Raw genomic sequence first — 144,179 nt, 5'->3', positions numbered from 1 at the left:
GATTTGCAGATATACAATAATTCCCTTAAAATGGATTATGGAATGTAAGGTATGGCGTTTCTACTGTAGATTTGTTAAGACATCGAGTTTATGTTAAAGGTCATCCTGTTTGAGTGACAGGCTATGACCATAATATAATTAACACTACTTTGGATTTTGAGCCAGGAGGGAGTATGTGTGAAATTGCATTTAATGCTTGACAATTGTGGATCTAGTTGAGATATACTTGGTTGCATGTTCATTTTTCAAAAATTCGAATACTCTGATATTGGTCTCTAAATTAGTGAGAATCAGGAGATAAAATGTCTTGTATGATTGACAACTGATGACTTAATATATATGAAACTCTTTGTATGATTAATTTCCAGAAAAATTGCCCCTGATGAATAGAGATTGTTCTCGAAACTTGTTGGGTTATATTAATAAATATATGTTGCACCAAACTACTACTGTTTTACAGTTGTGATTTAAAATTTAATTTGAATTGGAGAAATCACCTTGTGGTTTTGTATATGTAACAAATTGATACATGGTATGAAGTATATGTGCATAAGAAATCCATTGAATGTTTAGCTGTTTTTCTTCGGCCAATGATAGTTAGTGTGCAGAGGACGGGTGTTCGCCCACTTTTGGGAACTTTTATTTATTTTTTGTTTTTATTTTGTGTTCTCAGCTTATGATTAACAAAAAATTAAAAAGACATGACATCTGTGTTTGGAAAAATGCCTGTTTTAATGTTACATTGTGTCCAATGCCTTTTCAGAGCAGCTCACACACTCCGTCAAAGAGTTCTGTAGCTTGACAAGCAGTGCCACCACTTTTCTGGCAAGGGCCCCTTATTATTCGGAGCGAGCACCTTCAATCGTTCCCTAGTCTGACAAACCAAGCCATGCTAATGCATGACAAATGCCTTTGCCTCTCACAAAGCCAATCCTGCTCGCCTCCACAACAGCAATAGATCACGTTTGCAAAAAGGTCAAAGCCTTGTAATACTGATACAGTAATGATTGGATGAGCAGGTTTCGGCATGCATTGAAAAGGGTACACCCAAGCATACTGCAAGGAGTTAATGTCTGGCTTTCAGCAGCTGGGCAGCTCCTGTTCCCCAATTACCTTTGCATCTACTCCAACGTGGCAAACAGGTAATAGACTCCAACAGAGTATGTGTTTCTGTGGCAAAAAGAGGGACTACATTACAAATTGTGGAAACACCTTTAGAATTATGGCATGCTCCCGATGCCTATGCAGCTTTCTGGGTGCATGGGCAGAGATGTGGCATATGTGAGTGCTAGACACAGTTGAAAAGGATGAGAGTAAAAGGCATTTAATCCAGTTGACATCTACATCTCGGAGGGGTCAGAGGAGGCAAACAGGGAGAAACAGAGGGTCAACATTCCTGCAACCGGTCTTTTGGCTCCATGGTGTCTTCTTCATGTGTTAGTGCATCAGTGGTGTGTTCTTCCTTGTGCAGCCTCCAGCAACCAATAAGGTAGCAGCTAATTGGCTGTTGGAGCTTTCCATTCTGTTATACTTTATATGATTGGTTATCTTCTCTCAAACAGAGAGAAGGTTACTATTCATAGAAAATGGCTTTGAGTAAGTATTCAAGTAAGTATTCGGCCAAAGCCTAATAGCTGGTTTTGAGATGGAATATGGCTGAATATTTACTTGAAGCCAAAGTTTGTTACACCTCTAATCTCAGATGTACGTTTCTGTGTGGCTCCTACCGTCAGAACCTTGCATAAACAAAGTGGTCTGTTGGTTGAAAGATAGTCTGTCTTCCTGTGCTTGCCACTGGAGGGAATGGTGAAACAATATGCTGCTATAAACATACAATCAGTGTTGTGTCCGCTTGTACAGATAATATAGTGAAGTGGACCTGCCCATCCTCTGGCCTGTCCAAAGCCTTTTCCACTTCATGAACTACTGCATCATACAATGCAGATACAGCCTTATGCATAATGTACGTTTTGGTGAGAATTTTTCAGCAGGCATCGGAAATTGTCATCTGCTCTCTAAAACGTTTGTTTTCAACATATTTATGGCATAAAGTCTCTTGTCAGTATTACAGGCAATTCGGAATTCAGCAGCTTTACTTAAGGTTATAATGATATTTCTGACTACACTCAAATGACTCTCTGAGTCTCTACTTTGTTTTTGGGTGCTGCTGAAGTCACTGACAGACACAACACTTTGCTGTGGAACTGACACCATCCTAGTACTGGGTTGACTGTGTGGAGCAGTGCCAGCATGCTGCTGAGTGTTTCCTTTTTCTTTTCATTTAGCTGATTACTCAACTTTTCAATTTATGCAAAAAGAAAAAAGAAAAGGAACATTTCTTTAAAAGTTTGTTAAAAGTCAACAGATACATAATTCATTTTCATCGAATATTCAAACAATTAACAATTCATAAAAGTATGTTGTGTATCAAGTTAGTTCCACTCTTGTGTATGATGTTGCTTTATATGGTTTAGCAACTATGATCGTCCCAGATTGGTCTGTGCCTTCTCACTGGACACGCTTATACAGAGATATTCCACAATGTAGATATCTGCTCACTGGTGTAACGAGGTCCCCCGCATCCCTGCAGTGGGGGGCCCCGCTAGCACATGTCCTGGGGCCCCAGTTGTAGAAAAGAAATTAAACAAATATTTGTTCAAAACTTTTTTTTTTTAATTCTTTCTGAATTCACTCTGCATTCATAAAGAAATTATTTCTATAACAGGAATTATTTCTTTATGAAGGCAGAGTGACTACAAAAAGAAACTTTGTTTTTGAAGTCCGAGGGCTCCTCCCACCTCATGACATGAAAGATCCCAGGCTGGAGGCCTCTATGTCATGGGGTTGGGGGAGCCCTATGACTTCAAAAAGAAATAGTTTATTTTTTAAGTCACTCTGCCTTCATAAAGAAATTATTTCTGTTATGGTTTGGTCCTTAACAGAAATAATTTCTTTGTGAAATCAGAGTGACTTCAAAAAGAAACAATTTCTTTTTGAAGTAATAGGGCTCCCATCAACCCCATGACATGTGCGTGTGTGAGTGTATGGTGCAAGGGTGTACACTTAAATGTGTAGATGGCTGCCTGTGTGAGTTTATGGTGAAAGGGTGCACACAAATGTTTGGGTGGCTGGGTGTGCATGTGTGTGTGTGTACGGTGAAAGGGTGCACACTTAAATGTATGGGTGGCTGTCTGGGTGTGCCTGCATGGTGAAAGGGTGCACACTTAAATGTATAGGTGGCTGCCTTTGTGAGTGTATGGTGAAAGGGTACACACTTAAATGTATGGGTGGGTGACTGGGTGTGTGTGCCTCTACAGTGAAAGGGTGCACACTTAAAAGTACGGGTGGCTGCTTGGATGTGCCTGTATGGTGAACAAGTGCACACTTAAATGTATGGATGGCTGGGTGTGTGTATATGGTGAATGGTGTGTGTGTGCTTGTGTTCAGGGGAGCAACAAAACCTACATTTCGGGGGGCTAATCCTTCAAATGTTGGGAGAGGCGCTAACTTCACAGGTGGTGGGGGAGTGGCAAACTTATTTGTGTGGGGGCATCTAACTTCTTTGTGCATTTTAATGAGACTATTTTACTGCAGAATAAATGTTACAAGCAGTTAACTCTCTCTTTTAAGTCTGAAAGCACCCACTTAAGGACTGCTGTGAGAATGAGCAGTCTTCTGTTCCCTCTCTACCCTTCCAATCACTCCACTTGCATGCAAGCACTAAACCAACATCACAATTTAAATAGCCTAAAAATGTTTGGCATTTGAATGCAGGTACTAACAGTGAAATGCTTTACGTTAGTAATTGCTTGGCCCTTGTTAACAGCGAAACCCATGTGCCAGTTTAACAGGTGTCCTTTTCTGCCTGGCAACTGCTCTGTAGCTCAGCCAGGTCGAGTTAACATAGCCCACAATTTCAGGGGCGCGCGGTGTGCTGTAGCCCAGTCAGCTCAATGGTGTTACGTCACTACTTGTGTTTATTAATGCCTTGATTACTTATTGGTAATCGTCATTACTCTTAGCCCTATTCTTCCTCGTCCCTGTACTTGTGTATGAGGCAGTACTTGTGTATGAGGCACTCTGCCTTATACAAAAGTACTGGGATGAGGTAGAGATACATGAAGGTAATGCCTGAGTTAGCTACCTGTAATCTTCATTACTCCTAGTTCCACTCTTCCTCATCCCAGTACTTACCAATGAGGCAAGGAGCATGATACGTTAGCTCTGGGACAAGGAAGAGGAACATGAAGGTAATTCTGGGTCAAGGAGCTGATTTGGAGATGGGGTAAGGGTTATTAGGGAGAGGGGATGTGTGCGGGGTGGCATTGTGTGATAAATAATAATGGTTGTCCATGTCCAGGCTAAATAGACATCATATGTGGTATTAGTGGCAAGAGAGACATTATGGTGCAGCCAGTCTAGTCATTCCACAGTTTGGTATGACTTTTTTTTAACTGTGCATTTCTGATAAAGCAGTCCTGCTAAGTGCAATTTACCTGACTAGACTGGCATTTGGGTGCTACCAGTCTAGCCGTGTCTTACTGCAGCATTTTATATTTTTCTGGGCATCTGTGATAAGATGATATGATATGAAATAAGTCATTTATAACACGACTGTGCGCACGTTTTTCTAGGTGTGACAAGACAAGAGAGGGAAGATAGAGGGAGGACAAGACAAACAATCTTACTAGGCTTTGTGTCATTCAGACCGTGCAAGTGCGAGAATGAGAAATGCAAGGGGAAAGGGAGGGGGTGCAAGGAAGAGGGGAGTGGAAAACAGGGCAGTAATGCTCTGAGTAAGTGCAGCAGGGCAAAGTGGCTCTCGGTAGGGCAAGAAGAACAAGGGACTGTAGGGTTACATTTACAGCCCCTAAGTGTGTGTTAGGCTCGGAGGCAGTGCAGGGGTGACTGATTAAGAAAGAGCCTGGACTCAGTGAGACTTTGAGAGGTAGCCAAGCAACCAGTCGGTACAGCAGACAGGTAGGTCAGGTAGGCCAGAAGGGGAGGGAGAGAGAGAAAGCAGAGAAAAAGAGGAAAGTTTTGAGCTGCTTCCCGGAACTTCAGGTGGTCCGCTCAAGTTTCATAGGGTCAGGGAGGCCATTCCAGAGGAAGGCACCTGCAGAGGAGAGAGATCTACTCCCCGCTCTCTGCCTGGAGAAGCGTCTAACCCTTAGAGAGTTGGAGGTAGCTGGGGGAAGGGCTTGAAAAGGAAGGTATTTTGGAAGAGAGTGTTGGATGTAGTGTGGGCCCGACCCTGGAAAGCCTGTGAACAATGCAAAGGGTCTTGAACTTGATCTTTGCAGCCATCGGGAGCTAGTGGAGAGATTTCAGTGTTGGAGAGATACGATCTCTGGGCTTGAGGCCAAGGATAAGTGTTGCAGTCCTGTTCTGGATTAGTTGCAGACGGCTGAGAGTAGAGGAAGGCAGATTGAAAAAGAGGCTGTTCCAATGGTTCAGCCTATAGAGAAAAAGAGCTCTGGAGACAATGAGCTTCTGGGGAAAAGTGAGAAAGGGAAGAGTTCCTTTGAGGAGGAGCAGCTGGTAGTGGGACTCCTTGGTGACGTCCGAGATGTGAGGAGAGAAAGAGAGAGTGGAGTTGAAGATGACACCAAGTTTTTTTGCCTCACAGGAAGGGGAAGGAAGAGGGCCAAAGGTGGGCAGCCAGAGTGAGAGAGGGAAAGCAGGGGCAGGGGTCCCAAAGAGAAGGATCTTCATCTTAATGGCATTAAGGCAGAGATCGTTAGAGGCGCACCAACCCGGAATCGCGGATTGACAGTCCAGGAATGAGCGCGAGAGAAAAGGAGCCTGAAGGAAAGCAGAGTGTCATCCGCATAACACTGAAAGTTAGAGGAGAAAGTAGAGGTCAGGTGGGCCAAAGGGGTCAAGTAGAGGTTGCAAAACCAGTTTGAGAGGATTGAGCCCTGGGGAACACCACAGAGAGAGAGGTGCCGGAGAGAAAGGGACCAAGTTGGACCTGAGAGGGGCAGTCCAAGAAGAAGGAGGTCAGCAACTCCAGGGCCTGAAACCTGATGCCCAGGTTCTCATGTAGTCAAGTGATCAGGATGGTGTGGTTGACTGTGTCGAAAGTAGAGGAAAGATCAAGGAGGATTAGGAAGAAGGAATGCTGGAATCAAGGTTAGAGAGCAGGTCTTCACGGGTGTTCCGGAGAGCAGTTTCCATGCCTCTGGCAGCTCTGAAGCCAGACTGATGGTCATGGAGACAACCAACAGATTCAGTGTGGAGAGTATTTTGGGAGATGGACAGCTTTTCCAAGAGTTTGCCCAGGAAAGGGATGATGGAGATTGGGCGACAGTTTGCCACTAGGATCGGCAGATGGCTTCTTGAGGAGTGGGTGCACAATGGAGTGCTTACGGGGTGAGAGGAACTTTCCTGTGGCTAAAGTGTGATTAAAGAAATCAGCCAAGGCTGTAGCGAGGGTGTCAATGTTGGCATTGATGGTTCTGGGGGAGCAGGGGAGCACCTGTTTGGACGACACTTTCATACATCAGACTTGTCTCGAAACCTCGTCAGGTGTTGTCATAGAGAATGAGGAGGAGAGGTAGAGATGGCCAATGGGGGGCAGAGAGAGGAAGAAGGAGAAGAGGAGGAGCTAGAGGACAGGATGTCTTGAGTTTTAGCGAAGTGAGAGGCCAGAGCCATACAGAGGACCTGGGAAGGAACAGGAGAGGTAGAGACCGCAACAGGATTGACCAGTTCCTTGCAGATTCTAAAGAGTTTGGCCATGTTATCAGAGGCCACAGAGACCCAGGCTTGAATGTGTGCTCTCTTCTTGATGAGTGTTATTGCTTCGACTGGCATTTTGGTGCAACGAGTGTAGGTATGTCTAAATGTGGACTGGCATGCTTTACTGTAATGTTTTTAGGTGTCTACACTGGTTTACATTGTGCAGCCAGTGAGACATGTTTTCAATATGGCATGACATTTTTAATAGCAAAGCATTAATGTTCTTGTGCACTGTATTGGATCGGTGATACCGTACAAAGCAATTGCAAACACTATGGCTTTTTAGCCAATTTTTCTCAGAATGTGTGCTGTTTATTACATTAAAACACATATTTATATCTTTCTCCTAGTACAGTGTGTGGCATACCCCTTCAGCAGCACATGTGTGCGTATTGTGCAAGACTGATAATCTCGGCCGGCCCAGGGTGTGGCATGACCCGTGATTTGTTGCAGAGTTTGGGTGAGTCCTCAGCATGGCTCGCAGGGAGGGGGGCACATTTTGTGTTATGCCACTGTATCTGCTGTGGACTCACAGTAGTTTTTATGGGCTTTGGAGCAGAGGCAGAAAAGAGGGAAAATAACACTCCACAAGATGCACTGTTGCAAGATTTACTATTGCTTGCTGTGACGGTTTGGTAGGTGCTGTTAAACATACACCACCCCTTTCTGGGGAAGAGACTGTATTCAGAATAATAGCATTGTGGTGCTAGTCATACACTCTGAACCCATGCAAGATTTGTGGTGAAATTAGAATTTCCATCAAAAATGTTTCCAACGAAACCTTTTCCATTGAAGCCTATCCATCGAAAATATATGCATCGAATGCATATATGTGATGTCTAAAGGGTTAATTTTCGTTGTGGTGGGTTTTTAAGGGTAAAAAACAGGGGGTTTTGGGGAGGAACCCCCAACCCCCCAAAAATTGCATTTGATGCAAATATTTTCGATGGTTGGGTTTTCGATGCAAAACCTTTCATTGGAAAGTTTTAGATGGAAAGACCATAAACCGGTTTTACTCAGTAGCAGTGCTCATAGATAATTAAAACCTCTCCCACCCAATATTCTCTTATGAGTGGAGGGACTGCAGTCAAGTTCTAATAATCATTATCACCCTCATTGCCATCATCAACATTGGAGGGGAAAGAGTGGAAGGGGCGGATGATGCAGCGGGTGTGCTGGGCTGAGAAACATTCTGCTCCACTAACATGAACAATTGGGCATGGCTCTGCTGTCCCTGTCCTTCTGCTGAGGGATGCAAATTCAAACCCCACTCCGTATGCTACAGAATAAGTGGCATTCTCTTCAGCTGGCCCTTCAGTAGACCTCTGCAGAACTTGCTTGTGTATGCTGGTCTGTTGCAACAAGGTAGCATGGGGTAATCCCCACCCCTACCAGACAGAAGAAGGCATTTTTGCTGGCAGCAGTGAAGTGCTAAGCTAGAGATTGCATTCGAAGTACTAGCAGATTCCATCACTACAAGAGATTGAATGCTCACAGTATTTGTTGTAGCGACGGTTCATGTGCAGCTTTTGGTAATTTACTGACATGGTACTATTCTACTACGCATGATGTATGCACCCCCAACAGTTTTGGCAGCTACTGTTCCTCCTGTAAACTATGCAACATTTACATAGCACCTTCCTCTGCCCCTGCCATGTTTGGACAATGGCTCTTAGATCATCTTAACCACACACACACTCAACCCTTTCAAATACTCTTTCAAAAGAAGGTTGTGGTGTATAGTCTTACATATGACCTCAATGCAACTGTTGAAAGTAACTGAAATGTTCACAAATGTTAAATCAAGTTCCTCTGAAATCCTACTGCTCCCACGCAGGTGTTGTGTTGTGTCACATAACCAATCAACTAATGTCGGCCACCTGTGTTCTCTACCTCAAACTATTATTTTCTGCCCCCTCAAAGTAATTCAACTTCTTGTGTTTGTCTCAGTGCACCTGTGCATAAAAACTGTCCTAAAGCAAATTAGTACTCTGTCTTACTGCTCAAAAGGATGATGGGCCTCATTACAAGTACCGCGGTAATGGGTTAACGGCACCAGTAAGGATGCCGGTGCCGTTAACCCCATACCGCCGCATTCCGAGGTTCCTTAGTGGGTCCCGCTAAGGGTGGCTGGTAAAACCAGCCGCCCTTAACGGGAGCCACCAAGGGACCATGGAGCTAATAACAAGCCCGTTATTTGCGGGCCCGTTATTAGCTCCTTCCCCATTCACATTGAGCCCTATGGGGGCTCGAATGAGAATGGGGAATGGTTTTCAGAATGGGGACTTACCGGGTCCTCCAAGGTCGGAATGACCTGGTAAGTCCCCATTCCGACTACATGGACCCGGACACGGGTTTGGAGGCAGCCATGGCGCTAATAGCACCATGGCTACCTCCAAACTCGGAATGAGGCCCAATGTTTGCATCACACAGCCAATCAAACTATCACAAATGCACATCCACCTTTGATGACCACGTCATATTTTTTTCTGTTCCCCAAAGCAAATCAACTGCTTGTGTTGTGTGAGTGGCCGAACGAGCTAGCCCAGTGAAAATTCCTCCTTCGTCTCACTACTCAAGCAAGCAGTGGGTTGTGCTGCACTGCTAATAATGCCCACTTCCTATGACCATTTACAACAATTTTTTCAGCAGGCCCAGTTTCCTTTTTTCCCTCAAAGTTGAGACAAATTAATTCAATTTAGCTTCTTGCATCTGAGTGTATTTTCAATTGAACTGCCCCAGTGCATGTATATGCCAAAAAGATGTTGCAGAGCTTGGCAGAAAAAGTGAAATCTCTAAAAATATCTCAAAGGCTAGCCTGCCTTTAGGTGAAATGGATATTGCTTTTAAATGGTGTTTGCAAAAATAATAAATCAAATTATATTCTGTTGATCACTACCTAAATTATCTCTACTCAAATCATCTATTGTAACCAAAAGTTCAATATCCTTTTAAACTTTTCCTTCTTTCAGATTATCCCTGTATATATGTTGACAAGCCCAAAAATCCATAACTAGAAACAAAGTAAAGTGATCTAGTTCCCGAACAGCCACAGACACCAGTTAACACCACCCTATTGCCTCTCTAAAAGATACCAGTGACTGCTGCACAGCTCCATCGGGCCCTGCTATATACATACAGCCAGGTGAATCTGCCTACCTAAACTCGTTTCTCCAAATCTTTTAAAAGTTCTGGAATTTTGATACATTCCCAAATATGATCAAATTGTGGGGATTTGGTATTCAGAATGTGGCTAAGACTTACTCACTAGTTCAGTGGGCAGGCGGACACACACGTGTATATGTGTCAGTGACAGTATGGCACTGGCTTTGGTGTGTCTCTGCAGATGAGGACACTTACAGGGTAATTCATAGAATTCAGCGCACAAGTAGCGCACGCGGCTGGCGCACAGCGTGCGCGTGCGATAGTCTGCGCCAGCCGCGTGCGCCAAAACCGAATCCGGCGCACAGCGTATTCATGGATTTTAGCTTCCCCAGGCAGCCGTGGCGCACAGTGGCGCAGCAACTCGCTGCAGCGCCAGTTACGCCCCCAGGAACGCCCCTTGCGCTGGGAAATCTCATAAAAATCCCAAACCAGCGCAAGGGGCTGCGCTAACCCTGGACCATCACGGCAAGCGGCCCATGCGATTTTCAAGGGTGCGCGGGAAGTTTCACACGTCAAATCCCAGGCTACGTCCATTTCAGGGGTGCGCGGGAAGTTTCACACGCGAAAAGCTAGGCTACGGGAATTGCAGGGGTGCGCGGGAAGTCCCACACGCGAAAAGCCAGGGTACGTCCATTACAGGGGTGCGCGGGAAGTTTCACACGCGAAAAGCTAGGCTACGGGAATTCCAGGGGTGCGCGGGAAGTCCCACACGCGAAAAGCCAGGGTACGTCCATTACAGGGGTGCGCGTGAAGTTTCACACGCGAAAAGCTAGGCTACGGGAATTGCAGGGGTGCGCGGGAAGTCCCACACGCGAAAAGCCAGGGTACGTCCATTACAGGGGTGCGCGGGAAGTTTCACACGCGAAAAGCTAGGCTACGGGAATAGCAGGGGTGCGCGGGAAGTCCCACAGGCGAAAAGCCAGGGTACGTCCATTACAGGGGTTCGCGGGAAGTTTCACACGCGAAAAGCTAGGCTACGGGAATACCAGGGGTGCGCGGGAAGTCCCACACGCGAAAAGCCAGGGTACGTCCATTACAGAGGTGCGGGGGAAGTTTCACACGCGAAAAGCTAGGCTACGGGAATTCCAGGGGTGCGCGGGAAGCCCCACACGCGAAAAGCCAGGGTACGTCCATTACAGGGGTGCGCGGGGAAGTTTCACACGCGAAATCCCGGGCTACTTCCATTTCAGGGGTGCGCGGGAACGTTTCACACGCGAAATCCCAGGCTACGTCCATTTCAGGGGGGCGTGGATAGTTGAACACGCTACTCCGATCGTTGGGTCTTCACAGGTCTTCCCTGTACAGCCTCCACGTCCCCTGCATGCAGTCCACACCACAGGGGATTACCCTGCACACCTGCTCATGACTCCCACCCCCCAGCAGTCATGGGGCACCCTCCACCAGGCCCCCACCCATGTCTCCCACCACCCCCACCCCCCAGCAGTCATGGGGCACCCTCCACCAGGCCCCCACCCATGTCCCACTCATGCCTCCCACCACCTCCACCCCCCAGCACTGTGGGGCACCTGCCAGCAGGCCCCCACTTATGTCCCACTCATGCCTCCCACCACACCCACCCCCCAGCACTGTGGGGCACCTGCCAGCAGGCCCCCACTTATGTCCCACTCATGTCTCCCACCAACCCCACCCCCCAGCAGTCATGGGGCACCCTCCACCAGGCCCCCACCCATGTCCCACTCATGCCTCCCACCACCCCCACCCCCCAGCACTGTGGGGCACCTGCCAGCAGGCCCCCACTTATGTCCCACTCATGTCTCCCACCAACCCCACCCCCCAGCAGTCATGGGGCACCCTCCACCAGGCCCCCACCCATGTCCCACTCATGCCTCCCACCACCCCCACCCCCCAGCACTGTGGGGCACCCTCCACCAGGCCCCCACCCATGTCCCACTCATGCCTCCCACCACCCCCACCCCCCAGCACTGTGGGGCACCTGCCAGCAGGCCCCCACTTATGTCCCACTCATGCCTCCCACCACACCCACCCCCCAGCACTGTGGGGCACCTACCAGCAGGCCCCCACTTATGTCCCACTCATGTCTCCCACCAACCCCACCCCCCAGCAGTCATGGGGTACCCTCCACCAGGCCCCCACCCATGTCCCACTCATGCCTCCCACCACCCCCACCCCCAGCACTGTGGGGCACCTGCCAGCAGGCCCCCACTTATGTCCCACTCATGTCTCCCACCAACCCCACCCCCCAGCAGTCATGGGGCACCCTCCACCAGGCCCCCACCCATGTCCCACTCATGCCTCCCACCACCCCCACCCCCCAGCACTGTGGGGCACCCTCCACCAGGCCCCCACCCATGTCCCACTCATGCCTCCCACCACCCCCACCCCCCAGCACTGTGGGGCACCTGCCAGCAGGCCCCCACTTATGTCCCACTCATGCCTCCCACCACACCCACCCTACAGCACTGTGGGGCACCTGCCAGCAGGCCCCCACTTATGTCCCACTCATGTCTCCCACCAACCCCACCCCCCAGCAGTCATGGGGCACCCTCCACCAGGCCCACACAGATGTTCCCCTGCCAATAGGAAATCACAATACAGATCCCAGGATCCCATGGGCAACCACATCCCACCCCATGTCACCCCAGTCCATACACACATCCAAGGTACACATCCATTCAAAAATCAAATACCCATTACATGATACATAACCAATGAGCAGTATGCGCATGAGTCCAAGTCCGTCAGACTCACACAATGGCAACACATGACTGTGAAAACCCAGATTGTGACAGTCAACAAACCAATGAGAGAAGTCCACACAATAGAATCAAAAGAACAATGTATTAAAATGTAAGAAGGAAAAAAAAGAAACACCTAAATGAATACACAAAGTAACAGGTAAAAAACAAAAAAAATCTAATGAAAGGTGAAATCCAAAAGAACGGGTGCAAAGTCAATCAAAATGGAAATCAAAATCAAACACATTGCCCCATGGTCCAAATAATAAAATCGAAAATATCCACAAACTATGTACAAAGATGATTGTCCGGGTCCAATATCCCTAAAAACCATAAAATGAAACCTACCCAAAACCTAACTAATGCTAACTATATACAAAAAACCTGGGCCATTGTCCAATCAACCCAAATAATAAATAAAAATAAAGGAAACCTGCAATCTACATAACTATATACAAAGGCGGCGGGCCAGTCCTGCGGCTCACTGAGAGATGTTATGGGCCAGGGCATCATCGAACTCCCTTTCTATCTCCCCGAGGCGTTCATCCTCAATGGCCCGAGGGCCCGCAGGGCTGACGCAGTGTCCACCTCCAAGCCCCTGCGGATCTCCTCGAGGCACTCGGCACGCCTCAGGGCCCTCTGCATGGAGTCCACCGCCCTGACCATAGCGAGCCGCCCCTCTTCTGCCCGCCGCCTCTCCGCATCTATTGCGTGGCCTAACCGCTGCCACACGGAAGACACATTCTGTCCAGGGTCCTCCTGCCCTCCAGCCGATGGCTGCCCCTCCGATGTTGATGGCCCCGAGCCATGACGCCTCCCACGTCGCTGCCGCTGCCTCTGCAGCCACTGCCTCTGCCAGCACGACGGCATCCAGGCTGATGGTATCCACCGACGCCGTCGTGCACGTGCCCTGCCTGATGATGCCGGCACATCCTCCACCTGCAGGGGTCCAGTTGCCATGGTGTCCACACCAGCTGGACCACCGACTCCCGACTGTGGCAGGGATGGGATCCCCACTGAGCCGGCTGCATTGGTCGGGGCAGGTCCACAGGGGGCCCTGGTGTCAACTGGGCCGGAAGACGGCAAGGAGAACGACCGGCGCATACTTTCCACAGAGGAGGAGATGCCCGACACATTGGCCATCACCTGGAGAAAACCCGCGGCAATGGCAGATCCCAACTGGGCCACGTCGGCACGGTGCTCTTCGTGATGATGTGCGTGCTCCTCCCGGGAAGCACGCACGTCATCACGAATGACCCCCGTGCGCAACGCGACCCCAATCAGGACCTTTTCCATGCGCCCACGGGTCCCCTCGTCCGCAGGTGGAGGGGAGTCAGATGACATAGACACCCCCTCCACCTGCGGACGGGCCTGGGACGGGGCATCCATGCTGGTGCATGGTGGTGCACTCACAGGGTCAGGGACAGCGACATGCACAGGCACCTCCACGGCGACCTGTGCTGCCTCCTGCCCCTGGCCCTGGACTGCACCACTTGCACCAGCAGGGATGCCCCCACCAGGCCTCAGGTGTGCCTCAGTCTCGGCCGCCTCCTCCTCTGTAGAAACCACCAACTTGGATGGCTCCTTGCCCTCTTCCGCTGTAGCTGGCCCCTGTGGGGGCTCACCCACCCCTTCCGCCGCAGCCATGGGGGCATCCCCGCCGTCTACCTCCACAGCGCCGTCTCCGCCCTCTCCATCACTAGCCGCTGCATAGAGGGAGACATAGAACACCAGCATCAGGGCACTGTACAATGGTCCCCTACACAGGAAGCAATATCAGATGACTGGCAATGGTAAAGTACACTTCTATCATGTCCCTCCACAACACATGGGTCAGGCAATACACACACGCAACACCCATGGTCCATGGCATGCACATCAACATACATGTCCACTGCACTCTTCTAAAGTACGATGTCATGGAACTCACATGCATCATTGGTCATGCAAATCACACGCACACACTTCACCTCTGTCACATCCATGTGGCCTCGTACATCACAAACACAGTGGATACAAGGATGATTAGGCAGCATCAGTGAATCTGTACAGTGTCACAGACATGTGTCATGCATCCATGCCATTCAAAAGTCACAGACATGCAGGTCAAGCACACCGACCTCGACACCATACATGTACCTGGCATCAGCATCCATCCCTCACCCACACCCATGTCCACGAACATACACTTGCATGCTCACATGTGTCCAATCTGCATAGGCCTCCTCAGGTTGCATAGCAACACATACAACAACCATGTGATCCACAAATTACTGGTCGCACATGCATCGCCATGACAACACTGCACACATACATGCCTACAAGGCCCATTCCACACATACAGCATCACACAACCAGCACACTGCAACATGCACTGTCTCACACAGCAATGCCTGCACACTTACCGCTCAACTCCAGACGGGTCTCCCTCTCAAGGACCTGGGAGTGGAGCGCTGGGTGTATGCGTGCCAGGACCCTCATTTGGATCGAACTCATGTGGCCCCGGCCCCCCTCCACGAGGCGCCGGGCCTTTGAGAGGGTCCTGGACCTGCAGTCCTCCCAACGCTTCCTGACATGTCGGTTGTCGCGGACTGCCACCCCCTCCGCGTTGATGGCAGTCACGATGTCGTCCCAGATCCGAGTCCGTCCTTCATAGTTGGCGCGGCTACTTCCGAAGAGGGCATCATACTGCCCCAGGACTCGCTCCACCAGGACCCCAACCTCGGTGACACTGAAGCTGGGGCCCCTCTGCCTCTCTGGCTGGGGGTTGCCAGTGGTGCCAGATGTTTCAGTGCCCGACATGGCAACCCCAGAGGCAGGAGTGGGTGGGCAACTTGGTCCTGGGGCTGGGCTGTGGAGTGGTGTTCTTCCAGTCGGGAGTCTTCAGTTCCAGCAGGGGTGGACACAGCAACTGTACGCCTGCAGATGGCTGATGTGCAGGCACCAAATGGCAGGGCACGGTGGCAGCAGGCAGGCAGGCAGGCAGCAGCAGATGGCACGTGGGAGGCTGCTCGGGGCACTGGGGGGCAGTAACTCGGCCTTCTGGGCAGGAGCGTGGTCTTCCGTGTGTGAACGCGTGGCCAGCTTGATACGGAGTGAATTGGCACGTGAAAATCATGCACGTCTGCGTGGAATCCGAGGAAAGGCCCTCAGCGCGTAAGCACGTCAGCACGCGTACGCGATTTCATTGGTCCAAAGGGCCAGGCGCGTAAGCGCGCCTATGACGCACGGGTGTTTCCCAACCCACGTGAAAAAAATACACGTGCCGCGCGAGCGCGTCAGCACGCGTACCCGATTTCATTGGTCCAAAGGGCCAGGCGCGTAAGCGCGCCTATGACGCACGGGTGTTTCCCAACCCACGTGAAAAAAATACACGTGCCGCGCGAGCGCGTCAGCACGCGTACCCGATTTCATTGGTCCAAAGGGCCAGGCGCGTAAGCGCGCCTATGACGCACGGGTGTTTCCCAACCCACGTGAAAAAAATACACGTGCCGCGCGAGCGCGTCAGCACGCGTACCCGATTTCATTGGTCCAAAGGCACACAGCGAGTAATCGCAAATTCAACAGCGCGCGTGAAAAACGCCCGGTTACCATTTACATCTGAATACAATTACAATATTAATAACGTACATTTAACCTGGTAAACCTCGAACATGTAGTCACACACGCTCGGCCACGACACGTGCAAAATTACAACAGGCAATACGGAAAGACATACGCCTGCAGGAAGCAGGCGTACGTGACCCGGCACGTCTAAATATTCACGTGAAAACATCCTACAAGCTCAGTGCAAAGATGAACATACCGTTCCTAGCAGCAGTGGCTGTGGGTTACCAAAGGAGGAGGAGGAGGAGAGTCAGGGCCAGAATTTTCTCACCCAGAACCAGCCTATTCGGGATGCCTGATGACCAGGTGTATGGGAGGTACAGGTTTCCAGCACACATCATACTGGACCTGGTCAGTGAGTGGGAGGATGACCTCACATCACCCACCCTGTGCTCCCAAGCACTCAGCCCCCTGCAGAAGGTCCTGAATGTACTGCACTTCTTGGGCACTGGATCTTTTCAGCGGACAAGTGCCATAGTGGGTGGTGTGTCACAGGCCACGCAGTCACGCTGTCTACACCAGGTCTTGAACATCATCACTGCACGGCCATCAGTCCGCAGGCACATATATCTCCCCAGGACTCCTGCAGAAAGGCGGGCGTGCATCCAGGAATTCTATGGTGTGGCTCAATTCCCCAAAGTGCTTGGTGCAATTGACTGCACCCATGTGGCTCTACGTCCCCCCAGGGCAACAGAGCACATCTATAGAAACCGCAAGCACTGGCATTCCATCAACGTGCAAGTTGTATGCAATGCCAAGGGAATCATCACATCAGTATATGCCAACTATCCCGGGTCCACCCACGACAGCTTCATCTACAGAATGTCTACCCTAAGCCGGGACCTAGAGGCTGGCCGGCATGGAGATACATGGCTGCTTGGTGAGCATGAATGCCACTGCACATGCATGCATGTCAGATACAGTGTCATGTCACAACACCACTAATGATACCCATCACCACCTCCGCAGGGGACAGTGCCTACCCTATCAGCCCCCACATGATGACCCCAATCCGGAACCCCACCACGCCACCCGAGGTAAGGTACAACACAGCCCACATTGCAACACGGGGCATAGTGGAGCGCACATTCGGAGTGCTGAAGTCACGCTTTCGCTCCCTTGACCGTTCTGGCGGGCAGCTGTTATATGCTCCCCCACTAGTGTGCAGGATCATAGTGGCAGCATGTGTCCTGCACAACGTTGCAACACGCCGGGGCCTGCCCGTGGACATGGTGGTGCCCCCACATCCACAACCACATGCACGCCCGCTGCGCATGGGAGGGGAAAGGGCACGGGGGGAGGCAGCCCGTACGCAACTGGTGGCCAACTTCTTCACCTAGGAATCACAGTGCTGGCTAGTGCACACTGCTCTGGCACATACCATCTGACGATCAATGATGACACTACCTGACAATGTCACAAAATTTCTTGACAATAAACTGTCAGAAACACATCAGCCTGAGATTGTTAACATGGAAGTGTCACTATGTGTGCACCCCTACCTACACATACACCAGCAATGCATAACTATGAAAAGACACAACTCCATTCATCAAATATGCATTGGCACAGGCGAATTGCTACATGACAACATTGCCATGTCACCCAATCCCTTCACAGTCCCGCCACAGAGGACACCATGTCATGGTATGTGAGAGCAAACAAACTGACCCTCACAACATGACACCGGTGTCACAAATTGCAGTGCCCCAAATGGAACATAGCCGCACTTGAACAGCTAACCGTGATGGAGGCACTACTACACACCTGTGTAAGAGTCATTTCAATCAAATTACACACCAACCCACCCTGAAGCCCACCAAAACAAGACACAATGCATGTAATCAATGGTAGTCTCAATACCTGATTGTGCTGGTATGTCCACACCGTCCAGATGTACAGTGATGGCGCCACGCAAAAGTGTCACTGCACATCTACCGACATGTAGTCTGACTCCAGAGAGTATGCCCGTGTGAAGAACTGTGTGAAATACCTGCAAAACATGAGTAACATATGTAAGTTGAGGCACATATCAAACCATCATGCATAGTTAGGTGCAACAACAATGTACACTATGAATGTCTACACAGTATTGACGATGGACTGCCCAACAGCTCATGGGAGTCCAATGTCACCGTGTAATTTGCTGTCACTTGGGCACACCCTTTGCAAGCCCATGGAAACGGAAGCAGGAGGGGTGTGGATGTCAGGTACCCAAGCATCGAAACCAAACTCAGGACAAGCCTGCATGTGCCCAGCCACAATACAGTGTATGCCCAGGTACCCACACAAGGCAACACACTTGAAAAAGAAAAATATGATAAGAAAAAATGGCCATGAAAGGGCCGGCGGGGAGGGGGGGGCCACCTATGAGGTCCGAGGACAGGATGCACGCCACAATCCACCTGTGTGGATCCTGGGAAATAAAAACACCCCATAGGCTCGTGGCCCACACGGCTACTCTGTTGTGGGAGATGAGTCGCTATCGCTCTGGCCAGACCCTGCAGCTGACTCAGGAGGTGGGGGAGCTGCCTCAGAAGATGGTGTGACAATGGGAGGCAGCCCACGCAAAGCCCGAGTTTGCTCCTCCATGGCTGCAAGCAGGCGGGTCTGGAAGGTCTGGTTCTGGATTATAATCATGCGGAGGTCCCCATGCAGTAACTTCCGGGATGACCTGACCTCCGCACGAGTTGCCTGCATCTCGGCCGAGAGCGTCCGTGTCAGACGCTCCAGCTGCTCCTCTGTCCTTCTATGGGATGAAGCCTCAAGCTCTGACAGGGTCGACCTGAGGTGATGGAATTCTTCCCTCAGGCCTTCCCTGTGGCGCTGGGACTCCATGGAAAGTGATTCCCGCAGAGTCGCCAGTCCCGCCCGCCTGTCCATGTTGGACGCCAACATGTCCTCCCTGTGTGCCTGGCAGATGGACTCTGTAGCCTGCTCCAGTCGCTCCATCAGCCTTTCTGGGGGGACAATGGAAGTGGCCACCCTATCCATGGCCTGTGCAATCATCTCGGATGATGCTGCCTGTTGGGTGGCCATACCGTAGATGGATTGCTCCCAAGCGGTATTGCCAGGTGGCATACGGCCACCACGTTGGCGGGCACCACACCTGCCTGGGGCAAGGCGGACTGCGCCTTGCTGTGCCGGCAAAGCCTCAGGCTGCAGGACTGCATTCCCTCTCTGATCTGCAGCCCCAGGAACAGGATCAGAGATTGTGTGGTGTGGCCCTGCATCCGTAACCACCGGAGGCTGAGCTGCCGACACTGACATCCCCATTGAGGGCAATAACCCGGCTGCAGGTGGGTCGGACAGAGGAGATTCTCTCCCAAGAACACTCACCTGCGACTGCACATAGGTGTCATCCTCCGAGTCTACACCTGAATACTGCTCGGGGGAGGAACCCCCAGAGACACCCCTCGACAGCACGCCTGCAGCACTTGTGGGTTTTCACCCACAAACACACCACGTCCCTCACTTGTGGAAGGTCGGCCCGGGTTGCCCTCCTGGGACGGCTCCACCACCACATCCCCAGCATCAACAAGTGCGTCGTCCCCTGCAAAGACATGAAAGAGAGAAATGGAAACAGGCATTAGCACCATGGCATACAACAAGGGCTGATGAACAACAGAGCCAGTAGTTCAATGACACATGTCCCACATGACTGGGAAACCTCCTATGCATTCACCATCACTGGGTCTGGAGGGGAGGCTCAGGGCACACAATGATGACACAGAGAATGGAGAGCAACGCCTGCTCCCCATGCTGCCTAGCACTGGCATCACACATTGGCCGGTGATTGCCATGTCAAATGCACATGCCATCACACACATGGCATGTGACATAGCCACCAAGTGAAGAGGGAGAGGAGGGCAACTAATTTGGATTTTGGCCACTCTGGTCCTGACATTGCTTCATCACATCAAGAAGTTAACATGTTGGACATGGATCTGCTAGTCCCAATTGGCCACGATGCACAGTGCCTTGTCAACATTAACAAAATGCAGTAAACAATGAGATTCCACCTCCCCATCACCTGTAATGGATTCATATAGCATTCGTGAAGCACCTGTACAGAAATGTATGAAGGTACAGCGGAGCACTGAGGGGTGGTGGGGCAGAAGGGGATGCCATTCAACAATCCTACTGGTGCTGGTGTCATTCATGTAACGCAAGTGCAGAGGTGGGTGGCACAATGAAGTGCAAGGGGAAGTTGCGGCTGGAAGTGCTGTACAAGGTAAGTAGGACTTAACGTCGAGGGCAGATGGTGGTAGGCGCAGACAAGTGCTGGGGGGGTGGCCTATAGGGGTACAGAGACAGTCATGCAGTGCTGTGGGCTCGGAGGGGACAGGGGAGGTACACACTGCATCTGGCTCGGCAAGGTCCTTGCAGATTTCAATGTGTCCTGCAGAGTTGTCAGATGCCGCAGATATGTGCCCTTGGATTGGGGCTCTCATCTTGGTGAGAAGGGTGAGACGCTATTGCCTTTGGAGCAGGCGGCAGGCCAGTTTGCCAGAGGATGAGCATGATGCAGGCCATTTCCTCTCTGCCACCCGGCACCTGTGTTTTGGGTTCACAAGATCCGAGTCATGCCAGGAGTCAGCATTGGCATGGGGCTTCAGGCGGATTGTCATGACCGTGGCAAAGACATCCAGTGTACCTGACATAGAGTGGAGCATGGAGTGGGCCCTGTCAGGATGGGAGTGAGCCTAAGGGGGAGCTGGATGGGGGGGAGATTTTGGCAGCATAAGCCTCGACTGACACACACTTCATGGGTTGGAATACCAAGAAGGTGTGTGACAGTGGTGAGGGTGGCTTTGCCTGTGGGGTGGTGAGGGTGAGGTGGGAGGAGAGGAGAAAGTGATCACTCCAGGAGAGAGGAGTGCAGAGAGGGATGGAGAGGGGAAGGTCAGATGAGATCAGAGCATCAAGAGTGTGCCCTGCAGAATGAGTAGGGACAGACGGGAGTTTAGAGGGTGATAGGGAGTTGCTGAGGTCACGGAAAAGTCACGTGGGGGGGACAACAAGCATGCAGGTGGATGCGTACATCACCAAGGAAGAGGATTTCAGTGTCTGGGGACATGAGTGAGGAGGAGAGGTGAGGCCACTCAGAAAGGAAGTAGTACATTTGACCAGTTTTCCGATACACAGTACGCACAGTTTGTGAATGTCGAGGTGAGATGGAGAGAGACGTCACACAAGCCATTCCAGAGGGGAGTAGGTCTACGTAGGAGTGACAGTGGCAGGAATACCCTCAGGGAAGGCAAGGGCACACCCCCCCCTGCACAGTAGTGCCGGGCCAAGGAGAGGATCTCCTGAACGTCAGGTAGGAGTGTGTCAAAGATGCAGACAGAGCTGGCCGTCAGACATGTTTCCATGAGACCAAGGATGTCAAGGTGCATTACCTCATGTAAGTGACATATATTGGAGGAATGCCTGATGCAGCGGCAGAGTAAGGAGTGTAAATGTGGAGAAGGTTGACAGCCTTGTAGGACTTACGGGGAGTGCTACAGATCAGAGGTGCAGCATGTGTAGGAGTTGGAGTGGGAGGCGGAGAAGGATCATGGGAGGGTGCAGGGAGGCAGTGCAGGATAGATGAGGAGAGAGGAGGGGGGACAGCAGGAGAGGAAAGGAAGTTGATGAGATGTGGGTAGCATTTGTCAAGGAGAATAAGGTTGGCCTGAGGGCCTTGGACTGAGATGCTCCCATTACCATACACATCAATTGTGGCCTCTGAGGATTGGAAGGAGGCCAAGAGTACACCCCAACGGGTCACACCATTGATGGTGGAAGAGGAGCAAGGAGAGAGGACTGGGACCATGTGAAGGGTCCATGGGACAGGCAAAGGCATGTATGAGCAGATGTCAGTGAGAGTTAACCTTGAGTAGGCTCAGATGTACTTGTCAGCAATAGGGTGGGTCGCATTGGAGGGCAGGGTGCCCTCATTTGACTGTTTGCAAGCAGGTATCGTGAGTAGGGCACGATGGTCTGAACAGTAGAAGTCAGGGAAGATAGACCATGAAGAGCAGCATGGAGTGTGAGGGAATGGGGCTTGAAACCAGACGGAACAAGAGCACACAGGTAGGAGGTGGGTGTCAAGGCAAATTCCAGAGTATGACAGCATGTTGAGTGCCATGTATATACAGAGGACGCATTAGCATGTGGTATCATTGCATGTCAGGCATGTGACGATGGAACTTGAATGGCTGGGGGAAAGTGTAGGAATGGTATGTAAGACATAAGATGAATAGACATGGGAGAATGAGCAACAATGTCGTGACAAAATGACAATTCAAGGGGAACTTCCATGGTGTAGGGCCATATGTGCACTGTTGGCAGTAGGGATAGTGCTGTGGGCACATGGTGTTGCACTGAACATACTGGATGAGGCACATGGGTGACACTATCAACTCTGCCACACACCCCCTTGACAGGCACCCAACATGAAGGCTTCGCACACACACCATGCACATGGATATAACACACATGCATGTGCACTCACCGGATGATGCCTCGTAATCAGGGAGATCTCCCACACCTTGGAGTTGTCCCTCGGTGACGTAGGATCCAGCTACGGACTCGTGTGGTGTGAGTTCTATTTCCTGTGCTGGGGACCCACCTCCAGTCACCAAGGTTGCGGCATGACTTGAGGCCAGCTTATCCTTTGCCCTGCGCTTAAGGTCATTCCAGCGCTTCTGGCAATCACTAGCTGTGCGCCTCACTACTCCAAGGGCACTTATTTTGTCAGCAATGGTCTGCCAGTGTGCCTGGCGTCTGGCATGTGTGGTCTTGGACCCTGCAACGATGACCATTTCCCTATCATGGTCTGACACATACTGAACAAGTGCATTCAGTTCGGCGTCTGTGAAGCTGGGCTTCCTTGATGGGCCGGACTGTGCAGCCGTGCCTGGGGCATCAGCCTGTGCCGGACGTGCACTCTTCCTCTTCCGCTTGGAAGGGGGTGGGGATCCAGAGTGTCCTACGCCGCTGTGGACACTAGGGGCAGGAGCCGTGGTGGACTCAGTACTGGGTGTGTGGGATTGCACACTCAGCATGGGAGTAGGTGCAGGCATTGGGGGTAGAGGGATAGGGTCAGGCCTGATCTGAGGTGCATGAACTAGGACCGACACAGTCTTGGCAGGGTATATGAGAGGTGGGGTGGATGGAGCCACACCCTGCCCACGGGGGGCAGCAGATGACCTATCTGGCATAGATGCGTGTGTCCTGATGACACCAATGTGCACCGGTGCACGTGCAGTGGACCTGCTGACCTGGATGTCAGCGATGGAGTCACCCTCGGACAGGTCTGGTGCCACAATGGGCTGGTCCAACAAGGGCTGATCAGGGTTGGTATCAGCCACATGACCCTCAACCTGGGGGGGCGAGGGGGGGCATGGGTGTCCCTGACTGGTCCTCCAGACTGGGGGGGACAGGGGCACCCTGCAAGTCACAACCACGTCCCCTAGTGGATCCTCCACGGCCACCACGTGTGGCTCGGCCACCTTTGCCACCCTTACGGCTTGCACACCTCCCAACCATGGCACTGATGTTATTGTGCGTATGGGAGTGGGTGTGCACAATTGTCCTGGGCAATTGGGTGTCAAAGGGGTTGGGTACCAGATGGTATTCGTACCCTAGTGCAGTGGCAAGGCTATATGACACCCCTGGGGAAAGATGACGGGTCACGCAACGCACAGGCACCACAAAAAAGTTAAGGAACGTGCACGATACCCCTCCTAGACCACGTGTGCGTATAAAAAACCCTGCACTACGCTGTGGCATCCAGTAACACAAGAATGAACGTATGCGTGTCACACGCAGCCTACATTGACCTCTGAAGAGGTACGTGACACACGGGGCAAGCACAGATGATAGATGAGTGCGCAACTCACCGTCTGCCAGGGAGAAATGCGTCAAAAAGACGCGCGTGTGCGCGTTGGCAACACCCCCGCCAAAAGAAGAATGGGACGCTGTCTCAGAAGACAGGACAACAGTAGAAGGGAACGCTGTGTGAGGAAACAGGCCCAGGAAAAAGAGCAAAAGAGAAAAAGCTGTCAGAGGTAACAGGGAGTACGACCTTTGAACGCCGTGAAGTAAATCGCGTGTCAACTGACAAGAAGTACAGAATACACCAACTCGCTCTCCACGAAAAGCACGGACAAGGAAATGGCGTTCTACATGTACCTTTTATGCAGGCCCACAGGTCCTGCGTCACTTCCGCGTGTAGGCGCTGAAGGGCCAGCCTCCAATCACACGCATTGACACTGGCTTGTGTTTCTTTCACGCGGGATGGGAAACGGCCGTGTCATGGTTGCGCTTACGCGTCTGGCCCTTTGGACCAATGAGATCGCGTACGCGTGCTGACGCGCTCGCGCGGGAGGTTTATTTTTTCACGCGGGTTGGGAAACGGCCGTGCGTTATAGACGCGCTTATGCGCCTGGCCCTTTGGACCAATGAGTTCGCGTACGCGTGCTGACGCGCTCGCGCGGGAGGTTTATTTTTTCACGCGGGTTGGGAAACGGCCGTGCGTTATAGACGCGCTTACGCGCCTGGCCCTTTGGACCAATCACGCGGGTTGGGAAACGGCCGTGCGTTATAGACGCGCTTACGCGCCTGGCCCTTTGGACCAATGAAATCGCGTACGCGTGCTAACGTGCTTACGCGGCCTTTCCTCGGATTCCACGCAGACGTGCATGATTTTCACGTGCCAATTCACTCCGTATCAAGCTGGCCACGTGTTCACACACGGAAGACCACGCTCCTGCCCCGAAGGCCGGAATACTGCCCCCCAGAGCCCCGAGCACGCTCCCACCTGCCATCTGCTGCTGCCTGACTGCCTGCTGCCCACGTGCCCTGCTGTTTGCTGCCTGCACATCAGCCAGGGGTGCAGTTGCTGTGACCACCCCTGCTGGAACCAAAGACTCCCGACAGCCGTACCATCGCTCCACAGCCCAGCCCCAGGACCCAGTTGCCCACCCACTCCTGCCTCTGGGGTTGCCATGTCAGGGAGCACAACATCTGGCACGACTGGCAACCCCCGGCCAGGGAGGCAGAGGGGCACCAGCTTCAGTGCCACCGAAGTTGGTGTCCTGGTGGAGCGAGTCCTGGGGCAGTATGATGCCCTCTACGGACGGATGCGCCTCGACAAGGAAGGACGGACCAGGATCTGGACGGACATTGTGACTGCCATCAACGCAGAGGGGGTGGCAGTCCGAGAATTCCATCAAGTCAAGAAGCGCTGGGAGGACTACAGGTCCAGGACCCTGAACAAGGCCCGGCGCCTCGTGAAGGCAGTGGATGCCAAGGGGCGGCGGGGCCACTTGTCGCAAGATGAACTTCGGGTCCTGGAACGCATATCCCCAGCGCTCCATGTCCAGGTCCTTGGGAGGCAGACCCGTCTGGAGTCGAGCGGTGAGTGTACATGCATACTGATTGTAAGCTGTGTGTGTGGTGGTGTGCCAGGAGTGTGCATGTTGCACATGTCTTTGTGTGGCCATGTATAAATGTGTGTGTGCAGGGCTGTGAGACAAGCACATGTGTGCCTGTGATGTGTGAGACAAGGATGGTGCATGTGTGTGTGTGTGTGCTTGCAGTGCAAATGCTTGTGTGTGGGCACATGTGTTTGACTGTGCATGTGAGTTGGCATGCTTGTGGTGTGACACATGGATGTTGATTCCAGGTGCATTAGTCTGCAGCGTGTGCGTGTGTGTAGTTGTGAAGGGTGCAACAGTGTTGCTACATGGATGCAGGTGACACTGTCATGTTGGAGAGTGAATTGCAAATGTGACATGGATGTTCATCTCATGACTGACAGTTTGCGGAGTGGTACACATGCTTGGATGTGTGCTTTGCATGTGTGCATGTGTATTTGAGTCCGTGTGTATCATGTGATGTGTGGCTCACCTTTGTCTGCTCATGCTGCTGTATGTGAATGTATGTAGCGGGCTGTAGCAATATGGCTGTTGAATGACTCATGTGTGTGCGTTGAGGAGACAAGTGTGTTGGGGATTGTGATGCCAGGTCTGGAGTATGACAATGCCACTCTTGTACAACTGTTATGTGTGTGAGTCAATTGTACAGTGTCCTGATGCCTGTCTCCTGTCTCTCCCTGCCTGCAGCGTCATCTGATGTGGGGGGCGGAGAAGGTGCTGTGGAGCACAGCGGCAGGGATGCCACCGCCAGCCGGAGACGCAAGGCCCGGCTCCCCTCCCCTGTTGTCATCTCGTCGGGGAGTGAGGAGTCCGGTGCTGTGTCCCAGGTCGCAGCTGCCGAGGGGAGGTCCAGGAGTCGCAGGAGGAAGTTGGACTCCTCGGCAGCAGAAGGGGCAGCTGAGACCCCACAGGGTTCTGCGGCGGAAGATGGCAGGGAGTCATCCAGGTTGGTGGTGGGTTTGGTGGAGGAGGAGGCCGTGCAAGGGACTGAGATGGGGTCTGGAGGTGGGCATTCCACTGGTGCTAGTGGTGCAGCACAGGGGCAGGGACAGGAGGCAGCACAGGCCGCCGCGGAGGTGCCTGTGTGTAATCCTGTCCCCGGTCCTGTGTCTGCATCATCTTGCACCAGCAGGGTTGCCCACGTCCGGACCCATTCTCAGGGAGACCAGGCTGTGTTCCTCCATACACTGGGCCTTGTTCCGACCCCCTCCTCACCTGAACCCCCTATGCGCCAGTCGTCCTCCGTGCCATCTTCCTACCCACCTGTCACCTGGGTGCCCTGTGGAGCTGCCTCTGACGATGGGGCCAGGCTGGTGGAGGACACATCCCTGCCCCAGTCGGGAGTCGTGAGTCCAGCAGGGGTGGCCACCGCAACAACAGCACCCCAAACAATGGAGGATGTGCAGGCAGCAGGTGTCAGGGCACCGGCACCAGCACATCAGCAGCAGGAGGAAGAAGGTGGGAGCCTTGATGGCTCGGGGCCATCACCATCAGAGGGGCAGGCATCAGCCGGAGGGCAGGAGGACCCTGGACGTCAAGTGGCTTCCGTGTGGCAGCGGTTGGGCCATGCCATAGTTGCGGAGCGGCGGCGGGCGGAAGAGGCGCGGCTCGCTATGGTCAGGGCGGAGAACTCCATGCGGAGGGCCCTGAGGCGGGCCGAGTGCCTCGAGGCCATCCGCAGGGAGTTGGAGGTGGGTACATCGGCGTCCCTGCGGACCCTCGGGGCTGTGGAATCGGGCCGCCTCCGGGACATCGAGCGGGAGTTCGATGATGCCCTGGCCCGGAACAACAATCAGTGAGCCGCAGGACTTGCCCGCCGCCTTTGTATATAGTTCTGTAGTTTACTTGTAGTTAGGTTTCCTTTGTTTTAATGTTATTATTTGGTTGCCAAAGGACAATGCACCACATTTTTGTATATAGACATTTTCTTACTTAGTGTAAATAGTTAGGTTTCATTTATTAGGGCTCATGGACCCGGATCATCATGTTGATAGTTTGAGGGATGTTAATATTTGTTTTAATTTTTCACATGAGGCAATGTGTTTCTTCTTTCATTTGTACTTGGATTTAATTTTGGACTTTGACTTTGGACCCCTATTTTACTTTATTTTTGTTAATTAGTGTTCCTGATTTTTTTGGTTGTACTTTTTTATTATTTAGTTTGCATTGCATGTTTATTGTTATTTTTTATTTTTACCATCCTTGTTTATTTTTAATACATTTTCATTTGATCCTTCAATGTGTTGTATCATCTCATTGCTTTCATGCATGACATGTGGGGTGTTTGGACATTCACTTGCAACATCTGTGTGTGACAGACATGTGTTCATTCATATGATTTACATTGGGTGTGTCACATGTCATTGTGTTTGATATGTGGGTGGATGGGATAGTTGTTTGGGAATTCTTGCAGGGCAGACTGTCCATTACGGTCATGATTGTGTGGGGTTGTGACCCAGGTGAAGGTGGACATGGATGGTACATGGGTGGGGGCCTTCTGGTAGGTGCCCCTGACTGCGGGGGGGGGTGGGGGTGGTGGTAGACATGGGTGGGGGCCTTCTGGCAGGTGCCCCTGACTGCGGGGGGGGGTGGGGGTGGTGGTAGACATGGGTGGGGGCCTGCTGGAAGGTGCCCCTGACTGCTGGGGGGGTGGGGGTGGTGGTAGACATGGGTGGGGGCCTGCTGGAAGGTGCCCCTGACTGCTGGGGGGGTGGGGGTGGTGGTAGACATGGGTGGGGGCCTGCTGGAAGGTGCCCCTGACTGCTGGGGGGGTGGGGGTGGTGGTAGACATGGGTGGGGGCCTTCTGGTAGGTGCCCCTGACTGCTGGGGGGGTGGGGGTGGTGGTAGACATGGGTGGGGGCCTGCTGGAAGGTGCCCCTGACTGCTGGGGGGTGGGGGTGGTGGTAGACATGGGTGGGGGCCTTCTGGCAGGTGCCCCTGACTGCGGGGGGGGGGGGTGGGGGTGGTGGTAGACATGGGTGGGGGCCTGCTGGAAAGTGCCCCTGACTGCTGGGGGGGTGGGGGTGGTGGTAGACATGGGTGGGGGCCTGCTGGAAGGTGCCCCTGACTGCTGGGGGGGTGGGGTGGTGGTAGACATGGGTGGGGGCCTGCTGGAAGGTGCCCCTGACTGCTGGGGGGGTGGGGGTGGTGGTAGACATGGGTGGGGGCCTGCTGGAAGGTGCCCCTGACTGCTGGGGGGGTGGGGGTGGTGGTAGACATGGGTGGGGGCCTTCTGGTAGGTGCCCCTGACTGCTGGGGGGGTGGGGGTGGTGGTAGACATGGGTGGGGGCCTTCTGGCAGGTGCCCCTGACTGCGGGTGGGGGTGGGGGTGGTGGGAGGCATGAGCAGGTGTGCAGGGTAGTCCCCTGTGGTGTGGGTTGCATGCAGGGGACGTGGAGGGTGTGAATGGAACACCTGTGAGGACCCACCCAGCAGAGCCGCGTGTGAAACTTCCCGCGCACCCCTGTAAATGACGTACCCTAGTTTTTAGGATTTCACGCGCACCCCTGGAATTCCCGTAGCCTAGCTTTTCGCGTGTGAAACTTCCCGCGCACCCCTGTAATTGACGTACCCTGGCTTTTCGCGTGTGGAACTTCACACGCACCCCTGATATCGACGTGGCCAGGGCAATCGCGTGTGGGACTTCCCCGCACCCCGGGATACACGTACCCAGGGCAATCGCGCGAGTGACTTCTCGCGCAACCCGTTGTACACACACGCGCGAATTGTTGAACAGTGGGTGTCCGTGTTAATGGCGTACACCTTTGCACCTCATTTGTCCTTTGGGGTCACGGTATGGCCCATTGCTGTATGTGGGTGGTATTTGTTGGCGCAGGTTTTGGCGCACTTTCGTTAAGTGCGTCGGGACGCTACCGCCTGCTTACTTGTGGCGTACGTTTTTGGGCCTGTGCGCTGGTTTGATCGAGCGCTGTTTTGCCCTGTTCGAATCCATGAATACGTGTTGCCGGAGAGCGTGTGGGCGTTCCGCGCACTTGCCTCCTGTACTTCCCCGTGCCGCCCACATTCTTCCCCATTCCGAGTGTTGTGCCCCATTTTATTCCCCATTCCGAGTGTCCCGCCCTGTGTTCCGCCTACTTTAGAGCTGTGCGCTGCGCTCGGAGTGATAGCGCAGTGGCCGTGGCGCACGCCGTTGGTTGACCTGTGCGCCGGCGTGCGCCGCGCACTTTTTCAGCGCACGTCCTATGCTTTTCTTACGCACGGACTTCCATGAATCGACGTGCGCTGGTTTCCCTGCGCTTTTCGCTATTTTTCGGCGCAGCGCACGTATAGGCCCCTCTGCGCCGGAATTTTCGGCGCACATTTATTCCATGAATCGGCCTGTGTATGGGTGCAGGAAGGGCTTAATCTGGGCATTTTGTCTTTTTTTCTTCTGGCATGTAACCAGCATAGTATGCATCAATATACGAGTGTATTCCTGTCTGCCAATTCACTGAGTCTTAAACACTTACTGGCACATGTCTGTGATCAGTGCCACACAGTCAACATTAATGGAAGGGAGAGCCACCCAGCACAAGGATGACAACAGCTGAACAATCACCAGCCAACAATGCCTCCACAGGATCAATGCCAGGTACACAGCCTTCCAAGGAAGATGGCTGACTCTAAATGTTGACCTACATGCCCACTGTGGTAAGTTCTTAAATTAGTAATGAGTTTCTCTTAATTTGACAATCTCTTTACTAAAGGAAGAGAACACTTGACTCTATTTTCTGTAAATGGCCATTCAAAATGGTCTACTTGCAACATATATATTCAGAGGAATTTGATAACAAGGATGATGTGTTTAAATAAGCAATTTAACATTTGGGTTCTCATTTCAAGACACAACTACCATGCTTTTTTAATTTGACCGCCATTGGTAAATCTCACATCTGCTATGAGTAGTGGACATACCACCCCCAATGAGCAAGTGTTAGTTGCCAATGCAACTCCAAGTATTTTGACACTGTGGTGAGCAGATGTGGGTGGGAGCAGCAAAAGCCCCAAGTTGGCACAGGCATACTACAAAATATTTGGTACTTGGCACTAATTAATTTACATTTTAAGAACTGCTTAGAAAATGGCGGTAATTATTGCCGTGTCACAGGTTAACCTATGAAAACACCACTGCGTTTTCTATAGAAAGAGAGTAACAAAGAACCAACATGGAGTTTGGAAATCAGCAAAGGACTAAAAATTGAAGCATGGTCTCTTGGAATAGCTTTCCCAGCACTGTAACCAATGAGGAGTGTTGATGTTCGAATAAGAAATAGGAGTTTTGGCAATTAATTTTTTTGTGAATGGCAACTTCACCATTTTGTTTTTCTGTGTTTACCACTTTATTACCACAGAAAGCGGGCGTGGGGCTATACCCCCACAATCCACTTTCCTCTTACTACACCATGTTGTCTTCCTTTCCCAAACATACCATAGTTAGTAAAACAAGTTGTAAAAATGTTTGCGAAAATGCAGTCGGTAAAGTTGCCATTCAGCAAAAGTGGGGTATACCAGAAATACAGCTTCCTGGAGGCAACACTGTGCTAGACGTGTGCCTCAGCAACCACAGTGTTCCTGCAGTATATGGGAAGAACAGTCTTGAAATAAATAAATCAGACACAGTACTTCATATGTGCATTTGCTTGTTAGTCTGGTGTACCCTGGAAAATGGACACAGCACAGTGCAGTCGTTTCCTCGTAGGTGGTTAAATATGCCAGTGTTGGTGGCACGTGAAGGTGATTTGAGGAAATGGACAGCGAGGGATACAATCAGCCACTCCTAGGGGGATGCAGCCAAATCAAGAAAACTGTTATGCGAAGTAAAATGACTGTAATGACGAGACTGTGCAATTCAATTCCAAGTGGAGGGAACATTAGACTTAAAAGCAAATTACTCAAATGAAAAGGAAACCTTTGGGAATGAGCAGGGGAATATATTGCATGGTTTATTCAAATGAAAAAGGGAGCATTTTACATCTAGGAGAGCAGGTTAGAATATACTTCACACACAACTGAACGTCAGTAGAGCTTTACATTCGAAGTAATTGAATTTTGTGATATTTGTAAGAGATTGGGTTGTGCAGAGAGACAAATTAGAATGTCGAGTGTTATGCACATCCCCTTTCTATGGGCCTGAGGAACTGTAGATAGTATGTAATAAATGGTGCTATATGTAGAGATAGAATCTGCAGCACTTGTGGGAAGTGAAATTCCTAAGACTCAAAAGCACTTGAGCCTTCAGAGATCTGTCTGTACAAATGAGTAACTGCATGATTCGAGAAAGATGTTGTTTGAGCCACATTTGTTGAAAGACTATTATTTTTCGTCATCATCATCAAGTTTATTTCGGATATACATTGAAAATCCATCAAAGCAGTGCACAATACAAGGATGTCCAAAATGTAAGAATCAATAAAAATACATGTATAAAAAACAGTGTTTTCGCAACCAGGAGGGATTACAAATATATTTAATTCAATATTGTCAATTAGCTCATTACGGGTCAATGACTGCAGCAAACATTTCCTATGATACAAAGCTTTTTTCAAAAACAGGAGTAAGGACCAGGCCACACAGGGTGAATTTGCCCACAGCAAGTCAATCAAAGCTGGCTGATACTGCACAAAGCCCTCTTCCCACAGTAATGACCTAATAATACGACTTCTGTATGTGACATAGATAGGGCAAAAAAAATCAAATGGGCTAGATCCTCAAACTCAGCAACACATAGTGGGCAGGAATGATCAGTACCCCCCCCAACCCCGCCCTCAGGTGGATACAGATAGCCTGTGTCAGAAGTACATGGTCTATTGGTGATTCAGCCCAGAGCAGGTAACCTTGAATACCCTGGGACATAACTAAGCAATAGGCCCCTTCCCCTTGCAGGGGTGGCATTACCACTTCAGGTAATGCCCTGGGGCCCATAGTTACAGTCCCGAGTGAAGTGAGGGCCTTAACAAAGGCCCTGGGGCATTACCTGAAGTGGTAATGCCACCCCTGTGAGGGGCCTATTGCTATTAGTACACCAGCCCGTAAAACCGGGTACGAAGATCATTTTATTCGAACAGAATTTTTTTTTTTTAAATGGCTGCCAGGGAAGGGAAAACAAAGTCTGTTTTCCCTTTCCATGGTGGCCATTGAAAATCAATGTCAAAAAGTAAACAAACAAAATGGGCGCCATGGAAAGGGAGAAGGGACTAAAAATAGTCCCTTCTCCCTTTCCTCGGTGGCCATTCAAAACATAGGGAAAAATGTAAACAAAATAATGGGCGCCATGGAAAGGAAGAAGGGACTTTAGTCCCTTCTTCCTTTCTATGGTGGTCTGTCGCGGATCGGGATCTGACGCGCTGGGGACAGAAGTAGTGTTCCCAGTTCGTCCGCTCCCGAAATTAACAGAAAAGAAGGTAAGTGGGGTTGGGAGGGCGGAGAGGGAATTATTTGGTTTGGGGGAGGGGGAAGGGTGGAATTACTTACCTGGATCCCCGGTGGGGGAAGATATAGCCTCTAGTAGTGTGGTGGCTACGCCGTTCCGAGCCTCCTCATTGGCTGAGTGGCTGCCACCCCCACCTCCCCCACCCCACCGCGGACAGAAGGCAAAATGTTGTAGCGATAGGGATTCCCAGTCGCATAACGCCCCGGCGAGGGCCAATGAGCTTGCTTGTAACAGACCACGCTTCTTAGGCTTCAGGAGTTCTAAGCCTTCCCTATTCAATCTTGCAGATTTGTACAGGCCTGCAGTCAGTCCATCGGTTTATCTCACTCCTAGATAGGGTACTACTCTGGGGGTGCAAATCCATACAATTCTAATTCATCCCCATCAACTGTAATTTAATTTTAGACAACCACAGAATCTTGTTTCTCAAATCAATATATAGCAAAAAAATGATCAGTTCATGAGTTAAAGCGGGATAGACATTCCCCCATAGCCTGAGGCAGTGTAATACCGGTTGCAGGGAAATAATATCCTCAGTTTGTGTACAGCCCAGCTCTGTGTCAACATCAACATTAGGGGCAGAGATGGGCAGTCCCAACAATTTCTTAAAAAATTGATTCTCTATGGACTGCACCATATTGACAGGTTAATGACCCCACAACTCCATTCCAAATCTGACCACAGACACTGCTTTCCCCTTGTACAACTGTAACATTGGGGTAACTGGTTTAGACCCCACTGAACGCTTGCTTAAACTTTGAGGTTTGTTTTAGAATATGAGGCTTACGACCAAAATTGCCAAAAATCTAACCCCCAGGTAATCAAGAAATTTGACCCTGGGGATAGCAGTATTCCCGCAATACATAGTCTTGAAATGTATCCTTCTCACCCCCTTCCAACAAACCATCACTGAGGATTTTGCTGCGTTAACCAACAAATCCAGCCCTTCCATGTAAGTGGCATACTCCAAAAAAAGTGCCTGCAGAGATCTTGGTGTGAGTGCCATCAAAACAGGGTAATCCGCATAGACTGGTACTGTTAACAGGCGTCCTGCCAGTTTTGGAACATCAAGGAGAACCCCAAGGAGGTGATTAAAGAGCCCATTTATATAAAGGCAAAAAAGAAGAGGCGGAAGCACACATCCCTGCGAAACCCCCAATTCGACAGGGAAGGAGCATGTACATTGCCCATTTACACCACTACTAACACATGCCCTCGTGGAATCATGCAACCTTGCCAAACGATCCACTAGCGGTCCCAGGCAATACATGGACCTGAGCATCTCCCACAACTTAGTGCAATGAACTTTTTCAAAAGGGGTGCTCAGGTCCATGAATGCTATATAGCTCGGCTCCTCCTTCAAATAGAAAGAATGTGCCACTACCAAATAAAGATTCAGAACCTGCTCTGCCGTGCCCAACCCTGGCCTAAAGCCTAGCTGGACCAAAGACAGGATTTCACTACTTGCAAACCAGTCTTCCAGTCGGGCCACAATGGCACAACCTGGTATTTTAAATAAAGAGTCCAGGAGAGACATCAGTCTGTATGAGGCTGGACAGGCCTGAGCCCCCTTTTTGTAAATCGGGTGGATAACTGCCATATGCCATGTCTGGGCAATAGGCCATCCCGCACAGTTTTCATTAAACCCTTGTGTCAGTATGGGACCTCATAGATCCTACACCATGACAAACAGATCAGCCGGAACACTATCCAGGCCAGGGGAACGATTACAATGCTGTTGCTCAATTTCCCTCTTAATTTCATCTACTGAGAACACAACTGCTGCCTCTGAGCCCACCTCCTCACTACATACCATATTAACCATGGTCACTGAACTTTCAGATTCAACTATATGTCCTGCACAGTACAGATTCGAAAAATGGTCCACCTAGGCCTGCTCTGTGACCATACCAACCGGGGCGTCAACATTATATTTATAATAAAGACCTTTCTGCACAATCTTCCAGAATAGCTTGGAATCATTATTCTTGGCAGCCATCATCCAGGCTTCCCATGCTTCTTCCTTGATTGCCCGTTTTCTGATTGCTATAGGTTTCTTATAGTGAGACCTAGCCCCAATAATGGCATTTCTGGCGGAGCCCCTACTCCCCAGTGCTAGCAAAAGATGTTTCTTAGCGTTCGAGCAATCCTGGTCAAAAGATCCCTCATTTCTCTTCCCAGCTTGTTTCCCTAGACCACATCTAAAAACCTGCGAAATTTGTGTCACCAGCCTACCAAACTCCTCCAATATATTTATATTCTCCATGTTCCCTGACAACAAGTTATCTAGTTCACGAAGACTTGACAATACAGCCTTTTGAAACAGTTCTTCCTTCTTGTCCTCCCTCCATTTAAGTCAGCACGGTGAGGTATCCAAGGATACCTTTGGACGATAAACCTGTTTCGACCTGTCCATCTCTGATGCTGACTTAATCTCCAATCAAATAGGGTAATGGTCGCTGCATATATCGTCTAGCACCCTAAACCCCTTAATAAATCCCCAGTACTCAACTGATATGCAGAAATAATCTATCGTCGCAATTCCCCTTGTAGAGGAAAACGTGATTTTTCCAGGGATATCCCCACAGACCTGACCATTGATTGAGCGTAAACCCCATTCATACAGGTAATGCCAGAGACGCATCCCCTCCGCACAGAGCCTAGTGTCCACCATGATTGGGGAGGGAATACCTACCATTGAATCTTCAGTGCTGTTATATAGATTATCGACTGTACCACTCCCCAATTTCACATTGAAATCTCCTCCCAAAACTACACACACATTAGCCCGCAGGGGCCCGGCCAAGACTTTCTCCAAGACTAGAGCCAACCCCCACCCCCATACAGTTCTTTCCATATTGCTTATGCGGGCTATTGTAGAAATTTACAACCAAAAGATCCGGTTGGCCCTGCTGGAAAACTCTAACAACCAGGATACATTTTACCAGGGTTCTCACAGTCACAAATGCACTCTCCAGGTGCGTTCTGACTAAAGTGCATAACCCACCATAGTTTCTCCCTTGCTTGTTCCTATCTGCTCTGCACTGATACAAGAAATAGCCACCAACACTGATCTCATCCTGCGACCATGTCTCCTGGAACAATATGACATCTGCCTCATTCAGTGCAAGCTGTGTTTCGGCATGGGCCAGCCTTGTTCTAATTCAAGCCACATTCCATGACAACGGGGTCAGATTTTCCCCCTCGTTCAATATCCCCTCTTGGGGGGTCCCACGACAGCCCCTAGTTCACTCTCTTGGGGTATGTCGGGTGTCACCCTGGGGCGCTCACATCATTCGATATCATCCATGTCTGTCAGGCAATCATATTGATTCCTAGTTTGTATTGAGACAGAAACATTACCATTAGGACCTGGTGCTCCAACCCTCCTTAGGCCCTTCTTCTGCTTAGCCACCTGGGTGGGATACCAGCATGACCTCGGAGGCATTTTCACAGAAGCATTGCCCTGATACCAACCTGGTGCCCCTCTTCCTGCTTTGTCCTGTGATAGAAAAAAATCAAGGGGGCCAGCCAGGCCCTATGGTCATGGCAAGGCCTACCCAGATTGGACTCTACCAGATATTTAGTCACCTGTGTGTTCCTTAGAGTTATTACCACACAGTCAGTCCACCGCAATGTATTTAGTCATGGAACCCACCCACGGTACTCTACCGGCCATTAGGATTGGACAAGGGTCTATTAAACTCCCCAGAATATGTAAATTAATCCATTGGGCTGATGTATTAATCAAAGCCCCCACTATGAATTTACCCTTCCCTGTGTCAACAACTGTCCCCCTTCCTGTGTTCCCCTCACCACGGACCGCTGGGATAATGACTGCAATCGTTCCGACATCAGGAGTGGCACATGTTTACTGGGAGGGCAATTAGAGGGTACATGTATCTCCACAGGAAGTAACCAGTTCCTGGCATATTCCATTCTCCCCGCTCGCCCTTATAACACTTCCCTGGGCTATGGGCTTCTCTGTCACATTGGTGAAAGTACCCTGTAGAGATATTTTCCCTGTGGCATTCAGCCTCAGACTAGACCTGGTCTCAATACCCAGTGTCTCAACGTCTCATTTTAGGGCCCTCATCTGGCCATCCAAAATTGACCGTGTATTCAAAACATCCGTTTTCAAACATGTCAAAAAATGTATCAGCGGTAATAACAATGCTTTATTTGGTTCTTTAACACTCGCTCCTTCCAACAGAACCTGCGTGTCATTGTTAGGACAGGTGAGTCCATTGTTAGGACAGGTGGGCCAATATTCAGAGATGCACTATGACAGATAGCTTGTGTGCAAACACCAAACACCAAACATGTCTGATTATAGGGAACCACATATGTGGCGTCCTGTTCTGTGGTCATAGTAGGAACAGCCCAGAGCTTGAACCCTCTCCCCCTCCGGGGGGTTTCCCTAACCATTTGGCGAAGAGTCGCCCTCCTTTCTGTAGTAGCAATTGCCCGTTCTGCCACTCTAATCTGCTCATCTAGTCGTATGACTTTTTGCAGATAAGTGTCCAGTGTGCACCCCTTTCAAACATTGCTGGGTACCTCCTCCCTTGGCACCACTGCATTCTCAATGGGGACAGACTATTCCTAATATCTAGTTTTCCTGGCTTTTTTAGGGCCTTGATTAACCAGAAGACTAGGTGTTGCTTTTGGCTTAATGCACAAAAACCCAGACTCGTTTAGAAGTGGAAAAGGTCGCTTTAATGTGACAGGCCAAAGCTTACAATCAAACGCTTAACTGGCTCCATGGCCTAACAAACTAAAGGAATATATTAACCACCCCTTAAACAAATTAAACATTTTCATTTTCCCCCAACAATTAAATAATTAAATAACCCAATTCCTCCCTAATGATCCCTTGGATCCTACCGTCTCCTTGCCCCTTTTCCAGGCGTCCCGCTTTCTCCCAGGGGCCATGCCCCTCCAGGCTCAATACCTGTTCCCCCAGGGTGACCTGCTTGTGCAAACAGCGCCACCCCATCCTTTCCCGTGTCATTCCCCCATTGTGCTTCCCTCCCCCCACATCAAAAGGGGCCATGCCCCCGGCGCCCGGACCCACCTCAACACCCTTCAAACTCCCCTCTACACCAAACTCCCCATTCCTATGACCTGCAGCCAGCCTGACCTGCCACATCAGCAACATATATTACACACACTTTCACAATGCCCTGACCTGTCACACAAAACCACCAACCCTACCTGCTCAACAGACCCCAGAACTCATGAACCTGCCATGTCATCTAAAGAACCCCCTGCATAATCCCATAAACAATGGCCCCCCCCATATTACCTAACCAGACACTACCCTAACGAAACTGAAAAGGGGTGGGAGGGCGGGACAATCATCAAGTCCTAACCGTCGCCTGCCCCCCGAACCTTCCCCGAGCCCTTAAATACCCCCCCAGGCGGCGCTCTGCCCCACGGCCACTCGCTGGCCATGTGCATCGCCAAAAAACTCCCCGGGGGGAAACGCTTCGCGTTCCCCCCGGGGCCCCCCTTTTGGCTTAATGCACAAAAACCCAGACTCGTTTAGAAGTGGAAAAGGTCGCTTTAATGTGACAGGCCAAAGCTTACAATCAAACGCTTAACTGGCTCCATGGCCTAACAAACTAAAGGAATATATTAACCACCCCTTAAACAAATTAAACATTTTCATTTTCCCCCAACAATTAAATAATTAAATAACCCAATTCCTCCCTAATGATCCCTTGGATCCTACCGTCTCCTTGCCCCTTTTCCAGGCGTCCCGCTTTCTCCCAGGGGCCATGCCCCTCCAGGCTCAATACCTGTTCCCCCGGGGTGACCTGCTTGTGCAAACAGCGCCACCCCATCCTTTCCCGTGTCATTCCCCCATTGTGCTTCCCTCCCCCCACATCAAAAGGGGCCATGCCCCCGGCACCAGAAAAACCCTCCCCAGAGGAGTTCTTTCTGCCCCAACCCACCCCCCCCACTTTTCTACCTCAAACTTTTTACCCAATCTCTCATCCAAGCACCAAATTCCGCCAGGTAGTGATTATTCCCCTACACGGACAAGTGTACCCCAACCTCTCTAAAGATAAGGAGACCCTCAAACGTTATTTCTTTATGGTCCATGACCTGCACTGCCACCGAGGCACAACATTGTACCCATTCCCTTATTATCCCCTTCCTGGCCCGTTCCATTGCTCCCCCCTTTTCATTCCCCTCCACACTCATTGCGGCAACAACTTAGTCCATACCACCACTGCTTGAGGCCACATTTCCCGCACCCCCCCCTACGTCCCTCTTCATTTTCCTTAGCAGAGCCAACCCCTAATCTCTCACCAGGTCATTCTCCCCTGCATGCATAATCACCACCTCTGGAACCCCAAGCGTTCCCTCGTCCCTGCCAATATAGGAAGCAGCTGATCCCACCGCAGGCCCCCCAACCCGTGCCGTCTCACCACCACTTCCTTGAAACTGCACCCCTGTTACCTTCCAAAAACCCCTCTCTCCACTTCCTTCCCAGTCCACTTAACAATTGAATGGCAACAAATCAAAACATGCGCCAACTCCCCTTCCTTTCGCGCAGCATCTGAAAAAGAAAATACAAAATCACTGACAAGTCAAAAAATTATTTCAACAACAGTTGGCCCACAAAAACCTAACCACCTTTTCAACACCCCCATTATCAAACTCCCTGCCGTACCCCTTGCATTTCCCAGACCTTCAACGTCCCACTCTTCTCACCTTGTCTTCTGAAAAAACCCCGCCCGGTACCCTCAGATGCTGCGCCCCTCCTAAAGTAATGAGTCCCAAAATCCTCTTCCTTTTCTCCCACTGCCACCAACTCCTTCCGCAATACCCTTAGCACCTGGAACTGGGCATAAGACCTTGCTCCCACGACCCAGCCGAACCCAAGAGCCCCTTCCCTTCATAACCGTCTTAGACCTTAAATCTTGATGTCCAACCTTCTTCTGTAATTTGAACATCTTCCAATTGCAGTCACCCTACCCCCCCCTTTTTCCCCCTCGACCAACTCAGAAGCCCTGAAAGCCCCCACACAATAACCACGTAAAACAGGTCGCAAACAGCTCCCCTACAAGCAATAAACCATTTGTTCCACTTGTTATGTCCAGTTTTATTCCCTTACATTCCTGCCTTGTCCTACCTGCACCGGGGGCCCCCGTGCACCCCCGTCCCTGCAGGCCCTTTATATTATTACTCCTCTCGCCAATGCACCAGGGGCCAAACCTGCACCCCTGTCCATGCAATCCCTTCCATCTAACTCTTTAGCTCCTCTCATCCCTTACCACCTTTTTCCCGCCTGCACCAGGGGCCCTTATGCACCCCCGTCCATGCAGGCCCCTTTTTGCTTTACCCCTCTTCACCGCTGCACCAGGGGCCAAACCTGCGCCCCCGTCCATGCAGTTCCTTCATATCACCATCTTCAAGCTACTTGCGTCCATTACCACCTTTTTCCCACCTGCACCAGGGGGCCTAGTGCACCCCTGTCCATGCAGGCCCCTTTTTTCCTTTATTCCTCTCCACCGCTGCACCAGGGGCCAAACCTGCGCCCCCGTCCATGCAGACCATTACACATACATTCTTCTTCCGGCACCTCGCTTCTCTGTTTCACTTTTTTTTTTTTTTTTTTTTTTTTAATTTTAGCTGCACCAGGGGCCTTAGTGCACCCCCGTCCATGCAGACCCATCTCCCCACTTCCCCCTGCTGCACCAGAGGCGCTCCCGCACCTCCGTCCATGCAGCCAGAAACCTACTCACCTTGTCATGCGGCAAGCGTGAGGGCTTCACCACCGTCGTCCCTGCCTTCCCCACGACAGCTACCTCTCCCTTAACAAATTCCCACCGATACCTCCCCCCTGGGCCCTCCCCTACCTACGCATCTTCCTCCTCACCTTTTTCCCGTCCCATTCAATTTGCTCCCAACAAACCTTTCATCAAACCTTGTGCCCCCCACCTCCTCTACGATAAACTGAGCCCGACCTACCAGCACACCCCAATTTTACCTGGCATGCGGTCCTTCCCCCCCACTTCCTTACCCCGCTCCTCGCCCTGACCCACTGTCCCCTGCCTGAAAACAATCTGTAACCGGATGCCAACCCGCACACCTGCTGCACTCGCGTTTAAATTTGCACCTCCACCTAATGCAGCTTTCTTTATTGAACTCCCAACATGCTGTTGAGGGCTGTCCTCCGCCTCCTCCCCCCGCCCCCTCATGGGCGGGGCGACCAAGAAAGGGCCGGTAAGGCACAGGCAGCCCACTTGCTGTGTGTAATGTCGGGGCAGGCCCCGTTGGAGCCATCCATTGCAGCCAAAGATCCATGTCTCTCTCACCCCCCCAGACCGCCTAACTATCCACCGCCCTTCTCGCTCTCAATTCCTCATCATAGCGTACCCAACCAAAAACTCCCCACTCGTGAAAAACCTTCCTAATTATGTCCATATATTTAAGCAGGGACGCACCACTCCATAAATTTTTTACAGCACACACTGGCATAAATAATAAACGCTGATGTCCAATTCTCGATGGTCACCGGGCCCCTTGGGCGTGAAGCCAGTTCCCTCTCTACCTCCTCAGACCCCTCTTTTGCTCTCACTTCCCTATGGAGCAATTTAAAGACATCCACCAATTCCCCTGCCTGAATCTTTTCCCTGGTCGCTGCCCTCAAGTGCGTCCCCAATGGTTTTGTTATCCCCATGTATGGCCCTTTGTCCCCCTTTCTTTTCGCTTCACACTCCTTATCCTTTCCAGCTCGCACTTCGAGCACCAATGGCTCCCTCACCTTGTCCGTTTGGACCTCCACCGAGCAAATGCTCTTTCCAACCCCTTCAGCTTCAATGGCCTGCACACCAACTTCTTTCCTTACACCTTGAAAACCAGCCCGTTCCTCCCCCGTCCACCTACTTGTAACCCCTCTCTGCCATGCAGATGACCATTCCCTTTCCCGCTCACCTCTTTCCACACCTGCCGCCCGTAGTCTGGCGTCCACACCGATACTCCTCCTCTCCTTCCATAGAGGGCTCCTACCCTTAAATAGCATTGCGGATGTGAGCTCATGCCCAGTTTGAGTTGATGATCTTCATGCGAGCCCGGGGCGTCCGCCCCGCCACCCCTTTGATGTCTTCTCGGCGGGGTTGTGGGAAACCCTTGCCTGGTCCTCTTCTCTCGGGCGAGGCGTTCCGACCTCCACCCTGGAATCCTCATTGCTAGGGGCTGTACTGCACCCTCTAGGCTTTCCTTGCGCTGACCGAGGAGGGGCCGTTGTAAAACTCTCTACCTCCCCCTGACCAGCGGGGGCTGCACAGCGCCCTCCGCCCTCACTCCTCGTACCCGGGGGGGGCGTTCCGCGCCCCCTTTCAACCTCCTCAAATTGATGGGGACCTCGCCCTCCTTCTCCCACCTGCACTCTTCCGCAGGTTTTTGCCCCCTTTTCCCTCTGTCCAGATTGCCCCACTCTGCGCCCCATCACCCCCACCGACATGACTCTCCTGCCACCCGCCGTTGCCCTACGCTGCGGCCTGCCCCCCCCCCACCTCCCCTTCTCCCGAAACCTCCACTACCTCCCCTTCAAGCTGGGCCTTAGATGCCCTGTTAATAATTTCTAGGGCCTCCCTCAGCACCCTGGCATCCACCCTGCCCTTCTTACTAGCTCCCTGTCCCACCATATTGCCCAGATAAAATGACCGTGCACTCAATAATCCCTTTAATCTTACACCTAGCCACTACACCCCCGAGCCAGCCCTTTCCGTGGGCACTTACCCAGTGCAAGGAAAAAACCCCGAAAGGGGAACTAAGCTAAGAAAATAAGGTATCCCAGAATATTAATTAACCTAATTCCACATAATAATACCCCAAAGATACCATTGTATGCTCTATTTCGCTATTATTCTTATATACTTTATTTTTTTTTTTTTTTTATTTTATTATTTTTATTTTAACCTCTTTAAACTAACCTTTGCCCAGACAAAACGTCCTCCTTATTTTCTGACAAATGCCACCCAAAGAAACAAACCCAAAAAACCAGGAGCCACAGCACAACCTTGAAACACTTGTGTATAGGAGCGTTTCAAATGCCATATCATATCCCTACTGCTGAGAAAAACCCCTACCCAAACCCCCCTCCCTTCTCGCCTGCTGTGTGTTTCGTTTTTTTTTTTTTTTACTGGGCCCCACCGTGCCCTTCCACTTCAGCAGCCTGCCCCCCGGTGGCTCACTCGCCGCACCGCAGGGCCTAGCAGCCCACTACATGAAAGGGAGAGCGGCCCCTTTAAGAGGACCGCTCTGCCCCCTCACTTCAGAAGCCAGCACCGTGCGCGAGTACCAGGGAAGCCCGGCACGCAACGGCTCCAACAAACAGACCCCCCAGCCGACCCATTGCCCCCTAACGCCCCCCAAACGAAGCGGGGACGGCACCGGGTCATAAAAACCCCCCGCGACCACGCTAAAACCAACGAGGGATGCACCTCACAGCGGCGCTCCTGCTCCCTCCCCGGCAACCCGAAGCCGCGGCCCCAGCTGGCGCGACCCGCCCTCCCTGATCCAAAGCCACTGACGGCTGCTCCGGTAAGCAGGGGGGGGGAAGGGGTGGGGGTACCTTATGTACAATACCCCCCTAACGTGCGGAGTCCGCAATCACCACCCCTTTCTTTGTTTTTTTTTTTTTTTTTTTTTTTTTTATAAACGCCCGCCGACACACCTACACCCTCCCCTACTAAACCTATCCCCGCCACCAAAACCCCTACTAATCCCCTACCTCCTCCTCACCGCGACCCTAGGCCCAGCTACAGGGAAGGCTCGGGAGCAGGCGACAGGACAATCATCAAGTCCTAACCGTCGCCTGCCCACCGAACCTTCCCCGAGCCCTTAAATACCCCCCCAGGCGGCGCTCTGCCCCACGGCCACTCGCTGGCCATGTGCATCGCCAAAAAACTCCCCGGGGGGAAACGCTTCGCGTTCCCCCCGGGGCCCCCCTTTGCATTTGACCATCATTGTATGTACTGCTTTGCCCTGGCCACACAATATCAATTGCGTTATCACTCCTAGAAAGAGTGGTGCAAATGAGCAGGGATCTCTAAAAAGTTTGGATACAGTTAGAAAAGGTTTAAAAATATATGAAACAATTCATCAACAATTCATCAACACAACGATTAAAAAAACATGATATAACAAAAGCCTAAAAATCTATGAATCGTGTATTAAGAACACATAAAACCACCTAGTTAATAAATAACACCTCAACGAGTTTGTTCCTCGAATTACAGGGCTGTAAAATAGTTCAAGCAATTTGCCACCTTCTCCCCCCAAGATTGACAGTAATGGAAAGGTGCAAATGTGCAAAAGTGCAAAGTTGCAAAGGTGCAAAAAATACAGACAATATTAGGTCCTGGGAATCATCTAACCCAGTCTCAGCCAGTCTTAGCTTAAAAACCATAGGTGGTTACCCAGTCACCAGAACAGAATACCCAATGTAAAAAAAAAGAAGGTACCATAAGCCAAGTTGTCCACCGACTACTCACTGAGCCGGAAGAGTGTACTTGATCGCAGCCCTCCGAAGCCCTCCGAAGCCCACCCCATGTTAAGTTAAATCAAGGTTAAACATGTGCAAGCCTACAGGTTAGGGTTACAGCATAGGTTTAGCGTGATGCCATAGTACAGGTTTACAGGGTAACCAGATAGTGGCACTGGACTGCACCAGACAGCACCACTTCACCATTTCCCACTGCCCTAATATCCTGTGTTTCTCGTGACTCCAGATATACACACAGTATGAGGTCAAGCCAACTCCCAAACCATCATAGACTGGGCGCAGGGAATGCCTGACACTTTAAGGAGCTCCCGTAGTCCGTCTCTCCCCCCTTGTCCCCCGTCTGCCAAGATTTGAGAAGGTAAACAGAGAAAAAATGCTGAAAGATGCCGAAAGATGGCAAAAGATGCTGATAGTTTTGCCCCCACCAGACACGTTTCAACCGAGCACTAGTAATAGTGCGAATAACAGTGCAAGTAGTAGCGCAATTAAATCAGTTAGGGCAATTAAGGCAATTAGGGCACACTCACCCTCCAAGTGCTATACCTTAGAAATCACCAGAAAACTCAGGTGGCACTATGGCTCAATAGCTCAGTTGCTCTGGGGCTGTCTCAGACTGTGAGACTATCAGACTGCCTGGGACAGTTATTTTTTCTATGAGTCACAGCAGCAGTCTCACCATGTCACACCTGTAGAGGTTTGGAGGTTTAGGGTCTGGGGTCACAGTTACGGCCACCGTTACAGCCAGACTTTTCTCTATTACTTTCTCGATACTCCTGCTCCAAAATGAGCCCTTTGGAAAAAGAGACACCTTTCCACCCACGCTCGCGTTAGTCAGCAGACTGCAGCTTCGAATCCAAAGGACACTCCCCCCAACTCCAGTCAGTTGTCCAGATATGCCAGGTATACTCGCTCGATCAATCACCGTCCCCCCACACAGAGCAGGGGACAGCAGGGGCAGATATGCCAAGTACACTTGCTCGCTCGAATAGCAATGGAACAGCAGGGAAACAACCTGCCTCCTGCCCGCTACGCTTGGAGCAGTTTCTGAAATTGGCAGCAGGTGTGGGACTCCTCCTCCTCTTCTCCGAGCAAACACCAACACCAACAGCAGGGAAACAGCCCTCCTCGCTGCCCACTTCGCTTGGAGCAGTTTTTGAAAATGGCAGCATGTGTGGAACTTCTCCTCCTCTTCTCCCAGCAAACACCAACACCAACAGCAGGGATACAACCCACCACACTGCCCACTTCACTTGCAGCAGTTTTTGAAAGCAGCAGCATGTGTGGAACTTCTCCTCCTCTTTTCCCAGCAAACACCAACACCAACAGCAGGGAAACAGTCTGCCTCGCTGCCTGCTCCACTCTGCTTCGCTTGGAGCAGATTTTAAAAGCAGCAGCAGGTGTGGAACTCCTCCTCCTCTTCTCCCAGCAAACACCAACAGTAGGGAACCAGCCCACCTCGCTGCCCGCTTCACTCCACTTCAATTGGAGCAGTTTCTGAAAGCAGCAGCAGGTGTGGAACTCCTCCTCCTCTTCTCCCAGCAAACACCAACAGCAACAGAAGGGAAACAGCCCGCCTCGCTGCCCGCTTCACTTGGAGTAGTTTTTGAAAGCAGCAGCAGGTGTGAACTCCTCCTCCTCTTCTCTCAGCAAACACCAACACCAACAGCAGGGAAACAGCCTGCCTCGCTGCCCGCTTCACTTGGAGCAGTTTTTGAAAGCAGCAGAAGGTGTGAACTCCTCCTCCTCTTCTCTCAGCAAACACCAACACCAACAGCAGGGAAACAGCCTGCCTCGCTGCCCGCTTTGCTCCACTTCACTTGGAGCAGTTTTTGAAAGCGGCAGCAGGTGTGTGGAACTCCTCGTCCTCTTCTCCCAGCAAACGCCAACACCAACAGCAGGGAAACAACCCATCTCACTGCCCGCTTCGCTTGCAGCAATTTTTGAAAGCGGCAGCAGGTGTGGAGCTCCTCCTCCTCTTCTCCCAGCAAACACCAACACCAACAGCAGGGAAACAGTCCGCCTCGCTGCCGGTTTCGCTTGGAGCAGTTTTTGAAAGCGGCAGAAGGTGTGGAATTCCTCCTGCTCTTCGCCGAATAAACACGAACACCAACAGCAGGGAAACCGCTCGCCTCACTGCCTGCTTCTCTTGGAGCAGTTTTTGAAAGCGGCAGTAGGTGTGGAACTCCTCCTACTCTTTTCCCAGCAAACACAAACAGCAGGGAAACAGCCGGCCTCGCTGCCTGCTCTGCTTCATTTGGAGCTGTTTTTGAAAGCAGCAGCAGGTGTGCAACTCCTCCTCCTTTTCTCTCAGCAAACACCAACAGCAGGGAAACAGCCCGCCTCTCTGCCCACTTCGCTTGAAAGCAGCAGCAGTTGTGAACTCCTTCTCCTCTTCTCCCAGCAAACACCAACAGCAGGGAAACAGCCGCCTCGCTGCTCGCTTCACTGCACTTTGCTTGGAGTAGTTTTTTAAAGCTACAGCAGGTGTGGAACTCCTCCTCCTCTTCTCCCTGCAAACACCAACTCCAGGGAAACAGCCCGCCTCACTGCCCGCGTCACTCTGCTTCGCTTGGAGCAGTTTTTGAAAGCGGCCGCAGGTGTGGAATTCCTCCTGCTCTTCTCCGAGCAAACACGAACACCAACAGCAGGAAAACAGCCCGCCTCACTGCCCGCTTCACTTGGAGCCGTTTTTGAAAGCAGCAGCAGGTGTGGAACTCCTCCTCCTTTTCTCCCAGCAAACACCAACACCAACAGTAGGGAAACAGTCCGCCTCACTGCCGGTTTCACTTGGAGCAGTTTTTGAAAGCGGCAGAAGGTGTGGAATTCCTCCTGCTCTTCTCCGAATAAACATGAACACCAACAGCAGGGAAACCACTCGCCTCACTGCCTGCTTCTCTTGGAGCAGTTTTTGAAAGTGCAGCAGGTGTGGAATTCCTCCTCCTCTTCTTCCAGCAAACACCAACACCAACAGCAGGGAAACAGTCCGCCTCGCTGTCGGTTTCACTTGGAGCAGTTTTTGAAAGCGGGAGAAGGTGTGGAATTCCTCCTGCTCTTCTCCGAATAAACATGAACACCAACAGCAGGGAAACCGCTCGCCTCACTGCCTGCTTCTCTTCAAGCAGTTTTTGAAAGCAGCAGCAGGTGTGGAATTCCTCCTCCTCTTCTTCCAGCAAACACCAACACCAACAGCAGGGAAACAGTCCGCCTCGCTGTCGGTTTCACTTGGAGCAGTTTTTGAAAGCGGGAGAAGGTGTGGAATTCCTCCTGCTCTTCTCCGAATAAACATGAACACCAACAGCAGGGAAACCACCCACCTCGCTGCCCGCTTCACTCCACTTCAATTGGAGCAGTTTTTGAAAGCGGCAGTAGGTGTGGAACTCCTCCTACTCTTTTTCCAGCAAACACAAACAGCAGGGAAACAGCCGGCCTCGCTGCCTGCTCCGCTTCATTTGGAGCTGTTTTTGAAAGCAGCAGCAGGTGTGCAACTCCTCCTCCTTTTCTCTCAGCAAACACCAACAGCAGGGAAACAGCCCGCCTCGCTGCCCGCTTCGCTTGGAGCAGTTTTTGAAAGCAGCAGCAGTTGTGAACTCCTTCTCCTCTTCTCCCAGCAAACACCAACAGCAGGGAAACAGCCGCCTTGCTGCTCGCTTCGCTGCACTTCGTTTGGAGCAGTTTTTTAAAGCTACAGCAGGTGTGGAACTCCTCCTCCCCTTCTCCCTGCAAACACCAACTCCAGGGAAACAGCCCGCCTCACTGCCCGCTTCACTCCGCTTCGCTTGGAGCAGTTTTTGAAAGCGGCCGCAGGTGTGGATTTCCTCCTGCTCTTCTCCGAGCAAACACCAACAACAGTGAAACAGCCCATTGAACCTATTAAGGGGGAATTTGAAAGTTCTGAAATTCCACATATAATATGCTCAACCGCATCATTCCCATGTGGGGCGCAGAAATGCAGTGTGAATGCATGACTAGGAGTTCATTTTTGTATTTTTTATTTTTTTTATTTTGAAAATAAACTTCAGTTTATACAAAAGGCACAACTTTTGTTTAAAAAAAAGAGAAGAAGGTCATCACACTTAGCCAAGCACCAAGAAGGATAAGACCAAGGCAACTTCCTTAACATTCACTCACTCATTTCTTTACACTAAAACAGCCTAACTCATAATTCATAAATTCATTCATTCCAAGCTCATAGAATCACTCAAAAAAAAAGTGTGATTTGCCGGTAATGTGTTACATCAAACATCTACTGCCAAAATCATATCAAAGTAGTTGACAATTGCACAAACAAGTTTTATGTTGTTCCCAGATATTCTCCTAAACCAGCACTCGTCCATGTTGTTATCGAGTGGGGCAAACTTTCCCATGTGGGGCGCAGAAATACAGTGTGAATGCATGACTAGGAGTTAATAAACAAATTAGAGGTAATTTTGCTGCATCCCTTACTGGGTTAAGAAAAGCCATGCATGGTTCATATTTATCAAGAGCATTGTGCTCACAGTGAGAGAAACACCCAGAAAAACTTTGCAGATTCTGCCTTCTCCATCCACTCTCTCGAATATGATAGCCTCACCACACATCTGCGATTTTAAGAACTATATGCTACGGATTCCTGCAATATGTGCTTATTGATTGCACCTCCCAAAGCACTGGGCATCCATATAAATACCTCCTCACATGCAGATAGCTGGTGAGAGATATTTGCAATCCATTGTGAAAACGAGTAATTCTAACAGATCTTTTTTGTTTCACTGATTTTGTTTGTGGCAAATGGCACTTCGGCAAATTTTATTTTTCTGTTTTTTCCACCTTTTTTTACCACAAAGGCATTGGATACCCCCCCCCACCTCCACTTTGCACCAACAACCCAACCGCTTTATATACCATACCCAAATTTACCACAGATAGATTTGCAATAATGAAAAGTCAGTAAAAAATATGACCCCCAAAAAAATCAGTAAACAGTAAATTACCATTCGGCAAAAGGAAGCATTGCCATTCAAACAGGACCACCCAGGTCCACCCAAATTTCTATGGATGGATTACACCACTTGTAAAAACAGATTAAAATTGCAAGAATAAGACATTGGCCCTCATTCCGAGTTTGGAGGTAAGTAACGTCCCTCACCGGCATGGCACGAATAGCGTGTCCGTGCTGGCACCAGTCCGCTAATAGTGGACTATTACGACTTCACGGGCGCAAACTTTGCGCCATGTTAGTAAAGTACCTAGCGCCATGACGCAAAAGGCTCCCAAAAAGCCCTTACCGGCATCAAGCTCAGCGCAGATAACACTAACAACACAGTTCACTGCGTCATTAGCGGTGACCGTAAATAGCGGTGACTGTAATTAGCGGACACCGCTAATTACGGTCACTGTTAATTAGCGGAACTGGAAATAGCGTCATCGCACAGGAACGGGAAGGAGCACGGTGGCCATCTTTAAAAACACAATCCATTGCCATCCTCAGCACACAGGACCCCTGGGACAATGCTGATCATCAGAAAACTTCCTCCTGTAAAACAAGAATGCCGAAGGCCCTGAAGAAGGGATCTGCCCGCCTCAGAAAGGAAAGATTCAAACAGGACGAACTCCATATGCTTGTCGACACTTTGCACGAGCATGCAGGCACAGTCTTCTCCAGCAACCTGAGGAGAGAAGCTTTGCAACGTAAAAAAGAGATCTGGGCACTCATTGCCCAGAAGGTTAGTGCAGTGGGCAACACACCACGCACAGTGAAAGACTGCTGTAAGCAATGGGACGACCTGCGCCTAAGGGTGCACAATATATTATCAGTCAATCGCAGCCAGGCCATGGCAACTGGAGGAGGACCTAGTTCACCCATAAAGCTCACCCCGTGGGAGGACACATGCGCAAGCATGATTGGGTCGGAATCCATTGAAGGCGTAGGCGAGATGGAGTGTGGCGCCACTACATCTGGCGATGGAGGTGAGTGTCCAAAGTAAATAATGCTATGCCAAATCTGATGAAAGTGAACGCCAATGTCAGTCCAACGAGTCACGCCATGGTCAGCCACACACACACACTTCCTGGAAAGTAGGCCAAAGCAACAGAGACACATGCTGATGCTTGCTGCAAGGCAACATCGTACATGACAAATACCACACAAAGTAGGAAATTCCACGAGGCACACAGCGTGCATGACCAAAATAGTATGCATGTCAGACAGCACTGTTCCTGGCCAACATGACGCCGTTATATGGCTGCATTTCCCAACCATGTATGAAATGACCTGCCCTTCCCAACACAAATGCCTATTACCCCCATTGTGTGGTTGAGGAATTGTCCCTATGTATGTATGATGCCTATCAAAACATCACTCATGCCGTCCCTCTCTTCCACCCCCACAGGCAGTGACCATGACAGCGATGGGCAGGACGCCACCCCTGCACAGGCCACACCTAGGAAGAGGTCCCAGGAGGACAGCAACCGGCTGTCAACCTCCAGGGGGCAAGCCAGGGGCCGCCGTGTCCAAACAACCAAGCCACCACAGGTACACATAGCACCTGTACCACCAAGGCCCGTGGAGGACACAGCACCACCACCACCCCCACCAAATGGTCTGCCTGCAGACACCTGTGAGACACCCCATTCAGAGGAGTATAGTGTGGCTGGGGAGGTGGCAGCCACTGCACCCCTGACAGTGGATGACAGCAAGGAGGACATCTGGGGCACCATGGAGGAAGACATAATGGATGTGGTCCATACCCCAACCCAAACAGCATCCCCCGAAGTATCATCGATCGATACCGGGAACACCAACACCCCAGAGCAGTTCGGCCATGACCACACCCAGAGACATCTTAGTCCAGTCTTCAGTGTTGGGGAGGATGAGCAGGCTGGGCATGACAGCCAGATTCCCAGCACACCCAGAGGTGCACCAGCAGGGCCGCAGCGGACTGACCTACTTACTGCACTTGTACGTGAGTTTGTACAGGACAACCGTCAGGCCAGAGAGGAGTGGCGTACAGAGTTAGCAGCACTAGGCCGGTCCATTACGGATAGCACCGCCTCCATGGTGAGTTCCTTCTCAGACAACACCAGCCGCCTCTGCGAGGAGGTCACGGCCCTGCGGCAGGTGCTAGGGCGCATCGCGGATGCCTTGGAGGCAGGTCATCCCGCCCCACAACCTCCGCAGGAGGCCACACCGTTGTCCTGCAGTTCCACCCAAACAAGCCCGCTCTGCAGGTCGGTCCGTGCACTGCGCCGACGGGACATGCCACCCCCTGGCTCAGGGAGTGTCGAGTGAATGGCATGGCAGCCTCATGTAGGCTTAGGGAACTCAATGGGATTTGCGTGGGGGAGCTGTGGGGGGAGGGGGGTGAGGGTGTGTGGGGGAGTTGTGGGGGGAGTGGGAGGGAGTTGAGGGTGTGTGGGGGTTTTGTCACATACGTTCATATTGTTACATTCAATACACCAGTTGTTTGAAAAAGAAGACCCAAGTGGACATTCATCAATCCGCATGTGTCATTTAATCATTTACAGTGCATAGTGTACATCTACCCACACACCCAGTGCCCTCTGTCCAACCATCATGTCACCCTCTGCTGAAATGTGTGTCAGAAATATTGTGCAATCACTGACTGGCGCACAACACATCCCTCCTGTGCATCGGCACTGTGATGAAGTCCTGCCACATCTTCATCTTCCCCAGCATCATCAGGTGGCAGCAGTTCAATGTCAGGGGGCAGGGCACGTTCCGGCGATAACACATATTGTGCAGCATTACACATGCCATGATGATCTTGGTCACCTTCTCATGCCTGTAGAGGAGTGTCCCACCCGACCGGATGAGGCAGCAAAATCGTGCCTTCAACAGGCCAAAGGTCTGCTTGATGACCACACGGGTACGTGTATGGGAACGATTGAAGTCCTCCTCGTGCCTGTTCTGTGGGTTTCGGACAGGGGTGAGGAGCCACGGCTTCAAGGGATAGCCACGATCACCTGTATGAGAGGAAAATTAAGGTAAATGTCAGGGGAATCATGAAGAACAGCTGTACTAGTCACACATGCCAGGAGGTTAATGTTGCCCACATGCACATGTCCCTGGATGCATTTACGCCATTTTCTGTCCCTCCATGTGTCCTGTGCCTTGGTATCATGGTGCGGGTTGCATCTTCAAGATGATACATGGTGTGCACTGCTGTCTTGTTGCACATGCTTCGTATATCCATACAGCTGTTTTAGTGTCAAATTAGTGCAGTGTTGTGTCCTGTGAGATTAACTTAGAGGGAGCATTGCCAGTAGTGCAATATTGGGAAATCGGCATTGATCATTCCCATGGTGACATGCAGTGGATTCCCTAGTAGGTGCAGTTTGATGCACTCCCAGGGATGCTTGACATGTGTGGTGATATGCTGGAGACAGCAACAGGGTGCATATGCACTGCATGGTGCAGGATGGCGTTACAGAGGGTGAGGGTCGCTGATGGGTGGCGCACGTATTGTGGGATGTGGGGTGGTTTCCTGTTAGTGATGTCATGATAGGTGTCAGCCTTACTTCATTGATATGGGATTTGTGTGTCTTGTATGGTTTGTGATGGTTTCAGGCACAATGTTTGGTGATGTGCACATTGCGCAGTCACTTCAACATTGGCAGCATGGTGGTGTGTGCATCTCTCCCCCCTTTTCAATGCCTTGTGCCAGTCCTGCTACTTACCAAGCAGCCAGGCATGTCGTCCAGCATGTCGCTCCATGAAGCGTGGTAGCGTGGAGTTCCGCAGGACCAAAGAGTCATGAGTCAATCCTGGATATCGGGCACAACAATGTGTGATGGTCTTGCTGGCATTGCATACCATCTGCACATTGATGGAGTGGTATTGCTTGCGGTTGCGGAACACTGGCTCCATGGCATGCGGGACCACCAACTCCACGTGGGTGCAGTCGAGGGCACCTACACAATGTGGCATGCCTGCCAGTGCATGGAAGGCAACTTTTGTATCAAATATCTCCTGGGGAGTCCGTGGTAGGGATATGTAGTCCCTCGTGTGCTTGAGGAGGACATCCAGCACTTGGTTCAGTATCGGGGAAAAAATGGTTGAGATATGCCATGCATGTGCCCCACTGTGTGCTGGTAGGAGCCTGCTGCAAGGAAGTGGAGCACAGACACACCTTCAGTAGAGGGGGGATGGCGGTGCGTATTTCAATGAGGCTCACTATGTCGTCGTGTATCAGGTCCACTATGGTGGTGATGGTGTCCCGGTCCAGACGGTACAGGGTGTGGATCTGCTCTGGGGTTAGGTTGAAAGGACTGGCTCTGATGCGAGGGATTGGGGGCTGCCGGTGTGGTAAAGGTGGCTGCACTGGTGGGGCATGCTGGGTCTGTCTCACCCTCCTTCTCCTCCTGCGTCTCCTCTATGGTGGCGGCTGTTGTTGTTGTTGTTGATGTTGTGGCAATGCAAGCAAGTCCTCCAGCTCCAGTAATGCTACTACTATTGGAATCATCTTGGTGTGGGAGGGGGTGTGGTGTGTGGGTGTGCTCCTTTTGTACTGGGCCAGACTCCATTGCCTCCACCTGTGCTGATTGTGTGCACCTGTGGTAGTTGGGAACACTGCTCATGGCATTTAACCGTAGGTCGGCGATGCCGGTATTTACGGCATGCCGGTAAGCACTTTTTCCGACTTCATGAGGCCGTTATTTGCATCACCCCCTCACTTGGGATCTACTCCAGTTTACTGCATGCCGCTAATGCCGGCATGGTGGGTCGTGTGCATGCACCCAGACCCTTATTAACGGCTCCGTACTTTATGATGTCGTTAATAGCGGTCTGGTAGGTCATAATATCCCGTAGCGGTAATCGATGCCGGTATTCCTTTACCGGCATGGTTTTTCCCTTAGCACCAACCTCGGAATGAGGGCCATTGTGTACCGAAAATGTAAATACCCGCTCCCCCTTCAATGTCTTGGGTCTTCATAAAGGTATCCCGTCTATGTCTAAGAGGAAAGTTGAGAAAGCAGTAGCTAATGTCCAAAAACAGATTGTCCTTTTTTCGGTCTGCATATGACAGCTATACAATGTCAAAAGTGTATGAATACCATTGATAATCAACTGCATTTCAGCCCTCTTAGAAATGCAGCAGAAACGTCGAGCATTCTTCTTGTCATAATAAGGAGTGTTCCACACGCAGCTTCATGGGGAGCTCACAAAGCCTGTATCCCCTCATACCACAACTATGTGTTCCTCAACCGTCATAGTCACTAGCATTAGTCATGGATAGCTTGATACTTGAATTCTCGCTATAATCTGAAGCTGGGTTTCTTGACCCATTGGGTCTAAGGCTCCATAAAAAGCTTGCCACTTCTACCGTTGTTCACTTTTCTAGGCTTCTGGAGGAGGAAACAGAGCACATCACCAATTAAAGAGAAATGTGACAAGCGAGGTCAGTATTTCAGAGTGAAAGAGTGAGTAGGAGGCAGGGGAAACCATGTGTGGCATTATATTGCTTTTGTTGCTTTTAAACATTGAGGGATCTTTTTCATCCCTCCCTGACATCTAGTTTATCCTTTACTGTACTCTTGTTCACATGCTTCTCCTGTTCATCATGGACATCTGAACAGAAGGGGGTTGTGGACAGGGAAGCTGTGGTGGAAATACAGCCACTGCTTAATTCGATTGGGTATTTGATAGGGCTCAATGCTGGCTCTTATTTCTGAGCCCCACACTTATTTCTGAGACCGGTTTGAGGTTGTTGTGATGTTTTGGCAACTATCATTATGAACTGTCAGTCAGTCATAGTAAAACAGCAAGTAACAACAGTGAGTACTGGCCAGGGAGTCTGCCTCATAGGCTGTCTCATTATTTTTCATGAACCTGATGACTCAAGTTGGCATAACAGGGCTAATATTCTCTTTTCAAGAAATGCAATGATGCCCATGCCTGCACACTGCTCCACTCAGCCAGCTTGATATTGGTGTAAATTCTCTAGTGTAATAAACATCAGCCCTGCCCCAAGAGGATGGGTTGACAATAGCAGGACAGTCACCACCCCAGCACATGGGCATGGGCAGTGAACAGGCCAATGTCAGAGAAGAGGGCTAACTGTTACAATATGGTTTTGCTGCAGTGGTTTTATAGGCAAGTCCATCAGTTCAGTAATGATTTTGCCTGCATTTGCCCATCAATTTATCATAGGATGAATGAATGTTTGCTCTTTTTTTCTGTGGATATATGGTCAACATGTTCATTTTGCCACTTATATAATCAGAGCAACTTGATAACAATGGTGTGTTTTAAGGAAACACTTAAACATTTATCTTATTTTGAGGCACTACACATAATTTATGTCGATTGGTATTTGTAAATTGCACAACTGCCATAGTCAGTGCATCCATCACCCGCAATGAACTGGCCAGAGTTGCATCTTTTGCCCCACATATGTTGGTTCTGTATAGAGCAGTTGTGGGTGTTGTGAACAGTGGTTGTGGAGCTGGCCAACCAGTAGCGTAAGAAGTGTTTAAGAAAATATTTGGGCACTGGAACTTATTTTCTTAAAAATGAAGCCCTGGACACAGTAGTCTTTTGTGTCACATGCTGAAAGCGCTCTTTGGAGTGAAAATGGGTGGATAGTCATGCTGGACTACAGAGGTGCTGCCAAGTTGCATGGAGGAAGGGGGGGCCTGTTGTTGTTGTTGCATGTTCAGTTTGGGTGCCTGTGCTGTAACAGTGGGCAGCAGTGAGTGGGCATGAATAATTGGAGTAGTCCATGGTGTCTTACATAATAGATGAGGCTGTGGACTAAAGTGTTTCAGAAGGCTTTTTACAAGGGATTGCAAGAGACCATGGGCCTCATTACGAGGAGCCCTACCGACTCCGCCCTGCTGAATGGAGCAATTACCGGTCCATTCCAAGGTTGGCGGGACCGGTAATTCCCCATTCACCAGGACCATTCCCCATTCCCATTTGAGCCCCCATAGGGCTCAATGGGAATGGGGAAGGCGCTAATAATGGTACCGCAAATTGCGGCACCATTATTAGCTCTAGAGTCCCTTTGCGGGTCCCGCCCTTAACGCCTGAAAAAAACAGGCGTTAAGGAATGACCTGCAAAGGGAACTTGTAGTAGGGCGGTAAGGGATTACCGGCACCGGTGCCCTTACTGGTGCCGGTAAAGGCTTACAGGCACCGGTGCCCTTACTGGTGCCGGTAATCCCTTACCACCCACCTCGTAATGAGGCCCCATGTGGTGATGCAAAAAGAGAACACACTACTGGATGTATTGATGGTGCGGCAACTGATGTTGTGCTGGAGATAATTGAGAGGGAGGTGTAGGGAACCACTTTGACTATGGTGAATTAGAGGATTGGGAGTCTCAGGATGTGGGTTCCTTTAGTGAAAAGGTGCCAAAATACCAGTACCAGATTACCGACTGTGATGAAATGACTTATGCCTTGCAGGATTACCACGATGAATCGTGGCTAAAGTGCTAAGCCCTCACATTGCTACAAAACAAGTGTGATCCCAATCATAAAGATAAAACAGGCACAGTTAAGAGATATAACTCCTTCGCCCTCTGTGGTTATGTGGGCTGAGGGAAGGCTATACTCTCAAGAGGGAAGGGAATGTGATCCATTAGCAACTCAAAAGGCAAAGTATAATACTCCAAAATAAAGTAAATGTCCAATCAAGGTTTTATAAAATATATAGGCTTTAATTAAACTCACCATCTGCAATAATAACACATTAGAAACACACTACATGAAACCCACCACTGTGGAAATAACACATAATATGTAAAGATAGAAAGATCCAGCGCTCTGCGTAGTGAAACAGGGTAGAAAGGAAAGTAAAAAACACAATGTTCTCAAAAAAGGAAATCATCTTGTGCAAAACGGGATTAACCAGTTTCTAGGGTATAAAGATGGACAAAGGAAGCACCGTCTGTGCTGGTCCATGGCCGGACGTGGGGACGCGGAGTCTCTCCTTAGTAAGATGGGGTTACAGTAGGTACTCGCGGCAATCACTGCAGCAAGGAACATTTTCACTAATCAACCCGAAATCATGTCCTCGCCTGTAAGCGTAAGTACCCCCACATTAACCATGAACTTGGAGCCTAACTCTTTGCACACACAGGATGCTCCTCTTACACCGCTAGTACAGCCTTTATTACAGGGCACCCTGACCGAAAAAGTTATTACTAATCCTTAAATGGCTAAACTGCTTTTGGACAGTCACAAACAACAGTGCCTTAATAAAGCTATCAAGGCAGCATACAACACGATAGATAAAAAAAAGTCTACAACACATGAAAGAGGAGGGACTAGCCACTAAAAGACACCTAAAAAAGGCACGCGGACAGAGACACAGTCCTCTAACACAGCCTGCAAAATAAAATCTATCTCAGAGCTTAAAATCAGTATACTTAACACTCGATCATTGAATAAGCATGTACTATGCATCCATGACAAGATCATCGAGGAGGGCATAGACATATTCTGCATCACCGAAACATGGTTAAAAGTACCCATAGGCCCTACATGTGACGTTGCAGTCCCAGAAGGATATGCAATATATTTTACTAATAGTGTTTCCGGTCAAGGAGGAGGAGTGGCAGTTATTGCAAGGAGTTCCATCACCCTGTTTCCAGGTAAATCTGCATGTAAGGGCTGTGAAATTATTCACTTAAAATACTTGTCGACTGGAAACAGCTGCCTTAATTTGGTAGTTGTATACAGGCCACCCTCTACTACCCCCGATTTCAACAAAGAGTTCTCCCAACTTCTTAACCTTCTTAAAGGTCCTAACTGCACCACATTGGTAGTGGGAGACCTTAACAGATGGTATGGTAACTCAGCAGACAAAGACACCATCAATCTGGAGAGACTACTGAACAATCTAGATTTCAATGTTACTAACAGCGACCCCGCAATGAAAAATGGACATCAATTAGACTGGGTAGTGACAAACAACCTAAAACACATGACTACAAGACAGAACCATGCATTTGGTCAGACCATTTTAGCGTCGCTTTAAAAATTATCCCTCATCCCCTGGAGATAAAACCCAGTATCCACCACTGAAAATAGCCCAACGGAACTTCAAAAACATCAACAGGGAACAGCTACAATCCTGCATAAAGGATATTAATGTTAATATCAAAGAAGAAGACTCCTGTGAAGTCATGATGATCAATTTACTTGAACATCTTAAACAATTAGCTGACCAGAATGCTCCTCTTCAGCTTAAAATATGCAGATCCATTGTTAAACCTCACACTTGGTTCTCAAAAGAACTGTCAGTACTAAAAGGGAAAAAGAGAAAACTAGAAAATGCATGGAAAACCCCCCCACAGTAGAGAATAAGGAAAAAATGAAGAATATAGAGTTAGGATACAAGAAAGAGATAATAGAGGCAAACACCAGTACTATGATAATCAAATCACATCAGCGGGCAATGCTACAGGTAAACTATTTAGCATCCTGATGTCTATCGAAAAACCAAAGGCAATTTCACCTCCCTTCATTCCGTCTCAACAGGATTGTGAGAACACCCAACAAGCCTATTTCCTGAAAATTGAAAAAGCTAGAGACTTAATCAACAAATCCCAATTAAACAAACCAAAAAACTTAAACCTACCAACTGAAGAGGTCATTGGCAATGCCAAAACTTTTAATTTTTCTAACATCACACCAGAGGAGATGGGAAAAACACTTGCCTCTATGAAGCCAACATGTTGTGCTGAAAATATCCTACCAGCAAAAATTATTCTAGATAATTCTGATCTCTTTTCACCTCTATTATCTAAAATCGTTTAACTCTTCCTTTAGGGATCAATTAGTCCCTCAGGACATAAAAAGGGTCTCTGTCATGCCACTGGTCAAGAAACCAGGCCTGGATCCCAGAGATCCCAGCAATCCCAGGCCCATCACTTACTATAACTTTCTTTTAAAAATCATGGATAGGATAGCTACATCACAACTACAGGCGTATGTAGAAGTGCCAGCATCTCTTCATCCCCAACAGTCAGGCTTTAGACCTGCTCATAGTAATGAGACAGCTTTGTTAGACCTTCAGACAAGGATGCACAGTATTATGGACAAAGCGAAAGCAGGCCTTCTTGTCCTATTGGATCTTAGTGCTGTATTCGACCTTCTCGACCACAATCTCCTCGAAGTTGCTCTGAGTACAACGGCTAATTGCTCATCAGCAGCCAAAGGGTGGATAATGTCATTCCTAAAAAATAGGACATCACAGGTTCACTGGGGTGATAAATTCTCATCAGAAAGAGAAATCCTCTGTGGGGTTCCACAGGGAGCCAGCATGTCCCCTCTGTTGTTCAATTTATATCTTAGATTCCTCTGACACGTACTGGATCAGATAGATATCTTTTTCACGAATTACGCTGATGATACTAAGCTAGTGATTGAACTCTGTGGTGATCACAAAATAGATAATGATAACCTACTTAATATCTATGCCAGTATTGAGCAATGGATGGACACAATTTGGATGTGCTTAAATGGAACAAAGACAGAGCTGATGGTCTTCGGCTCCCAGCAGGTCAGAAATTCACTCTCCCCAGAATACAACTTCTTTCAGATTGAAAACACACAGATTAAGGTCCTTGACAAAGTTAAAATCCTGGGCATAATGATGGAAGCATCATTAGGAGCCGAAGCACAGTCGCAATATATATAAAAAATGTGTAGCTATTATCTTAGACTCCTTACAATTATTAGACCTTACCTATCTGAGGGCAACTGTGCCATAGTGGCTAGGGCAACCATTTTATCTTGGCTGTATTATGGTAATGCCCTGATGGTAGGGGCTAATAACACATGTCTCAAAGTCTACCAGATCATACAGAATAAAGCAGTCAGAATTATTAAGTGCATACCCAAATGCGACCACATCAGCAACTCTAGGAAAGAGTTGCACTGGCTAAAAGTAGAGAATAGAATTCAATGCAAGGCCCTCACCATTGCACATCGCTATATTCATGGGAAAGCCCCAGGCTACTTGAAATAAAAAATACACACATGTCTACCTACCCGCACTCTAAGATCAGCGGTTCAAAACAAGGTTGTGGTAGCAAAACATAAACGTAAGCTAGGTCTAGGTAAATCCTTTCTGATAGTTACTGCAGGTTTATGGAATAATTTTCCCATTAACATAAGAAAAGATGCAAACTTCTTACGTTTTCGTAAATAAAGAGATGAAGACTCATATTTTTAGCTAACAGTCTTCCTAAAAAAACCACCTACTCGCTCAATCTGTGCCGGTCCCATTATTTTATGGTTGTATTATGTGTCCATGTATCTGCATCCCGAGACTTGCGAGTTACTGGAACAATAGAAATGAATTAGAAATAGAAATAGTTATCAGTCAATAAAAACCTTTTGCTGTTTTTGGCGATTCAACCTCTTCAAACCAGGCTTCTCTATACTATGGGTATGGTTTGATTCAGGCTGGAGTGTGGTGGTCATGTTTTTCCAAGAGGGGAACAGGTGTTGAGCTGGGATCAAGCAGTGAAAAAGTGTGGATTGCGAGGGTCACAATGGATGGTTTGACTATCAGTTCAATGGTGAAAATGCTGGAGAAAGGATGCATAGTTCAAGCAGGGTGCTCCAATTTGGTGTTCGAAGGACATAGTTTGATGAGGTCACCATGGTTGTTTTGACTATCGATGAAGATCGGTAATGAAGATGCTGGTGAGAAGTAAAGTAGTTCCAACGTGGCAACGTGGCAGGTGCAACAATGAGCTTCACATTTGAGCCTATGCAACAATGTGCTCAGCTGGTGCGGATGTGAACTGGTTTGTGCGCGTGAGACAGCTGCTCAAGATGATCGGTCAAGTCCCACAGGGGCCTGTTGCTTCGACCGGGTCGAGCTCGCTGGATTCTCAGCTTGCAGCAGTTCGATGCAAAAACCAGGATCCTGTCTGTCTTTACTCACCGGTCCTGTGAGTCTCACTTCAGGAACTCGAGGATATGATTTCTGCTTGTTCTTGGGCTCCCAACACACTGGAGGTTGGCACAAAACTGGGGGGTTCCTTCAGCTCACAGAAGGCCTGTGAACCAGTGTGGCTGGCAGAGAAACAGGTCTTGCTCCATTAACAGGTCACCCCCAATGTGCTATGGGGCTGGTTAGGGAGGTGAGCTTGGCTCTGCCTTCGACACTCAGTCTTCACCTCCAGCCGATGACTTTGACATGTCAACTCTGAATTCTTCCTTAGGTGTTTATTCAAAAGTGAATCAACCAAGGAGTGGGAGACCCCTTCTTTAAAGAGAAGTGCCGATAAGTAATTTGACTAAAGCAAGCCTACTTGAAGGGTTCCAATCCCTGTCCTTGAGACCAGTGGTTTCTATCTTCTGATGTCACACCCAGAGTGATTTGTGGTAAAAGAAGTGGAGGAGACAGAAAGGAAAAACAGAGCTAGAGAGAAAACATGATGGTGGAATCTTCCCCCAATTATGCAGAGTTCCCTCAGTCCACACTAACTACACCCCTTCTATTGCTAATATCATCAAAGTCCCTTTTGGTATGCAACACCCTGGTGTTAGGTTAGTCAGTTTGGGATGGTGTGCCCTTTCATGCCTGCTTCTGAGGACTGCTCCAACAGGGACACTGTTCTGCTAGATATATGTGTTACCAGAACTCACAAATTATCAAAGGCAAGGCCCAGCCATTCAGTTTCCTGTCCTAGAACCTGGCAGGGCCAAGCTGTCTGGCCAGAATACACATAACACTTCCACAGCTGAGCTGAGCTCACAGGGCTGAGACATGTGTGATATTAATTTGATGTGGCTTTAATAAGTATGGGAGATACGAGCCTCCATACATTCAAATCAGTTATGTCTTACATTTAACATTTATAACTGTCACCTGGATAGTACCTGTGACAAGTGAACTTCCAGGGCACAATTGGTCCAGGGAAAAAACATCAATCAACCCACACCTCTAGTACACCAGAAGGAATCTGAATAGATTTAAATACAAGTGAATTATAAAACCTCCTTGTCCAATTTTTGGTAACATGGACGGAACGGCTGGCTTATCTCTGCAAGGTTGTGGATCGTTGGTTAGTTGCAACACAGCGAAAATACAATTATTACCCAATGATAAAATGGACTGTCCAGTCAAGGTTGTATACTAATATCTACTTTATTATTACTACAACAGACAGTTCTAGCAAACTACAAAATCCAACCCATCCTGTAAAGGAACACAGAGGACAGACAGTTTCACGAAGGAAAGAGATGCACTCTGGATACTAACAGGAGGGTAGTTGGTAAAGTAATCAGTCAGATTGTTCAAGGTTATTCGGTTCCAGCAATAAGAGGGCAAAGGGACATAACTGTCTCTAGGGGCTTTCAGAGGAGGACCAGGGGGGCAGAAACACAATGTACCTTTTGTTGAAGAAGTTCTTGATGCTCAACAGTGTTGAGACAGTTCCAGGGCACTTTGCAGCCCTGGAGACAGAGTTAGTGGCGGGAGACAGCTGCGGGTACCAGGCCAGAGGCAGTTCGGCAAGCGAGGCTGGACGGACATCTGCAGGCTGTCCGGCGCGGTGGCTCTGGGCCAAGAATCATGGTCTCTGTGCTGGTTGGGTGAAATGGAATGCTGGTTGAGGTGTCACAGATGGCTCTGGTGACTGCAGAGTGACAACAGTTAGTGATGCAGCCAGATACGGTTCGAGGACTCGACTGTCTTGAAAATGTCCTTAAAAGATGGATGCTGGATGATGCTTGTGTAGAATCCCTCCTAGCTTCTTTGCAGGGCTTGTGTCCTTTCAAGGCAGACACCCCAAAGCTCAGGATAGTGATTGGAGGCAACAGCCCTGTCCTTTGTCCAGAGACTCTCTGGCACTTCCCACCTAGGAAGCTTGCTGGCAAAACCTAGCAGGGGATGCTGCGTGCTGGCTGGGTACCGGTTATGGAGCTGCTGGACTGGTCCTCTGAGTCTGGTATCTCCCTCTGTTCTGTGGGAGATGTTTAGGGGAGGGATCTTGCTTCCCTCTTGGAACTCCTGGCCTTCCTTCACTGGCGGAAGATGTAAGGTAGAATGTACCTTCAGCCCAGGTCCAAATGAGTTCTTCTTCTTATTCCTTTTGAAGTCATCGGATGATCTGCTAAGTGAGGGGTTCAGCCCTCTTTTAAAGCCAAATGGGCCCCAGTGATTGGTGCAGGCTAAGCCTACCTTAATGAACTAATCCTGGGTCCCCACCAGCAATCTTCTGTTATGCATGGGGTCAGGACCAGGGTGCTCAGCAACAGGACAGAAAAGGGGTGGCAACATATACCTAAGTCCCTCCATTCTCTGTGACTCTTGATTAAGGTGCAGGCATCCCTTGAAGTATGTGCTAGGAGCAGACTTCCTGTCTCTCCCAAATCACATCCTTCATCCCTCTGAATGGGGTGTGCTCTGTAGGGACACCTGCTGTAACTGCTGGACCCAGACAGGCCATTCACTGCCTTTCATACAGAGAGGTGGGAACTAACATTGCATACTAAAGGCGTGTTAATACCACCTTCCTGTTGTCTCTTCCAGCAACAAAGCCTCTCCTCTAGGCGTGCTTCAATTAACTCATTAGTATGCACTGCCACCAGCTGGAGTACAAGAGGAATGCAGATCCATGCCTTTGATATTTAAATTAGGCTGCTCATGGCTGGAGGAAGGTGTGCCTTCCCCCTTCAGGAGATGCTTTGATGTACCCGGGGCTCTCACATTCCAGCTGAATATGACAGGGAAGACAGTGTGGAGGCTGTGTCTTCCTGAAGTACATGTGACTATGTGTTTTGTGCGGGAAACAGATGGACTGTGTGCGGAATGGCCTCACACAGTCCTTGGAGGTCAATCTCCCATCATTCATTTTTATTTATTAAAAATCAAAAAGCCCAGGAGAGTGCCCTCCCCTCATGCGGATGGCCGAATTCCTCACAGTACCACTCATAGTTATGTGGACTTGTCTATCGCTGCATCTCTCAGATGGCATCTGTGACCCCTTAACCTGATCTGTACCTCCAGAGAACAGATGCTGTAGATCAGGATAGATACTGATTCAGCAGAGCACAGGAGTACACTTTGCTTTTGGAATGGTGCTTTTGGAAAGGGTGATCGGGTTTGCAGATAACCCCTTCTGAGATGGAATTACCTAAATAATGTTATTAACTCATAAAAGCAAAAATAGCTAGGGTTTCAACACCATTGCCAGATGGCAATAATTCACACTGACCCACTGATTGCAGTCACACAGCACTCAGTTTAAGACTTTCTTCTGCTTAAGGGGGAAACAGTGTTGGGTAAAATTGATTTGCAGGAGGTGGCTATTTGGGGCATGAGTGCATTTCGGCATGCTACCACCTACAACATTCCAGTTTCTGCCCATCAACTGTCTATCTACCATGCCACCCATGAATCAGCCTCAATTGAAGCAGAGAATGACTCTGATAGCACGTCTGAGGATAATGAATGGCCAGCACCACAATATACTATAGTGCAATGTCACAGTACCAAACAACCAATGCTCTTATTCCAACCACCACCACCATTAGGGATACTAAACAGGACTGTCTTACCGACTTGCTCTGCATTGACAGTTAGGAGGCACCCAGCATGATCACTGATCCAGCATGCCGACATATTTTCACCACAGAGGAGAGTGTGATCCATGATGCTCTAGCGAGGTAACTACTTCATCAAAATATCTTCTTCCTGTACGTGGGTATAGTATTTGTTTTATGTACAAAGCAGTGTCTTTCATGGAATGTGGCAGTGATCTGGAAAAGGGTATTGCTGAGAGTTCCAGAGATGTCGGTTGGAAGACTGCAGGATGGGAGCTCAAGCTAGGATGATGTATTTACCTGTTGATCCTTAACCATCACAGCTTAATCGCTGCAATCTACAATAAAGCTTGTACTCTCCATATATACTGGCATCAGTTTCATCTCTACATTACGTTATGTTTTCCTGGAGCGTGAACACCACAGTGGGCAAGGGCAAAAAGTCAGTTGTTTGTGAGATTCAGCTGACGTTTGGGAGAGGTATTTGCGAGAGTGATTTTTCCCTGCAGTAGAGCCTTTTAAAGTTGTGGCGGCTGGATCTGCTCTGTGGAAAAGTCATGAACACATTTGATGGAACTCAGAGAGTTGTAAAGATAAGCATTATTATTATCTGTGGAAGCGCAGTAATCCTTTTTGAGCTGTTGGCACTGTTCTTTCAGGGATTTGCCATTTGTTATTATTTAACAACTCTCCTGTATGAGAGAGCCAAACTTCTGTGGGAGTGATCCACATTCTCTTTGCACGCTTGGGTTTGTAAGAGCCAGATGTAGGATCGCTATCGGAACATCCAATGGCATCTTCATTTTCTTTGCTCTGCTTTGTTCTTCACCATCAACAGTTATCACTTATCAGTGTCTCCATCAACACCCAACAAATCCACCCCTTTTGTATGTGTCTGATTTGTACTGGCATCATGTCATCAGTCTCCAAACTGGCATTGATTAAACTGTAGTGATGCCCTGATCTGATACAGTCTGCTGGGATGCGGTTCTGTTTCATTTTAGGGAATTGGTTCAGTCTGACTTGAGAGATGGAAAGGAGTCTACTATGGTCAGACCTTAAAGCCCAAGCAAAACGAATGGCTTTTTTTTAAAGGATTGTGTAGTGTTACGGGCCACTGACTCTTTAAGAAGCAGGAGTCATGTGAGACATGATGGGGGTAAGGAGGAGAACGGTTTTAGTTTCAGTTTGGAATTCAATAAAGAAAGACGCATTTATTCAAGTTGGTGTCGCGTCCTTCATTTATACCGACACATCCAGGGATAACAACTGGTGGCGAGGCTGCTACGCCCGGGCTCCAGCATCTCCCTTTGTCTAGCATTCCAGTGATCCCACCGTAAGATGCTCCATTTTCCTGCTCCGGTCCCTTCCTGCTTCCACAGTGGACATCTGGGTATAAGTCTCCTCCACACCCGCAGCAGTCCTCCACGCGTGGCAGACGCCCGCCCCTGGACCGCCACCATCCACGTGACCCGCAGCCGCTCCTCCATACATGGACACCTGGGGTTCCTGTTCCTCCGCCCTGCGGCAGCCTGCCACGGCCGGCATAGCCCACGTGCTGGAGCACGTGGAAACGGCAAAAATAAAAATAAAAATAAAAGACAATCAACGGTTCCCCACGTGAGTACCCAGCTCTGCGAGGCTGTGATTAAAGGCCTGCGTTCCCCATCTGGGACCCCAGAAGCACCACAGAAGCCACATGAGAAGCACCACAGAAGCCCCATGAGGCTGTGCCAGCACCCTAGAGGCCTAACAAAGAACTAAGGCAACCCCATAAGCCTACCAAGAGTGGACACTCCTAACCACATGGGGAGCTCATTGAGCTCTATCTGCATGTGCGACACTCAATGGCCATTTGCAACGTTCACAAGACACCAGGGTTTTGCCCACCAGAGGATCATGCCCCGCTGGCAACAATCTGGAAACAAGCAAATGGCATGGCTGAGCGGTTTATAGCTTCAATTAAGAAGATGCTACAGAGGGCCCACCTTGTGGGACTCCCCCACATCAGGCGCTTTGTCGATTGCTCCATGATTCCCACAATATGATGCATGAGGCGACCAACAAGATACCGTCAGAACTCATGATGAGGTATGACATTTGCACTTGGATTGTGATATACCCTGCGAGTCAGCCAGAAGGGGGCCAGGAGGCCCTGAGACGTGATGTCGAGCAAAAGGAGAAAGCACATAAAGACACAGATGAAAGAAGGGGAGCCAAGCCAAGAGAGTTATGCATAGGGGACGAAGTGTGGGTGCAGTAGGTGATGTCAAAAAATAATTCTGCCCGATTTGCACCACAGCCGCTGTTGGTCACTTCAGTCATAGGGACACGGTTAAAGGCACTTGCCTGTCTGTGCCTGTGCCCATTCTTTCATCGTTCCATGGGTGGGTAGGAGCCCAGCCCCAACACCACAGCCACAGGACAGCTGCTCCCAGCTCCAGCCACAGCGTGCGATGTCCGGAATCCCCTGCCATCACGGGGTAAGCTGATTAAGGCTGTACTCATTCCGCCTCATTGATCTCTACTGCCACGTTCCAACAAGAAACCCGTTTCCCCTGCAGCTACTGCCGAGAAGCTTTGCTTATTTTTGCACACAATTGGCCTGCTCTGCTCGTTTATACAGGTGGTACATCACGTTGTGCTGCCCGAAATGGCTGCCCGCTCTTCCTGTTATTTGGTTGCCTAGCAACCTACATGAATCTCATTGGTCCGCTACTATCTCTTCACTGAGAGAGCCCCGCCGGAAGGTGTTAGCCGGGCCCAAGTAGCCGATCGTGCCGTCGGCCACAGTCTCTGCCGCTCTGACAATCTCTCTAACCGTGTGAGTACTCTCCCTGTATCCCTACCGTGAACTACTACCATGCTGTTAAATCTACATTTGCACCTCCTATACCCTAGTCTTTAACACTTACTACGGCTCTGTTTGCCTCGGCTAGTTGCCGCTGCCCAACGGCAGAGACTGACATCCGATACTAGAGCTGTCGCCAACGCCAGTTACTGCCACAACTCATAAAACTGCATACGGTCCTAGATTGTATCTTGAAGGCCTGCTGCTGCCATACATCTGAAAATACTCTACCTTCTGCCATATTGTATTTATGAGGCCAATTTCCATTGCTATTCTAAAATACTGCACCATTTGCAATATTGTATCCATGAAGTTAATTGACGCCACAACTTTAAACCATTACCTCCTATGCTAGACTGCATTTCTGAGGCCAGTTGCCCTTGCAAGTCTGAAAATACTGCATGCTTTGCTAGATTTTACCTAGGAGGCCAGCTGCCATTGTTAATCTGAATACAGCATCGTGTGCGAAATTGTACCTATGAGGCCAGTCACCGCCGTAACCTTGTTAATACTGCATCCTTGCTAGAGTGTTTTTCATGAGGCCAGCTGCCATTGTTAGCCGTAAATGATGGTTTCATATGCAAGATTGCATTTCTAAGACCTATTGTCGCCACAACCTTAAATACTGTATCATATGCCAGCCTATCATATGCAATATTGTACTTATGAGGCTAGCTGCCGACGTAACCCTAATAATACTGCATCCTTGCTAGACTGTATTTTATGAGGCCAGTTGCCATTGCTGGTTCTAAACATCATATCCTATGTACCTTGAATGCCAGCTGCCATCGCCATTTCTTTTAATACGGCATCCTGTGTTAGACTGCATATTGAGGCCATCTGACATTACCACTCTTTAAAAAACTGAATCCTGTGCTAGCATACTATTATCCATAGTGCCAACAAGCATGCATATTGTTGAAATGTTCTGAACAATGTATATACCTAATCTAGCCAGCCAAAGTGGAGCCTATATTCGACGAACTAGGACTATCGTTAAAATTGCTATGCCTTAAATTCCATTGTTATTCCTTGCTAACCGATCGCTGTAGCAATATGCCTTTTACTGTCTCTAATGCGGTCGCCTGAGATACCATACTAATACTAGGCCTCCTATCAAGCCTGATGACAACCACAACTCTTCATATGCCTGACCTGATGCTTATAACCAACTCTTCCATGACCTTGAACATTCCGTCACCTTATCTTACCAACTTAACTTACGATTTAGCGCCAAGAAGTTTGAACAGCCCCCAGATTCCATCCCATCCAACCAGACCTAGTGATACAGCCTTTAGGAACTCAAGACTCCGTTCTAGATTAGCCAAATTATTTGAACCCCTCGCCAGATCCACAAGTAGCCGTAATCTTGAGAGAAAAAATTCGTCATACTCCCAAACCATAATCAGAGACAACCATACCCCTAACCCGGCACCCGGATTACGCATAACCTACCTAAGAAAACACCCAAACGGACCAAGCTAATTTTGCCACCACACAGCCGTAAGGTGTGATGACAAGTTCTGCACCCCAACTACGACCAGAAAATACCATTCCAGATCTTAAAGGAGCATTCATAAATGCCACATCTCTAGTTGTGCATCCTACAGAGATATCTGACCTGATTTTGACTGAAAACTACAATTTTCTTGCCATCACCAAATCCTGGCTGCACGATGCAGCAGGCCCTGCCATTATGCTAGCAGTTCTGGATGGATACACATCCTGAGAGCGGACAGGTGCGAGGAGGAGGCATTGCCCTCATCGCTAAATCTAGCCTGTCCATGAGAGTAGCCCTATCTCCACACATTATATCCTGTGAGGCCCTCACAGCTAAACTGCCTATCGCTAACTCACAGACTCTTACCATTCATCTCATATATAGACCTCCAGGCCCTATCGGGTCATTCGAGAAAGACATCTCTACTATTCTCTCAGACAACCTAAAAAGTAAATCACAAGTTCCAACTCTAGGGGATTTCAACCTGGGTTTTAACGACCCTCAAGATAAACATGCTAGGAGTACTGCCTATATCTTGTCAGAATTAGGACTGACACAGAGAGTTAACCTACCCAGTCATGACAGAGGGAGAATTCTTGACTGGGTGGCGGACTACAACTGTAATGTCATCATTACCTCCATCACTCCACAAGCCTGGACAGACCACCACCTTCTGTCATTCAAACTTGCCACTACAAAGCCGATGCTTAAAAATGTGATTACTGCTCCTCTGACCCTAACGAGGAATAAAAAGAATATCACAGCGGATACACTTGTACCTCTGATTCTTCCAACCCTCAACTCTCTACCGGACAGTATGGACCCCAACATGCTAGTCGCAGAGTACAATAAAATGATGATTCCATTGCCCCTCTCAAAATGAGACACAGCAAACCCAAAGCCAATCTTAATTCCTGGTTTACCCCATACTTGAAAACCTTACGCTTGGAGAAAAGAATATGTGAGACAATCTAGAGACTACTCCCCTCCTTTGAAAACAGAACTAAGCTTAACAATCTATCATCTCTTTACAAAAAAGAAATATGTCTGGCGAAACGTGAATCATACAATAACCGTATTTCACAAGCCAAATCCAGTATGAAGAAACTATCCGTAATTCTCAAAGAGTTAGAAACACCCATCCCAGTACAAGACACTTGCACGAAAGATAACATGTGGTGCACTAATATTCAGTCTGCTCTAGCTAACAAAGTTACTAGCCTTCAAGACACAATTGCAACAAAAAAAGCCTCTCTAACTACCTTGACCCATCCTAAACCCACCCCAACTTCCCTCCACAAACCCTCAATCTACTTCACCTTCTCTAAAGTCTCTATTCTTGAGAGTGAAACAGTTATATTGTCACTTAAACCCTCAAACTGTCGGGGCGACCAATGCCCAGCCCAACTCATCAAGGACGCTGCGAGGGATCTGTCACCCTTCATATCGAAGCTTATCAATGCCTTCTTCAAATCAGGTTCCATTCCAAGTAACCTCAAAGAGTCATGGATACTCCCTCCCTTGAAAAAACAGACCCTAGACCCATCCATCCCAACTAAATACCAAACTATTACTACAGTGCCATTTCTCCTCAAAATAATAGATAAGGTTGCACATCTACAAATCTAGAAATACTTGGTATGCAACCACCTATTATGAGTTCGCCAATCAGGTTTCTATCCACAACACGGAACAGAAACTGCATTAATTGACCTCAAGGTTCAAATAGATGAATTTAGGGATAAAGGGAAATCAGCCCTACTTCTCCTCCTAAATCTCTCAGCTGCATTTGACCTTGTGGACCATAAAGTCTTATGTAGCCACTTGAACTCAGCTGCTTACTTTTCCAAGGAAGCAATAATCTGGATTGAATAATTTCTAAGCAATAGCACTATGAGAGTCTTCTCACCCTCAGCTGCTGCAGACCCTATCCCCATCACCTGTGGAGTGCCCCAGGGATCCTGTGTTGCACCCACCTTGTATAATATATTAACCAAGCCCCTTTTCGATGATCTGGACCATCTTGGTATCACCTAAACTAACTATGCAGATGATACCCAGATTCTCCTACCACTTTCCAGGGATTATGACAATGATTTGCCCTTGGTGAACAGGGTCTACCTCATCATCCATGCATGGATGGCAGTACATAGTGTATGCCTGAATGATGACAAAATTGAACTTATCATTCTGGGCACCACCTCGAACCTCAAAAAATTCGGCCACAAATACACTTCCTTTATGATCGATGGCAACCCTATTCAAGTTGCCAAAGATGTAAAAACCTTAGGCTTTTACCTTGATTCTACTCTGTCATTTACTTAACAAGTAAACTCCATGGCATCTGCCACTATATATACTTGCAAACTTATCAGAGCAGGTAAAGCATTTTTATCTAAAGACAGCTGCATTACCCTTGCCAGAGCCATTATCCTGTCCAAAGTGGACTACTGTAACTCTCTCTACATTGATTCCAATAAGTACATAACTAAGAGAATTCAAACTCTCCAAAATAATGCCCTCAGAGCTGTCCTGGATAAGGAGAGAGCACATCTCTGAGATCAGAAGACAAAATAATTGGCTTTCCACGAGTTATAAAATCCAGCTGAAAACTGCCTCGCTCACTTACAAATGTTTGAACAACTCTGCCCCTCGTTACCTTAGCAAAAGATTCTGCAGAAAATCCTCGACCTGGCCCACAAGAACAGCTAACTCTAAAAGCCTCACTGTCCCAAGAGCCAAGGTATCCAAGGTTGCGGGGTGTAGCTTTCCCCTAAAAGCTGCTCAGCTTTGGAACTCTTTGCCACCAACTCTACAAGGGGATCAACCGTATATGCACTTCAGACAGAATCTCATCCACTGGCTCAAAGTCCATGACCAGTAAGGCCTGCCGCCCCTTTTTTTATTATAGTAGACCTCTGAGTGCTCTTACACGACACTTGTCTTCTGTTGATATTATGTATCTGCATTCTCTTATGATATGATTTAACTGTATGACTGTATTTCTTTGTACTGATGTTTTGTATTTATGCCTTTGTAACCCAAGCTGCGAATATCCTTGTAACCTCTACGCCCTGATACCTTCGGGTACGGCGCGCAATAAAGCAATATGCCCCGAGCGGCGGGGGCATTACCGACTCAGGTAATGCCCAGGGGCCCAAAGTTATAGGCCTGAGCAACGCGCCATGATTACCTCCAAACTCGGAATGAGGCCCACTGTGTTTCATGGAGGATTCCATTACCATGGAATGTATCTTCATGTAGTACCTGATCTGAATCCACATTCACACAAGCCTGCAACAACACAACTGTCTGCACTTTCCACGTCCCATTTTGCTCAAGGACTGCTGTTTTGGCAACTTTTGACTCTGTGACAATGGGAGATCTGTGTGCATGCCTACGTTCACTAAAGTACAAATTGTACGAGGTAAACATCCTCCCTTCCTCCATACTCCAGACCCTTCCACCTGCAGTACTCGCCCCTTAGCTGACAAGCATCCACAACTCCCTCAGAGCCAGCACTTTCCCGCTGACATTGAAAACTGGGAAATTCTTGCAGTTGACAAGTAATCAAGACTGGACGGCAAGTGTCTCATCAACTACTGTCCTCTCATCAATATCAAATGTCTAGGGTTGCACCTAGGGGGTGCAGTAGCCATGTGTGTGCTCCATCAGATGTAGGACAACCACATCTTTCAATGCAAGCAATGATGCTTTGGACTCAGATGTTGCACAGTTACTGCTACCATCAATACAGTTGTTGGGCCAGTTTGTGATGTAATTGGCTTCTGATTCAGGGTGCAGTACATTTAAATGACTCACACTGGGCAGTCCCTCTTTCAGGTGTACTTCATGTTTGTATGGTGAGCTCTTGGATGATAATGCCACTCTATCTTCTGTTCCTTTTTTATTTATTTTTATAAATGTATTTGGGAGTTTAGTGGGTCATTACCTGCTGCCTTAAGGATGCTTCAAGATTATACATTTAAAACAAAACATAATGAAACCTCAACATAATATAACCTGACATAACCAGCTAGTATAAAAAGGAAACCAACCTCATATTCTCCCCACCCCAAAAGAAGAAATAGCTAAGTAAAAATGCAAGTAAAAGAAAACATCAGCACTCAAGTAGTTTCCAGTTAACTTGCATTTTGCTTTGAGAAAAGGACAGAAATGATTCCAACAGAACAAAACATTTCACAACTTGTTACTACATTTTAAGAACATAACATGGCGTAACATAATATAAGACATTGGGTGAGCTTCTCAAAAAAGAAATGTGGGCGCAGGTGAGGAGATGTGCAAGGCCGTCTCCTCACTTGCACCCAGAAGGCTATCCTAATTGTCAAAGGGCAGCGGAAGGAGCTCATTTGCACTAATAATTCACAAATGGGATGCATTGTTAAATGCCCTGAGATGACAGCCATTGCCCTGTGCCTTTTGAAAGAGGCCCAGGATGATGCGCAAATCATGGAAACATTGTTTCTGACACTGTCAAGATTTGTTGTATACTTGTGACAGTCGCGGGTTAAACTGCAGCTGTTACAGTAGAATTTCCATCCCCCAAAAGCGATGAAAATGCATTTTTTCGATCATGTGAAGGAGACGGGCCCTTTATGGAGACTGTCGGGCATTAACGTCGGGAGCACTCTCCCAGCGTCGGGAGCACTCTCTAGGGAGCACTCTCCGACACTAATGTGTGAGTGGGGGCTGGACAGTGCATCTTTGTGCCACTAACCAGTGTCTCCTGAATTTATCAGGTTACCTTTGTGAATACGGGCACCTGAGCATTTCTAGAAACAGTGCAAACTGGCCCAGTGTAGCATAGCAAACCTAACTGTGTGTAGCAGTTCAAAACAGGGTAGAGCACAGACAATATAGCCTAGTGCAGGCACCTAGGAAAACATGCCATCGCTAGGCATCCCAAACAAATATCGATGCGACTCAGCAACAACAGCCCTGCAACGGTCCGCTGCTCCAGAAAAATATCAACTAAAATGACTGCACATGCAAACTTGCCACCGTTGACTGTTTGAGGGTCAAATGCATAGCCAGAATCTTTGAAAAGCAATAGTCGTATACCAAGTGAATGTATTGTTTATACTAATTTGCAAGCTAATGTTTACGCATGTGCATAGAGCTTATCTTGCGCATGCCAATGTTTGTAAATTATGGAAATGTAATATGTTAAATCATTTATTTAACATGGTTGGTCCCTTTGTTAAAAAAAAGACGTCTAATCCATAGGCTGTTGGTAGAACTCATTGCTGTTAACGACTAAAGCATCTCAGCACAATGCCGTCAAATAATTACCAGTAGGAAAACAGAGAGCGCTCTGCATTAAACCGTGGCCAAAGTGTTTAGTATAATCATCTTTTAAATTAGATATATAAAAGCAGACTCTCTAAAAAATGCCTGGCTTTTTGAGGGAACTTGCAGTATCTAATGTAATAGGGTAATGATATCCTGAATGAAGGCAGCCGTTTACCACCTGAACAGTTTCCAGTAATGATGCAAAAACAGATTTCTACTTGTGTCTGCTCATTACACTGAGGCCATTACTGTTTTTTCAGTTACCGATTTTATGTTCACAAACAACATATGTGGTTCACAATTAATGCACTAAACTATTTTCTCCTCGCGCGTTAGGGATAAACCAAAATAAGTGTCCCAGAATGCAGCGGGCTGAACATGTCTGGTGAAAGGAGCCTTAAGGAGTAGACGCCCATCCCCACAACTCTCACTTTGATGCAGATGTGTTTCAGAACCTGGAGAGTACATTTGCAAACCCTGGCAGGCTGCAACCTTCACTGGTCTAACACCAATCTGAGAAAAACACACAGACCCCACCGACCACCCCCCCCCCCGCCCCCCACCCATGCACCCACCATGCACCAATGAAATATCTGCAAAAGTCAATATGCGGGGGTTTTCTGGGAATGATCACCACTTCTGCAAAACAGCCTTGCTCTGCAAGCCCTTGTGGAAATGACCCCATTACACAGGTTGGGATGCCTCTTTCAAGCAAGAGTTGTAGAATGGAGAGCAAGAGGCAACCCGTAGTATACAACATGTCTTTCAAAACGCATTTTGCTGGATTGGCATTCCAGGGGCACGCATGTCCAGTTCTATTTTCCATAATGCAGTTATGCGGGACGTATGGCAACACATGTCAGAAAAAAAAATAACCTCTAAATAAATACTTACAGTAAAACTAGCCATACTAAATATGAAACATCAGTACATTCAGATAAGGGTGTATTTCTCTTGGAGTGCTATATAAGATATCACACAGGTTCGATTAAAATAAAAGAATATAGATGTATATATGTTTGCTATTTATTATTTCTTCCCAAATCGGTACATTACTTGCTGTAAAAGACCACAGGAAAACCCAAGGGGGGGGGGGGGTAACTCTCAAAACGAGTCTATCGACTTGTACATTGCGTTTCATTTTTCTTGTATAACATGTGTAGAGTGCGGGCGCCAGAGCACTATGCAAGATAATCTGGTACAATAATTAGATACAGACAATCCATGACCAAACAGGGGGAGAACATTAGCGCAGGGGTGTTGCTAGGTCTGGAAAGATCCGGGCTACGCGAATGTTGGGATGTCGGGACCCGGGGCTAGCTAGCCTTTTGGTTGTAGCTCCTGACCTTCTATTCAGGGCTACAACCAAAAGACCTCTCAGCCCTCCCGCCCCCACCGCCAGCAAGGCCTGAGCGCGAGAGAAGGTGCATTTTAAAAGCAGAACGAAAAGTGGAAAGAGCAGGAGAAGAATTAATGGAGAGAAGAAGAGAATTGCAAAGGGTGGGAGCAAGTCAGGAAAAATAGCGAAGCCGAGATTGCACAGCTGGAGGTTTGGGGACTGTTAGGAGAAAGGGGAATTGGGATTCCACGGAGGGGGAGGGGACGTAGAATGATGCAAGATAGGAGGGGCCCAGGCCATGAATCCATTTAAAAATGATAGAGAGAAAGTGAAATAGAAGATGAGAATCACGACATTGAGAGAAGAGGAGATAGAAGTGCGAGAGGAAAGAGGAGAACAAGACACGTGCAGGAGTTAAAAATCGGGGATAGAGCAGCAAGGCAGCCTCCGGCCTGCGCATGCGCCCTGCGACCTTACCAGGTGGCGAAGCCCCACGTCTTGGGTTTTATTGTGTAATTAGCTGGTAGCTCGTTTTGAATTAACCAAAATCTGATGTATGACCACTCCCAGTTGCAGTTTTTAAACGTCATACAAGAGAATATTATCTTTATAGTTTCAACAGATGCAGTATCTCTCTTGTCGTTTATTATTTTCCTGCAGGGCGAGGCATGGATATGTTTTCGGTTATATCGAAGGTGTAATGCGAGCCCTGTTAAAGCCAGCATTGTGGTTGGCTCTGTTTAGCTGCCTGTAGCAATCGGTGGCCCACTTTCCCGAATGCTCTATTATGTCCCTAGAATTCATGTCCCTTAGTTTTACACAGGAACCTAATCAAGCGCTGATGTCTCCCTGCACTTCACCTCATCTTGTCAACCCTCTGATCAATGAGTTCATGATTGGAAAGTGTGCGTATATATGGATGCCTTTGAAGAGCAGCGCAGCCAGCAGCTCCTCTAAAGCCAGAGAAAGGGCAGCATTGTCGCCTCGCACTTTTACTAGTCTCTCTAATCAGCCCGGCGAGATGTTGCCTTTCATTCCTACTCATGCAGCTGCTCTCTCAATTATTGCACCTATGACTTCAAAGACTGAATAATGTTAACAGCAGCAGGTGTGTGTGCACTCCTGCTGGTTTCAGTGTCATTCTGCAGAATTATAAAGCCTGGTTTACAGCCGGTGCATTTCCTAAGAAGAGCTAAAGCGCCATAGGCCTGATTTACAAGAGGCCTTTTAAGCGCTTTGCTAATCAGGCCCCGTGTGTCAGCTTCATCGTCATTGCTAGGCCTTGTCGCCATCACACAAAGCATGTATTTACATCCTGATGTGCCGACCCTTGAGTGTCAGGCACGAGCTTCTCTGCCTTATGATGAGGACCCACAGTTTGACATGTTGTCATACCTAACACATGCACCTGCTGGGCTACATGCAAAGGATCAGCGAAAGCCACGCCTGTAACAAGCACACTGGGGCTTCGGGACTACTGCTTACTTGAACTATTCCCTCTGAATAAAAATACAACACATTTACCTGATTCACCCTTTACAGACCCCCCATGGGCGCTTCCCAATAGCAGAAGAGAGCAGCGGGAGGCATCGGAGCTCTTACACACTTCTCAATCATTCCGACATTTGGACATATTCATTTTCCTCACTGAGGTGATGTTTACTATGCACGTCTCCTTTATCACCCCTTCCAACCAATGAGAAGATTCGCGCCTCTCGGCTACAACATGTTGTACACGTCACATACGCATAGCAAGGATTCGCAATACATTGCAACAGAATAACTTTTCGCCCAGAAAAGGTGCAGGGAAAGGCACATCCAGTGGATGTTGGTGCATTTTCTGCCGTCTCTGTCGTGGTCTGATAGACATGTGCACCCATCTAGTTAGGATGGAAATGCAGCTGTCCACATTTTCTGATTTAGCGTTTGCTTCCCAAGGTCACACGTGTAGGTTGGTAGGAAACTAACAGGTAAGTAGTTACCTATGCATTGGGGCCGGGCTGCACATAGTCAACCTGGTTTGCCTCAGGACAGCACATTCAGCCATTTCTGTACATGATCGGAAAGCTGCATTCAATTGAGATACCCATAGAATGACTCCCAAAAAGTGCCAAGAAGCAATTAAGTTAGGCTTACCAGCCCCTCCCTACATATACCAGTCCGCTTTGCGAATAAGGTGACCTGCAAACTGCAGACCTCTGTGAAAAGCGTTCTCTTTTAATAATTCCCGATACATTGAAAATCGAGCCCTTAGAATTGACACAATCAGCAAAAAGAGGCACACTTTAAACCACTTTGGCCTGGTAATGTTTTTTGTTTTGCTGAATTTTTGTAGCACAAGTCACAACTTTGCCGAAATCATTATAACAAAAGAGAGGGGGGGGGATTCTGAACTGAGAATATCTGGTTGGCACAGCACCCAGCAATGCCAATGCGTGAAATGGGCATTGCACTCAAATTTATTTTTCCAAACTCCTCTCCCGTACGACGCATTGAGGAACACCCTAACAAGATGTGCAGCCATCTGCAGCTTTGTAAGAAGTAAGCCGGCTGGGCTTTCCACTAACCAGCTGCTGGGGGATTTGGTTTACTGGGCTATTATGGTCTATTTTGCATACAAGGCCACTTTGGGGCTGCTTTCGGAGGCAATCTATTTTTAATCCTGCCAGGCTGCTTCTCTACTACTAAGAAAAGCCCACTCTACCCCCACCCACTCAGCCCCCACTCACCCACCCTACCATACCCCACTCACCCACCATACCCCCACTCTCTATACCCCACCTACCTAATTTCTACCCTCTCTCTCTACCCCCACTCTCTCTATCCCCAATCCACCTACCCTACCCCCAATCTATCCTCTCCCACCCACCCCATTCTCCAGATACTCCCCGTATCTACCACCACCCACCCTACCCCCACTATTTCTACACCCAACCCCCAGTCTCTCTACCCTCAGCCACCCTCCCCACTCTCAATCGCTCTACCCCCACCCACCCTACCCCACTATCTCTACCCCACCCACACACCCTTACCCACCCAATTCTCTGTAAAAATCCAACTCTCTCTACACCACACAGTCCCCTTACCCAACTCTCTGTACCCCCACCCAACCAACTCTCTCTAGCCCACCCACCCAGCCTTGCAACTCTATCAGCAACTCTCTCTACCCCCGCCCAACCCTTACCCTCTCTATCCCGACCAAACAGTCACCTTCTTTATCACCACTCAATCTCATCTCTCTCCCCCACCCACTCCACCCCTCTCTCTACCCCCACCCAACCCTAACCCTCTCTAGCCCCACCCTAACCCCTACCACAAACCCCACACACCCTAGCCTTTTATTCCCCCACCCAGCCATCTTACATCCTCTCCATCCCCTCTCATCCTTCCTCTCACACTCTCCCTTTATTTCTCACCCTCTCACACTCCCTCCCTCATATTTCCTCTTGCTCATCAATGGCACCCTCGATCAATCGCTTCTTCCGTTGCTCTGTTCCCCTTCTCATTCTTTTGCACACCTGCACCCCTTATCGTATCCTCCTTTGTAACTTTGCACTCGCCTCCTTGCATCCTGGTGCCTATAAAGGCAAAATACAGAGAGCAGCAGTAAACTATTGGCATCGTCAATGGTTGTTCACAATGTCATCAGATTGTATTGCCTTTTATGCAGGAGTTTCAAGGAGTTCATAAGAACATGGATGTAAAACAGTGCATGTGAAATAATATTTGGACATTCCAAGTTGGTAAAAGTGAGAGAGTCTGCATAAAGCATTTTAAATGTTAATTGGTGGTTCTCCTCCAGGAGGTTTCTTTTTGAAATGAGTAATGTATTGCAATGTAATGTAACCGTGCGCCAATAGGATTGATTCTAAGCGATTTGAGCAAGTCATTAAGTTAATTGTAGATGTATTGGGGCACATGGGGTGTGTGTTGCCAGAAGGGTGCAAAGGTTTCTAGGTGTCAGATTAGGCATCGGAAGGCTGGCCAAGGAGGTTTGCGGCAGCAGAATGTGTTTGTCCAGCCAGTGTGTGCATAGTGTAAGGTGGAAAGATCCAGAAGTAGGGAGTCGGTTGCTTTTTAGGAAAGCCAATATCCTCGCCAGAATTGCAGATCTAGTAGCCATTGGACCAGTGTGACAAAAATCGTGAGGGTCCTGCGGTTGAACTGGTCACGATGAGGCAATGTATCCAGTGGCAGAGGTGGTGCCCATGATGCCTCTAAAAGAGAGAGAAGAATCCCGGGGGACACTTGAAAGAGCCCATGATGCCACCATCCCAACTGTTGGGAATGGACATTTATGGATCTGGAGTCACTTTGCTTAAAGGATGATAGATGGCTAAGTTGGCAATGCACAGTCTTGCCACCCCGTGGTATCATATTCACTACTTTTCATAAGAGCCTAGAAAGCCCCAAACGCATGACATCTTCATATCTTTCTCGTGGTGTGAAGAGGCGTTTAAGCCACACTGCGAGTCCTCTACAAATCAACATAAACAAAACGGACTCCCATTGGGGAGGACTAGTCTGATAGTGCAATCCACATTTTCCTATTACTTTACCCACATTTTAAGACAAAAACATCTCTTGTTGCTTGTTGTGGGATTCTAAAATATTCCTTCAGTGTAGTGCATTGTAATGCTTGGCTCGAGATCGGGCCGCATGTCAATGCTGTTGAATCTTCAGTATATCTCTGAGAAGTGGATGGCCATATGCGTACTTCCAGACGATAGGCGGGCAGTCCAATCAGTGGGGCATCGCAGTAATCAAGGCGAAATAGGGACAGAGAGGATATAAAAAGTGTAGTCGCTTGAAAGGTGTGAAAAGGACAGGCTTTGTGAATATTGACAAGTTGGGGACGACAGACGCGTGCCGCGTTGGAAATTTGTGCAGCAAAAGAAAGAGAGGGGTCAAAGGAAATGCCGAAGTTGCGGGCAGAAAGAGGTCAGACTGGGAAAGAGATGGGTGAGGGAGGCAGAGAAAAAGAAGGGATGGAGGAAGGAACATATAGAATTTGCATACGCAGAGGGCACAACTAAGAGGAGAAAATGCCTGCTTTTTGAAGGAAGAGTGATTCACAAAAGTGATGCTGAGTGTGCACATTGTTGTGTTCACACGGTCTGAAAAATCAACTTCCGGGGCACCAGTGGTCAGGGACGTATATCGGTTTCTAATCCATCAATCAGCCTCACACCTATAGTACACCAGAAGGGATCCAAACAGATTGTAAACACAAGCAAATTATAAACCTCCTTGTCCAATTTTGGTAACGTGAACAGAATGGCAGACTTATCTCTGAAAGGTCATGGATCGTTGGTTAGTTGCGACACAGCGAAAATACAACTACTACCCAATGATAAAAGGGACTGTGCAGTCTAGGTTGTATACAGATATATACTTTAGTATTATCACAGCAGACAGTTCTCGTACACTATGAAGTACAACCCACCCTGTAAAGGAATGCAGAAGACAGTTTCAAAGAAGGAAAAGGGAAGTACTCTGGATACTGGCAGGAGGGCAGTCAGTACAGTAAATAATCACAATAGTTCAATGATACTTGGTTTTAACACAAAGAGAGCAATGGGTCGTAAAATGTCACTAGTAGCCTTCGGAGAAGGACAAGGGGACAGAACCACAATGTACCTTGAGCTGTAGGAATTATTGGTGCTCGACGGGGTCAAGTCAGTTTCAGGGCGCTTCGCAGCTTCTGTGACGGAGTTCAAGATGGGAAAAAGCTGCAGGTATCAGGCAGCAGGCAGTTAGGTGAGCGAAGCTGGACGGATGGGTGCAAGCTGGCCTACACGGCAGGTCAGGGGCAGCAATCATCTCAGTGCTGGTTGGCGGTTCTGAAGCACTAGTCGAGGATGGCTTTAATGACTGCGGTGTAACAACAGTTAGCGGTGCAGTCGGTTGCAGCTCGAGGGGCTTGACTGGCTAGAAAATGTCCTTTAAGGCAGACGCTGGTAGATGCTTGTCGATTCACTCCTCCTAGCTTCTTCACTGGGCTTGTGTCATCCTTTAAGGCGGACAGCCCAAAGCTGAGGAGAGTGTTGCAGGCAGCTGCCTTTTGCTTGGTTTGGTTCAGACACTCTCTGCCTCTTCCCATCCAGAAAGCTTGCTGCAGAGCCTAGTAGGGCACACTTTGTGCTGTCTGGGTACTGGTTCTGGAGCTGCTGGAGGGTTCTCTGAAATCGTTATCACCATTTGTTCCCTGGGAGATGATTAGGGGAGGGTTCTTGCTTCCCTATTGGATGTCCTGGCCTTCCTTCACTGGCGGAACATGTAAGGCAGACTTTACCTTCAGCTAAGGTCCAATGATCAGTTCTTCCTTCTGCTGAAGCCTTAAGATAATCTGCCAAAAGAGGAGCTCGACCCTCTTTTAAACCAAAAGCACCACAGGGATTGGTGTAGGCTAAGCCTACCTTAATGAACCAATCCTGGGAACGCACCAAAAATCTCATATATGCGTGAGGGTTTATAGTCATAATGTCGACAAAAAAATGTCGACAGACAAAAATGTCGAAAAAATAATGTCGAAAATAATAATGTCGACATTCTATACTTTTAATGTAAAAAGTCATAATGTCGAAAAAAAAATGTCGACATTTTTTTTTTGACATTATGACTATAAACCCTTAAAACTATCAACACCTCACCCAACACCCCCCTGCCACCCCCCCCCCCCACACCCCCCAACCACCCTTTCACCCCTCATACTCAACACATACCAATTATTTATTTATTTATTTATTTATTTATTTAATAGTTAAATAAATAAAAATTGTATTTACTATGGGGGGGTCCCCCCCCCAACCCCCCCTCACCCAACACCCCCCTGCCGCCCCCCCACACCCCCCCAACCACCCTTTCACCCCTCATACTCAACACATACCAATTATTTATTTATTTATTTATTCAATAATTAAATAAATAAAAATTGTATTTACTATGGGGGGGTCCCCCCCCCAACCCCCCCTCACCCAACACCCCCCTGCCACCCCCCCACACCCCCCCAACCACCCCTCATACTCAACACATCATATATATATTTATTTATTTATTTATGCATACACTAAATTAATGTCGAAAAAATATCGAATAATGTCGACATTTTTGTTTGTCGACATTATTGTTTTTCGACATTAATTTGTCGACATTTTGACTGTCGACATTATTGATGTCGACATTATGACTGCACACCATGCGTGAGGTCATAACCAGAGTGTGTTACAACAGAAAAGATAAAGGGGTGAACACATGTAATACTAAGTACTACCCATCTTCTTGTCTGTTGTGGTTCAAAGGGTCTCTCTGGTTAATGGAGCTCTCTGATGTTCCTGATTAAAGTGGCAGGTCTCCCTTAAAGCTGCGGTGAGACCAGACTTTCTGGCTCCATCAAACCACATACTCGTACCTTCTGAATGGGGTCCCCCTACGGGGATTACTACTGTATACATGTAGTCCCAGACATGACATTTCACTGTCAATCGTTACTGAAGGCGGAACTGGTTTCAGGTTGACACAGTGCATATGTGTCATGATCCCTGCTTCCAAGGGGTCAGGATTTGCCCCACGACCTTGGAAGCAGGCCCATGACTCTGATCCCAGGAACCAGCCAGTCCGTATAGGGACCCTCTGGACCTTGTCCTGGCGCCAGTGGCGCCAGGATCATGATGGTGACTGGTCCCGGCACAGGAAGCGCCGGGCTCATATTGGATAAGAGTGCTTGGTGGACCTATCTGTAGCAGACCATGCTGCTTACTTACCAGCTAACTGGTCTCCTGATCCTTCTCTGCCTGGAACTACTTTTTCTGTCTGGGTGGAGCAGGAGCCACTCCCTGGAAGCAGAACACAGGAACTCTTTTAGAAATCTGGAACTCTTTTCTTACCTGGGTGGGGCCGTGGAAGGAGAAGCCTAAGCACTACAGAAGGCTATTTAAACCACACCCGATTGGTTTCACGTGCTTCGCGTTATTCTGCATCTGCAGCAGGACGCTCACCGTGTCAGCTCCAGGAAACCTCCAGCTCCAGATCCTGTGAACACGAAATAACCTGCTGGAATCCAATCTTCAGTCTTCTTCAGTCTTCTGCAGCTCCTGCAAAACAAAGGCACAGGTTAGGCTAAAGTAAAGGCAGTGAATCTACTTACCTAATCCAACGGCAGCATCCAAGGCGCCTTTTTCTGCCTTTCTCTTCCGGCATCCGACATCTGCAAAGAGAGAGAACATCGGTCCGTAATATTCGACTACAAGTTCTGCTTACCTGTGTTACGCCCGTTCCAACTCAGCTCGCGCTGCATTCCGGCACCTGTAAGGCAAGATACATCGGTTAGTAACGCTTAGTTACAAGACTGCTTACCTGTGTTATGCTCGCTTTCAATCTGTTCGCGCTGCACCTCAGCACCTGCAAAGACAAAAGAGACATTACGGAGCATTCTCCAGCGCTAGTGCAGTCTTTCTACTTACGTGCCATTAGAAGGATAATCTTCATCGTCACAGCATCTGAAAAGGGAAAGACATAGACTTTACAGACTTAAGACTTTTGAAAGAGAAGAGAACAAGGCAAAAGGAACTTTAATACTTACAAGGCACGCTCGTGCATTAACGGCGTCTTCGCTCTCAGCAAATCCTCTGCTATCAAGAGGCAGAGCTCGCATCCAGTGAAGCAACTGGATCCAGCGCCCCTGCATAAGACGCAGGATGGAGAGCCCGGCATTTACCTATATAAGGTAAGCGCAATATCACCCCAGTTCCACGGGGAAAGAAAGGGCGAGAGGGGCTAGGAACTTTCCGAACCTTCCAAACACTAATACCTTGGTTTACCCTTGCAGACACCCCACTCTTCAGCTTAAACTGTCGGTGGGAAGGGGGCCCAGTCCGGGAGCAAAACGAACCCTGTGCCTAACACTGAAGACAGTATCCTCGCCAGATCAAGACCTGCGCCTCCGGGGGAACCAGGTGAGCGTTACAGAACGCGAAGCCATACCACAAAATTCCCGCCCAGGCGCAATGGAAACCTCAGACACAGACCAGTTGGCCCAATTACTCGGGGAGTTGAGGGCGGAAGTACACGCTGCACGTCAGGAAACAAATGCCCTAAGGAGGGAGTTAGTGGTCTCCAAAGAGCGAACAGACGATTTGGCTAGACAATTGCTGCAAGCCCAAGCTGGGCAAACTCCTCTATCAACCCCAAGTGGGGGCCACGCTCCTCCAGCTTCCTCGAATCCGGTACAAATCAATCTACCAGGAAATATACCTTTGGCTCCGCCCGAACGCTTTTCAGGTGATTCAAAAAAGTTTGCTGTGTTCTTCAATCAATGTCGCTTGCACTTTTTGTGCAGACCCGCCGCTTTTCCAACGGACCAGGCTAAAGTGGCCTTCGTGCTCTCTTATCTCAGTGGCAGTGCCGCAGATTGGTCTGTTCCTTTAGTGTCTCAAGATGACCCCATTCTCCATAACTTCCAGGACTTCCAAGCCAGTATGGAGAAACTGTTCGCAAGGCACTATCAGGGACAGGCCTTGGACAATGAACTTCTTTCACTACGACAGGGCAATCAAGATCTTCTGACTTATATTGCATCATTTAACAGACTAGTGGTGGAAACCGGATGGCCGGAGGATAAGAGGATCACACTGTTTTACAGAGGTCTGCGTGGGGAATTAAAAGACGTTCTGGCTCAAGTGGTAAATCCTCCACAAGACTGTTCCGAATATATCGATCTGGTAGTGCAATTGGATCATCGACTACAGAATCGGAAAGCCAATCAATCCAGATTTGAAACCCGACTTTTTTCAAGGCCGCAAAGTTCTACGAAAGGAACTGATTCCGTGGAACCCATGCAAATAGGGGGTGTAAAAGGACCTTTAACCCAAAAGGAGAGGGAAAGGAGGAGACAACTGCAATTATGCCTCTATTGCGGAAACTCAGGGCACTTTCTTTGAGATTGTCCAGTGAAGCCCAAGAAGAAGATAGTAGGGGCGTCTGATAAAGGTACCGAGAATTCTGAGCCGGGAAACGACCTCGCCCGGCAAGTGTAGAGGTCCGCTTGCCGAGCGTTAAAACCAGTTCTTTGACCTCGCATTTCATCATGCCCATGGTCCTCGTGAGTCCTGAACAACCTAATCGTATGCATGCCATTAAAGCATACATTGATAGTGGCGCAATCGGGAATTACTTGGACTGTGAGCTGGCCGCCAGGATGAATCTATCTCTTTGTCCAAAGACGGTGAAAGACGTCATTACCACCGTGGATGGGACGGAAATAGCTTCCGGACCCGTAACTCACACCACCATGGAAGTAACGTTAGTAAGCCAAGATGGGCATCAAGAGAAGATCGTGTTTGATGTGATCAAGGCCCCTTAGTTTCAAGTCATCTTGGGAGTTCCTTGGTTGGAGAAACACAATCCTCAAATTGATTGGCGAGCAAAGACAATCCGGTTTCCAGAATGCGCTTCTACCTGCTACCCTCAGCACTCCACCAAACTAGCTGCAACTGTTTCTGAGAGTCCGCAACTGCCTCCTGAATACCAGGAATTCCAAGATGTCTTTCGGAAAGACCAAGCTAATTCTTTGCCTCCCCACAGATCATACGACTGTCAGATAGACCTGATTCCCGGATCCACTCCTCCGTGCAGTCGGATTTATGCCCTTACTGAACCTGAAAATCTCCACCTAAGGCAATATTTGGACCAGTACCTGGCTAACGGATTCATCCGTCCTTCGAAGTCCCCGGCCTCCTCAGCTCTGTTCTTCGTGCCAAAAAAGGAGGGAGACTTAAGAACGTGTATAGACTACCGTGCCCTGAACCAGATTACAATTAAGAACAGGTATCCATTGCCATTGATCCCAGAACTACTTGACCAAGTCAAAAACGCCTGCATATATACTAAGTTAGACCTCAGAGGAGCCTACCATTTGGTGCGAATAAAGGAGGGCGATGAATGGAAGACGGCCTTTCGTACCAAGTATGGACTGTTCGAGTATCAAGTGATGCCCTTCGGGTTGTGTAACGCACCGGCCGCATTCCAGTTCTTTATGAATGACGTGCTCCGTGAACTCATTGATGTGTGTGTAGTTGTATGCATTGACGACATTCTGGTTTATTCGTCCTCTGAGGCAGAACACGGAAAACATGTAACCGCAGTACTGGAGAGGCTCCGCAAACACAAACTTTTTGCAAAATTAGAGAAGTGCGTCTTTCATGTTACTGAGGTCGAATTTCTGGGATTTATTTTGTCACCTAACGGAGTTCACATGGACTCGAGGAAAGTAGATGCAATAATCAAGTGGCCCTCACCATCATCTGTAAAAGGGGTTCAAAGTATGTTGGGCTTCGCCAACTTCTATCGCAGGTTTATTCCAGACTTTTCTCGGGTAGTCCAACCCATTACAGCTCTCCTCAGAAAAAACAAACGTTTTGAATGGTCTACCGAGGCAGAACAAGCCTTTCAGGAGCTAAAGACTAAATTTACCTCCGCCCCGATTTTAAAACATCCCCGCCCGGAACTACCTTACATCGTCGAGACCGATGCCTCCAGCCTTGCTATGGGAGCAGTGCTTTCACAAAGAGATCCAGAAACCAACCAGTTGCACCCCGTGGCGTTTTGGTCTCGCAAATTATCAGCCCCAGAAATCAATTACACCATTACCGATAAGGAACTGTTGGCTATTAAGTCCGCCTTTAAGGCCTGGCGGCATTATCTCTTAGGAGCCCGACACACAGTCACAGTCATTACTGACCATCGTAATCTACAGTGTCTTAAATCAGCCAAAGCTCAATCCTCCAGACAACTTCGCTGGGCATTATTTTTTGCCGAATTTGATTTTATAATCACCTACCGACCAGGCAATAAGAATGGTAAAGCGGATGCCCTCTCTCGAATCGGAGTAGAGGAACACATGGTTAACCCCGAGCTCGTACCTATTATTCCTGAACAAAGAATCCTGGGTTTGATCAGCATGCAATCCATTGAAGAAATTGAAACCCAGGTTAAACAACTTGTAACTCCAACTGACATACAAAAATGGCAACTTCAGGGGGAAGACTTCACAGTGAAGAACGACTTATTATACTTCAAGGAACGACTTTATCTACCCTGTACCAGCTTACAAACTCAAGTCATCTCTTGTTATCACGACTCCTTAATGGAAGGACACCCGGGTATGGCCAAGACCTTGGAAAAGGTCAAGCGTCACTTTTGGTGGCCATCTTGGAGAAAAGACATCAGAAACTTTGTCATGTCCTGTGGAGTGTGCGCCCAGAACAAGAGTCCTAAGGAAAAACCAGCAGGCCTCTTACAACCACTTGAAATTCCACCTCATCCCTGGCATACCCTTTCCATGGACTTTATCACCGACTTACCTCCCTGTTCCGGATACAATACAATCCTGGTAATCGTAGACTTATTTTCAAAAATGGCACATTTCATCCCACTAAAGGGGTTACTGTCAGCAGCAATCCTGGCTCGAGAATTTCTTGAAAACATCGTTCGGTTGCACGGCTTTCCTTCAGTTTTAATCTCAGACAGAGGAAGTCAATTCATCTCCCACTTCTGGCGGAGTTGCTGTCGGTTAGCTCAAATTGATGTGAGGCTTTCCACCAGTCACCACCCAAAAACCGATGGTGAGACCGAAAGGACCAATCAGACTTTGGAACAGTACCTATGCTGCATGCTGCAACAGACAGGAGGAACTTGGAAGGACATCCTTTTGATAGCCGAGTACGCTTACAATAAATCAGTCCACTCTGGAACCGGAAAGACCCCGTTTTTTCTTTTGTATGGTAATCATCCTCGAACCTCTAACCTGGATCCACCTCAGGATCTTGGAACACCAGCAGTTGACCACCTACATTCAACCATCACCCAAGCCTTCAAGGAAGCTACTATCCACCTTCAAAGGGCCAAGGAACAATACAAGAAAGGAGCAGATCAACATCGAAAGGAAGCCCCGCAATACCAAATAGGAGATCAAGTCTGGTTATCCACCAAATATTTACCCCTAAAGGGACCACGCACCTTTAACCCAAGATACCTGGGACCCTACTCTGTTACTGCCATAATAAATCCAGTAGCGGTCAAGTTGGATTTACCCCCTCGCATGAAAATGCACCCAGTCTTCCATGTTTCACTACTAAAACCTGTTCAACCAGAAACCCGATTGACTAAATCTCCTGAACCTATCCTAGTTGACGGAGAACTTGAGTTTGAAATCAAAAATATCCTGGATTCCAAGATCTCCAAATCAAAACTACACTACCTGATTGACTGGAAAGGCTACGGCCCCCAAGAAAGATCTTGGGAACCTGCAGAACATGTACACGCTCCCCGACTAATCAAGAAATTTCATCGGACATTTCCTAACAAACCAAGACCTCCGGAGAAGTCAACCTTGGGAGGGGCCTTGAGGGGGGGTGCTGTCATGATCCCTGCTTCCAAGGGGTCAGGACTTGCCCCACGACCTTGGAAGCAGGCCCATGACTCTGATCCCAGGAACCAGCCAGTCCCTATAGGGACCCTCTGGACCTTGTCCTGGCGCCAGTGGCGCCAGGCTCATGATGGTGACTGGTCCCGGCACAGGAAGCGCCGGGCTCATATTGGATAAGAGTGCTTGGTGGACCTACCTGTAGCAGACCATGCTGCTTACTTACCAGCTAACTGGTCTCCTGATCCTTCTCTGCCTGGAACTACTTTTTCTGTCTGGGTGGAGCAGGAGCCACTCCCTGGAAGCAGAACACAGGAACTCTTTTAGAAATCTGGAACTCTTTTCTTACCTGGGTGGGGCCGTGGAAGGAGATGCCTAAGCACTACAGAAGGCTATTTAAACCACACCCGATTGGTTTCACGTGCTTCGCGTTATTCTGCATCTGCAGCAGGACGCTCACCGTGTCAGCTCCAGGAAACCTCCAGCTCCAGATCCTGTGAACACGAAATAACCTGCTGGAATCCAATCTTCAGTCTTCTTCAGTCTTCTGCAGTTCCTGCAAAACAAAGGCACAGGTTAGGCTAAAGTAAAGGCAGTGAATATACTTACCTAATCCAACGGCAGCATCCAAGGCGCCTTTTTCTGCCTTTCTCTTCCGGCATCCGACATCTGCAAAGAGAGAGAACATCGGTCAGTAATATTCGACTACAAGTTCTGCTTACCTGTGTTACGCCCGTTCCAACTCAGCTCGCGCTGCATTCCGGCACCTGTAAGGCAAGATACATCGGTTAGTAACGCTTAGTTACAAGACTGCTTACCTGTGTTATGCTCGCTTTCAATCTGTTCGCGCTGCACCTCAGCACCTGCAAAGACAAAAGAGACATTACGGAGCATTCTCCAGCGCTAGTGCAGTCTTTCTACTTACGTGCCATTAGAAGGATAATCTTCATCGTCACAGCATCTGAAAAGGGAAAGATATAGACTTTACAGACTTAAGACTTTTGAAAGAGAAGAGAACAAGGCAAAAGGAACTTTAATACTTACAAGGCACGCTCGTGCATTAACGGCGTCTTCGCTCTCAGCAAATCCTCTGCTATCAAGAGGCAGAGCTCGCATCCAGTGAAGCAACTGGATCCAGCGCCCCTGCATAAGACGCAGGATGGAGAGCCCGGCATTTACCTATATAAGGTAAGCGCAATATCACCCCAGTTCCACGGGGAAAGAAAGGGCGAGAGGGGCTAGGAACTTTCCGAACCTTCCAAACACTAATACCTTGGTTTACCCTTGCAGAAACCTCACTCTTCAGCTTAAACTGTCGGTGGGAAGGGGGCCCAGTCCGGGAGCAAAACGAACCCTGCGCCTAACACTGAAGACAGTATCCTCGCCAGATCAAGACCTGCGCCTCCGGGGGAACCAGGTGAGCGTTACAATATGAAAGGGTGTTGGGGTTTCATGTCTCCTTTGTTAGCCTCTGCAGCCAGGCCCCATGTGGGCATGTTTAAATTAAACTCTGATTAGTATGCAGATGCTGTCACCACCTACATGGTTCAACAAAAGGACTGGGCAGAACAATGGAGCCCTTTTTCGTTAATTAAGCTTGCGATGGCAGGGGGAGCCCCCCCCCTTTCTGGAGATGCATCGGGTACTCCAGTTGTCAGATACCATCTAAATATGAAAGGAGGGGACTGCGCCTGTCGGCTGTGTCCAACTGAGTACATAGGTCTATGCATATGTTGTGTGGTGAGCATAGGGAAATGTGTGCAAATTAGCCCCACACATTTTCCGGAGGTTGGTCTACCATTAATTCAATTTAATTTCACATTAAAAAAAGCCCAGGCGAGCGCACAACCACTGTGCTGATGGTCAAATTCTTCACACACAGATTCACTACTTTTAGTCAGTATGTCTACAAACTAGTAGTGTGGGGTGTTCATTTGCAAGCATATCCCAGATTCATAGAGGAGTGGGGTACCAAATGTGTCATTCCGCCCACCAGGTTCAGACTGGTATTGGCCAGTTTTATTTGAAATGCATAATTTGCAACACCCTTTACCCCCCACCCCCGCCCCCCAAATAAACTCTTGGGAACTACTCAATTTGGCACCAAAGACATTACTTAATTTGTCATGTGGTCCTGTGGGACACATTTTCATTGGTGCTCGAGAAAATTCTATGACCCCGTCCGATCCTGCTGTTTACTAATACGTCGTCTTCCCTATTGCTGACCACTCGTTGGAATGTGCAATGCTGTCTAGTGTGTGTTCAGACCCATAACAGCATTACATACAAATAGAAGCATTCATAATGTCTGGTAGCCTGTGTATGTCTCGTTTACAACTCTGCTTCCAAAACGAAGGGCGACATGCAACAACTGCACTTGTAGCCACTGGCCTGAAATGTCTGCTACTTCAAATGTGCTGACTGACCCCATGTGGGTGGGGGCTGGCTGACCTCTGACGCGGCCCAAGGAACTTACCTTCATACAAGCTGCCTTAAATGAAAGTAGTGACCGGGTTTACCAAACAGTAATGTTATCCAGTTTATGATAAGGCAGATATTGTTTGAGAGGCATGTTGTGTCATGGAAGAGTGTCTGCATTATATTGCCTGGTGGCAACATTGTCTGAAGCTCGGACTTCTCTGAATGTCAAAATTCTGACACAAACTTTCTGAGCAAAAATAATATAGTCGAGCAAGCAACGGACTACTGCCACTCTTGGTTGGTGCACCCTATGTCAATGCAAACAGTTCTATGGCAATCACTGGGAACAGTAATGAACAGTGCAGGGACTCTAACTATATCTTGTCACACAGTCCTGCCTGTGCATGCAAACAGAATCGTGATTGCAAATTAAGATCGGAAAAATTCTCATATTCCCATGCAATAACTTGCAAACTCAATTGGAGAGGTGCACTATACTAGCACATTACATGTCATGTCATGTCTATACAATGACCTGATGGCTGCTTCCTGATGCCATTGTTTTCATATGGACACAACAGTCCAGATTCACAATGCTTTTTAGTTTGGGCCATAAGGTGGCACTGTAAGCGCTACATTTAAAGCTGAAACTATTGTCATTTACATATGAGCTTCAAATGTGTACTTTGAATGAGGGTCTGTAATGCTTGTCCAATGGAGATGACATTTGAGGAGGGATACGCAGTTGTAATCCCTGTCCAGTCCCTGCCCCTAGCCAATGTAATCCCTATGGCTAGTCCCACCCATTCCTGCCCATCTCAGAACTCTTTGATTCTTTTGAGATCTTCCATGGAGGCAGCCATCTTGGATGACTGTCTCTAAGGAGCTGTCTGGAAACAAGCCACAACTAGTGGCCCTCTTTGAATAGGAAGTATACCATGCATCTTCTAAATAAAATGTTATATTGCATGAAATAGCCAAAGTAGACATGCTCCTGTATGCTTCTATAGCTACCTTTTTGTTTTTGATATGATATGATATGGCATTTGTACACCCATACACAAGTGTTTAAATGCGCGACAAGGCAACGGAGGGGAAACCGAGGGAGGAGAATAAACAACAATCTTACTAGGCCTGGTGACATTGAGATCGCGCAAGTACAGGGGAGAAGGAGAGGGTAGAAGTGCCGGGGGAGGGGATGGACAAGTGCAGGACAAGAATCAACACAAGTAGTGCAGCCAGCAGGAATCGGGTGCAGAAAGGGCACAAGGGCCACGTGCAGAGAAGGACCCTGCATGAGCCGTGGCGCAGATAAAAATGTGCATGGCACGCATATTCATGGATTTCAAGATGCATTACTAACCGTCACGCAAGTAATAACAAGCTGCGCGAGGAAAGCCCCAACAAGCATCGACACACACCAAAAAACAAGTGAAAGGACTGACAAAGCGCAAGCCTCCGCACCATCCCTGGCCCAGCATCCAGCACCCCAGTGAAATCACGCGCGTCCTCTTTTTAACAATACCGCTTTAGCCCCCTCCACCCAAGCTGTTGAATCTTAAGTGGCCCCAGTCACTATACCCCCCAGTACCACCCCAGTCCTGCTTTCAATGAGGACAACATGTCTCAGAGCGCTTACCTCCACCATCCCACGTGTCGTTATTCATCCATCCACTCTCATCAGGAATGAATGGTTAGGGTTCTGGTCCACTCACCAGCTAACAGCCCACCATGCACGAGCGTTCGAGATCAGTAATAGAAAAGTATCTGTTAGATCATCAACACACGCAAACTCACAAATGAATCGTACGTGCATAGCCCTGCCTGCTGCCCATTCTACCCAACCAGAGGTGAAACCAAAGTGTATACCGCAATATCGATGCGTCACACACACCTCCCACTGCGGTACTCCGAGCTCCCCCTCATCGCCACACTCCCCTGCTCCTTATGACAGTTTTTGTTCCCCCATGCCACCACCAGTTGAGGTTAACAATGTTCCTATGATGTAGATTACTGCTACCATGCCTAACACACATGTAATGCAATGTACCACAATTATGGCTGCCCCCATGACAACAGTTGCTTCTACCAGTATACCTGTAACGAAATGTACTGCCCCCATGACACCACTGTTTCTGCAAGTGTACCTGTAATGAACTGTACTGCCAATATGGCTGACCCAATGACACCAGCTGCTACTACCAGAGTACCTGTAATTAAATGAACTGCCTATATTGCTGCACCCATGACACCGCCAGCTATGGCTACCATTGTGCCTGTAATAGAGGATACTTTCAGCTGTGCACTTATCAGCAGCCGCTCACTGCCAGCCCACGTCCTTGACGTTCATGACTTAATCACCAGCAACAACCTTGATCATCTAATAATCAGTGAACCCTGGCTGCATGAAGCATCTGGCACAGCCCTCTCCTTAGCCATCCCCCAGGGCAATATCCCACCTTCCAGAAAGGCGAGGGGGTAGCCTTCATAGCGAAAGAGACTATACCAATCAGAATGGTCACAGGAGAATTTGGATGCAACAGCAACTACCTCCTCCTCAAAGTAAACCCCTCTCCTAACTGCACTATCACCCTCCACATTGTTTACCGACAACTGGTCCTGTCGCAGATTGCCAAGAGGCCCTCATACATGCCATCTCTGACAATATAAAGAAAACATCAAAAGTAATTCTCCTAGGAGACCTTAATTTAGGCCTTAAGGACCCAAAAGACCACCAAGCAGCCGCACTAAACAAAGCCCTGTCCACCCTAGGATTTATACAAGCTGTCACTGAGCCTACCCATATCAAAGGACGCACCCTGGAGTGGGTTGCCCATCACAACTGTCCCCTCACCATCACAGCCATCTCGTCCATTCCATGGTTGGACCACCACGTCATTCGATTCGCTCTTAACATCGCCAAAGGACCCCTGGGACAAGCAATTCCACTGCCCCCAACTCTCAATAGGAGCTCCAGTCAGCTCACCAAGGACAGGCTCACTCCCTACCCCCAGGTGCCAGTACTACAACCCCCCTTTTCCAGTGACCCTGAAATGCTTGCAACCACATTCAGCACCATTATTACTCAAGCTGTTGATGCCATCGCTCCACTCACACTAAGGAAAGCCAAGCGGACTAAGCACACCAATGCCTGGTTCTCACCTGAGCTCCTTGAGTTGAGCATAAAAAAAGGGGCAGCTCACTCTACTTGGCTAACCAAGCCAAATGACTCATCCAAACTAGCATTCAACACTATCTCAAAATAATACAAAGCTACCATAATCAAAGCCAAAGCTACTATATTCAATACTAGGATAGCAAACGCACACTCTGACGCCAAAGAAATCTTTGCCATCTTTAGGGAGTTGGAAACCCCCACCCCTACACTGTTGTCTCTCACCAAGAATGAAGACTGGTGTGATAGCATCCAGGCAGGCGATGCTCGAAAAGCTCAACATCCTTCAAAATAAAATACTCACACACCAACAGGCCCTTAGCCACCAAATATCTAACCACTACAGTAGCACTTCCTGTAGAAAGTCCAGCAAATCCAAATCCTTCTCCTTCAAGGAAATGAAAGAACAAGATGTCATCGCTCTCTTGAAATCTATTAAACCCACATTCTGTAAAGGGGACGCCTGCCCCACTCATCCTATCAAAGAATGCACCCCCACCCTTGCACCCTTCCTCACAGCCTTTATAAATGCCTCTTTTGCAACAGGACAAGCCCCATCAAGCCTCAAGGAAGCCTGGGTACACCCTCTCCTTAAGAAACCATCCCTCTACTCAACCGTCCCAGGAAACTACAGACCCATCACCACAGTCCCATTCCTCTTAAAGATCCTCAATTAAGCAGCATACCCACAAGTGCAAAAATTCCTTGTGGCTAATAACCTACTTGGTCTCCTTCAGTCAGGCTTCCATCTAGGCCATGGAGCAGAAACTGCACTACTGGACCACAAAAACCAAATGGATGACCAAATGGATGACTTCAGAGACTCAGCCAAACCAGTCCTCCTTCTGCTCCTTGACCTGTCTGCAGCTTTTGAATCGGTGGACCACAACACACTGTGCCACCATCTCTCAGCCGCGGCCAATTTCTCCACCAAAGCCACAACCTGGATCACATCCTTTCTACAGGAAAGAGTCTTATCAAATGTGGAGTCCCACAGAGCTTGTGCCTTTAACCCACCCTCTACAACTTGCTCAGAAGGTCACTCTTCAAAATTCTGGACACGCTAGGCATCACATATACTAATTATGCTGATGACACGCAGGCCCTGATCCCCATAACCGGCAACTATGAGTCAGACACCAAAACCCTTAACCCTATCTATTCAACCATCCAAACATGGATGGCAGAAAACTGGCTGTGTCTTAACGGCTGAGAAATCTTCTTATTGGAACTCCTGCAACCCTACAGAAACTTGACAAACTGTACTGCTCATTCACAATCGACAATTCACAAATCCCTCTCTCACAGGCGGTCAAAACTTTGGGGGTATATCTAGACTCCAACCTATCAATGATCAGACAGGTAAGTCAAAACTAATCAATGCAGCCAGATCTTTCTTGTCAGAGCAAAAATGTCTCACCATAGCGAGGGCAATAATCTGGTCTTGGCTTGATTACTGCAACGCCCTTCTAGCTGGCATCTCCTCTAAAAATATCAGCAAACTCCAGACCATTCAAAATAACACCCTCAGCGCTAGCCTTAGCCCTCACGCACAAATGCATCCATAACACTGCCCCCCAATACCTATCAGAGAGAATAGCCAAACCTACCCTAGACAGACCTGCCAGAACCGCATATAGCAATCGATTTACCGTTCCTAAGACCCCGAGGGCTTGTGCCGGAGGCTCCAGTTTCCCTGCTATCGCTGCAACTCACTGGAATTCTCTACCACCTCGCCTCAGAAGCATAGACTCGCACATAGCCTTCCGAATAGCGGTACAAACATTGCTATTTGTCTAAGCAGGACCCGATTGGCCTTGTTGCCTTTATTACATTGTTAACTACCGCCATGCAATGTAACCTATACCGAGACCACTTCACGCACGTGACTTATCCATCTATGTAACCCAGACTGATAACATGTGAATTATGTAACTGTAACATCTATGTAACCATTTTCGCTGTCAGGTGTATGCTCCCTGTAACCTCAAGCCAAGCACCCTTTGCTGTAACTAAGACATCATCTTGCAACAGTGCCTCGATGCCCTTAGGCTGTTAGTGCGCTTTACAAATCTAAAAATAAATAAATAAAACACCTTGCAATCCCCAGCTGCACTCCAGATAAAACGCGTGCCCTTCCATGCAAGCCCAGGCTGTACCCCAGCAAAATCACGCGACAACACCTTGCTATCCCTGCCGGACCCCAGATAAATGTGTGCCCTCCCATGCAAGCCCAGGCTGTACCCCAGTGAAATCGCATGATAACACCACACAATCTCCTGCTGCGCGCCAGAGAAAACGAGTGCCCTCCCACGCAAGCCCAGGCCGTACCCCAGGTAAATTGCGCAACAACACCTCGCAATCCCAGGCCTCCCCCTGATAAAACATGTGCCCTCCCTCGCAAGCCCAACCCATACCCCAGTGAAATCATGTGACACCACCTCGCAATCCCAGGCCGCACTCCAGATAAAACGCTAGCCCTGCCTCGCAAGCCCAGCCCGTACCTCAGCGAAATCGTGCACCCCATCATAAGTGTAGGCTACATATTTTATAAAAAAGTACTCCCCACACCATCGGCACCCACCCTGTCCACCTAACCCCCTACTGCCCATGAACCATTGTAGTACACATGCCACCCCCGGCCCACTCATGTGTGACACCCCCTGCAGGCAGCCCCCCCCAGAAGGGACACCTCCCCTAGCTCCCATCTCCTGTGACAACCCCTTCAGGCAGTCCCCTCCAGAAGGGACACCACCCCAGGCCCCCTCACCTGTAACCCCTGCTGCAGGCAGCCCCCTCCAGAAGGGATACCACCCCCAGCCCCTTCACCTGCGACACCCCCACAGACAACCCCCTCCAGAAGGGACATCATCCATAGGCCCCCTCACCTGTGACACTCCCTGCGGGCAGCCCCTTCCAGAAGGGACACCACCCACAGGCAGCCACCTTCAGACTGGACACCACCCTCCATAGACCCTTACCTGTGATAACCCCTGCAGGCAGCCCCCTCCAGAAGGGACACCACCCACAGGCAGGCCCCTTCAGAATGGACACCACCCCCAGACCCCCTCACCTGTGACACCCCCTGCAGGCAGTACCATGAGAGTGTGACACATCATCACTGCAATGATCATCTGTTGCTCACCTGAACCTCTGTGGTGTGACCGCAGAATGATTATCATTATCAACATGTATCCTGCAAATCCAAATCAATGCATGCACCAGAGCTACATTCATGAGTGGAGCATCTGCTCACACACCCTTTCTGGCCTTAATCATCCCCCAACATACACATTTGAAAAGTGATTGGTAAAACTGGTTCCTGTTGGCCATGCGACAATGCCACAGCATCAAAGTACAGTGACTGAATGTGTGCCCATGACAGAAGCAAACATACCAACAATGTGTGCTACATCCACAAACAATGGGCAGGTGTGTCACAGCCTGAACATGAGTGAGCTGGGTGTCAAATAACCTGTTAGGGAACTATCACATGACCGGTCCAGGCATGGGTGATGGATAGGGCAGTCAGAGAGTGCATGACTCGCAGAGATTGATGAATTGTGCAGCCACTGAGGAATATCAAAAATGTGCCAGACATCCTCGTTCTGAGTTCCACGTTTGCATCGTGCCTCACGCTGTGTACCTGCCCCCTTTGGATGGTTGGCCCTTAGAAAAATAGCATCCTCCTTAGAGCCTGCTGCCGCCACAGAGCCCGGTGTCTGCTTCGTGTGCACACCCACCGGGCTGGTGATGATGCCCGTGGGTGCACGGCCTGTGCTCTGATCGTGGGTGCCTGCTGTCCCTCCATTGCTGGTGTTGCTGTTGGTGCCTGGATCGGTATGGTGACCATCTCAGCTGAGTGACCCTCGACTCCCAACTCAGGCAGAGATATTTGCTCCACCAGACTGGGCAATCTGGGTGGAACTTGTGCACAGGGAGCCCTGGTGGTATGTTGGCCGGAAGGCGCCCCAGAGGATGACTGGCACACAGAGGAGGAAGACAAGAAGTGGGTTGCATTACTAAACATCCCACGCAGCATAAGTGAGCCACATGAGGAGACGGCATACCTCATGGTGATGACATGCAAGCAGTCTACGTGAAGCCTGCACATCATCACGTATGACGTCTGTATGCCTCACCACAACGACCTGCAGGGGTACCACAATGTCCTGAATGGCAACAGCTGATGGGGTTGGGGTGTCGGTCTGTATGTACACATCTGACCCCTGGGGCTGGGGCTGGGTTGAGGCATACATGCAGGTGTATACAGGTGCATCAGCTGGCCCTTGGACAGGAGTTTGCACAGGCACTGCAAGGTTGACCTACACAGCCTCATGCCCAAGGGACATGACTGCAGTAGTCATTCCCACCTCATCACCCCAGCTGTGACCCCATGGGCTGTGTTTCTATGGACAACACCACCACCCTCACCAACCAGGAAGACTCGGGGGCTTCTTCCGCATTGGATGGCCCCTGTGTCGTGTCACCTGTCCCTCTGCTACCGAGGAGTCCACTCCCACCTTCGCCCTCTTGGACTTACCCCAAGCAGCATTACCCAATGGTCCTGGTGCGGCCCCAGCCACCTCGCTCCCCGATGATGTGCTGTCATGTGGATGTGGGCATGGCTGGGCCTTGCAGTAGTCAAGGGAACAACCATCATATCATCCTCCACCACCACACACATATACATGCAATCCACATACATGCACATTCATGCGTGTCCATCACTACAGACATTCACATCAGGGTACATGCCACTCTCACAACCAATCAATTGTGTATGCTACACACACATACATCATGTGCTCATACACATGTCATGCACCCACATCAACTGAGAGTCCACAAGCAGTGTGATGAGCAATCACATCAGAGTTCCGTCAACTGTAATTCTTCAACATGACGTCAGACTTTGAAATGCATGCGTTGCATTCAGCCATGAGTAATGGCCAGTCACACATTCTCATCTTTGACACATACACATGAACAACATGAATGCACATCACATGGCCAACACTACCTCAATTGTCACACTTGTCACACCGGCACATCTCAGACACAAGTAATAAAACACGTGCACGGTCTGAAAGGCAGCAGTACAACACACAATGCAAATGACATCTCATTAAAATAACATATGGTTCAATGCACACATGGAGAGCACTGTCTTGGGCATGCACACAGACATCCGGATCAGAGGCATACATGCTGAAAGCCTAAGGTGCTCACTCCCAACATGCAGGAACATGCACATGCACTGTGGAAACTAGCAACACATAGATACTCACTAGACAACTCCAGACGTTGGCAAAACTCGCAGACCTGGGTGTGCAACACTGTGTAAAACTTTTCCAGGACCCGCATGTTGGTGATGTTCAGGTGGCACCGGCCTCAAATGCAGGGCCTTGCTGAGGGTGCTGGATTTAAGGTCCTCCCAGCACGTGTGCATGTTCTTGAAGGTCTGGGATTCTACCCCCTCTGCGTTGATGCCATCCCTTATCCTCTCCCAGATCCACTGACATCCTTCCTTGCCGCGTTGCATTGATGGGTTGAAGAGGGCATCAAAATTCCCAGGGACCTGCTCCACCAGGATGTCAACTTCCCTGTCAGTGAAGTTGACAGCCCTCTGCCTCGCTGCCATGTGGTTGCCACTCTGGTCAGAAGATGATGGTGCTGACATGGCAACCCCAAGGTCGTCCTGGAGACAAGCTGTGGAGCGGTGGTGATGGTATGGCATGTTGGGAGTCCGGTGCATCAGCTGAGGTGGTCACAGGGCCAAGGACTGGAGCAATGGCAATGGCGGACAGCAGGCACTCAAAATGCTGGGCAGGTGGGCAGCAGGCACACACACTGGGCAGTCAGCAGTAGATGGCACAGTAGGAGGCAGCTCAGGGCAGTAGGAGGCAGGTTAAAAGGCTCATAGGCTGGAGCGTGGGTCTTCCGTGTCTAATGCGTGGGTAGCCGGAAACAGGGCGACGGTTACTTTGCACATCCGAAATTAGTGCGGACACATGAAATCCGAGGAAAGGCCCTCATTGTCTAATTTACGTGACATGTGCTGCGCACAGGCATTCAGTATGCTAGAATCGGGGATATAGAGGTACGCGTAGAAGCAAATCTGACCGTACGTGCGATTCGGAGTAGACGACGAGTGGATTACTGGAATTTCTGGGGTGCCACGCGCATCTACTTTTGTTTTCTCCAAGGCTAGCCGTGAGTCGCGTATGCATTTTCCATACTGTGGGTGCCCCTGTGTATGGTGTACCCCCTTTATTACCTTTACAGTAGCTTTCTGGGCTTCGCGTACACTTTTATTGTTTTTTTATTTTTTTGGGGTGCCTGTGTATTATGCATACCATTCTTTTTGTTACTGGGGGTACTTTTGAGCCTTGCTGGACCACAGAAGTATGTTTACCATTACGTACACTGCCCCCTCACTCTAATTGGCCAGGACAATTGCTTGGTGTGCATTCCATTGTTCAAGTCCACCTTGACCATGAGTGGAAAGGCCACAAGAGGGAAAGGTGGCAGAGGTGACCAGGGTCGAGGGTGTGCAGTGGAAGCTGCTGTCCCTGCCCCCGGGGTCAGGGACCTGCAGTGGAAGCTGCTGTCTCCCCCCGTATGGTGCATTGGGAGCATGTTACGGATGAGATAAATGTCTTAGGGTATGAGAAGTGCACTGCTTCTCAGGTCATGAAGCAGTGGAATGATCTCAATCGTCGCCCCAAGTCCAAGCAGGGTGCCAACCTCACCTCTGCTATGGCAACTGGAGGGGGGTTACCAGAGGAGCAGGAGCTCTCCCTGCATGAACAGGCTATGAGCCAGTTCATTCATATGGATCAGGTGCAAGGTGTGGCAGGACTGCCAGATTACAGGGCCCATCCAGTGAGTGACCATGCTTGTGCATCCTTAGTATGTGTAGGGAAACAAAACCAAGAAGTATAACTGTGTTGCACTTGTGCCTGCATTTGAATGGCTGCCCTGGCTGAACCATGTCATGGTGTACTATAAAGCGTATACAACCCATTTGTCCGCCATCCGTTTCATATGGCATTGTGACAGTAGTCCTCCCCCACCAGCATACACAAACAGCATTTTCAACATGTTACCACAATGTGGCATCTAGTTAGTTGCATCAGTGATGTCAGTGACTCTGCTCTGCTAGACAAGTGCTTGTGTCTGAAGCATGTGTTACACACCATGCACGGCAGGGTGTATATTGTCCTCTCACACATGTATGTAGGTGTTTCCATGCTACAGATAACTTCCATGAAGACTACCAGCATGCCTCACAATGTGCCATGTGTGACATTGTATTTTTCAACACTGTACACATACCCGCTGCAGCTATGTCAATGACCCTGGTGTCAAATATTTGTGTGAACTTATCCCTGTTACCCTCCCACACTCAGCACACACTCCATGGGTCCATGGCCCTGTCCCTCGTGTGTGTCACTGTGCCTTATTCCTATCTCCCAGTGCCTGTAATTACTCTCTTCACATCACACACCTTGTCTAAGTGTTACTCGTACAGTCATACTTCAACTGAGACACCACACTCAGTGCACTTCCTGTGCCAGTTCAACACTGGTGTGGCATGTGATTGATGTGCACTTGGATGTGAATATGTGTGTGTTCCCGTTGACAGGTAATGTAATAGCATGTTACACAGCCACATTACCATGCCCATTTAGCATGTATTTGTCAATAGTTTGCTGTGCCATGGGCCAGAATATGCTTTCAGAAAACCATATCTGTTGGCAATGTGTCAACGGGCTACATGGGCATAAACATGGAATGTTGTTGCACGTCATGATAAGATGGCTTCTTGCACATAGTGTGTGTATGCAATTCCTCTCATTGTGACATACCCGGCATTGTGTTACAGGACAGCAATGTGATACAGATGTTTAACCATGTCGACACAATTCACATGAATCCTCATGTCTTTACTTGTCCTTGTGCAGGTGATGATGCACTAAGTGCAGAGGAGGAGGAAGAGGAGGAACCAGGGTTTTTGCCGGTCCAGACCAGAGGACGTGGTGTGGCAGCCCAGGATAATCCATTGGTGCTACAGACCATCCTGGGAATGTCCAGATATGACACTGACTCTTATGAATCCAGTAGCTCTGGTGCTGAACCGGATGTCCTGTCCTCAATGCTGCTGGAGGTGAGTGCACCAAGTGTTTGAGCAGTTGTGGCCCGTGAGTATGAAGGCGGTCAGGTGCCTTCAAAAGGCCAGTCAGTGGTGTCACGGCCATCTGTGGTGGGTATGGCTGCAAGGCAGTGCTCCGAAGTATTGGGTTGTGCTCCTGGGCCAGATGTCCAAGGGAGGGATCCAGTCCTGCATCCAGAGACAGTGGCATCACCTCAAGGGCCATGCTTCCTTGGGTCAGGCAGGTGTAGGCCATGCACACGTGGGGAACATGTGAATGCTGAGGAGACAGTGTGGGAGCAGTTGAAGTTGCCTGCTGCCCATCAACAGGGTGAAGCCTATGATATTTTGAATGAGGGCATGGATAGGGTGGCCAGTTCCATGATCCCACCAGCAACTCAGGTGGAGCACCAGCTGCAGGCATTGCAGTCCAAATGCCGCTCACACATGCTGCACATGGAGGCCAACAGCAGGAGCCGACGGGGCGAACTGAGGTCTCTGCAGGCATCCCTGCTTGCAGAGTGTCGGGCCCACAGGGAAGCACTGAGGCAAGAGTTGTTGCTCCTCAGAGCTTCAATCGAAGAGATAGAGGCAGACCGCAGGAGACTGCACCAAGAGAAGATGCAACTATTGAGGCTATGCATCCCGTGAGGTTATGCATGGTGACCTCCAAAACCTCATGGTGCTGGTTCATTCATCAGTGTGACACCTGGCTGCTGCCGCTGAGGACCGGGCCAGGGCACTGCGTGGTGAACCTCCAGCACCACTGCCACCTTCTGATTCTACCCAGGAAGGTGGTGCCAGCAGAGACATGCCTTCTGGTCCAACATAGCCGTGCAGTCCATGAGCACATGGAGGGAATCGTTTTTTTCCAACATCCACCCATGTGGGAGTTGACATGCACCCCGTCCCTCCTGGGAGGACCCCTCCAACCCCCCGGTCCATGATGGATATTTATTTTTGTTGTTGTAACCCCAGGCCTGGATGTAAGCATTTTATATTTTGATTTGCACTTTCCTCGTTTTCATTTTTGTTAATTTTTTACTTTATTTCACTTGAGGTTTGAGGTGTGACATTAACATCTCAAGGCCAAGATGAGTACAGTGGTGTACATGCAAGCATGCATAGTGAAGTCAACTAGCACATTTGCATGGTGGTGCACATGATGGCATTCACAGATAATTATGTAATTGGTGTTCCATTGCACATGTGTGCTGTGTCAAAGATACTTCACAATGGCTGTTGTAATGTCTTCTCCCATGTTATTTTAGTAATCGGAGATGTGACAGTGACTTCTGTCCTGGGGGAGGCACCCTTTCACGCCCATGCTCCCCATGCTCTCAACCAGGCACTGTCCTTCCTGTACATGACTAGGAAACACAGTTCCAGGTGAAGGTGATGTGGGATTTACACCATGCATGCACAATGAGCGGGTACGTTTTAGCACTGTCTTGTATGTTGAGTATGCATCATTGGTGTGCATGTTTTCTGCATGCCTTGCTTATTTTATAAATCCTTTGCATGCTGACATGCCGGTATGGTAATTTAAGGGGTGCTCATGTCACTGTGTTGCCTACCTATGTGTATTCCTCTATGGGTGCACCTACTGTGCTGTACAGCATGTCATTGCATAGAGGTGTACTCCTTGATCTGGCATTTCCTTGGGATTCCATCTCTATTTTACTCTCTCTCCCTCTCTCTCCTGTGGTACACTGTACTCCTGTGATAATCACAATCTATTTCCATTCACCCTGTGGCACCCTGTGTTGCTCCTGCAGTGGGTGGTGTCTGCATATATTTGCTTTATGTAATCATGTGGTGTCATGCATGTGCATGTTGTTTCTGCTGTTACTATGCATAGTATTCAATTTAGGGGAAGTGTTTCCCGATGGCGTGCATCGTATGCAAGGCAGGTTGGTTCCCTGGGCAGGAAAGTGAATGGCATTTGCTGACACCGGTGTGGTGTTTGCATGGGACTGTAGCACTGTGTGTGTTCACTTTGGATTGATTTAGCTTGTGGTCCAACAGTACTTCTTAAGGGGGTCATGTTTCTCAGGGGGTACTTCTAATGATGGGTATGGCCATGTTCTTCAGCTGGGGCCACTGTTCACTGATTATGAAAGCTGTGCATTCTAACTGTACAGCTCTTTCATGGTTGTTTGGGAGTGGGTAGCATAGTCAACTGTTTGTGGCCTGTGACAGGTGCTGAAGGTTGGGCTGATGTGTGTCTCATGGAACTTTTATCATGTATAATGAGTGACACTTCAGATCCCTAGCAGGGTTTTTGGGATTAGGATTATGGCTGTATGTCACATTTGGCTTTCTAGATTATGGATCAACTATTTACAGTGTGCAGCAGCAGTTTAAAGCCACAAACATGTATGATTTTTTGTGGGATATGTTGTGTACCAGCACATGGATTTCCCATGCATACTGCACCATGGTGTTTGCAGGTTCTAGTGCAACGCGGCAGGGTGCATGGTACTGCTGCATTTGAATGAATGCACTATTTGGTATGCTGTGACAATGAAGTCTGCCTTGATAATGGACTGGTGGTTAACAGTGTACCTTTAGCATGATTTTATTGTTGATTGATTGATGTATCACTCCGCTTTGTGTTGTCTACTTATGACTTCCATTTCGGCTCCCTCGGTGTGCAGCACAACATTGTGACATCAAACATGGTTCTGGCAGAGTTCCAAGAGGTGAGTGTTTCAGTAATTGCCAACCCATCCACTGTACATTTTGTTTGCAACAGCTCCTTCACAGTACCTTTGAAATGCACTTGCATCCCTTATGTTTTGCAAATACACATGCCTGACTAAACCTACTTGTGAACAGCTCTTCAAACACAACCCTCCGCACTTCTGCCACCCACCACTCACCATCATCATTCCTCATTCTCCTCATGCACTCATGTCTCCCCTGAAGTAGTCAACAGAGTTGACAACTCCATGAAGGTGTCATCCCAGCTTGTGTGACGGTGCTCCTACAGAACCATCAATGGCATAATCTCCTCTTTGGCAACTGCTCTTGCTGATCTCTGCAACCACTCCTTTCCTGCTGCTTAGATTCCATCCTCAATCAAGCACTCCCTTGTGGGCACCATCCTTACTGTGCCATATGCACAGCCTTCATGACCAGAAAACTACTGGCACATTCCTTTCAACACCCTCCTTGGGAAACTACTTGACAAGTTAGCCCTCCCACAAATCAATGCCCATGTGGTCATTTTTGGGAATGTCCATGGACACCAGTGTGGATTGAAATGGTCCAGAGCCACAGACAATGCTCTCCAGGACACACATGAATACATGGTAGCATTCCTCAATTCATAATCCCCTGCTGTCCTCATCTTCATTGATATTTCATCTACTTTTCAAAGTGAGGCATTCCATTCTCATTAAGATGCTCCATGAACGTCCAGTGGACTTTCTTAGCTCATTCCTAAACAACCATTCCAAATAAACCATTATGTGTCCTTTCTTCTAACCTACTTCATCCTCCACCTGTGGCATCACGCAGGTGTCCATTCTTTTGTCATGCATCTTTGACATGTGAGGTCCATTTAAAGGCCCCAAACAGAAATCCCTTTCACCTGAATGGCAGGCATTTAAACACTGCATCAAAAAAGGCCTGGCTTTTACTTTTATTTTCACATGAATGGCAGGCATTTAAACACTGCAACAACAAACAAAAAAACACCCTGGCTTTTCCCTTCATTTCATGTAAAGTTAAAGAGCTATGTGGAAAGGGACCTTCCTATCATTATCAATGGACAAATGGCAGTTAATTTACAAAAGAATGAGGAATCAAAGTAACCTGTAACATCAAAAACAGGCTTTTTCAACATTGAAAGCAAAAACGGCCTGCACATGTGTTTGCAAATAAAAATGGCTTTAAAAAGCCACAATGGGAAAAAATATCACTGCTCACATAAAAATGTTATCAAAGCAAAACAGGATGTGTTGGTTGACCAAATCAATATATATTATGTTTCACCCACAAAACTCCAGCGGCATTTGAAGAGACACTTAGTCTTCAAGAAAAACCTGTTTCTGGCTGAGGGCAAAACTTCACAAAGAAAAACTCCACATCCAGCTGGATGTCACATCTTCCAACTAATGACCCCACAAAAAAATGTGTTGCTGCTAAAAGCATCAACATTCAGTAGCCTAGAGACCTGCTGACCGGGAAAGGAGGGACTTAAAAACAAAGCTATCCTTGGCTGGAGCATGATTAAAAGGTGTGAATCTGTGTTGCACCCACTTCAAAGAGGACACACTTACTTCAAAGAGACTCATAAAAACCTCTGGTCACAGGCTGGCCCAGGGGGACAGATGGCAGTGCTGGATGAAGCAGCCATCCCATTTGCTGGAACACCAACAATTCATTTAAAAGACTATTTTCATTTTAGGCATTTTGCACAGCAACAATACTGTGGATTGAGTTAATCTTTATACCATTTTTCATGTAATTTTCAGGTGGTTTGGGGATATAAAATACATCTACCTGTGTCTCTGGGAACTGTAATAAACCAGTTAGACTAGATTTCTGGCTGATGTGAACATGCTACAAATGTGAGAGTTGGTGAAAAGGTGGCACATGACATTAGGGATATGCTTGATAACTTACATATAAATAACTGTTGTACATTTTATGAAAATGACAAAAATGTGACACGTAGCCATGCTACATCGTACGGATTTTGCGGTCAGCTTATCTAATTCCCCATGATCAGCTAAAACAGAAAATATGTTTAGAATAGCAGTTGCTAGTACAATTATGAAGTTGTGATGCATAACACATTTTTGCCAAAAAGTTCAAAGGAGAACAAAAGATGGTGACAAATGGAAAAAGGTAGATGTTGCTCCAAACCCCTAAACCAATCCTGACTGGGGGCAGAGAGAAAGAGGGAAACTGTCCAATCCTAGTGGCAGGGATTATTGCAGGGTACTTCCCCTAGATTGTAAAATTGGTGATGTCATGTCTGCTATATTCGGGGTACTGCACAAGGGCAGGGGACACACACAAAAAACGGGGAGACAGAAAAAGGACAGGAGGACGGAGAGAAGGATGCTGAAACTTACCATCTTTGAAAGTGGAGTGACCAGACCCCTGCCCTATCTTTCCAGAGTGTCATGAGTGCAGCATGCTTTCCTGAATCTTAAACAAACACTTGCTATGTAAGTAGCAACAGCCTAGCCCTAAATTGCACAAACCCTTCGTTGTTGCAGCATGGCATCCAATATTTCCCTCATTGAATATTCTCCATTGAAAACCCCAATTGCCAGTGCACTTTAGTCATCTCTCCATTGAAGAATCCTTTGTTTGCCTATGTAGTTCAGTCATATCCCCATAGAAGAATCTCTTGTTTGCCTATCTATGTTAGCATATCCCCATTGAAAAACCCCTCTTTTGTCTGTGTAAATCCTTAGTATTTTTGTAAGTAAATCAATTAATTCCCCCATTGAATTTCACATGATCAGGATTGGTAGAATTCGAAACCAGCAATCTTTGTCCCAGTGTTTTTGTTAATTGTTATAGTTATAAAGTGTTGCTATAAAATAATTCAATTCCATGGTGATCTGAGAAACAAATGTGTCCCTGTGTTTACATTGGGCCCTGCTAAACGAATTTCCATTTGCTACTGTATTTTCCCTTTGCATTTGCTATCCTAACCAAAAACCGATTTCCCTGTTGTGTACTAACCCCTTCCCCAGAGTCTACCGGTTATTTGCAGCCTCAGTAAAACAACAAATTCCATTTGCAATTTCTTTTCCATTGAAATTAAGCTAATCATCCCAACGAATGATTTTCCCCTTCTGTTCCTTTTTCCATATTGTGTGGTCAAAACAATTTTTAATTTACATTCCCTTTCCAATGCCCAGGTGTTGTATATTCTAAAAATCGATTTTCTCCTTGTATGCTCTTTAGTATGCCCTAAACACTCTGCCTGTCTTTCTAAACATAAGCAAGCAAATTCCCTGTTTTTCCATCTCTTTCCCCCAGCAGTTGTGAGAAATAATAAAAACCCCATTCTTCCATTGGTGCTCCAAAAACGGATTTCTGCTGCTTTGCTGACTCCCCATCTTGTTTTTGTTGGCACCACACCAAAACCAATTTCCCCCCTGTATTCATACTCGCTGCCACTGCATACTATGCACTATGTTTCTTTTTTTTCTTTGTCTGCAGATCCTTACGTCAGGTAATGATAGCTATTTCATGCAATGAAATTTGAGTGTTAACTGCATGGCAAGGGGACAGGTATGATCTTCTTTTATGTTGATTGTTATGGAATATTATGAAATGTTACACATTTGATCAGTATGTTAGTTATCCACATCCAACACAGCAGAATAGGCCCACTACAGTGGGTATGGTGCACATGGTTCACTGATCAGGCTGTGGCATGGTTAACCTCTTTTCTTTCTGACCACCCATCCCAGGTGGAACTCAAAGTCTTTGCTTCTTCTATGCCTCTTTTAAACTGTGGGGTTCCCCAGGTACGTAAGCTATCCCCCCGGTTCTGCTACGTGTACATGGCTGACTTTGCACCATATGTGTACTTAGCACTTTCACCTCTAAATTGCAGTGTTATGTGGATGACACTGAACTTTATTTCAGGCTACCCTCAGCCGTCTCCCCTTCATCACTCATATCTGACTGTCTGTCCACGATTTAGTCATGGTCTGCTGCAGATAACCTCTGCCTTAACACCAGCAGGACTGAGTTAATTTGCATTGAGACCCCTGCTCCAGATTTCCCACTTTCTGTCTGGCCAAACTCCCTTGGCCCTGCAGCCACAACCACCTGCACGGATATGATACTTTGGGGTCATCTTCACCTCCACTCTCTCCTTCTCATTTCACATTTCAGTCATCTCCAGAAAGTAACACTATCAGCTACACCTCCTCAGAGGTACTGTACCTTCTCTCACTTTCCTCCAGCAGGTCATTGTCTCCACAGCCCTGGTTATCTCCAGGCTGGACTACTGCAACTGCCTCTTTCTCAACCTCCTTGCTTGTAATCCGCACACTCTATCACTCATGCAGAACATGACCGCAAGTATTATCCTTGGCCTCAAGACCAGACACTGCATCTGTCTGGCACTGATATCCCTCCACTGGCTACCCGTGGCTTCAAGGGTTGAAATTGAAAATCTATGCATTGTACACAAGGCTTTGTGGGGCCTGTGAACTACCTATCTGCAACTATTCATACCTCAATACCCTCCCTCCCAAACCCTCTCCTCATGTACCTTCAACCTTCTTCGAGTGAGCCAGTTCTCGATTAAGTGATTTGGGGGAAGATCGTTATCGTCAGCAGGTGCATCCCTCTGCAATAGCCTCCATGTTTCCCTCCGTATGGAGCCTCATATCCTTAAGTTCCTGGAACTCATCAGGAGTTTCCTCTTCTACTCTTCCTTCTCTGTCCCTCTTCCCAGCTAACCTATCCCTCTGCTCTCTCCCTGTCTCCATACTTTTTTCCTTACAGCTCGATGCCTGGCTGCCTGATGTACCTCAGGGTCTCCCAGGCCCAGGGCACCCCGGCAGTGATGTGTACACTTGCATCCGGGACCTGCACTAGCCTCATCATCACTGCACTTGGTGAATGACCCTATAGAGTTGCATATCTCTGCATTTACCCCTGCCTCCACTGACTGGATATACTTGGACCACCCCCAAACTTGTTCCCACCCTCCACCTACCACTCCTCTGTAAACGTCTGTGCACTTGCTCATTCTGATTGCACCATGCCTGTACATTGTCTGTCTGTTCCACCCTGTCCTCTCTCCCTGCATGGTGGCACTTTCATGTACTTTATAAAACTGTATATTCATCGTCAAACCTATTCACTGTTACGTTCACTGTTAATTGTATACTATGCACTGACTCTGCGGGTACTGACTATGATGGTTTCAGTGATTTTAGGGCTCTGTACGAGTGTTCTTTTTCCTTTTGTTCCACCCATCCTTGAGCACTTTGAACACTTGCCTTGTGTATCGGGCATTTCGGGATATACTTTTGCATAACATGCCATACCATGACACAGTCTAATTATCATTTTACATGACATATCGGATGGTTTCGGTGACACAGAGGTGATTGATTAAATGGTTGGCATGGTGGTAGTGGTGTCATTGTGTTTCTTTTGGGAACACAAAGAGAAATGTCTTTTAAGTTCTAAGGGATGCAGAGAATTTTGCACTTCCAAGGGCACATGCTCAGGGTGGTTTTGTGGGCACAGGGGATTGGCCCATTGTCATCATTGTATGGCACATGGGATGTAGCAGCCTTGTGTACACTCCACAGGGGGTAGAGGGTTTGGTGAAATATGTTGCCACAAGCTGGGTGCGGGCAGCCTCTCCACGTGTCCTTTGCCCAGCCATATCTAGGTGGTGGGCCGGTGGGTGTGGATGGGATACCACCCCATGTCCACTGGGGTGCCATGCTGTGTTTCAACATTGTGCAGGACACATGCTGCCACTATGATCCTGCAGACTAGTGGTGGTGCATATAGCAACACACCACAGTGGTCAAGGGAGCAGAAACGTGACTTGAGCACTCCAAATAGGCACTCAACTTTGAACCGAGTTGCAAAATGGGCAGTGTTGTATCTTACCTGGGCAGGTGTTTTGGGGTTGTGGATTGGCATCATCATTTATGTGCTGAGAGGGTAGGCACTGTCCCTTGTAGAGGTGAGAATGATTGTTATTTCTTGACAGTGTGTATTTGTAGGTGTGCAACATGCATGCCTGTGCATGGACATTCCTACTCACCAATGAGCCATGTGTTGCCATGCTTGCCAGCTTTCAGTGCCCGGTCTAAGGGCGACATCATGAAGATGTAACTATCATTGGGGCTGCCAGGATAGTTGGCTTAGACGGAAGTAATGATGCCCATGGCATCACACCCAACCTGAACGTTGATGGAGTGCAAGTGTTTTTTCGATTGCGGGATATATACTCTGTTGCTCGAGGTGGACGTAGACCAACATGGATGCAATCAATGGCACCAAGCACTTTTGAGAAGTGCGCCACCCCATAAAAATATTGCACCACTGCCTGCCATTCTGCAAGTGGTCTGGGTATATATATATGCCGCCGGAAAAGAAGGACGTGAATTTATTATTGCCAACACCTGGTGTAGGCAGCGTTATTGAGTGGCCTGTGAAATGTCCCCAACTATGGTGGTGGTCCTCTGGAATGAGCCAGTGGCCAAATATTGCAGTACAGTGAGCACCTTTTGCAAGGGGCTCAGTGCTTGGGAGCACAGGGTGGGTGATGTGAGGTCGTCTTCCCACTCCGTGACCAGGTCTAAGATGATATGAGAGGGGAACCTATACTGGGCTCAGACCTGGTCGTCAGGCATTCCAAAAAGCTCATCCTCCTCCTGCGGTGTCCCACGATCACAGCTGCAACAAATGGTACATTCATCATAGCTGTATACGTGCGTTTGTTCATTGCGCGTGCTTTCTAGGCATTTGTTTGTGTGCGCATTGACGTTTACGCCGGCTATCGATCAGCGTGTTTCAGGATTAGCGCATATTTTTTCGCGCACCAGTGAGATCTGTTCAATTCAATGAATACGGTTGTTTTGCGCGCGTTTGGGCGATGGGATTGTTGGAATGTGGAACGTCCCTCGCAACGCCAGAATTTTTGCTTGTTCCCCATTCCACGTGTTACGCCCCATTTTTAGGTGCCTGTGCAGGACCGGCTGACCCTTCGCTGTGAGTCTCGAGCAAGGCCTTTGTGGTGTCACAGTGATGTGTTGGACTGGCGCAGATTCCTCCGAAGTCCCAGCTAAGCCCCGCGCATTGTGTTCCATGAATCGACGAACAGGGACTAAGTCCCAGATTTACCGCACAAATTGTTCCATTAATTGGGCCCATATGTTTCCATTACTCGAAACTTGTAGCTTCATTAAAGTGCCTTCCAGTTACCAATATTGTTTGTATGCTTGTGTTCAGGTATCTTTATATGTTGCTTACAGATTTGTCTTGTTGTCTCACCAATGTCTATTACATTTCACAGGTATTTGTTAAGTACACAAGAAATGATGATAACAAAGCATTGCATTTTCTTTTTTCTTGTATTTTTTTTTTTACCGTGCAAACGATGAGCTGGAAGAGCAATATGTTTTACAAGTATTTTTTTGAATAATAGACGTTTCCTTCCTATGTCCCAGCGTCCTTTAATGAGTACGTGACAATGTTTTAACGTGGCTCAACTTGAATCCTTATCTGTGATAGTTCACCCACATTCAATTGATTTAAACATGCGATAAAGCACGCTTTATCCTCAATGTGTAGGCAGGTTACAATTCAAAATACATGAATACAAATTAGTAAACATTAATACATAATTAATAAAAACATTTGGTACCTTAGATTGATGTAACACTGGTTGACAGAAAGAGGCAAAGCAGATATACAAATACAGTTGTAAAAACAAAACAAAGCCAGGCATTGATGAAGAAAGGAAGGAGAAGCAGGGATAATCCATTAAAAACATTAAACAATTGGATTCCGGTGGGATCTTCGGAGATCTGCCCACTAGCTGGAAGGAAAGGCAATGGTAAATAAAAAGGCTGAAAGGGCTTCCTCAAGAGGAGGAAGGTGTGAGATTTGCTCGAGGCTTTGCAGGAAATGAAATAGCTGCCAAGCTTACACCTGGAGCCACCAGAGATCCTAAGCTTATTGTTTAGACTCCGCAAGGGTGGGTATGCACCTTGAACTTGATGCAGCCAAGTATACATTGGATGCAGAAGTGAAGTGATGTCAAGTGTAGCTGTTGAAGAATATCAGTAATCTGCTCCAACTTGATTCATCCAGAGAGGAGGTGAGAGGCCGAGTAAAGAACTAGGAGTGGGCGAGCATGCAGGAAGACTAAACAGATCAACACTACCACCGTCCAGCCTGAAAAAGACAACTGTCCGTATGGTGCTATGGAAAGAAGACAGGAGAGAAAGGGAGAGTTTTCTTCGAAAGAAGATGATAAAACCAATGGGATTTTGTGACTTAGAAATATGGGATGGAACGTTAAGTGGAAAACTTAGAGATTTAAAAGAAGAGACAAGGGTAGCCTAGATATTCACACAAGATAGACTAATAGATGTCAGCTTCTTCTGTAGCTGCAAAGAGCTTTATTGTGAAAAATAAAGTTTAACTCTCTTCATTCATCAATAAATGTCAATATTTATGACTAAGTGATTTTAGGTTTACAGAGCCATTTGCAAGAGTATATGCAAACCTGTGAACATTAGATTTTTTTTGATTGTGTGTCTTTAACAAATCTGATCTTTGTTGTGGAGTTGGCGATCTAAATCTGTTCAAGAATTCCTCGGGATTTTTTTGGAATCAGAATATTTCTTCTTGTGCAAACCCTGGTTCATCTAAGTTTATCCTCTTTATAATGAAATATTGTAAGAGAATGATCTTTTCATTTTCATGAGGCAAAAGTAATCATATAACAGCAACTGTCGAAATGATTAGATTTACAAAATGTGTTGGATAATATTTCTCCATCATTATACACTTCAATGGTATCAGGAAAACTGATGCAATGTCTATGGTAGTTGTCTTTGAGCTTCATGGAGGAGTATACTATGCTCATCGAAATTATAAAAATTGACATATGTCCACTGTCATTGATGTAGTTGAAAGCATTGCAAGAACAAATTCATGTAATGTTGTCAAAACTCATGGGTAACTTTGGTGAGGTTGTGTACTGATGAGGCTTTCCACACTGCCTTAGGGATTTGTGTAGGTGAAATATTGGTGTACAGGCTTGTTATATCTACTGTAGCCATGCCATTTCTAGAATCTTTAACAAAAATCTGACCATTGTATATCTACAGATATGTGTGTTACTTCAAATGGAATGCTCATTCATTTTTATGAACCCTTTAATAATACATCCAAGTCATCAGAAATAGTTTTCAAAGGGCCAACCTTTTGTTCCACAATTGGTCTTGGAAGATAATCAAAACTTGTGTGAATTGTTGGTGAGCTGTAAAACAACAAGTGTGGTGGTGTGTTGGGCAACTGCACATTGTTTATGGTACCTATCAATTTTGTATCAAATCTATCATTGGGAAACTTGGATTGAAGTTCTTTTGGGTGGATTGTAGAATTGCAATCCATTTTTGTGTATGTTAATACATGGTGTAATTGTCATAAGTACTTTGTAGCAATCACACAAGATCATAAGGTGTCAGCCTTGTCTGGAAAGACCAACCCTCGCTCCAGTTTGCATGGGAGTGGCCTTTCAGTTCTTGTTTATGCAGCAGGTTTTATACTGCTTCTAGGGGATGGTGTCACAGAGTGGCCCCCATGACTCAGTGGAAATCACTTGTCTGCTCAAAGGAATTAAACCTGCCATCAGGGAAGAGCCATGTTTTCATTGCCACTGTGCCTGGTAGAAAGATGTCTGCAATGTTCTCCATCTCAGGATCCATGAACTTCAGTTATTTTGCAGGAACACCAAACACCAGAATTCCATAAGGAAGTAGCCTACAACAATGCAGCGTTTCAAGATGCAGCTGCGCAGATTGACCTTCATTCTCAGTGAGGACTGTTGACATTCCAGAAAAGTCAGAGTGGAGATAGAAGCAGTCTCCTTTGTAAACATCCTATGATGGAGGTAACTGGCTTCCCCTCTAGTGCTGGGAAATAATGTTGGGATCTTTTCACGAGCATAAGAAAATCGGAATGTTTCCAGTAACTCAGAAGCATTCATTAGGAAGAGGGAGAAAGGGATGTTCTCCATACCTAAAATAGGCATCACTGGTGCCCTATCACTGAACTTAACACAATGAGATTGTGCTCCTAGCCTGGCACTGATGCATTTTCAATATGAGCAGCTACATTCACTTCAATGCCTCACCTGTCACATCACAGACTACTACAAATCACCAATATAATCAGCAACTCCACCGCAACATCTGTTCTGCTATGTAAGTGCATTAACACTATATTGAGCTGAGAAAAGGGTCTGGCAAGTATAAGGAAGTAGCTGAATTTAAAGTGTACAAGATGAAACTTAACACAAATGTAACATGCCTGTGCTGAAACTGGACAAAGAGATTTTGAATGGGTCTTGATGTATATAGGCAGTTCCAAATGAGGCCCCACAGGGGTCAGAAGGAATGCATGCAAGTTCACCATTCATGACCAGCTCAAATAGACTGTTTCACACTATCCTAAATAGCCAAGTATGCCACATCTGCATGAGAACCTTCTGAAGTGAGAGCTGTGCGCAATACGCTCAACACCTGATCATGCAAAACTTGAACACCCTGGGCCTGATTCACAAAACGTTTTTCAATGGGAAAACCACCTTGAAGAACGCTTTGTAAAACAGGCCGAAGCACATTTGTTAAATGAGCGTACTGGAAACATTCAATTGAAATAAAAAGTATCATTGATAGGACTTGCATTCATCGTTCGGACAGTGCACTCTCTCAGAATCTAATCTATGCACCATGATGTTGTGAGTGCTGCAGGGGCAGATATGTATTTTAAGTAATATTGGAGCAAGTTTGCAAAATTCTAGAAAGAAAACTGAATTAGACCCTTCCCCGAGGCTTTATTCAACGTATTGATCGACTGTGGTTTTATCGCTCTGTTTTGCTCAAGACGTTGATGGCGAAATAACCCCCTTATTGACAATGGAGAAGTAATTGATGGTTTTATTAGCCATTGCTAAGGGATGCATATATTTAAACCTTTTGAAATCCATAAGCAGGTTAATGCATGTGGCTGCTGTAGAACTACAAAGAGTGCATTATGAGCACGCATTGTGCAAAAGCCACAGCAACACAAATACAGAGAATATTCAACAACATTCTAACACAAGGAAAACATGCACTTAAATACAAAGGGCCTGTTTTACAAAACCTTTAGCGTGCCACAAAGTGACCTTGCACTCAAACATACACTTTGCGCTCAGCTAAATGGGTTTTTCCAATTCACAGATCGGACTTTACGCTGGCCTTTCCCACTAGGCGCTGTGCAGGAGCGCATTGCGCGACACTGACGCAGTACGCGGGATGGGCCAGTGCAAAGAACAAAATGGGTGGAACATGCAAAATCCTCAATGAAAGAGGAAAATTAGGAAGAGCATGGGCGTGCGGCGGGAGGCACTGTGCAAACAACAAACACAGCACACCAAGCGCTAAATTAACCCTATTCTCAGAAACAATGACGCTATTGTTTTGACTCCAAAGGAGAACAAACACATCACCATCGGTCAGCAGTCACAAAGCACTTTGAAAGCCCACACAGGTATTTATTCATTTATTTATTTACAGGAGGAACAATGCTCTTTTATCACAAAAGATTGTACAATAGATAAGAAATCAGATTTGATGGGAAGTGGTGAGCTTCTTGCAATGGGGTGAGTTTGAGGGAAATTCTGACCAGGTAGTGGAGGCAAGTAAATGAAATAGTTACCGGGGTCAATACATAAGTAGATACACATAGATTAAGGACAATGAACATTGGACATTTGTAAGTGCAGGTAAGCAGTATGGCCAGTTGTGCTCAGGATTTTACAATGATGGGTGAAGTGATAAAGTGGAGGCAGAGGAAGCGAGGGGCAGAGGCAGGATGGAAACATGTTAGCTATCAGGCAGATGAGAGGTAGGTTAAGAGGGTAACTTGGAGGCAAGGAGGTTGGCTTTTAGTTTAGTTTTGAACAAATCCGTGTGGACTGCTAAGCATATGTCTGGGGGAAGAGAATAACATGCAAGTGGAGCAAGGAGAGAGAAGGTGTGGAATTGAGAGGAAGCACAGGGAGGGTGAGGAGCCACAAGGGTAGTTGGGGAGGGAGAGCAGAGATTAAGAGAAGGCTGTTAGACTTGGATAGAGGAGGATAGATACACTGGTGCCTCAATGTAGATAAATTAGTAAACAAGATGAAATGTACATCTGTCCCTGATTTGCATCGTCAGCCATCCAGCCTGGAGATGGCATGAGGAAATAGGTATAAGTGAAGGAGTTCAAAGAGAGTCCTGGTAGTGACCTTAATGATCTTGTTGAGAGAATAGAAAGCATAGATGGGGAGACCAAAGAGGATGCTGGTGACAGTAGTCCAGTTTAGAGAAGACAAGAATGGTTAAGACATGCGTGGCGGTGTTGATAGGAAGGAGGTGCCTGATTTTCCTAATATTTAGGTTGAGGCATAAAAAGAGAATGCAACCCCAATGAACATACGATTGCCACACTGCCGGATTCTGCATAGCTACCACTGATATTACTAGATGGAAGGAGGAGAAGTAGGATCTCCCATCCATATTTGGGATGCCAAATGAGGAGGCGTGTGGAGGATACCTTTTCCCTCCCCATGTCATCCTAGACCTGGTCAGGCAGTGGGAGAATGACATGGTATCAACCACCATGTGCTCACAGGCTGTTATACCTCTGGTCAAAGTGCTAACAGCCTTACCATTCCTGACCAGTGGATCATTCTAGCATACCACAGACATTGTTGAGGGTGTATCACAGCCAATGCAATCAAGTTGCCTCCATCAGGCCTTGCGCTGCATACTAGCACATGTGCATGCAACCCTCCCAAGAGACTGAGGAAATCTATCACAACAGGAAACATTGACATTCCATCAATGTTTTGGTGATCTATGATGCCAAGGGACACATCATGCATGTGAATGCCAATTACCCAGGAGGAACGCATGATACCCTACAAGTTCCAGCATTCCCCCATATACCAGGCTGTTGCATCGGGAATCTTTGGAAACACCTGGCTTGTGGCTGAGTATCAACTATCACGCACACACAAGCAATCAAATGGCTGTGATGATTCCAATGGAGTCATCACAGATTCCCTGGTGGTAACTTCCTCCCATGTGGCCAGGCAATGGCAAGCACTACCTGATCCTGAACCTGGGGGTGGCTATATAAGGGAGGATCACATGGGAGGAGACAGCCACCAGGGTGATATCATGGCTTCATTGGATGAGGTGCTGTATCCCCCATGTACCCATGTGAAAGACCCCCTTATACTCAATACCCTCATGGCCTATTACCACGTGTCTATTCCCCGCCCTTAGGGAAAATAGAGAAACCCTTTCCGAAAATCCTTTTGTCCAGATTCCCATCTCTGGACTGTATGAAACATCTCCAAGAAAGCCTTTGCCAGTTCTGTTCCCCTTTATGTAGAAGCATTGAGAGAGGTTCTCCAAGTATTGTGCACTTGCTCACCAACTATTGTTGCACTAGCGCGATCTGAATGACACCTGGCCTAGTAGGATCGTTGTCTGTCTCCCCTTCTTCCCCCCCCCTGCCTCGTCGCACCTTCAAACACTTGTGTATAGGCGCGTTATAAATGCCATATCATATCATATCAGTTGTTATCAGTGGACTCCAATTCCCACAACCACCGAAGTACTGAGACAAGGAGGATGCAGAGCAACAGGAGCCTCAAGCTCAACAAGCATGCTACTTGTTTTGAGAAAGCACCTTTGAGCAGGTCATTTAAAAATGGCTGCCAAACCAGGAGAATAGGCTCAGGAGAAGACTTTGCATCTCCCTGGAAGGAGGGCGGAAGCTGGATGCACGAGTCAGTGTGGCAGAGCCCAGGGGCTCCCAGCAAGGAGGAAAAGAATTGTTGCGAGAGTAAAGCAGGGCCGTAGAAATGCCAGGACCAACAAGACGATTCCTGGGCATTCAGCAGCTGGAGGACGCAGCATTGCCCTGACCAGTACCCAAAGGTGAACAGGCGTGCAGGAGCAGTGCCGTGGGAGAAGACAGAGAGACGTCAAGGCAATCCAGAGTGGAAGGCGAGCAGAAGAACACCCCACGGTGTTTCAGCGACTGCGCCATACATGATTTGAACTTTTTAATGCCACGGAAAACAGAAGCAATAAGAAGATTGTTGATAATCCAAAACAGCAGAATATTAATGCAACCCCTAACAATGTATGAACGCATGGAATGTCGATATGGGGGGAATTGAACTTGAACATTGTAAGCATTAGTAACACTGAATCAAAGAAAGACAATCCAATTGTGAGTATAAAGAGAAACTGTGAAACATATGTGGAAATAAGAAGTCCTGGCAGTCGAATATGCCAGGCAATTGGAAGTGTTTAAAGAAGTTCTGGCAAAGAAGTATACTAGGCAGTTGTACATGCTTAAAGAAGTCCTGGCAAGGAAGTATACCAGGACATTAGAATTGCTTGAGAATTCCTGGCAAGGAATTATACCAGACAGCTGGAAGTGCATGAGGAGCCGTGGCAAGTGGGTATAGCAGTCAAATTGCAAACCTACAGAGTAGTCCCAAGAAAAGGAGAGTGTATGATTAAACAAGGAAGGAACTTTCTAAAGTAGGAACCCACAAATCTGAACAGCCTTGTACCTAATAGGATTGTTGTGGGCCAAGGACAGACACAAAGAACCGTTGGAACAACAGACATTGCCGACCCATTGAAGAATGCCGGGGAATGGAGCCAACCTCTGGAACCAGGGTTCTGTTACCTTGGTGAACATTTATGTTGGAGCTGTAATATTTTCATTTACAAATACCACGTTAAAGACATTTCGCTTCTCAATTTGTTATTTTGTTTGTAATGTGAGATTCAGGATAGAACGTTTTGGACACAAGGATGGCTTTTGATTTTTGACATCCTGACAAAGACAGTCCCTTAGTTTTTGATTATCGGTAGGGAAACTCCTCTTTAGAATAGGGTCAGAGAGGCATTTCCCCAACCCATTTTAAGTTAATAAAAGTCCTTAACTAAAAACATGACAACTTTGTGTCCGGCTTTCATTTCTAACCCCTCACATGTCACACAGCAACACAAGAGATGACAATACTTGGAATTAATAACCATTTTGTCCTTTGCAGGGGACAGTGCCTATCTGATGTCACCACTCCTGTTGACACTGACCAGGAATCCAGCCACCCCAGGTGATTTGCACAATACAATGCAGCACACAATGGCATATTTCTAAATGCACCGCTAAATGCACCCCCTGACGTATGAAAAATCATTCTGGCATGTTGTATCGCCACTGGTCGTGGCATAGCAGTAGAGCTGCAGGAGGGCATCTGCCCTCATCCACAGGTACCACCCATTCCCTTAGCAGGTCAAATGGTGCAGGGACAGAACAAACACAACCAGGCAGTACAAACCTAGTTCACATGAATTGTAACCCCTGTGGAACACACACAGAAAAGCCACATCCCTGATGGCCTTCAAGGGTGCAATAGGGCACCCTGAGAATGTGCCTCTGGAATTGGCAAACAGTGTGTGCCCCATAACATTAAACGTACAATGCCACCCCATCACCATTCATTACACGAAGTGCACAAACCACGGCCAAAGTAATATCAACTGGAAATTAAAGTTTCTGTGTCACAGTCCCAACATTGCAAGTATTGCAAAGCCAGCACCTTGTGCTATAAGGGCTCATTACAAGTTTGGTGGTATTTCAGCAGTAATACCACTGAGATAATACCAAATGTTATTACCGTTAGCCCCACTTGGTCCAGCGGTGCTACCACTGCAGGTATTACTAGTTGCCCATAACAACACCCTGAGAATATGTCTATGGGATTGGCAAACAGTGTGTGTTCCATAACATTAAAAGTACAATGGCACACCACCAACATCCATCACATTATGTGCACAAACCATGGCTACTGTTATTTCAAGTGGAAATGAAAGTTTCCATGTCACAGGTCCAAAATTGCAAATATTGGAAACCCAGCGCCTGACACTGTGGGTACCATTACAGGTTTGGTGGTATCTCAGCGGTAACACCACTGAGATACTACCAAATGGTATTACCGCTACCATCACTTGGTCTGGCAATATTACTGCTGGAGGTATTACCTCTGGCGGTAAGACAGCAGGATTACAAGTGGCCGTTTGGCAGTGTAAATCCCCAAAGGACTCCATTTGGGATTTTTGGTGGTATTACCTCTGGTGGAATTATGTATGGCAATACTGCTGATTTTCGGAGGGAAAGTGGAAAAATCTGTGTTATTACCATCTGTTAATTCTGCCAGAATAAACAGAATTACCTCCACTTTTTTCCTGCAACACCAAACTCATATTGTGGTCCAGTGTCTCCATACCATGTGTTGCCCTGAGTCACATGCATCAAGTGCAACATAAACGGCTCACCTGACTAGCATCTTGATGATTGGTCCCTCTGCATCGTTGCTGGTGGTTGTGCTCCCCTCCACACACCACTTCCATGTATGTGCTGCTGTAATGGTGAAAATCAACAGTTGGCCACCCAGCCCCTACTCATGCATGTCGCTGATACCCTCAACCTGTCCCTTGTCCAATTATGAAGATACCCACCAATTCTTCCGAAAAACAATGTAGTCACTCACAGAACACAGAAACATCAAATAATTATGTAGGGTTACACACTCTTCACCATCAACAACAATTGGAACACAGTAGCAACATTATATATGACATTTAGGCCTCCTGCACCGCACCAGCAATGCACTGCATACTTTACACATCATCCACTGTCATCTACATCAATCTCTAACGTGGATTGTGAGAATCAAGGCTTTTGCATGCCCATGCATCATGGACCAGGATGGACTGGGAACCAAAACAGTCCCTGGAAAAAATACTGAAAGTGGACCCATACCACACTTTTTCAGCGAGGTCAACTCTTTCCCAATGAGAAAATTAGAAACACCACACAAGGGAGGCACAGGAAGCAGAGCCCTACCAGGAAATCTCAAGAGTAGGCCAGTCAACCCGTGATCATGGATTGGCTACTTGACATGACAAATGTCAGGAGATAGCATGCAAGGATGACATGACAGGAGTGAAAATGTAAAGCCAAACCAAAAAGAAGCTACTGCATCATCCCTCATGAAAGACATGTGCATAGGGACATCCCGAGGAGACTGACTCCAAGCAGCAAGTTGTGAGCGTGTAACCAGTAACACAAAGCACATGCATAGCTGATCAAGGAGACATGCACACACACAATTATGTAGGACAACTCAAATATTCAGTGACAGTGACCACCACCTGATCATCACCACATATAATTAAACATGCTCAAACCTACATGTACCACATCATGCCACTATCATGATACTATGTCACCAGCCATGACAAGCCATGACAGTGCACACCGATACCTTTTGGTACTGCTGATGTTCTGTGAATCCTTCACCTCCTCGACCTAACACTGTGACTCCGTGTTGGTGCTAGGAGGGTTAATGTCAAGCAAAGGGAATGGGGACTTGGGTGGAAATAGGGTGAATGGTGTGTCCTCTCAGGGAGTGTGGGCAATGGATGAGGCAAGATACCTGACATGACATTGGATATTTGTTTGGACCAGCTAAAGGAGTCTGTCTGACAGACTGTACTTATACACATCAATGTGAAATGGAATGTTCACCTGTATTGGGGAGGATGTAGCAGTCAACAACACTGTGTCAGTTGAATCCTCTGAACATATTCACATGTCCAGTCCCTAAGCTCGAAAATGTGCCCAGTAGCATGAGCAGTTGAGTCACTGCCATCTAGAGCACAATTGCCCTGAGATGAGGAAAACAAACATTCAGTCCACCTTGGACGGGAAAAAAAGCATTAAAGGAAAATAATCCTTGCTCTCTCCATGGGCTAATGGACAAAAGGGTGCATGAAGAAGGGGTGGTAGTTGCAGGAGGATAGGGGTGTGTGGGGACATGGCCAAGGTTCAGCAGGCATGCTGACACTTGACCTCTCCAACTGCGTGCTGAGAGTTTCCCACAAGTCAGATATCGCCTGGCGATGGAGGGCCCTTGAGGCCAACAATTGCTCATGCAGAGATTGACTCAGGGAATCCATGTCTTGATGGCGGAATTGCCTTGAGGCGAACATCTCCTCATGCAGAGATTGGCTGAAGGAATGCATGTCTGCTTAGTGGAATTCCCTTGAGGCCAAAATCTCCACATGCAGAGTTTGACTCAAGGAATCCATGTCTTGACGGTGGTTTGCCCTTCAAGCCTTCAAGCCAACAGCTCTATGCGCAGGGTTTGGTTTCAGGCCAAATAATCATCATGCAGGGGTTGCCTATAGGTAGAAGCCTCCTTGTGAGCTGCCTGACTCTGTTGTTGTGTGTTGTTGTGTGTAATCTCGTCTATCCTGCGACAACAGGAGTAGTTTGGCAGTGATTGCACATTGGAGGAGATGACATTTTCCACCAGGCAATGGATTTCCCTGGCCATCTCTTGCAGGATCTCATCTCTTTAGGCACCATGCACCAACTCCTCCTCCCACCTCAAGGGTCTGACAGGCACACGTCCACCACATGATTGTGGCCTCTCAAGCCTGGATGCTGGAGCCTGTGCCCATCCTAGTGAGTGCACTGTCATAGGCCGGTGGCCTACAAATCTCCCACAGGCATCCGACCCTGCTGCTGACACCATGATAGTAGGAGGCCAACTTACAGAAACAGAATACACCATTGATTCAGATCTCTCCACAGCCAGGCCCAGGCCTTAGCTCTCCTCCTCGGATTTAGCAGACTCGAGGAACTCAAAGAGCTCCATGGCATCTGGATTACTCAGTGGTGGAACCTCCATAATGTCACTCATTATGCCTTCCACATCAGATTTGGCAGCATCGTCGGAAGACAAGTCGGCAGGACTGCTGATGATGGTCTGCAACATGAGGGGATTCTCACCAGGTACAGCACCACAGGCTGCAATGGTGGATTGTTGTGCCTCATCCGCCTCCTCATCTTCATCCATTGCTTCCTCACCTGCTCAAAGCCAGACAACAATATTCAGAGGTCTACCTACACACCTAAACATGGATATGTGAAGGCAAATGCATACAGACACACTATGGAGAGTCACCCATACATCAGACATTGAAACTGGGTGTTCAGAAATGCAGAAGGCATAGGTGACTAACATAAAATGCTCTGTGCATTCATGGCAGTGCACATTAGGTCCTGCATCAAGTCACGGATTGAAGGATTAGGCAAACATGCATACACATACATGTATAATAATGGAAGTTCTAACAAAAGCCAGGTGAGTTCTGTGTTAAATTGCTGAGCCCCTCCACCACTACATCTGTGGCTAATTGCAACATGTGGAAGTATCACATTTTCTCATGCTGACAAAACATGCCTGCAGGAAATTGTGTAGCCAAAATCCACACAACCTCCTTTGCCAGATTGGTCAAGGCCAGATTTGTGCTTACCCATGCTCACATGTGTCATGACCATGTGTGAGGAGAGTGCAACATGCATACGACCAGTATGCACTTGCATGACCACTGGATACGATTTTACAACCACTGTAACATCTGACAAGAACAAACCTTCATGAGATTTCTCACAGATGGTTTTGCTCATTCATGTCCACTTGGATGGAATGGATGACTTGGACATCAGCAACTGCTCATTGTTTTTTCATGTGAGTCACAATTAGTATGCACAAGGCACCATCCACAAGCATGACGCTGAGTATACCCTTTGACATGTGTCTTGCAGGACATTGCCACATATAGCAACGATTCTAAAGAATACTGCATACAGTAATATGTGCAGTAAGATCAATGTCAAGCACAAACATGGTTCAACCAACCACCTTCCAAGATGCATAACATACAATGGAAGTATACATGTATGCATTACTCTAGTACTCATGGATGGGTGAGAAGGACCACAACCAACCTTACTACAACATGTGATCACATATCATATATGTGTTGAGGAAACCATATATAAACCATATATATCATGTACACATGACACTCACCTGATGTGACTGCATAGGGGTCCATGCCTTCCATGCCAACCACCAGCTCAATGCTAATGAGGACTCATGCAAGCTTTTCAAATGGAGTCTGCTTATCCACATCTGGTGGCACACCTCCAGGAGCCTAGGCAGAGGCTGAATTGGTGCATACCTCCTCTGTGGTATGCCCCATGAGGTCACCCATCCTCTTGTGGACCTCTTTGTAAGGCCTTACCTGATAATTCATGGGGACCGTTCATTTCTCCCAGGGGACGCTGGGACACAAAGGACGATAGTTCCTGTCTCCCAAGTTGGATTAGGTGAGAGCACTGCAAGAAAACAGCATGCCCACTCAGCCCCTCAAAAGAGTAAGATGTGTGGTGTCAACCTTCAAGAGATGTATGTTGACCCCATCCCACTGTTGACCTGTGCCAGCTGAATCAAAGAGAAGAAAAACAAAACTATGAATACTTTTGTTTTTTAGACCACCCCTTCTCTCCCCCGTTCTTTCCTCCCACCAATGTGATATATCTGGTATATCTTGGAAAGGAGTTCCCAACGTCACTTGACCGGGTTAAGGGTACATTCTTAGAACGAGCGGAAAGATGACCTGCCGTGTTGTTATTGGCACTCTTAGTATAGGGTTGCACTTTGACACTGGTAGTCCGATGTTGCGTCACACCGGTCTTCTTAGGGTATACATTTCTTGTTAACCAAAATTTTCCTTACTCAGGTGTGCAGTCTGTAGCCCAAAAGTTCTATGTGCAGGTAGGTGTTATGTCAGCCAAGTTCTGATGCACAGATAAGTGCTGTTAGCCACACTCTCATACAGGGGTACATATTGCTAGCATCATACTTTTCGCATAACACTCACACAAATATATGTCTCTTTTTTCCTCTACTTTCATTATTCCAGTAATAATTGCTGTGGTTTAATGCATTTCAAGTTACATGTCACTTGTTTTCTTTTTTTCTTTCAACAGTAAATGTCTGTATTTTCAGTATGCTGCAGCACCGCAGGCACTTACCTGTGTTTCTTCTTACTTGTTCTCTTCCCAGCTCGTGTGTGCAGTGAACAGGAATCTTCCAGCAACAGTCCAGAGAAGTTTGGAGAGTTTCTGATTCCACACAACCACAGAGAGAATCATCGTGCAGGTAAGCGTTACTTCATTAAGTGCAACGCTGAGCACAGATCGCTGAAGGGGCGTGACTTTTTTAACCTTTGACTCAAAATGGAGATTGGTAGGGCATTATGAGAAATATAGTTCTGTTCCCTAGTTTGTCTTACTGCAGCCCTTGTCTTTGGACAAATGGGACTCCTTTGCCTCCTATGTAGATGTAAATATCTAAGATGATTATCACATGGTTTTCTTCCACCATAGTCATGATATATATGCCTATAGTGTCCATAGTTCATGCAGGGAATGCCCAGTATACCCCCTCCCTATTGTCGTGGCTTAGCCCCATTTTTGTGTCCAACCCAGACACTCTTAGGCTGTGAGCCTCTCTGCACCACAGTCATTGATGAGATCTGTGACCTCCTTGCACACCTTCCACCGCTGGGTCACAGGAAGTGTACTGCCAGCCCAATGGTACAGATTGCCATGGTGTTCATCAACGTAATCAGTGAAGATTGTTAGCTCCTCTTCTGTGAAGCGCCTCTTCCTTCGGGGTCCCTTCTCATTAACCTGTGCCTCTTTGTGGGGTGCTGCCTGTGCCAGCTATGCAGGCGGTGCTCTCTTAGTCCTAGTGGGCCTTGGTGGTATTGGGGAACCTGTAGGTTCACCACCATGTTTAGCAGATGGACCCTTCTTCTGCCCTCATCCCTGTCCTCTCTGTGGAGAACTCTCACTCATGGTCCAAGCCGCGTTCACAGCTAGGCAAAAGCAAATCTCACCACCTCCAAATCCACATGGTAACCCCTAAATAACGCTGCCTCCAAATCTGCTTGGTACCCCCTAAATTCTGCCTCCTCCACGCACAGCAGGAAATCCATGTGGTACCCCCTAAATATCACTACCTCCAAATCTACATTGTACCGCCTAAATATCGCCACTTCCAAGCATTGCAGGGAAAGTACATGCAGGTTAGAGGTGCTCATGAGCACGTTATTTACAGAGTTACATGCCTACGCATGCTGCATGATGTGCAAAACGTACGCTGTTAGGCAGAATTATATGCAGTACCCTTTGGGAACACAATTAAGACTACAAGTGACAGTACAATTTCACCTTTGGACCAAGCCTGTACTACACAGTTATAGTGGTAGCAGTAGCAGAGCAGCCAGAATTATCTCAAGAGTAAGTGAGCAGTACAAGGAATTACACAAGGGGACAGCAATTACTATGGGTCAGGCAAACACTGACTCAAGGTTTCTAAGTAAAAGAATATATATTTATTTACTCAACAGTTGTTTAACATTTCACTAGTCTAAGCAAGTCAAAATCACAATCACCAATACACCACACCACTTCCCTTACATTCCAGACAAGTTAAGCTCACAAATGAAGTGGGAGCAAAATGGCACTCCAGCAATTTAAAAGGGAGGGAAAGACAATGTTATTAGAAATTAGGCAACACCAACAGGTAAGTAATCAGGGCAATAGAACAAAAGAGACTACAAGGTTAAAATCAGATAGAAAAGGCTTAGGGCCAAAGTCAATGGGTCAAAAGTCTTTTGTTCAAGATAATAGGTTCAATGTAGTTTGCAGTAAAGTTCGTGGCACAGATTCCGGATGAGGTTGGTTGGTAGAAAAGTTAGTTCAAAGAGAAGGACAAGCCCTCAGATTGTAGAAAGATTTCAAACACTTTCACCGCGGCTGACCGAAATGGACAACCAGATTTGCACAGTACCTTAAAACGGAGAGGGAACTGTAGCTGAGGCAGACGTTTCTGGTGGTTCTTGCAGGCTCACGGTTCCTGAAGCGACTGTCGAACTGACACGAAGTAGGAAGACTGGAGGGTCCTGTGCCACACAGGGAAGAAACCAGCAGTGGAGCAAATCAACAAATAAAAGGTGCGCTCCTTAAAAATCAAGCAGGGTCCGACCTTCCTGGCTATCCGGCCCACTGTAGCTCTGTTCAGTGAATTTGACCAGAGGAGGGGTCGTGGCTTGCAGTTTGGGCAAACTGGTTGGTCCCACCCGCTCAAGGGAAGAAGTTTCCTGGAGGATCTTCTCTGTCGTCGGATTTGGAGATTCAGACCTGCAGCAGGGCTTCACTGTGCGGTTCAGTCGTGGAACTTCCAGTTCTCGTTGTTTTTTTCATTCCAGTGGTGACTCTGACCTTCCAGTCCCAGAGACCTGATTTTTATGCAGTTTTCCCCCATTCATACAGCCTGGCTGTCAATCACACAGCAGGGTGGCTGGCCTGGCAAGGCCAGACCCCTTAGCCAATCAGACAAGAGTGCGACTTGGGTTTTTAAGGCAAACCATGGAAGGGGTATGAAGATCCCTCCCTCACATCCTGCCCCTCTAGACTATCATGCGCAGAAGCCCGCAAAAAGACAGTGAACAAAGGAATCCTCCCTAGTTTGGTGCGCAGAGTAAAACACAAGAAAGACTTTAACAAAAAGAAATGGCGAAAAAACCCAGCCGGAGCCAAAATAAAATGTATTTGGTCAAGCAGGTTTATGTTCTAGGCTAAGATAATAGCCTAAAAAACGGTGTCTGGTTAAAGTTGAGAATTCAAAAAGTTTTAATGCAATAGGACCGAGTACATTTGCTCGAAAACAAAAGGTTCAAATTTCCTTTTTTAATTATATATATTTTTTGGGGTTTCGTTTTGGTAAAAAAAATAGTGTTTTTTACCACAAAAACAGAGGTTGGGGGGGACCCCCCCAAAAAATATTTTTTTTCGAACCTTTTGTTTTCGAGCAAATGTAATCGAACCTATTGTATTTCGAACCTTTTGATTCTAAACTTTAACCTATAACCGTCTTAATGTTAAGAGAGCGAAACAAGGCTCCAAGAGGCACAGACAAAATGGGATAAGAATTAACCTTTCCAGTACTCCATGTAAGATGGGGTTGACTAGGTCTGCAGTTTAAAGTGACTATATAAAGTTCATGGCAACATTCCATGTTTCTGGGGGACAGGAGTCAGCCCCAAAAAAATGGAGTCAGTGGGAAGTCTTAAAGACAACCCTGTGTCACTGCACTGAAGGTGCTGTGCAACACACACAAAAAGTGGTGCACATGGAGTAGGTGAGGCTCCAGTGCCCAAGATCACACAAACAGTAGAAATACATAGAGTAAAACACATTTAAGAGTGGAAAAAAGGCTCACACTCTTACCAGGTGGAAGAAATAAATCCTAGAAATCCAGCAAAGCTGCTGGGGGACTCTTTAGGGGAGGGAAATCAGCCATTTATGAGAATTCTCCCTAACATACACGCATGGGGTTCTTCCTCAGATTTTGTCACTGCTGACTTGTGCATGAAGTGTAGACACCTGTGCCTTGCTGCTATTCATGCCTTGTGACTTACCTTGCCTCCTGCCGACACATTTTTGCCTCCAAACCTCTATGATATGATATAATATGATATGGCATTCATAACGCGCCTATACACAAGTGTTTCAAGGAGCAACGAGGCAAGGGAGAGGGAACAGAGGGAAGACAGACAAAGGTCTTACTAGGCCAGGTGACATTCAGATTGCGCAAGTGCAAGGGACAGGGGGAAAAAGGAAAAGTGCTGGAGGAGGGGATAAAGGGGAGGGGAAAGTGCAGTACATGGGATAATAAATAAACAAGATAAATAAATGAAAGGAAAGTGCGGTACATGGGATAATAAATAAACAAGATAACAAAAAGAATGGCCAACAGGTGGCAAGTGCAGGGTGAGTGCAGACAAAGTTCTGGTGAGGGGGCTGTAAGGATACAGACAACAGTCCCCAGGTGCAGGGATTGCAAGGGAGGCAGTGCAGGCAGGCAACTGGCAGGGCTTGGGCCGGAGATCAGAAGGGTGGCCAGGTCACCAGTGCAGTATCAGTATCAGCCAAGAATTCAGCAGGGGAGAGGGGGAGAGAAAGCAGAAGCAAAGAGGAGGGTTTTATGGTGCTTCCGGAACTGAAGGTGGTTCTCCTCAAGTTTCAGGGAGGCAGGGAGGCTGTTCCAGAGGGAGGACCCAGCCGAGGAGAGAGATCTACCACCAAGTCATTGCTTGGAAAAGCAACTGATCATGAGGGAGTTGGAGGCCGATGAGCGAAGAACTCGAGAAGGAAGATATTTACTAAGAAAGAGTTGAAGGTATTGAGGCCCCAGGCCCCAGAAGGCCTTGTGGACGATGCAGAGTGTTTACAATGTAATCCTTGCAGCCACTGGGAGCCAGTGCAGAGATTTCAGTCCTGGAGAGATACGATCTCTGGACTTGAAGCCAAGGACATGTCTCGCAGTCCTGTTCTGGATGAGTTGCAGAGGGCGGAGAGTAGAAGCTGGCAGATTTAGAAAGAGGCTGTTGCAATAATTCAGCCTAGAGATAACCAGAGCTCTGGAGACAGTGAGCCTCTGGGGGAAGGAGAGAAAAGGAAGAATACCTCTGAGGAGGTGCAGCTGGTAGTCTGACTTCTTAGAGACATCAGAGATGTGGGGAGAGAAAGAGAGTGTGGAGTTGAAGATGACCCCGAGGTTTTTAGCCATGCAGGTGGGAGCAGGAAGAAGGCCAAGACATGCCGGCCAGAGGGTTACAGGAAAGGAGGGAGTAGAGGTGCCGATGAGGCGAATCTCAGTCTTACTGGCAATAAGGCAGAGGTCATTGGCGGCACACCACTAATGGATAGCAGACAGACAGTCAGAGATGATATATTTCATGCTGCCTGGTAGTCTGTCACTAACTGCTGATCACTAGCACTGCATTGGAGTGCCTGGAATTCCCCATAGCCTGTTCTTTTGTGGCTCTCCTGTCAGGCTCTGTGACCACCTCATTTGCCATATAAGGATTTACACATCTCTATATCACTACCACAGCTCCACAGTACGCATATTCAGGGCCAAGCTTCACCCCACCAGCCCTAGGTGACCCATGTCTGCAACATTGACCAGCAACCCCAAGGCGAGGCAGAGGGCTGTCAACTTCTCAGCTGTGTAAATTGGCATCATGGGTGAACAGGTCCTGGCAAATTGGAATGGGTGGCCATCAAAATATCTGGATGGACATTGTGGCTGCCATCAATGCAGACAGGGTGGAAGTCCATCAGTGGACCATGCAGGGAAGCGCTGTGATGACCTTAGGATACAGAGCCAAGTGAATGCAAAGGCCGCCCTTGAGCCAGGTGCCTCCATGGAGATGCACTCTGCAGTCTGGCATCGGGAGTCACCGCTTGACCTGCGGATCCTGGAGAGGATCAACCCGGCAGTCCATGCCTAGGTCCTTGGCTTAAGGAATGTTTCCAAGCAGCTGGTAAGTACTCACAGGGTGAATATTTCCACAGCTCTGGCATATCCTGCATGGATATGCATGACTTGAGCAAGTTAGTGTTTTCACTGCATGCATATTGCACAATCCTCAATTGGAATGCAACCTCATTTACACAATGGAAGTATGTAATGGCACACATCTGTGAAGTGGACCGTGTAGGACTGAGCTCAGTCAGCTTTTCACAAAGTATATTTGTGTGCATGCACTGTGAGATGCTGAAAAGAAGGCCTCTCACAGGAACAGTTGCCAGATTGTGATGTTGAGGTCATGTGAGGTGCATTCATGCATGCTCCTCTATGGGTTGTTCAATTGTGTGTGATTATTGTATCACCTCCACTCAGCAGCTAAGACTGACATGTGTATGGATGTGTGGTCATGGCAATTTAGTGCATTTGACTATCTGGATCCACGTTGGGATCTGTCAGGCCACTGAATGAGGGGGCATACATGGTATGTAATCATGACATTTGTTTGTGTCGTGAGTAAGAGCATTGCTGCTTGATCCTCCGCAACGGGTGCATGCATGTGTTGCATGGTTTCATTTTGGACTGTCAAGGAGGCATGTTGGTAGATATGGTTGTGTGAAGATGTGCCCAAGTTGCTATAGACACATGTGGTCAAATGCCCTTTCCATGGCCCTGCCTGCAGGATACATGTGGGTCACTGCTTCATTGTGATTGTGTTGTGAAATGAGTTGTTGTCATGTGTATCTGGCCAGACATCAATGTGTTATGTTCAGATGTGCATGTCTCATCATTGTGACATGTAATTTTGCCTTCAATCGTGAGACACAATTCCTTCTGATTTCCGTGCATGCGCCTGTGTGTGAGACAGTTGCTTGTTGACTGATGAAGACAGCAGGCTACCGATACAATTGGGGAGTGTACACATGTATTGGCACTCTTGAATGATTCCTATGTTCCCTTTTCCACAGTTGCTGTGGATGTAGAAGAGAGTATGACCTGTGCTGTGGAGCTGCATCACAGGGCCAAGGCCTCCAGATGAAGGCGTAGACCTGGGGCATGCCCAGTTTTATCCACCTTGTCTGCGGGTGATGTGCCTGGGAGAGCATCCCATTCAGATGGCAATGCTGTTGCACTGTCTTGGTGGGCACTGCAACATCAGAGGAACAGGGTGGTGGTGGTGGTAATGATACCACAGAGAGACCCCAAGGCATGAAAACCTCATTGGAGGTGTCTGGGTTGATGGAGGAGTAGAAGAAGGAGTAGGCCATTGCAGGCATGCCCACAGTATCAGGTGGTGGCATTGAGGGCAATGTGCAGGCTGCACACCTGGCCCTGAGTCAGGAGGCTGTGCAGTTGTCCATGGAAGGGTCAGGGCCATCTCCTGCAGCACTACCCACCTTCACCAATGCCTCCACCCAGTGAGAGCCTGCACTTCCAGCTGATGTGGCCAGCCAGGATGAACTGCTGCCACTGCTGATTGGTGGATTGAGGTGGCAGGCGTCCATCCATGATGCTGTGCAAGCAACTCATGAGCTGCTTGCAGAGCATTACAGGCAGATGGGCCAACCTCTTGTCTTAACTAGCAATAGCACTGCTTTCCCATGGCCTCTCTGGACAGGCCACTGCAATGGCCTCCTACTCATCTGTGCCCCAGTGAACCTCAAAAGGGCCTCCATGCCAGCTACCCCAATGGCCTCTTATGTCCCTGTTCCACCATTGGCCAGTCTGGCTGTCCCTGTGCCTCTGGTGAAGGTGTAAGTCTATATCATGGCAAATGAGGTGGTCACTGAGCCTGCCCAGAAACCTACAGGGGAACATGCTGTGAAGGAGCATTAGACACTTGATGGCAGTGCAGGTGCTGTACTCCCCCAATGCAAACTGTCACCCAGTCAGAGGGAGTACCTGCACCACAGACACATTGCCTAGCAACAGGAGATGTTATCGGTGAGGAAGTAAATCCTTGAAAGCATTGAGAGCAGGAGGAGGCAAGGAGGTGAACACATGGTGCAAGTGAGGCAGGAGGCACAATGGCACCTGCAGGAACTTGTGTCATCACTGGTGGAATCTATGAGGCAGCAGGACAAAAAGGCAGCACGCACATGAGGCAGCAATTGCCAGGGCCAAGGTTGTGGAGAGGTTGGCAAGAACACGGGATTCTTGCAGGGCTGCAGAGGACATTGAGTATAGGATGAGGGAGGCCTGTAAGCCCTCCAGGAAACAACGGAGGCCCACCTGCAAGAGGCAGATGTTGATGGCGAATCAGCCTTAGCTCAGGATTTGTCTGAGCATGGACTAGCCCGGTGATTCTTGTATATGGTGCACTAGTTGTAGGTTTCCTTTTGTTTTATTAATATTTTCAAGGATCATCATTCTGTTTCCATCATTGTACATAGTTTTGCATCTATACATTTACTTTTTATTATTTAACACCACTGCTTAACGTCTCTTTGTGCCATGTGCAGCATGTGTTGGCTTGCTGATGAATGCATGCTTTTGTGCTTCTTTGTCCATGTGCACCTTTTATTTGAACATGATCTCAGTGTGTCCTATGGCGTTATGTGGATTTATTGCACACTGCGTGGGTCATATTGATGCTGGTCTATTTGCTGGGGGACATGTATGCATTATGATGCCTCAATGGCCAATGTATGTATCTGGACAATGATGGATGTGGGGAGATGACATATCTGCAGTTGCACATATTGCACATCTGTCATTCACATATGTTGGTTGGAGACTTCTGTGCTTTGGAGTGCAGTCATGTTGGTCATTAATGTACATGGTGTGCATGGTTGTGTCAAACATGTATTCTGTGGTTGGCTGTTGTGTAGATCCAAGGGGGAGCCATGACAGGTGTTACTGCCCTGGATTCACCAGCACTGCTTCCAAGTGATCATGTTGGAGGAAGATGTCTACCCGGTGCAATTCATGGAAGACACAGGCCAGACGAGTTGTGGTAGATATTTGCTCCACAATGTACTGGGCCATGGGTGTTCAAGATTCGTAGCTGGCAAGCGTTGTTGCTGTTACAAAAGATTGTAAGGCTAACGCCACTATCGTACAGACCAATGCCCACACGCTTGTTTGTCACCTTGTAGGGATAGTGAATGGGTGTGGGTATCAATTACAGTTGGTTATGTGACTGCACCCTTTTGCCACCAGATCATGAGTGTTTGTCAGCATATTGTTTTGTCTGTTCGGCAGGCAGCAAGATTTGTACTACTGTAGTAGTCCGATTGTTGTGTCCCTCTGTGCAATGGACATGGGGGGGCATCCAGTGAGCTGTTGTCAGGCAAGAGATGCAGCCAAATTACATGTACGTGGTCTATTTAGGTGGACTGTGGATTCATCATGGACCTCTGGAAGCAAATGGTTCATTGGATAATCAGTCAGATATTTCACATTTCATCCATTTCCTGGTGTCAGTGCTGTGCACTGAAAGAGTAAGAGTGGGAGTTTGGCCGATGTGTATTTGGGCTGCATTATCGTGATGTGGCACCTTGTTGGGGCAAGTACAGTGTGGGAGAGGAGTGGGCGTGGAGTGATGCAGATTTGGGTGTGCAGATTCCTAGGCGTACTGGGACCAGGGCAGACTTATGGGTGCTGCCTTGATGTACGGGGTTCGGGTGCATATTAGTGAAAGCACTGGAATGAGGGTGGAACTGTGGGTGGTGCCCTGATGTAGGGGGTTTGGGCACAGATTAGTGGGGCACTGGAACAAGGGCAGACTTGCGGGTGCTGTCTTTATGTAGGGGGTTGGGGCTCACATTTGTGGGAGTACTAGGACAAGTGCAGACATGTGGGTGCTGCCTTGATGTAGGGGGTTTGGGCACAGATTAGTGGAGGTTTTGTGTCGAGGGCAGACTTATGGGTCCTGCCTTGATGTAGGCAGTTGGGGTGCAGGGTACTGGGATGAGGGCAGACTTGTGGGTGCTGCCTTTATTTAGAGAGTTGGGGTGCAGATTAGTGGGGGAAATGGGAAAAGGGCAGACTTTTGGATGCTGCCAGGTTTTATGGGGTTGGGTTGCAGATTGGTGGGGGTACAATAGAGTAACCTCTCGACAATCAGACCAAAAACCCTCTAGGGAAAAAGGGAAATAGGCTTTGTACACCCTTTTGTGCGAAGAACAAGGGCTTTATTTTGTATACAAAAAGAAAAAGGGTTGACAGGGTATTATAAGTCCACTGCCGCAGAGATCCCTATCTTTTTCAAACAAAACAGCACGTTATAACTGCAAAAATCGCCATTCATGATGTTTTCGATATACAGTGCTCATCCCCCAACCACAATGGCTGCCAGTACATGCTAATAATCACATATAGATCCCTAGATCACTAGTTGCGTCTTCTCTGAATCCAACATCTTCACACGTGGGTGATGATCTCTTCACCTTGGGTCACTGTCAAACGATTGGTTATGTTTCTGAAAACACTACCCTGCCCTGAGACCTAATCATGTGATGTGCACCTGGTCAGCAAGATGAGCTCAGTGGATTACTTCGAGGTCAGTCTGGTCCTTGCAAATAAAGCATCCCTTTTCTCATCCCAGACACACAAGCGCCCCCGTCATTTCACGTCATAATCTTGTAAGCGTTGGAATCATCCTTTGCTCTCCCCGGTACAAATCACAGACTTTGTTGTCCTCTGCTTCCCCCTTATCAGCTACCCCTCCCAAGGGGCAGGTCTATGTTTCCTACAAGTCCCACCAATCAGTCTAAATAGTGAAGGATTTAGGTGTTTTACTCGTGGGCATCTGGTAGTTCAAATAGGATGGCCATTATCCTGGGGAGAGCTAGTGTCCTAAATCTATGCTTGTGTTTTGGCAGCTCAGGACCTCTGCCTTGGCTTCCATGGGGTTATCCTTCACAACCATCCTCCGCCTCTACCCGCGCTGGGCCCCTAACATTGCTTTTTAACTTTGCAAAGCTCAAACAAGATGGATTTGTGTTTGTGTTTGGATTCCCTACTTTACCTGTGGTGGGAGAGAAATATTCAACCACAAAGCCTTGTTGTTTTGTGCACTCAACAGAGTCTGCGAGGATTCAGGCCTACCTCTGAATATAGTGTCCAAGATCCATTCTATGGGCCCAATTCATGGAATATTTTGCACAGTTCAAAGTGACTTTGCACTGATGAAAAGTGACTTTGCACTGCTGACACAAACCCTGATTCATGGAACTGTATAAAGCATATTTTTGCAGTGCAAAGTCCTAAACCACTTCTAATGTCTGGAACCACGTTGGTTAAATTTATTTATACAGGGAGGAAGCAGTGAGCGTGCCATTTACCTACACCACCTGTCTAGTAACAACTGACCCATCTAGCGTTTTGTACATGAGTCCGAAAGCCTACAACGTGTGAAGGAAGATATTATACACTGTAGTGTCAGGTACTTATCATTGCTCCAACACTCTGCATAGCCTGGCAATGAGGAGCTCCCAACTTAAAACAAATAGAATTTAAAGACTGTTTCAGCAAAATTTGGTTAAAGGTGCAAACTAATGCCTATTTCTGGATTAATTTCCTAGTTTTAAACACCATCCTAAGGACTCTTCCTTTATTGATTCAGGCAGATCATATCTCTAATACCGACTCTTCCTTGCTTGCTCTCCGTTTGGAAAAAGTAAATAAATAAAAGTTGAAAAGTAAACAACATGCACCACTTTGATTGCAATTCACTCTTCAATTAGAACCTACTGAGGTGTTGAATAAGTCAGGAATTGAGACTGATAAATATATAATTGCCAACTCGTCAGCACCTACAAAGGGCAGCTCTCACCTCCTTCTCGCAAGAAAAATATACATCACATTTTCTAAGCACCTCCCTAACTGGGAGCAATGCACTTAGTTTTACAATCTCTGGTGAAACTATGATAATGTTGGTGGACAACATAAAATACATACATATCGTTTAAGCAAATTGCATGGTATTTTTTTGTAGGGTAAGATGGTGGGCCTCATTACAAGTTTGCCAGTTCGGTATTAACGGCACTGGTAAGCTACCAGCGCCATTAGTACCGGACTAGCAAACTATGAGTTCTGCTCACAGGTGCCTTTTATGCCCGCCAGGTCTGACCTGGCGGGCGTACCAGCACCCGTAAGGAGAGCATGTCAGATGCACCGGCACCATTCACGAATGGTGTGGGTGCATCCGACCTCCCCATTCCCATTGAGCCCTATCTGGCTCAAATGGGAATGGGGAGAAATCATTACCGGCACCCGGCAATGTGGATGTACCGGATCCGCCGGGGCTGGAATGCCCCAGTACATCCCCATTGCCGGGTGTTGGTCAAAAAACAGTTCTGGCAGCAGCCGTACCAGTAATTACTGAGTGTCAAAGGATTATTTATTTTATGTGGTATAAACTGTTATATGGGTTGTTGAAAGAATCCTAGTACCCATTGGGTCTCTTTCTATTGTGTGTTTAGTCTTTCTGCCAGTCATCGACTGGTGGCCTCGCTCTTTTTGAAGATTTGTAGAGTGATTTGTATACATGGAAAGCATTATTATGGTGGATCAGAATTATCTTACTTTCGCTGAAGACCTAGTAGAGGGAATGTTGGCAATTCCATCGATTCTTGGAACCAACACCTTTTCAAATGTAGGAATTAGTGGGGATGATTGGAATGAACTTGAGGCTTTAAAGAACAAGCTAATACGAACAGAGCTTCATGGACCACTAATGACGCAGCACTTGAGATCACATAGTGCACTGAATGGACTAATAATCCACACAGAACATAGGATTTCTCTCGATCAGATACAGTTCAGGAGAGAGTGGATCTTCATAGAAAAATAATGTACTAGGGATTGTCTGATACTTATAAATACAGCGAAGAAAATGTCACAAGATTTAATGTGGGAGATCTTGCAAAAACAAGATGATCCCTCAAGTAAAATGGTACTGGAAAACTATAGAAAAAACTGGAAGAAATAGAAATAACAATGAAAGAATTAAAAGAATTCAATTTAAACAAAACGATTATGAAGCTAAAGAAAGACATAGCACTTTTTGACCATGAGAACATCTATCGATACACAGTGAATTCCTATAATCTTGAGTCTAAACTCAGGGGTCAGGGTTGACAAGATCAGCCCCCACATTCTTTTTCAAAGAAACACATTCAAATAGCATTGTCAACAACGAGGCCAGAGAACTGGGGTTTGAGTACAGCTCTGATGAAGAGACCACACCAGGTCTTTCGAATAGCAAAAGAGCCTTACCAAATTTTAGAAATCAGGATAGAAGTGTATACTTTCAGCAATCCTCCACCTCAGCTAATAATGCCCCTTATTTATTTATTTTTTAATACTTTTGGTTGAAATTAATCAACCTTTCAATATTTTACATACAAAAAAACACTCATAATAGATAAAAGAAGATTATACAAAACATATTAAAATAATTTCTCCTAATCATATCACTTCATTTCGCCCATTGCACATCATATCACTTCATATAATTAATTGACAATTTGATAATAATAGCTTTCTCGTTACACACGATCCAATCCCTTGTCCATCACTAGTAAAGCTCAAATATTTTTCTATTGAAACTAAAGTTTGAGAAACCCGATGAAAATTAATTACTAATCCATATCGTCCAGTACATCATTTGAGGGAGTCGTCAGTTGCAGACTATTCAAAAAGTTCACAGTTGCAATCTGTAGCACTGGGTGTTCATTACTTAAAATTATTGCCCAGTAGGTACTATATTGTACATTGCCCAAAAATGTGCAGTGTTTGTCATAATGTATTTGCCTGCAATGACACAATGCTGGACATTTGGCAATAAGGTGCTCTAAAGTTTCAGATGTTTTGGCATCATTGAAAAATCGACATATCATTAGCCCATGGTTCTAATAAAGGAAGTTTAACCAAAATTTCTCTGACAGGCCACAAGTTAAATCGTAGACGTATTATCGCCTGTCTATATTGCGGTGATGGTGATCTGGTTAAATAAGATGGTAATGTACACATTTTTATCGGTGGGAATCTACTAGTGTTACCCTCTTTGTACAATAGACAGATATCACATGTGTTAATCCAATCTAGGTTGTACAACTTTCTTTTTGCTTTATCTAAGTTTGACACCAATAATTCAATGCTGATATCAGTGTTTGCTAGAATTTTACATAAAAGAGTAGGTAGTTGTAAACATGTAGGTGTCCAACAATCTCAGCACAATATTCACATTTGTTGATATTAAACACTTTCTAAACAGTAAGCAACATCTCCAGTTATACAGAGCTTGTAACGAGACCAACCCCAATTCATACCTTATCCATGAATGTGGAACACAGAACGGCATATGCAATATTCGCCTCCAATACAATGCCTTCCATTTGTTAAACTGAAAATTGGCAGATATTGGGAAGGTTTCTAAACCATATAAGATTGCAGGGACAGCCTTTTGCTTCCAATACGTCCATTCTGGTTTAAGGGAGAATTTTCCATATCTGTGCATTATGATATGGGTTTGGGATATAGCAATGTTAATTTTCATTTCAATGCTCTTTATCTGATTTTTATTGCTCAGTATACCTTCGAAGCATGTGCCCAGATAAGTGTATATTGGAACTCTTTTGCAGATGTACTTTATTTACTACCCTAGTAAACTGTATCTGGGCACCTTTCGAAGGGACATATAATACAACCTGAGTCTTTTCATAATTCATTCAGAGATCATTTTGTGAAACATATTCTTGAAAGGCTATTAATAATTTTTGAAGACCTACTTGTGTTTTAGATAGTAATACGAGGTCATCTGCATATAATAGATGTCTTATGAGGACATTAGCGAATTTAGGTGAGTCTGCACCTCAGATAATGCCATTTGAAGATCATGGATGTAATAGTTAAATACAGAAGACGCTAACGAACAACCCTGTTTAAGTCCTCGGGCTGTGTTTATCTCTGTAGACAATACACCACTCAAAGTCTAACACAAATAGATGTATTTGTGTGTAGATCTTGGATGATGGCATGTATGGTGTGTGGGCATTTGTCACTCGTTAGCTTCTCAAACAATTTCACCCTTGATATGGAATCAAAGGCGGAATGTAGGTCCACAAAGGCAAGAAATAGTGGTTGTTTAGTGTGATGACACTGAGCCTTTATTGCATTTATGCACATTAAATTAACATGTGTCCCCATACCTTTCACGAACCCAGTCTGATTGGGATCTTGCAAGTTGTTATTGAGTGTCCAGGCATTGAAATCTTTTAATAATAGTTTAGTAAAGATTTTCCCAGGCACATCTAATAGCGCAATCGGTCAATAATTCTGGGGTGACATACAATCGCCTTTTTTGAATATTGTTATGATTAGAGAAGTTTTCCATATCTTTGGTATTTGTTGATGTTTTATTGTTTGTTGGAAGATACAATATAGAATTTGGGCCCATTCACTTGGTGGATTCTCTATAAACATATGGTTTGTGAGTCCATCTGGGCCCGCAGCTCTGGATGTGCTGGCATGTATAATGAGCTCTTCAATGTCTGATAAAACAAAGTTCATCTTCCACTCTTGATTGTCTAAAGAGTGGCCTGACGATGGGATAAACTTTGTATCGTTATAGAGATTGCTAAAGTGTTCGATCCAATAATCTTCACTAATAATGTTCAAGTGTGCATCCACCTGATTGTCCGAGATTTGATCATTTAGTAGCTGCCACATCTCGGCAGAGTTTTTATTGGCCATTGCGTGTTCCATACGTTCACCATCATTTTGAAACATAAGATGTTTATGAGATTTTATCCAATTCCTATATATATATTTTGTATTATTCAAGGCTTGTTGGCAAGTCGGCAGGCTCAAAGCTATGATACATCTTCTCTGCCTACGATATGCTGCTCGTCTAAATGCAATTTCCAGGTCAAACGTATGTTTATGCCTTGGATGACCATTTTTCAATACTGTCAGGGCCTCATTACGACTTTAGAGGTAGCCATGGCACTATTGGCACCATGGCTGCCTCCAAAACAGTGTCCGGGTTCCCTGAATGGGGAAATACTGGGCCATTCCGAGTATGGAGGGCCCAGTATTTCCCCATTCAGAGAACCCGGACCCAGACCTTCCCCATTCCCATTTGAGCCCCCATAGGGCTGAATGGGAATGGGGAGGGAGCTAGCAACAGGCCCATTACAAGAGGGCCCATTGTTAGCTCCCTGGTTCCCTCGCGGGACCCGCTATGGACGTCTGGATAAACCAGACATCCACATCGGGTCCCGCGAGGGAACCTCGTAATAGTGCAGAATGCGTTTAGCAGCGCCGGCACCATTACCGGCACCGTTAAATTCATTCCGCACAACTTGTAATGAGGCCCTCAAAGTGTAATAGTTCTACATAGGATAGCGGTACCACCAAATCTACATTTCTTTCTAAAGCATGCCTATATGATAGGAGTCTAGGAGTCGTCCATCTTATATTCTTTGCTGTGTTCAATATTCAATTCTGGTGGGGGATATTCACCCTAGATGGTGGTGGGGAATTCATAACGGTCAAGGCCAAAAGTTTATGGTCACTAAATGGGAGAGTAATGGTCTCTAGCATTTGCAGTTGTTTAAATAGTATTTGATCGACATAAATATAGTCGATTTTGGTTGCTGAGTTGTTACAAAACCAAGTAGTGTTTGCAGGAATATCACCCTGAATAGCCCCATTTACCATAATATATGTTCTTTCTTCCATGAAGGAAGACCAAATCTGAGCCTGCTGGAGGTGGCGTTTTGGATTGACACAGTCGAGATTAATATCCCTTAGTAAGATGGTGTACGTAATTTCATTGGCAGTATGTACCAGGTGCATTCTGCGTCTTAATCCTGCATAGAAGATTTCATCATTTAGGGCTGCTGGATTGCGGTACACATTTATCAAGGCAAATTTCTGAGAACCACAGTTGATTTTAATTAATCGAATATGTTCACCTTCAGTACTCCACTTTTCAATGGAGAAACCAGATTTTAAGTCCACTGCCACCAACAAGCCAGATGCAGGTCTACCTCCAGTAAGTCTGGCAGGCAGCAGGTAACCATCCCATATTGGTACTGTTGTTAGCCACGTTTCCTGTAAAGCTATTATCTGAAACACATATGGGACCATAGATATTGCGGTTTTTAAATGTGAATTACCCCTTGAATTCTAACTCGCGATGTATAGTTCTTCAGACGTTAACGTCACTAATGGTTACTGCTGTGGGAACATTTGTGTATTTGTATCTCTGATTTCAGAAACGTGGCTACGTTGGTAGATGTTTGTTTGTGAGTAATAGCATGTGTATTATCTATTCTTGCCCGATCTTCAGCCAACAGGAATCCCAATTCAAACAGTTCCATCTTTGCCTGCCATATTAGATCAGCTACCACGCCTGATGGTATCCATAGTCGAACTATTGCTTGATTTCTTTCTGCAATGAACTCTATTTGCTTGATGTCTTGAGAGGTGATATCTTGTAGAGTGTAAACGTCACTATAAATGTTCAAGACACTTTGTCTATTTAGATCGTACCTAGGATGGCCATTCACGCTACATTTAAAGATAAATGAATGTGAGTTGCTATTTCTTGGCTGAATCGTTTTTCTTATATTGGGTGTCGAATAGTCTGAGTGACCACCACCATTTCTAGGGAACTGGCTGTATTGTCGCGGTTGATTATCTGCTAACTCATGCCTTGCCACGTCAACACATCATCGGAGGTGCTGGCGAGGTGGTGGGCTTTAACTTTATTTGACTGGAGTCTGAGGTGTC

Source organism: Ambystoma mexicanum, chromosome 6p (assembly GCF_040938575.1).
Source record: "Ambystoma mexicanum isolate Mex_15411 chromosome 6p, UKY_AmexF1_1, whole genome shotgun sequence".
Lineage (NCBI taxonomy): Eukaryota > Metazoa > Chordata > Amphibia > Caudata > Ambystomatidae > Ambystoma > Ambystoma mexicanum.
Note: the sequence above shows the minus strand (reverse complement) of the source record.